General features: G+C 46.1%; 2 protein-coding genes across 2 annotated transcripts; both read left to right on the forward strand.

Annotated features, from left to right (window-relative positions):
- Window positions 1-24,732: 24,732 nt before the first annotated feature.
- On the forward strand, window positions 24,733-108,055 carry LOC139264386 (1-aminocyclopropane-1-carboxylate synthase-like protein 1). Its single transcript, XM_070880755.1, has 14 exons — window positions 24,733-24,989; window positions 37,033-37,092; window positions 38,714-38,787; window positions 54,961-55,030; window positions 56,280-56,346; window positions 56,422-56,519; window positions 56,606-56,683; window positions 65,116-65,216; window positions 67,252-67,335; window positions 87,782-87,827; window positions 88,113-88,254; window positions 88,341-88,483; window positions 92,008-92,161; window positions 107,184-108,055. The coding sequence occupies exons 1-14, from the start codon at window positions 24,840-24,842 to the stop codon at window positions 107,399-107,401; spliced, it is 1,485 nt and encodes a 494-aa protein (XP_070736856.1). The 5' UTR covers window positions 24,733-24,839; the 3' UTR covers window positions 107,402-108,055.
- A 4,766-nt stretch (window positions 108,056-112,821) lies between these two features.
- LOC139263836 (clusterin-associated protein 1-like) lies at window positions 112,822-121,151 on the forward strand. Its single transcript, XM_070879896.1, has 3 exons — window positions 112,822-113,523; window positions 119,624-119,786; window positions 119,921-121,151. Exons 1-3 carry the CDS (start codon window positions 113,500-113,502, stop codon window positions 120,154-120,156), a joined length of 423 nt encoding a protein of 140 aa, XP_070735997.1. The 5' UTR covers window positions 112,822-113,499; the 3' UTR covers window positions 120,157-121,151.
- Window positions 121,152-126,220: the final 5,069 nt, after the last annotated feature.

The raw sequence follows: 126,220 nt of genomic DNA on the forward strand, positions 1-126,220 counted from the left end.
TCGCCTTGCCGTCAGGTGAGGTGGGGTGTCACAGAGACCTGGTCCTCTTTGTCCCCTAAGTGCAGACCTGGATTTTCTCCGCCTTGGAGAATTTGACCCTTGCCCTTCGGTGGTGGACATGTCTGTTCGGCGTCGCCGCAAGACACATCGGCATGGTCGAGGCCAGTCTTTCTAGCATGACTGTCGTATGGCAGCAAAATGATTGACTGCGTCGGTGTTGGGACTGGCGTGCCTCGCGAAGGCATCCCACTCAGGCAGAGTTATCTCTCTGGAGATGGAGAGCACAGAGGGAAAAAATGTCTGGTGAAATTTGGCAGAGAAGTGGCTGTCTTACATAGAAACATAGAAACATAGAAAATAGGTGCAGGAGTAGGCCATTCGGCCCTTCGAGACTGCACCACCATTCAATATGATCATGGCTGATCATTCCCTCAGTACCCCTTTCCTGCTTGCTCTCCATATCCCTTGATCCCTTTAGCCGTAAGGGCCATATCTAACTCCCTCTTGAATATATCTAACGAACTGGCCTCAACAACTTTCTGCAGTAGAGAATTCCACAGGTTAACAACTCTCTGAGTGAAGAAGTTTCTCCTCATCTCGGTCCTAAATGGCTTTCCCCTTATCCTTAGACCGTGACCCCTGGTTCTGGACTTCTCCAACATCGGGAAAATTTTTCCTGCCTGGACCCTGTCCAGTCCCGTCAGAATTTCATATGTTTCTATGAGATCCCCTCTCATTCTTCGAGTACAGGGCCAGTCGATCCAATCTCTCCTCATATGTCAGTCCTGCCATCCCAGGAATCAGTCTGGTGAACCTTCGCTGCACTCCCTCAATAGCAAGAATGTCCTTCCTCAGATTAGGAGACTAAAACTGAACACAATATTCCAGGTGAGGCCTCACCAATGCCCTGTACAACTGCAGTAAGACCTCCCTGCTCCTATACTCAAATCCCCTAGCTATGAAGGTCAATATGCCATTTGCCATCTTCACCGCCTGCTGTATCTGCTTGCCAACTTTCAATGACTGATGTACCATGACACCCAGGTCTCATTGTACCTCCCCTTTTCCTAATCTGTCGCCATTCAGATAATATTCTGCCTTCCTGTTTTTGCCACCAAAGTGGATAACCTCACAGTTATCCACATTATACTGTATCTGCCATGCATTTGCTCACTCACCTAACCTGTCCAAGTCACCCTGAATCCTCCTCACAGCTCACACCGCCACCCAGTTTAGTGCCATCTGCAAATTTGGAGATATTACACTCAATTCCTTCATCCAAATCTTTGATGTATATTGTACATAGCTGGGGGCCCAGCACTGAGCCCTGCGGCACCCCACTAGTCACTGCCTGCCATTCTGAAAAGGGCCCATTTATCCCGACTCTCTGCTTCCTGTCTGCCAACCAGTTCTCTACCCACGTCAATACATTACCCCCAATACCACGTGCTTTAATTTTGCACACTAATCTCTTGTGTGGGACCTTGTCAAAAGCCTTTTGAAAGTCCGAATACACCACATCCACTGGTTCTCCCTTGTCCACTCTACTAGTTAGATCTTCAAAAAATTCCAGAAGATTGGTCAAGCATGATTTCCCTTTCATAAATCCATGCTGACTTGGATCGATCCTGTCACTGCTTTCCAAATGCGCTGCTATTTCATCTTTAATAATCGATTCCAACATTTTCCCCACTACTGATGTCAGGCTAATTCCCCGTTTTCTCTCTCCCTCCTTTTTTAAAAAGTGCTGTTACATTAGCTACCCTCCAGTCCATAGGAACTGATCCAGAGTCGATAGACTGTTGGAAAATGATCACCAATGCATCCACTATTTCTAAGGCCACTTCCTTAAGTACTCTGGGATGCAGACTATCAGGCCCTGGGGATTTATCGGCCTTCAGTCCCATCAATTTCCTGAACACAATTTCCTGCCTAATAAGGGTATCCTTCAGTTCCTCCTTCTCGCTAGACCCTCGGTCCCCTAGTATTTCCGGAAGGTTATTTGTGTCTTCCTTAGTGAAGACAGAACCAAAGTATTTGTTCAATTGGTCTGCCATTTCTTTGTTCTCCATTATGACTTCACCTGATTCTGACTGCAAGGGACCTACGTTTGTCTTCACTAATCTTTTTCTCTTCACATATCTATGGAAGCTTTTGCAGCCAGTTTTTAAGATTCCTGCAAGCTTCCTCTCATACTCTATTTTCCCCCTCTTAATTAACCCTTTGTCCTCCTCTGCTGAATTCTAAATTCATCCCAGTCCTCAGGTTTGCTGCTTTTTCTGGCCAATTTATATGCCTCTTCTTTGGATTTAACACTATCCTTAATTTCCCTTGTTAGCCACGGTTGAGCCACCTTCCTCATTTTATTTTTACTCCAGACAGGGATGTACAATTGTTGAAGTTCATCCATGTGATTTTTAAATGTCTGCCATTGCCAATCCATCGTCAACCCTTTAAGTATCATTCGCCAGTCTATTCTATCCAATTCACGTCTCATACCATCGAAGTTACCTTTCCTTAAGTTCAGGACCCTAGTCTCTGAATTAACTGTGTCACTCTCCATCTTAATAAAGAATTCCACAATATTATGGTCACTCTTCCCCAAGGGGCCTCGTACAACAGATTGTTACTTTGTCCTTTCTCATTACACATCACCCAGTCTAGCATGGCCTTCCCTCTAGTTGGTTCCTCGACATATTGGTCTCGAAAACCATCCCTAATACACTCCAGGAAATCCTCCTCCACCATATTGCTACCAGTTTGGTTAGCCCAATCTATATGTAGATTAAAGTCGCCCATGATAACTGCTGTACCTTTATTGCACGTATTCCTAATTTCTTGTTTGATGCTGTCTCCAACCTTACTACTACTGTTTGGTGGTCTGTACATAACTCCCACTAGGGTTTTCTGCCCTTTGATATACCACAGCTCCACCCATACTGATTCCACATCATCCAAGCTAATGTCCTTCCGTACTATTGTGTTAATTTCCTCTTTAACCAGCAATGCTACCCCACCTCCTTTTCCTTTCTGTCTATCCTTCCTGAATGTTGAAAACCTCTGGATGTTGAGTTCCCAGCCTTGGTCACCCTGGAGCCATGTCTCCGTAATCCCAATTATATCATATTCATTAATAGCTGCCTGCGCAGTTAATTTGTCCACCTTATTACAAATACTACACGCATTGAGGCACAGAGCCTTCAGGCTTGTCTGTTTAACACACTTTGTCCCTTCAGAATTTTGCTGTAATGTGGCCCTTTTTGATTTTTGTCTTGGGTTTCTCTGCCCTCCACTTTTACTTTTCTTCTTTCTATCTTTTGCTTCTGCTCCCATTTTATTTCCCTCTGTCTCCCTGCATAGGTTCCCATCCCCCTGCCATATTAGTTTAAACCCTCCCCAACAGCACTAGCAAACACTCCCCCGAGGACTTTGGTTCTGGTCCTGCCCAGGTGCAGATCGTCCGGTTTGTACTGGTCCCACCTCCTCCAGAACCAGTTCCAATGTCCCAGGAATTTGAATCCCTCCCTCCTGCACCACTCCTAAGCCACATATTCATCTTAGCTATCCTGCTATTCCTACTCTGACTAGCACGTGGCACTGGCAGCAATCCTGAGATTACTACCTTTGAGGTCTTTGGCCACAGTTAGTGGTTGGACTGAGGATAGCTCAATGTGGTGACGGGCTTGCCATGCTGTGCTGGCTTTGCATGCGTTTGGTGGGAGGCGGTTTGCCAAGATTCCCTGTGGTACTCTTTGTTGCCCTGGAGCTCGGTGCCGTTCCACACATTATCTGTTTGGCTCGAGCACTCTTGCTGACCACCGAACGTGCGCCTAGTCATTCCCGTACGTCTCGTCACCGTCCCCGCTGCCTGCTTTTCCTCCGACACTCCATACTGCTCAGCCACTGCTTCAGGCCTTCGCTCCAATGCCGCTAGTCCCTCTAGCACTCTCTCTTTCTCTCACTGATCCAGGACTCTGTAATGGTGTGAGCTGAGCCCCGGGCTCCAGTGCACACGTGCACACGTCCGCTTGTACTAACCTGGCTGGCGAATTTGGCGAATTGGTTTTGAGGAGGAGTTGCGGGTTGTTAAGTTGGAGATGCCGGCCGGCCGGCGCCGACAAAATACCTTTCTGCCTATGACCTCAGATCAGATGTGACAACCCGCTGAATTTAAGCAACTTATTAAGTGGAGGAAATAAAACTAATAAGAATTCCCCTCGTAATTGTGAGTGAAGAGAGGAGAGCCCAGTGCTGAATCCCCGCTCGCCTGGAGGGCGAGGGAAATGTGGCGTATAGAAGACCACTTTCTCCGACAACGCTCCGGGGCCCAACTCCTTCTAATCGAGGCTTAGCCTGTGGACGGTATGAGGCCGGTAGCAACCCCTGGCTCATCAGGATTGAGTCTTTTTGGAGTCGTGTTGCTTGTGAATGCAGCCCAAAGTGGCGGGGGGGGGGGCGGACTGCGGTAAACTGCATCTAAGGCTAAATGTTGAGCCCTTAACTCTTAAACATAATCACACGAGGCATGTATTGCAGACACAGATACTCTGTGACCTTCACCTTTATTACCTGGACCAAGGAGTGCTGGTCCTACGAGGGACCTCCCCTTATATACCTGAATCTCCAGGTAAGGAGTGTCTCCCACAAGTACACCCCTTGTGGTCAAGCTGTGCATTTCTAGTAAGTATGTACAGTATTTAGTGGTTACATGAGGGTTACAATTGTATAAGGGTTACAATAGTCTGCTGGTTACATACATGACATCACCTCCCCCATCACGTCTTTTTGACCCAAAGGTTAAGTCTATCAGGTGTTTGACGCTCTCTCGTGGAGCACCGCAGTTGAGGCTCTGGTGGCTGAGCCTTGGCATGCGTTTCTGTCACCTGAGGTGATTCCGGCCTGTCCGGGCTGGCCGCAGGGACTGTGCACGCTGGTGGTTATCCTTGTTGTTCGTCCACTGGCAGTGGTGTGGTTGACATCTCATGCTCTTCTTCATGTTCATCGGTGTCTATGCTGAACCTTTTCTTTACTTGGTCCAAGTGTTTGCGGCATATCTGCCCATTATTGAGTCTGACCACTATGACCCTGTTTCCCTCTTTACCAATTACAGTGCCCTCCAGCCACTTGGGTCCCAATGCATGGTTAAATACAAATACCGGATCATCCATTTCTATACATCTCTCCCTTGAGTTACGATCGTGACACTCGGTTTGGGACTGGCGCTTGCCCTCAACAATGTCTGCCAGGGTTGGGTGGATGAGGGACAGCCGCGTTTTGAGCGTACGTTTCATGAGGAGTTCCGCTCGGAACTCCCGTGAGCGAGTGCGGCCGGGACCTATAGGCCAGCAGGAGGCGCGATAGGCGGTACTGCAGGGAGGGTCCTTGGATGCAGAGCATGCCTTGCTTTATGACTTGGACTGTATGTTCCGCCTGGCCATTGGAAGCAGGCTTGAACGGCGCCGTCCGGACATGTTTGATACCATTACCTGACACAAACTCCTGGAATTCATGGCTGGTGAAAAACGGGCCATTGTCGCTGACCAGGATGTCTGGTAAGCCGTGGGTCACGAAAATCGTACGTAGACTCTCCACTGTGATGGGTATCGTGCACGAGTTTAATATGATGCACTCGATCCATTTCAAGTATGCATCGACAATTATCAAGAACATTTTTCCCATGAACGGGCCCGCATAGTCCGCGTGACTGCGTGACCAAGGCTTGGTGGGGCATGACCACTCATCTGCCCCATAGCAGGCAGTCGGCTTGGATGGAGAGCTCATCAATCCGTCTCTGAAATGGTCTGACCTCCTCGGGGAACGCCCCGTGTGCGGGCGCCCAATCCCCTGTCAGGACACATTTCTTTATCATGGATAGGAGGGGGTCCCTGTTGGTCTTGAGTTTGATCTGGCGGGCTGTGATTGGGGAGCCTGCGGTATCAAAAGCCTCAACAGCCATGACCATCTCAGCGCTTTGCTCCGCTGCCCCCTCGATGGTGGCAAGGGGAAGCCTGCTGAGCACGTCAGTGCAGTTTTCGGTGCCTGGCCAGTGCCGTATGGTGTAGTCATACGCAGCCAGTATGAGAGCCCATCGCTGTATGCGAGCTGACGCAGTTGCATTGACCGCCTTGCTGTCGGACAACAGAGAAGTTAACGGCTTGTGGTCCGTTTCTAACTCGAACGGTCTGCCGAAAAGGTATTGGTGCATTTTTTTCACACCATAAACGCAAGCGAGTGCTTCCTTTTCGACCATGTCGTACCCACGCTCTGCCTGGGAGAGCGACCTGGAGACATAAACCACCGGTTGGAGTTGTCCATCTCCTTTACCCTGCTGCAACACACACCCAACCCCGTATGATGATGCATCGCATGTTAAAACTAGTTTTTTACAGGGGTCATACAACGTTAACAGTTTGTTAGAACAAAGCAGGTTCCGCGCCCTGTTGAAAGCCCGTTCTTGACAGACCCCCCAAAACCATTCGCAACCCTTACGCAGGAGCACGTGTAACGGCTCCAACAATGTGCTTAAGTTCGGCAGGAAGTTCCCAAAATAGTTCAAAAGTCCCAGGAACGATCGCAACTCCGATGTTTTGCTGGGCCGGGGTGCACGACGGATCGCTTCCGTTTTGGATTCGGTAGGCCGGATCCCGTCTGCAGCAACCCTCCTGCCCAAAAACTCGACCTCTGGGGCCAAAAACACACACTTGGCCTTCTTCAGTCGCAGGCCTGCCCGGTCCAGTCAGCGTAGCATCTCCTCCAGGCTGTGGAGGTGTTCCTCGGTGTCTCGACCCGTTATTAGGATGTTGTCCTGGAATACAATTGTACCAGGAATGGATTTCAGCAAGCTTTCCATGTTTCTCTGAAAGATGGCGGCCGCCGAACGGATGCCAAAAGGACACCTGTTGTAGATGAATAAACCCTTGTGCGTCGTGATGGTGGTCAAAAGCTTGGATTCTTCAGCCAGTTCCTGAGTCATGTAGGCCGAGGTGAGGTCCAATTTAGTGAACAGCTTACCACCTGCCAACGTGGCAAAAAGGTCTTCCGCCCTCGGGAGCGTGTATTGGTCCTGCAGGGATACCCGGTTGATGGTGGCTTTGTAGTCACTGCAGATCCTAACCGAGCCGTCCGCTTTGAGGACAGGAACAATGGGACTTGCCCAGTCACTGAATTCAACGGGCGATATTATGCCCTCTCTGAGCAGCCTGTCCAGTTCACTTTCAATTTTCTCATGCATCACTTACGACACCGCCCTGGCTTTGTGGTGCACTGGTCTGGCGTCCGGGGTGATGTGTATAATTACTTTTGTGCTCTTGAACGTTCCGACACCGGGTTGAAACAGTGACCCGAATTTTTGTAGTACCTGTGAGCATGAGCTTCGCTCCACAGATGAAATGGCGTGCACATCCCCCCATTTCCAGTTCATCTCAGCTCCTTCCCAAAAGCGCGGGAACGATCCAGAGTGGCAGCCGGTTCTGTGACCCATTGTGTGTTACCACCACGTTCGCACTGTCTAGCACTGGAATGATCTCTTGGGTGTACGTCCATAGCTGCGTATTAATTCGTTCCAGTTTGGGCCTGCTAGCTCTGTGTGCCCATAGTTTCTCAAATTGTTGTGCACTCATGAGGGACTGGCTAGCTCCCGTGTCCAGCTCCATGCGTACTGGGATACCATTCAATAAAACTTTCATCATCATGGGTGGCGTTTTGGTGTATGAGCTGTGGACGTCAGCCACATGAACCCGCTGAACTTCAGCATCCATGGCTTTACCTCAGGCATTGTCCTGCACTGCAAGCCCCTCACCTGATTCCTCTGTTTCATAGATTAGCCTTGCTACCGGCTGTGTGCAAACCCTAGCCAAATGTCTTCAGGCATTATGATTCCTACAGACGAACTGCTGAAATTTGCAGCTTTTCGCATAATGTCTGCCCCCGCATCTCCAGCATTGGCTGAGATCGTTGTTCACAAAAGGACTGTTAGCAGGCATTCCTCTCTGATTGTTCCCTTGGTTGTTTCTAAACACTCTGATGGTGGGTGTTAATGGTCCCCTTGATGGCGTGAATTGCCGCTCCCCTCTCCATTGTCCCTGTCGGGGACCCACCTTAGAGTCGGTTTCAGCTTGGGCAGTTACAAAATGCCTTTGTCTGACTGCTGCAGTTTCAAAATGCCTTTGCCTGACTGCGAGATCTTGAACCGCATTAATCACGTTAATTCCTTGGTCCGTTGCCACGTTGGACCCAGGACTACTCGCGTAAATTAGCTTGGTCTCTTCTTCCCCGGCTATGAAAGTTTGAGCTATCAATGCTGCCCCTTCTAGAGTTAAGTCCTTGGTCTCTATGAGCTTCCTGAAGATCCCGGCATGGCTAATGCCCTGAATGAAATAAATCCCTGAACATCTCCCCCCTGCAGGCGTCTGAGCACTTACAGAGGCTGGCCAAGCGCCACAGGTCTGCCATGAAGTCCGAGATGTTTTGCGCTTCCTCGGTGTGTGTAGAACCGGTGCTGGGCCATGTGTATGCTGCTCACCGGTTTTAAGTGTTCGCTGATCAGCTGGCTGAGCTCTTCAAAAGACTTGTCGGCCGGTTTGTGGGGTGCGAGCAGGTCCTTCATCAGCGCATACGTTTTTGTCCCGCAGCTTGTTAGTAGATGCGCCCTCCGCTTGTCAGCCGCATCCTCTCCCAGCCAGTCCTTCATGATAAAGGTCTGCTGGAGTCTATCCACATAATCGTCCCAGTCTTCACCCACACAGTAACGTTCCTCTGAGCTACCGGTGGCCATCCTCTGGGTTCAATGATTCACGTTTCCCATCGCCAGGTGTTGAGTCCTTAACTCTTAAACATAATCACACGAGGCACGTACTGCAGACACAGTCACTCTGTGACCTTCACCTTTATTACCTGGACCAAGGAGTCTGGCCCTGCGAGGGACCTCCCCTTATATACCTGAATCTCCAGGTAAGGAGTGTCTCCCACGAGTACACCCCCTGTGGTCAAGCTGTGCATTTCTAGTAAGTATGTACAGTACGTAGTGGTTACATGAGGGTTACAATTGTATAAGGGTTACAGTAGTATGCTGGTTACATACATGATACTAAATACTGGCACAAGACCGATAGTCAACAAGTACCGTTGAAGGGAAAGTTGAAAAGAACTTTGAAGAGAGATTTCATGAGGGCGTGAAACCATTAAGAGGTAAACGGGTCTGCCTGGACGATTCAACTCGGCGGCTTGGCCTGTTGCGTTGGGCTTGGCGGATTTCCTCTGTGGGACTGTGTCCCGCGTGGGCTCGGCTGTCGATGGGTGCATTTCCTCTGTCGGTGGTGTGCCGCGACCGTCTGTGGGTCTGGATGGAAGGTGGCGCGTCGTTCCAGTGGCGAGTGTTATAGCCACCCAGCAGCAGCCTCGCCGTTTCCTGGGGTCGAGGGAAGTGATCGCTGCCGCGCTTTCCCCCCTCGGGAGTGGGGAGGTCAGGCTCCCCGTGCTCCCGGTGTGACTGTCAACCTGGCGGACTGTCCTCAGTGTGCCCTGCCCGTGTCGCGCCGCCGAGTTGGAAGAGCCACGAGCGGGCACCAGGGGTCCGCGGCGATGACTGTGACCCACCCGACCTGTCTTGCAACATGGACCAAGGAGTCCAACATGTGCGCGAGTCAAATGGTGTCACAAAACCTCAGGGCGTGATGGAAGTGAAGGATGGCGTAGGTCGACTGAGGCGGGATCCCGCTGCCCCGTGCGGTGGGTGCACCACCGGCTCGTCTCACCCATTCCGGCGGAGAGGTGGAGCACGAGCGTACATGATGGCAGTCGAAAGATGGGGAACTATGCCAGGGCAGGGCGAAGTCAGAGAAAACTCTGGTAAAGGTTTGTAGCGGTCCTGACGTGCAAATTGGTCATCCAAACTGAGTATAGGGGTCGAAAGACTAATTGAGCCATCTAGTAGCTGGTTCCCTCCGAAGTTACCCTCAGGATAGCTGGCACTCATCCACACGCAGTTTCATCTGGTAAAGCGAATGATTAGAGGTCTTGGGGCCAAAACGATCTCATCCTATTCTCAAACTTTAAATGGATAAGAAGCCCGACTCGCTGGCTTGGAGCTGGCCATCGAATGCGAGTGCCTAGTGGGTCACTTTTGGTAAGCAGAACTGGCGCTGCGGGATGAACCGAACACTGGGTTCAGGCACCCGATGCCGACACTCATCAGATCCCACAAAAGGTGTTGGTTGATATAAACAGCAGGACGGTGGCCGTGGAAGTCGGAAGTGTGTACGGAGTATGTAACAACTCACCTGCTGAATCAACTAGTCCCGAAATGGATGGTGCTGGAGCATCAGGCCCATATCCGGCCGTCGCTGGCAATGGAGAGCCCGTGAGGGCTAGGCCGCGACAAGTAGGCGGACCGTTGCAGTGAGCACGGAAGCCTGGGGCGCGGGCCCGGGTGGAGCCGCCACAGGTGCAGATCTTGGTGGTAGTAGCAAATATTCCCGTATGACAAGCTAACCCCGCATCGCAAGCTAACACCAATCGTTTACATGGGTTATACAGGACAAGCAGTTTGTTAGAACACAATAAGTTTCTGGCTTTCTTAAAGGCAGCCTCTTGTGAAATACCCCATACCCAGTCATCTCCCTTGCGCAGTGGCGCATATCGGGGTTCTAGCAGGGTGCTTAACCCAGGTAAGAAATTATCGAAGTAGTTAAGGAGTCCCAGGAACAACCGCAGCTCCGTCACCATTCGTAGTCGTGGCGCATTCTTGATGGCCTCCGTCTTGGCGTCGATGGGTCTGATGCTGTCTTCTGTGATTCTCCTTCCTAAGAATTCGACATCCTGTGCCAGGAAAACACACTTCGAGCGTTTCAATCTGAGCCCCATGCGATCCAATTGACCAAGAACCTCCTCCCGATTCTTCAAGTGTTCCAATGTGTCCCAACCTGTAACCAATATGTCGTCCTGGAAGACCACGGTGCAAGAAACTGACTTTAGCAGTCTCTCCATGTTCCGCTGCAAGATCGCTGCGGCCAACCGAATCCCGAACGGGCACCGGTTGTAGATAAACAGACCTTTGTGCGTGTTGATGCAGGTGAGGCCTTTCGAAGACTCCTCCAGCTCCTCCAGCTCCGACTCCTCCTTGGGTAGCGGGTACTGGTCCTGCAGCGAAAAACGGTGAATCGTTACTTTATAGTCCCCGCAAATTCTAACCATACCGTCCTCATTAAGTACCGGAACAATCGGACTGGCCCAGTAGTTGAATTCCACCGACGCGATGATGCCTTCATGTTGCAGCCTGTCCAGCTCGATTTCCACTTTTTCACGCATCATGTACAGTACCACCCGAGCCTTGTGGTGGATGGGTCGCGTACCAGGAACCAAATGGATCTGCACTTTCGCCCCCGAAAAGCTTCCAATGCCTGGCTCGAATAAAGAAGGGAACTTGCTTAGAACCTGGATAGGGGCATGCAGTGTCGTCGACGGACGAAAGCACTCGGATGTCGTCCCAGTTCCAGCGCATTTTCTCCAGCCAGCTTCTGCCAAACAACGTGGGGCCATCCCCTGGCCAATCCATAGCAGGAGTTCATGTAATGCTCCATCATAGGAGACTTTGACTTCAGCACTGCCAATTACAGGGATTAGTTCCTTGGTGTAAGTCCTTAGTTTGATGTGAATGGGGCTGAGCTTGGGCCCGTGTACCTTCTGCCCCCACAGCCTGTCGAAGGCCGTTTTACTCATTATGGACTGACTTGCCCCCGTGTCCAGCTCCATAGACACTGGAATATCATTCAGTTCAAATTTCAACATTATTGGTGGGCATTTTGTCGTGAACGTGTGTACCAGTGCTCCTCTGCCTCCTCAGTACGAGTTTCCAATTCCGTCTGATCGATCTTCCTCTGCAACGTGGTGATTTGCACGGTTTACAGCTCACGTGCATTCGTTGGAGGTGTCCCATTGTTCTGCAGCCATTGCACACATAGTGCTTAAAGTGACATTGATGGGGCCGATGATCATCCCCGCAGCGCCAACAGGGTGTTAACTGCCTCGGATTAACAGATGATGGCGGACTCTGGGTCAATTGAGGTCGGGCCACAGCAGCCGGCGTGTACGTTCTACCCTGTACACTTCTGCTCAAAACCAGCGTTACTTTATGTACAATACTGGCTGAAACTTCTTTGTTCTGCGAAATCTGCTTGGTGTCGCTGGTGGACATAAATGCCTGGGCTATCGTTATGGCTTTACTCAGATTCGGAGTTTCTACAGTCAACAGTTTGCAAAGGATTGTCTCATGCCCAGTGCCCAGTACAAAAAAGTCTCTGAGCATTTGTTCTAGGAATCCCTCAAACTCACAATGTCCTGCAAGGCACCTTAGTTCGGCGATGTAGCTCGCCACTTCCTGGCCCTCCGATCGTTGACACATGTAGAACCGATATCTCGCCATCAAAACGCTTTCCTTAGGATTTAGGTGCTCCCGGACCAGCATACACAGTTCTTCATAGGATTTCTCTGTTGGTTTTGCCAGGGCCAGGAGATTCTTCATGAGGCCATAGGTTGTTGCCCCACAGACAGTTGGGAGGATCATCCTTCGTTTGGTCGTGTTCTCATCCCCTTCCAGCTCATTGGCCACAAAGTATTGGTTGAGTCTCTCCACAAAGGCCTCCCAATCGAACTTCTCCAGGATACTGACTATTCTTTGTATTTTTGCGCGGTTGTTCGTTACCTCGTCGCCAATTGTTACACTCATAATAAATGGTCAGATTGAGTACTGTGTGTAATGAGCAAGTGTGACCTTAGCTCCTTTATTAAGGTTCCAGAGTACAGGTACCTCATGGGTGGCCTGCTTATATACTGTGCTCCCAAGGGATGTTGGGATCCCTTGGGACTCCAACAGGTAGGCCCTCTGGTGGACAGGTGTGATGCAGGTTACAAGGGGTTAAATACATAATATGTAGAAGATTTGTTCACAACACTGACAGGTGGTCAGATCTTCTCAAAGTTGGATCTTACGAATGCCTACTCACAACTTGAACTAGATGAGGAGTCCAAGTCATGCTTGACTATAAATAGTCATCTAGACCTATATCAATTTAATAGGCTACCATTTGGTATGTCTTCCGGCCCTGCCATATTCCAAGAGGTGATGAACCAGATTTTGCAAGGTATTGAAGGGGTAGTATGTTATTTAGATGACATACTAATTTCAGCATCAAATAGGCAAATTCATAATAACATATTGAATGAAGTCCTCAAGCGGCGAGAGAAGCACAGAGTACAAGTGTCTGTTCACAAGTGTGAGTTATTTCAAAATTCCGTGGAGTACTTGGGGTACAGAGTAGACAAAGATGGTTTACATCCAACCAAGGGAAAGCTGGATGTAATCAGAAATGCACCCACTCCCAAGAATGTCACTGAACTTCGATCATTTTTGGGTCTTTTGAACTATTATGGGAAGCTCCTACCAAACTTGGCGACAGTATTACATCCACTGAATGACCTATTGAAAAAACAGGTCCACTGGAAGTGGTCAGAAGAATGCAATACAGCATTCAAGGAGTGTAAAAGCAAATTGTTAGAGAGCACCACGTTAGTTCACTATGACGTATCTAAGGAGATCAAGTTAGCATGTGATGCCTCTCCGTATGGAGTTGGGCAGTGATCTCTCATGTACTGCATATTGCTTTTGCTTCATGCACTCTCAGTGCCAGTGAGTGTAATTATGCGCAAATTGAAAAGGAAGCTTTGGTATTAATTTTTGGGTCAAGAAGTTCCACAAATACTTGTATGATCGTATGTTTACCACCATTACGGACCATAAGCCCCTAACAGCAATTCTCCATCCAAAGTCCTCAGTTTCGAATGCAGAGATGGGCTTTGATTTTATCAGCATATAAATATGATATTGAATACAGACGATCAGCTGATCACAATAATGCTGATGCTATGTCTAGATTGCCTTCCCCATCACAAGTTACACCCAATAGGGAAGAAGTGTTTTATTTTTCATACAAGGGACCCGTGCCTTGGAGAGCATCGCGGTTCCGGTGGCGGCTGGTGAGCTCTCGCTGGCCCATGAAAATCCGGGGGAGATCCAGGTCTCCAAGAGGAACAGCCTCTGGCATGTTAGAACAATGTAGGTAAGGGAAATCGGCAAGTCAGATCCGTAACTTCGGGATAAGGATTGGCTCTTAGGGCTGGGTCGGTCAGGCTGGGGTGTGAAGTGGGGCTGGGCAGGTGCCGCGGCTGGATGAGGTGCCACCCTCCGGGACGGTGGTGACTCTGGACATGCGCCGGGCCCTTCCTGTGGATCACCCCAACTGCGGTGCCCATCGGCTTCCGGGCAGGCGAGTGGCCTTGGTCGGCGCCTAGCAGCTGACTTAGAACAGGTCCGGACCAGCGGAATCCGACTGCCTAATTAAAACAAAGCATCGTGAAGGCTTCGGGCGCGAGTTGACACGATGTGCTTTATGCACAGTGCTCTGAATGTCAAAGTGAAGAAATTCAATAAAATGTGCGTAAACAGCGGGAGTAACTTTGGCTCTCTTAAGTCTTTGCCTTATTGTTGGGGAGTCAAGGGTTATGAAATCGTTGTGGCCATCTTTTGAGTTCTAAGTCTCAGTGAGTCATATTTGTATGTGGTCCTGCCGGCAACACATCGATCTCGCCAAATTGACTGGCCGAGTAACTCAAAGAGTGATCGGCAGCGATCATGTGTCCTCTAGTAAGCCTAAGAAAAATGGTCCATTTTTATACCCTTCGGGTGTGTAAGGGGGTGGTCTCTATGAGGGGGGTCATGGTTCCCTTCTGACCAACTTGAGCGGTTCGAATCGTCCCACTCCCTTGGGTTCTAGACTCTGGATTTATTTGGGGAAGTGACAAAGTGCAAAGGACACTGGTTTGATGCATAAAGAACTTTGATTTTATTAGAGTCAAGATATTCCAAACTTATAATTACTCTAATAAGAAAGTACAATGTCAAAACTTATTCAAACTTATTAAAGAACAATACCTTATACATTCAGAGGGGGTTACAATAGCTTATAATGACTCTAATAGAGAACAACACATTACATTCAAAGGGGGTTACAGTAGAATTACACCTCCCACCTCCCAATACCTAATCCTAGCTAGGTTAGGCTCCAGGGCAGGCAGGGACTATGCTTACCAATCCTTTATGGTCAGTTAGCGGTAGATCGTGGTTTTAGGGTTTTCTGGATGCTGTAGGGTCTGCTTGCCATACCCCGAACGTCGGAGAAGACTTCTTGCTGTGCAATCTTCATTTGGGTCGATTCCGCTGATGCGGTAAGGCGCGTTTTGGATCTATGGGGTAAGTACCCGGTTTTCTTCATTAGAAATAAGTTTCTACAGTCTTTTAGGTAATGTTTTACCCGTTGGTAGGTCAGGATTAGATTGTAGAGTGAAAACTTCTCGATTCTTCGTTTTTTTCCCGTTGGAGTTTTGTTTCGAGTTTGGTCGATTGCAGTGGTTTTTCGTTGATACCACGTTGGTTGTGGTCAGATGCTGTCGTGATGGTGATGTTCTTCCTTCCTTCAGGACTTCGGGACTTCGAGGCTGGAGAAGTTAGTTTATAACTGTCGCATTGGTTTCTCTCCTTGTTTTGATGAGACAAGAGTAGTATGGCACTAGGCGTAGTGTGGAATACCCTCTGTTGAAACAGGAGGCCAGTTATACGATTTCAGTGGTTCTAATCTTGGCGCCAAATCAGTTCAAAATTCTTCGTTTAAATTTGGCGGGCTTGACTCTTCTTTGTAATATTTTGGCGGGCTCGTTTAAAGTTAATATGTTTTGGGTGGGTCGATGTTTGAAAACTGTTTCCTGATGGAAATATTAGCTTGGTAATCGCAATGTCCTTTTGTGCTTAGTTTTTTGCATACAGGCTTGATTGGGCCTCTTTGTGATGTATATACTGAAATGGTTTTCCAGTTTCAAGTTGATGGTTAGCTATCTCTGGGTCAGTTTGTAATGCTAATGTCTCTTGTGGAGAAGGATTCTCAAATACCCATTTTTCCAGACAGATTACTTTAGTCCTCACACCCAGGTAGTCTCACTAATCAGGTTGTTTCCTGTCAGTCCTTTTAGGCCCACCCACAGTATGAATTTGTCTTGTAAAAGTTCAAAATTCTATTAACGTTCGTAGTTTCTTCCATAAGCACTTTAGGGTTCCAAACTTTTCGGTAGATAGTCCCAAATTAAATTTCCTTTCGAATGAGCCCAAACACAGGGTGGGGGGGTTCTTGTGAATTTTGCACCCCTTCACGTGTTGAAACTGGGATGAGGCCCAGACAAAAACCTTACATCAAACTTGCTCCTACAGGGCTGACCAAACCAGTCTCTGCCAATCAAGATCGTAACCAGGCGAGAGTAAAGACGATTTGAACGCAACCAACAGTGGTTAATCAACTCAGGTTACCCTGGATAGGAAGTCCACCATTCCAAGGGATCAGGGACCGCGAGATGATTCTCCAAGTTGATGATGTCAAAAAGGACACTAAGGAGAAGCACATCTAGAAACAGTCGAAGAGACTGAGCTATCCAAATATTGTCCGAGATTTCACTACGAGAGTTTCAAGATGTGGCTATGGAACCAGGTTGGATTTTACACAGGGGTGTGAGTGTAAATATCTGTTTTTGTTGTACCTGGTTGGCTATTTTTTCGTTATCATTGATGTATTCTTTGTTATAATAATGCGTGTCTGTTATAATAAAACTTTGTACTCATCAGATGGACTAAAGGGCGATTAACCTTAACCTCATGACATTGACTCAGTTTCACCTCTACCTTGGCGGTGGCTTCCATGCTTGGTGAGATCTGTGCTGGCCGCCTGTATTCACGAAAATCTACCCAGTCCTCCCTAACACCCGAGTACCCGCAGCCCTCCTTGGCCTGTGATGTTTCGCTGGACTTGACCAGTGGATGAATCATGTAAAAATTAGAAATAGACACTAATTTAATGAGACCAGTTCCACGAGTGTACTCAAATAGTCAAATGCCTTGTCATCTAATTAGTGACACGCATGAATGCATGAACGAGATTCCCACTGTCCCTGCCTACTATCTAGCAAAACCATAGCCAAGGGAACGGGCTTGGCAGAATCATCGGAGAAAGAAGACCCTATTGAACTTGCCTCTAATCTGGCATTGTGAAGAGACATGAGAGGTGTAGAATAAATGGAAGGCCTAGGCCGCCGGTGAAATACCACTACTCAGCATTTTTTCATTTACCCGGTGAGGCGGGGAGGCGAGCCCTGAGGGGCTCTTGCTTCTGGTCGGAAGCATCCAGTCGGCCGGGCGCGACCCACTCCGGGGACAGTGGCAGGTGGGGAGTTTGACTGGGGTGGTACACCTGTCACACCGTAACACAGGTGTTCTAAGGTGAGCTCAGGGAGGACAGAAACCTCCCGTGGAGCAGAAGGGCAAAAGCTCGCTTGATCTTGATTTTCAGTATGAATACAGACTGTGAAAGCAGGGCCTCACAATCCTTCTGACCTTTTGGGTTTTAAGCAGGAGGTGCCAGAAAAATTACCACAGGACTAACTGGCTTGAGGCGGCCAAGCGTTCATAGCAACGTCGCTTTTGATCCTTCGATATCGGCTCTTTCTATCAGTATGAAGCAGAATTCATCAAACATTGAATTATTCACCTACTAATAGGGATCATGAGATGGGTTTAGACCATTGTGAGACAGGTTAAGTCTATCCTACTGATGATGTGTTGTTGCAATAGTAATCCTGCTCATTATGAGAGGAACTGCAGGTTCAGACATTTAGTGTATGTGCATGGCTGAGGAGACAATGGTGCAAAGCTGCCATTTGTGGGATTGTGACTGAAAGCCTCTCAGTCAGGATCCCCCCCCTTAAAGGCAATGATACCCTAGCGCAGTGGATCACTGATTGGCCTGGGATAGCCGACTCCGGTGGGTGTGTAGTGCCGCTCGTTTCGGGGCTGGTCTGTGGACCGATGGGTGCCGCCTCTCTCCTGTTTATGCATAGCATGTTCGTGGGGAACCTGGTGCTAAATTATTCGTAGATGGCCTGATTCTGGCTTGGGGTTTCGTACATAGTAGAGCAGGTATCTCATTGCGATCTATTGAAAGCCAGCCCTCGAGTCAAACTTTTGTTGGTACTGAGTGAAAACCACCCATCCTCTCCTGGATCACACCTCGTGGGAGGATGGGAGGTGGACCGTGGTGCTCCTTGTCTGAGGATTCTGCCACCTTCTCCTCGGGATCGCTCCGCGTCCTTCTTTGTATACATGGCTGTTTGAGGAAGGGTAGTGGGCGGGAGGCAGAGGCTTTATTGAGGTGGAATGAAGCTGGTGCAGTGTAAGGGCAGCAGGGTACTTTATTTGTGAGGGTGATTTTAAACTTCGAGTCAACAGCACATGCTCAGAGACTTTTTCATACTTGGCATTGGCCACGAAACCATACTTTGCAAACTTTTGACAGTAGAGATCCCAACCTTGAGCAAGGCCATAGCGATAGCTCAGGCGTTCATTGCCACCAGTGTCAATATGTAGCAAATCTCTCAGCACATAAGTGCTGCTACAAGTACTGTGAACAAAGTGATGTTGTTTTTGAATTGTAACGTACAGGGCAGGTCACACATATGTGCAGCTGCACGTCTGCAGATGTCTCAGAGTCCACCATCAAAGGTGGTGAATACAAGGCCATTAACACCTTGTTGGCGCTGCGGGGGTGATCATCGTTTCCATTCATGCCGATTCAAAGGGTATGTTTGTAAGGGCTGTGCAACAATAGGACACCTCCAACAAGTGTGCAGGCGAGCTGCTAATCCTGTTAAACCTGCAAAGCACCATATTGCAGAGGAGGACAGATCCATGGAGGATCACGACAAACCAGAGCATCAGACCGAGGAGGCAGAGGTACATGGGGTACACACATTCACCATGAATTGTCCCCCGATAATGCTGAATGTTGAACTAAATGGACTCCTGGTGTCAATGGAGCTGGAGACGGGCGCGAGCCAGTCCATCATGGGCAAAAAGACTTTCAAAAGATTGTGGTGCAACAAGGCCTCAAGGCCAGTCTTAACTCCAGTTCGCACAAAATTAAGAACTTACACAAAAGAACTGATTCCTGTAATCGGCAGTGCTACTGTAAAGGTCTTCTATGATGGAGTGGTACACAAGCTACCACTCTGGGTGGTACCGGGCGATGGTCTCACGCTGCCCGGCAGGAGCTGGCTGGGAAAAATACGTTGGAACAGGCTGACAGCTGAGCACTATCACCCGCTGACGACACTTCGTGTGCCCAGGTCTTAAACAAATTTCCTTCGCTATTCGAACCAGGCATCGGGAAATTCCAAGGAGCAAAAGTGCAGATCTACCTAATTCCGGGGGCGTGACCCATCCATCACAAGGCGAGAGCAGTACCGTACATGATGAGTGAAAGGGTAGAGATCGAGCTAGACTGGTTGCAAAGAAAGGGCATCATTTCACCGATCGAGTTCAGCGAGTGGGCCAGTCCGATTGTTCCTGTCCTCAAGGGAGATGGCACGGTCAGAATCTGTGGCGATTACAAAGTAACTATCAATCGTTTCTCCCTGCAGGACCAATACCCATGACCAAAGGCTGACGACCTCTTTGCAATGCTGGCGGGTGGAAAGACGTTCACAAAGCTGGATCTGACTTCAACCTACATGACGCAGGAACTGGAAGAATCATCAAAGGCCCTCACCTGCATCAACACGCACAAAGGTCTTTTTGTTTATAACAGATGCCCGTTTCGAATCCGATCAGCAGCGGGGACATTCCAGAGAAACATGGGAAGCTTACTGAAGTCGGTCCTGCACACCATGGTCTTCTAGGATGACATCTTTGTCACAGGTCGGAACATAGTCGAGCATCTGCAGCACCTGGAGGAGATTCTTAGTCGATTCAACTGCGTGGGGCTCAGGTTAAAATACACAAAGTGTGTTTTCCTGGCGCCTGAAGTGGAGTTCTTGGAAAGGAGGATTGCGACGGACGGCATCAGGTCCACCAACGCGAAGACGGAGGCAATCGAGAATGCACCGAGGCCACAGAACGTGATGGAGCTGCAGTCGTTTCTGGGACTCTTGAACGACTTTGGGAACTTCTTACCAGGTCTTATCACACTGTTAGAACCACTGCATGTTTCACTACGAAAAGGGGATGAATGGGTTTGGGGCAAAAGCCAAGAAAATGTCTTTGTAAAAGCAAGAAAATTGTTATGCTCAAACAAATTGCTTGTATTGTATGATTCATGTAAGCGTTTGGTACTAGCATGCGATGCGCCGTCATATGGCGATGGCTGTGTATTGCAACAAGCTAATGATTCTGGGAAACTGCAATCGGTTGCTTATGCATCCAGGAGTCTGTCTAATGCTGAGAGAGCCTACAGCATGATTGACATAGAAGCGTTAACGTGTGTCTATGGAGTAAAGAAAATGCATCAATACCTGTTTGAGCTAAAATTCGAATTGGAAACTGACCATAAGCCACTTATACCCCTGTTTTCCGAGAGTAAAGGGATAAATACCAGTGCATCGGCCCACATCCAGAGATGGGCGCTCACATTGTCTGCATACAACTACGCCATCCGCCATAGGCCAGGCACAGAAAACTGCGCCGATGCTCTCAGTAGGCTGCCATTGCCCACCACCGGGGTGGAAATGGCACAGCCCACAGTTCTAGCCATGGTTATGGAAACATTTGAGCATGAGCAATCATCCGTCACTGCCCAGCAGATCAAAACCTGGACAAGCCAGGACCCCTTATTATCTCGAGTAAAAAGCTGTGTGCTGCCACTACTGAAAGCATGCGGGCCATGTTTGCCACTCATGGCTTACCCGATGTCATGGTGAGCGACAGCGGGCCATGTTTTACCAGTGCTGAGTTCAAAGAATTCATGACCCGTAACGGGATCAAACATGTCACATTTGCCCCATTTAAACCAGCATCCTATGGTCAGGCAGAGAGAGCAGTGCAAACCATCAAGCAAGGCTTGAAGAGGGTAAGTAAAGGCTCACTGCAGACTCGCCTATCCTGAGTCCTGCTTAGCTACCGCACGAGACCCTACTCACTTACTGGGATCCCACCTGCTGAACTGTTCATGAAAAGAGCACTTAAGACAAGGCTCTCGTTAGTTCACCCTGATCTACATGAACAAATAGAGAGCAGACGGCTTCAACAAAGTGCATACCATGATAGCGCAAATGTGTCACGCGAGATTGAAGTCAATGATCCTGTATTTGTATTGAATTATGGACAAGGTCCCAGGTGGTTTCCCGGCACTGTCGTGGCCAAAGAGGGGAGCAGGGTGTTTCAGGTCAAACTTTCAAATGGATTCATTCACCGGAAACACTTGGACCAAATCAAACGCAGATTCACGGACTATCCTGAACAACCCACTTTGGACCCTACCTTTTTTGATCCCCCAACATACACACCAGTGGCAACCGGCACCACGGTTGACCACGTAACAGAACCCATCATCCACAACAGCTCAGCAGGGCCCAACACACCAGGCAGCCCAGCAAGGCCAGCTGCACAGCAGCCCAGCGAGGGCCCAACAAATGATTCAACACCAGCTTTCACACCGAGGCAATCAACCAGGGCAAGAAGGGCCCCAGATTGACTCACATTGTAAATAGTTACACTATTGACTTTGCGGGGGAGTGTTGTTATATATGTAAACTTGTATTTATTCTGTACAGCCACCAGAGGGCTCATCCCCTGGAGTCCCAAGGGCTCCCATAATCCCTTGGGAGCACAGGTATTTAAGGAGGCCTCACAGGTTGGAGAGGCACTCTGGAGATCTGCAATAAAAGACTACGGTCACACTTTACTTTGAGCTCAGTGTTCAGTCTGACTCTTTCTCCATACATAACAGTCTCCATCACCATCAAGGCTATTTTCAACCACTGTCTACTTTGTCTTACTCTCATCAATCCCACTAGCCATACCATCTGTCACAGCTCCCTCACAAATTGAAGCAAACTCCCAGCTCCCTCTTCACTGGACCTCCACCTGCCGAGATATTTCTAATGTTGTGGACCTGGTTAACTGTGCTCTTGCATTGTTGCTCCAAATCAATCATTATTTCCCACTCCGCTGTTCCCAACTTCATTCCCTCCAGTCAGAAGGTGGCAAACTTGAGTGCACATCTGGTCTTGTAAACTATCACCAGATTCTCCTTGACCATGCTAAGTATTAATGTGCCTCACTGTTTTAAACCTAACCACATACTATTGGAGGATAATCCTGGAGAGCAAGGACAACCAAGGCTCTTGTTCTCCATAAGGGCTTAGAATATAAAAGAAAGGAGGTAATGTTAAATCTAAATGCAGATCATTTTCTCCAGTTTAGGTATCCATGTTATGAAATATGTTAAAGCCATGGCGAGGATGCCAAAAAGAGTCACTAAGATTACGGGCTCATTTTTCCCAAGCCGTTTTCTAGCATATTGCCAGAGTTACGCTCGTTTTTCTAGGCCAGAAATGTGCCAGAAATACTTTGCCAAAGTTTCCCCGATGTATAATTCGAATTTGGCACCGGGCAACGTGTCCAGTCACCTCGAGGGGTGGAGCCTGCTGTCTGTGCCGAAAAACGAAGCCTCATCTTCTGCGCATGCGCGGAAAAAAAAGGTCCGTTTTTTACATTGTTCCAATGGAAGCGCATGCTCAGTACAGCTCGGATTTGGCAATCAGCCATTTTTAAAGAGCCAGAGAAGGAGTGCTGTGAGAGCATTGGGAAAATTGTAGCTGCAGCAATACAAGATGCAACACGGTGCAAGGACCAAGAGTTTCTTACAGGATGAAGTGGAGGCACTAGTTACTGTGATTGAGAACAGATGGCAGGAGCTGGACACCAGCAGAGGTCACATAAAAGTTCCACCCAAAGAAATGAAGAAACGCTGGAACCAAGTTGCAGAAGATTACTGCACAGTGGTGATCACCACGAGATCTGGAGGCCAGTGTAAAAAGAAATGGCCTTGATCAAGTAGGTAGTGTAAGTAATATTTTCATTTAGTCAATGGAATTGCAATTACAATTGTAAATGTGACCAGTTGTATATGTCCCACTCAGCAGAAAGACACCTTCTCTAAAAAATTGCATTTTCATCTTTGCAGAGGAAGGTGACACATAATAAAAGGGAAAGAACTCGAACAAGACGAGGCCCAGCAAATCTATACCCACTGACAGTCTTGGAAGAGAGGGTCGCTGCTTTGATGGGTCCTGCCTGGAAAAAAGCAATCAGTACTGCACATGCTGGGCCCACACTCGAGGGAGAGGGTAAGTCCTGCAAATTCATCATCATCCTTCAAATCAGCCTGCAGCCTGGCCTGCGATGTGTGAGCCTACTCCTGCCACCACCTCTGCTGCTAACCATTTGACTGTTCTGTTACCTTTTGCAGAACTTGAGAGGCCAACCCTGACAGTGCAGAAGAAGATTCAGATGAGGATGAGCCTGAAGAGGAGAAGTGGGAGGGGGCGGGTACCATTTAAATTAGTTTTTTTCGTGCCAGCAACCTTGCGCGTGCGCGTTGGAGCGTTCGCGCATGCGCAGTGTGAAGGAAACATTGGCACTTGGCCATTTTTGTAGTTCTTTGTAGCTGTTTAATTTTTGAACATTTTTTAATAAAAGCACATTGCCATCAGCACATCAGCCCTGAGGCTTCTTGCAGCAGTGAGAAGGCTGCAGGAAGCCTCAGAAAGTTGAGGCAGTCGTTTCCCGACGGCATCCCCCGCCCCTGCCGTCGGGAATGGTTGCTGAACTTGTGAGGCTTCCTGCAGCCTTCTCACTGTCTCCTTCCCCCCCCGCCCCGCCCGCCGTCTGGAACGGCTTCCTCCCCCCCCCCCGCGGGAACGAACGGCTTTCTCCTCCCCTCCCCCCCCCCCCCCCGCGGGAACGAACGGCTTCCTCCGCCCCCCCCTCCCGCGGGAATGGCTGCCTCAACTTGTGAGGCTTCCTGCAGCATTCTCCCTGGCTGAAGCACTTTCACACAGGTAGGAAGATGGTTTATTTAATCTTTTCTTTGCTTATAAATGTTTATTCAGGTTGGATTTATTTGTATAATATTTGTATAAGTATAAATAAGGATTTATTATAGAATTTAATGACTTCCCTTCCCCCCCTCCCCCCCCCCCCCTCGTTCTGGACGCCTAATTTGTAACCTGCGCCTGATTTTTTAATGTGTAGACCAGGTTTTTTCAGTTCTACAAAAATCTTCACTTGCTCCATTCTAAGTTAGTTTGGAGAACGTTTTCACTGTGGAAACTTTGAAATCAGGCGTCAGTGGCTGGACACGTTCCCTTTTGAAGAAAAAAATGTGGAGAATTGCGATTTCTAAGATAGTCCGTTCTCCACCAGTTGCTCCTAAAAATCAGGCGCAAATCACGTGGAAACTTGGGCTCTATAAGTGCATGTTATTTCTTTACATTTGGCAATATTAGCCCGCATAGTTTGGGTGCACCACTTTTAACATAAAGTTTTCCAGCCCCATTGAAGTTAACAGTGAATTTTACAAGGAGGCTTCAGATCCCAAGCCTTGGTTGCGTCCAATTTAATCTCTCCCTTCTGAGGAATGCCGGCCATCGTCACACTGTTGAGCAACCAATCCAGTCTTGGCTTATTGATAACCACGACGCAGAGGGAGAGAAAAACAAAATCTCATTGGTCGTCGTCTTATCTGCGTCACGTCCAGGCGCGTGTTGATGACCAATCCCCACTATGATAGTCTCCAGCAGAGGCTTTACGTCTGCGCATTGTGTGTTTGGGCTCGAGCTGGCGAGTGGGTGCTGGGGCGGCGGTTCATGAAGTTGCTGCGCGGGGTCGTTTGAGGTTTATTCATTTGTTTATTTGAATGTTTTCTGAGGCCGTGCCTATTACTCCGATGGCCGCCGATTCTTTCTTATCTCGCCGAGGGGCGCGGATTGGGCGTTACCAGGGGATACTCAGCAAAGGATTCACCATATACACCAAGGACCCGTTCGACGAGCGCAGCAACCCGGAGGTGAGGCTGAACGTGACGCAGGCCGAGGAGCCTCTCTCTACCATAACTGATACTGTTGTGGCGGCAGCGAGTATTTCCCAATCTCGGTATTTTATCTATCTCCAGCTCGGGGATAAAGCTGACGATTGACGCCAGTCCCGAGGAGCATACATAATAAAGAGGGGCATCCGCAATGAGAGTGCAGCATCTCCCACATCTGCACCATCTCCGCCCATCCCATCACTGCAAAACATCTGCACCATTTCCACCCATCCCATCACTTCAACACATCTGCACCATCTCCGCCCACCCCATCACTGCAAAACATCTGCACCATCTCCACCCACCCCATCACTGCAAAACATCTGCACCATCTCCACCCACCCCATCACTGCAAAACATCTGCACCATCTCCACCCACCCCATCACTGCAAAACATCTGCACCATCTCCACCCACCCCATCACTGCAAAACATCTGCACCATCTCCACCCACCCCATCACTGCAAAACATCTGCACCATCTCCACCCACCCCATCACTGCAATACATCTGCACCATCTCCGCCCGCACCATCTCCGCCCACCCCATCACTGCAAAACATCTGCACCATCTCCACCCACCCCATCACTGCAAAACATCTGCACCATCTCCACCCATCCCATCACTTCAATACATCTGCACCATTTCCACCCATCCCATCACTGCAAAACATCTGCACCATTTCCACCCATCATCACTGCAATACATGTGTGAGTAGGGATAGAATGCAAGCAGTGAGAGTAGAGATAGAGTGGGATGTGTAAGATGATAGGTAGAATTGGACTTGAAAAGAGAGGTATCTAGGAATGTGTTAAAGAAGAAGTATGTGACCTGTTATCGGCGAGGTAGATTGTCAATCTTGACAATTTTCCATCACATAGAAAACCGAGACAGATAAACAGGATAAATTTCTAGCATGATGCAAGTCTTCTTGAATAAATATCAATCTTATTTACTTGCATTATTGTATATATGCTTTAAGTGGTCGTGGTTGTAAAATTTGCGCTCCGAGGAGTTTGTGGAGTACTCAGTACAAATAAAAATGAACATTGGTCAGGAGGTGAGTCACTCACTGCAGAATATCCAGCCTCTGACCTGCTCTTGTAACCACAGTATTTACGCAGCTAGTCCAGTTAAGTTTCTCATCAATGGTGACACCAGGATGTTGATGGCGAGAGATTCGGCGATGGTAATCTCGTTGAATGCCAAAGAGAGGTGGCTAGACTCTCTTGTTGGAGATGGTCATTGCCTGGCACTTGTGTGGCGCAAATATTACTTGCCACTTATCAACCTGAATGTTGTCCAGTCTTGCATGCGGGTATAGAATGCTTCATTATTTGAGGAGTTGCGAATGGAACTGAGCAATGCAATCACCCCCACTTCTGATCTCGTGAAGCAGCTGTACACGGTTGTGCCTAGGACAACTGCCTGAGGAATTCCTGCAGCTGAGATGATTGGCTTCTAACAACCACAACCACTTTCCCTTGTGCTCGGTATGACTCCAACCAGTGGAGTGTTTCCCCCCCTGATTCCCATTGACTTCCATTTCACTAGGACTCCTTGATGCCACACACTTTGTCAAATGCTGCCTTGATGTCAAGGGCAGTCACTCTCACCTCACCTTTAGAATTCAGCTCTTTTGTCCATGTTTGGACCAAGGCTGTAATAAAGGGCTCAATTTTTCCCAATGCCATTCTTTGGTGTACTGCAAGAGTTACGCCTGTTTTCTTTGGCCCCGACTACTCCAAAAAATAACTAGCAAGTTTCCCCATTCTGTTTTTCGAAATTAGAAACATAGAAACATAGAAAACAGGCCCTTCGAGCTGCACCACCATTCAATAAGATCATGGCTGATCATTCACCTCAGTACCCCTTTCCTGCTTTCTTTCCATACCCTTTCATCCTTTTAGCCATAAGGACCATATCTAACTCCCTCTTGAATATCTCTAATGAACTGGCATCAACAACTCTCTGCGGCAGGGAATTCTACAGGTTAACAATTCTGAGTGAAGAAGTTTCTCCTCATCTCAGTCCTAAATGGCTTACCCCTTATCCTTAGACTGTGTCCCCTGGTTCTGGACTTCCCCAACATTGGGAACATTCTTCCTGCATCTAACCTGTCCAGTCCCGCCAGAATTTTATGTTTCTATGAGATCCCCTCTCATCCTTCTAAACTCCAGTGAATACAGGCCCAATCGATCCAGTCTCTCCTCATATGTCTGTCCTGCCATCCCGGGAATCAATCTGGTGAATCTTCGCTGTCCTTCCTCAGATTAGGAGACCAAAACTGAACACAATATTCCAGGTGAGGCCTCACCAAGGCCCTGTACAGCTGCAGTAAGATCTCCCTGCTCCTATACTCAAATACCCTTGCTATGAAGGCCAACATACCATTTATCTTCTTCACCGCCTGCTGTACCTGCATGCCACCTTTCAATGACTGATGTACCATGATACCCAGGTCTCGTTGCACCTCCCCTTTTCCTAATCTGCCGCCATTCAGATAATCTGCCTTCGTGTATTTGCCTCAAAGTGGATAATCTCGCATTTATCCACATTATACTGCATCTGCCATGTATTTGCTCACTCACCTAACCCGTCCAAGTCACCCTGCAGCCTCTTAGCGTCCTCCTCACAGCTCACACCGCCATCCAGCTTAGTGTCATCTGTAAACTTGGAGATATTACATTCAATTCCTTCATCTGCATCATTAATGTATATTGCAAAGAGCTGGGGTCTCTGCACTGAGCCCTGCAGCACCCCACTGGTCACTGCCTGCCACTGAAAAGGACCCGTTTATCCCAACTCTCTGCTTCCTGTCTGCCAACCTGTTCTCTATCCACGTCAGTACATTACCCCCAATACCATGTGCTTTAATTTTGTACACCAATCTCTTGTTTGGGACCTTGTCAAAATCTTTTGAAAATTTGCGCCACGCAGTCTGTCCTTTAGCTTTGGGGGCGTGGAGCCTAATGTCAGCGGCAAAAAAACGATGCTCCTTCCCCTCCACCCTTCTGCGCATGTGCGAAAAAAAAGGACATTTTTGATGTGACTGCTACGGGCACGCATGCCCAGTACAGCTCCCGGTCTGCATTCGGCCACTTTTAAAGAGCCAGTTGTGTGTGAGAACTTTAATTCTCATTGGGAAAATCAGAGCAAGATGCAACACGGCTCAAGGACCAAGAATTTCTTACAGGATGAAGTAGAGGCACTGGTTCCTGTAATTGAGGCCAGATGGCAGGAGCTGGACACCAGCAGAGGTCACATAAAAGTTTCACCAAAAAAATAAAGAAACGCTGGAACCAACTTGCAGAAGATTACTGTGAATGGTGACCACCCTGAGGTCTGGAGGCCAGTGCAAAAAGAAGTGGCAAGACCTTGGTCAAGTAGTTAGTGTAAGTAATATTTTCATTTATTCAATGGAATTTCAATTGTAAATGTGACCATCTGTGTGCGTCCCACCCAGCAGAAAGACACCCTCTCTAAAAAGTTATTTTTTCATCTTTGCAGAGGAAGGTGGCACATAATAAAAGGGAAAGAACTCGAATAAGAGGAGGCCTGGCAAATCTGCACCCTTGGAAGCGAGGGTCGCTGCTTTGATGGGTCCTGCCTGAAGAAAAGCAACCATCACCACTGCACAAGGGAGAGGGCAAGTCTTGCAAATTCCACAGTCTGGCTTTGCTAAATGTTAAGTACTGCGCGGGCTTGCCATGCTTCGGTTCATGGGAATGTCTCCGTCAGCTACGCTTTGGTTGATGCAGTGAGCTATCATTCATCCTGGTCTTTCAAATAAGCCTGCTGCCTGAGCCGTGTGAACCTACTCCTGCCACCTTGCCCCCTCTTCAGCTTCTAATCATTTGTCTGTTCTGTTATATTTTGCAGAACTTGAGGCCAACCCTGACGAGGCTAAAGCCGATGCAGATGCGCCTGAAGAGAACATCTTCCAATCCCACCTTCCAGACCAAGAGCATGGGGGTGAGGGGGAGGTGATGGATGAAGCCCACACTGTTGTACTCTGGAGGAGGTGCAGGTGCTGCCCATTGAGGTGCCAGGACTTTCCTGAGTGGTATGAGTGTTGGGACATTCCATGGTTTCTCACTGTCTGAGGCTGGGGATTCCAGTGGGATGTAGCGAGGCACACCCAGGGCCCCGCCATCCGAGGCTGCAGGCCCCAGTGGGATGCAGTGAGCCACACCCAGAGTGAGGAGGGGAAGGAGAGCTCGACAGCACTCTCCTGAGGTGCAGGATCTAACAGATGTGGTTCAGATGATGGCAATGAGTGTGGAGAGCATTGACTTTACACGATCACTCCTGGACGCCATCAGTAGTGGGGTGGGTGATGAGGTATCAGGACTGTTGGGAGAAGTAACCACACTCTCAGGAGAAATGGGAACAGTGCCCGGACACATGGGGAAGGGAATGACACAGGCAGCTGATACAATGTACGTGCACATGAGGGACGGAATGTCGCAGGTAGCTGATGCACTGTCAGCGAACATGAGGGAGGGAATGTTGGAGGTAGTTGAGAGACTGTCAGGGTACATGAGGGAAGGAATGTTGGAGGTAGTTGAGAGACTGTCAGGGCACATGAGGGAGGGAATGTCGGAGCTAGCTGCTGCAATAACGAAACACGCCCAGACCCCGCGCGAATTGATGGAATCAACTGCCACTTCCACTCCAATCCCCAGACCAGCCTCTGAAGAGGCCCACACCGGGCCTTCCACATTACTGCCCACCCCCACCCCCATCAAGAAGTGCGCATTACTCGAGATGTTTGAAAGAATAAGCTTGGTACCAACCCGAGGAACACTGCACCACCACCTGCGGGCAGGGGTGGAGTCAACAAGACCAAGCGCAGCGGGCGGTCTTAAAATAAGGTGGAGGAGAGATGGGTGCAGCCTTTCTTTGCTGCTGCTGTTATTGTTGTTACTGTTGCAACTGTTCTCAAATTAAAAGTGATCTAAAAGTTTGTAAGTGATCTTAACTGAAAACCTTAAATTTTTATACAAGAATATTTTTATTAAAGTTAAGTTATATACAAACAAGTGTTAAACTTTTGAATAAAATATATTTTAAATTGTAACTGAATCATTTCCATTATTTGTTCCATTAACACAACACAACATTACGGAACGTGTCCAAACAGTAAACATGGTCCATTTGGAATAGTTGCCGCTGAGTCTTCAGGCAGCAAAGCGTTCATGGATGAGCTGCTCACACAAGGCTCGAGCAATCGTTATGGAGCACGACGGCCCGCCCTCCTCCGTCGTCGTGCTCCAGGTTCAGGTAGTTGCATCCTCGTCGTCGTCGTCGTCCTCCTCCTCCTCCTCGTCATCTGCATCTTCCTCCTCATCATCAGCCACTCTCACCTCAGGTGGGTCTTCTTCTACCATCTGCTGCTGCCTCATGATGGCTAAGGCATGCAGCTCACAACAGTGAACTGACCAACTATCTCAGGGGAGTATTACAAGTAGCCTCCGGAATGGTCCAGGCATCAGAAACGCTGTTTCAAGGTGCCATTAGTCCTATCTATTATGCTACGTGTCACAATGTGCAACATTTTTTATTCCAGATCAGCTTCCGTCCAGGTTACACGTAGGGGCGTCAGGAGCCAGGTGGCGAGGCTGTACCCCTTGACTCCCAGCAGCCAGCTCTGCCCTTCTGGCTGCTGCTGAAACATTATCATAGGCAGTCCCTCGAAATCGAGGAAGACTTGCTTCCACTCTAAAAGTGAGTTCTCAGGCGAATATACAGTCCTATACGGGAATTACAGTCTCTGTCACAGGTGGGACAGACAGTCGTTGAAGAAAAGGGTGGGTGGGGAGTCTGGTTTGCCGCTCCTTCTGCTGTCTGCGCTTGGTTTCTGCATGCCCTCGGCAACAAGACTTGAGGTGCTCAGCGCCCTCCCGGATGCTCTTCCTCCACTTATGGTATATACAGTAGACATGGCAGATAAGCAAAGAGTAGGAGTAAATGGGTACTTTTCAGAATGGCAGGCAGTGACTAGTGGGGTACCGCAAGGTTCTGTGCTGGGGCACCAGCTGTTTACATTGTACATTAATGATTTAGACGAGGGGATTAAATGTAGTATCTCCAAATTTGCGGATGACACTAAGTTGGGTGGCAGTGTGAGCTGCGAGGAGGATGCTATGAGGCTGCAGAGTGACTTGGATAGGTTAGGTGAGTGGGCAAATGCATGGCAGATGAAGTATAATGTGGATAAATGTGAGGTTATCCACTTTGGTGGTAAAAACAGAGAGACAGACTATTATCTGAATGGTGACAGATTAGGAAAAGGGGAGGTGCAACGAGACCTGGGTGTCATGGTACATCAGTCATTGAAGGTTGGCATGCAGGTACAGCAAATGGCATGTTGGCCTTCATAGTGAGGGGATTTGAGTACAGGGGCAGGGAGGTGTTACTACAGTTATACAGGGCCTTAGTGAGGCCACACCTGGAGTATTGTGTACAGTTTTGGTCTTCTAACTTGAGGAAGGACATTCTTGCTATTGAGGGAATGCAGCGAAGGTTCACCAGACTGATTCCCGGGATGGCGGGACTGACATATCAAGAAAGACTGGATCAACTGGAGTTCAGAAGAATGAGAGGGGATCTCATAGAAACGTTTAAAATTCTGACAGGTTTAGACAGGTTAGATGCAGGAAGAATGTTCCCAATGTTGGGGAAGTCCAGAACCAGTGGTCACAGTCTAAGGATAAGGGGTAAGCCATTTAGGACCGAGATGAGAATCTTTTTCACCCAGAGAGTGGTGAAGCTGTGGAATTCTCTTTACCACAGAAAGTTGTTGAGGCCAATTCACTAAATATATTCAAAAAGGAGTTAGATATGGCCCTTACTACTAGGGGGATCAAGGGGTATGGCGAGAAAGCAGGAATGGGGTACTGAAGTTGCATGTTCAGCCATTAACTCATTGAATGGCGATGCAGGCTCGAAGGGCCGAATGGCCTACTCCTGCACCTATTTTCTATGTTTCTATATCGTGCTTTCGCGTAGGATGAACACATCATGGATGCTCCCAGGTTATCTCGCATCAACTAATGATGTGATGCATGTCGTCAAATACGAGCTGCACATTAATGGAGTGGAAGCCTTTTCTGTTCCTGTACATCTCGGAATCCATCAAAGATGCTTGCATGGCGATGTGGGTACAATCAATGCAGCCCTGTACCTTTGGGAAGCCAGCAATCCTGGAGAAGCCCACAGCCCTTTCACGTATTGCCTGGGCGGTCATGGGGAACTTTATGTAGTTATTCCTCCAGGTATATAGTGCAGCATTCACCTGCTGAATGCAGATGTGTGTTGCATGTTAAGAAATGGTGCACACATCCCCAGTTGTGGCCTGGAATGATCCAGATGCATAGAATAAAAGTGCAGCTGTACCCTTCATTTCAACTGACAAAGCAGTCCTGACGCTTCTAGGTTGCAGGTCTCCTTTTACTAACTCTCAGGTCTTGGTTACAACTTCTTTGAGGAAACGCAGCCTTCTCACACAATCTGCATCACTCAGGTGCAGGTATGAACGCCTGTTTTGATATACCCGACGTGGGTAAAGCCTCCTGCCCATCATCCTATCTGCTCCGAGATTCCTCATGCGATGACGTTGAATCAATCGTCTCCTCCACAGCACCATCATGCAGAAGGCTTGCACGAGGTATGGCATTGTCAGTATTGCCCCCATGATTAAATTGTACCTTTGCAAAAAGCTCAAAACAGCAGAACAAGTTCTTTGTTCTCGCTCTCCCCAAGGTCGATGCCCTAGTATGGAGCACACCCAGGTCTGCGCATGCGCAATAGGCTTGCTTAGAACAGGAAGCTAGGCATTCAAATGAGGACATTTGGTGCAATGAAGTCTAATGCAATTCTTTAATTATAGATTTTTTTCACCATCGACCGAACATCTCACCAGGCTCGGCGGTCAGCCGGCAGAATCGCTCCCTTGCCCGGACACGGGCTCGGCAAAGCGCCCCCCCACCCCCCGGGCTTCTTTTGATGCTGCCGCATAGTGTAAGGGTTCTCATCCCTTCAGTTCGGCTTCCACATCCCTCCCACCCCCTCACCTTCCCCCAGCTCCAGGCTTCTTTTGAAGCCAACCCAGAGCCCCTGAGCCTGAGTCCGGACAGGCACCGATTCTGCCAGCCAACGCTCCGACCCACGAGCCCCATTGGGCGATGTTTGGTGGTGGCACTTTGAAAAAAAATCCAAAATTAAGGAATTGCAATAGACTTCCATTTTCTGCGTTTTAAGTTTGAAAAAATTCATGATGCATATTTCATGTGTTCTTGAATCCCTCCAAAACTTTGCCTAAAAACAATGGCGTCTTTCTGCGTCAATTTTTTAATGTGCACTGGTTTTTCTTAAGTGCCCAGAAGGTTTTTTGGGAGTGGTCACATACACCGTCCTAGCAAAAATGTAAGTTGGCCAAACTTGCATAAATGTGAAAAACTGGCGCAGACATCAGGTTAAGCCCTCTATGATGCAAAAAAAAAACTACCCTAAAAAAATCGTAAATTGCTGAGTTTTTCTTCTTAGGCGGTCCCTCGTATCGAGGATGACTTGCCTCCACACCAAAAAAGGATGAGTTCACAGGTGTTTCGATGAAGGACCTGATATTCCCGATCCCGAATTACATGTTAAAGGGTGGAAGATGCCCATGCGTGGATTTTTAAAATCTGTGTTGGCCGTTGCACACCAGCCACCACACGGGCTTGACAGAGCTTGGTCTTGGTCCAGTGGCAAGGATTAACCAAGACGATTGGAGACCAGCTCTGCTGCACGGACCGAATGCGCGCACATCGCAGTGTGGGCTGGCTCCAGGACACTCGCCTCTGCTTGACCCTGAACTCGCGTCTCTCCTGGGCCCTGATCACGTCCCTCCACAATCTCTCGCCGCTCCTTCGCCCTAACCTTGCCGCTCCTTTGCCCCGACTTCGCCGCTCCTGCTGTACCTGCCCTCGCTCCAGTCAGCGACCTAGACCTTGGTGACGTCCAATCCAGTCGCCCTCTTCACTGCCATCACCCTCTTGCACCAGCTCGTGCTGCTCCCTGAAGTGCTATGTCGCCATGCTGTCCAGGGGCCGCTCGCCTTTTATGGCCCTGACCTGCCGCTGGTGTTTCCTCGCAGGGGAAACTTGGATATTTTAATTTAGGCCAAAAAAAGCAGCATGCGACAAAATAACAGCGCAGATAATTGGGGAAAATTTAGCCCCGAGCCAAGTGGACCTGGCAGAACCCAAACTGAGCATTGGTGAGCAGGTTATTGGTGAGTAAGTGCCTTTTGATAGTACTGTCGACAATACCTTGCATCACTTTGCTGATGACTGAGAGTAGGCTGATAGGGCGGTAATTGGCCGGATTGAATTTGTCCTGCTTTTGTGGCTAGACTAATCTGGGCAATTTTCCACTTGATGCCAGCATTTTAGCTGCAGTGGAGCAGCTTGGCTAGTGGCGTGGCTAGCTCTGAAGCACAAGTATTCAGCGTTACAGCCAAAATGTTGTTGGGGCCCATTGCCTTTGCTGTATCCAGTGTGCTCAGCGTTTCTTGATCTCATCCGGAGTGAATCGAATTGGCAGCACTCTGGCTTCTGTGATGGTGAGGAACTCCGGAGGTGGCCGAGATGGATCATCCACTCGGCACTTCTGGCTGAAGATGGCTGCTACTCACTTGCTGGGCTCCACCATCATTGAGGATGGAGATGTTTATCGAGCTTCCTCCTTCCGTTAGTTGTTTAATTGTCCACCACCATTTACGACAAGATATGACAGAACTGCAGAACTTTGACCTGATCTGTTGGTTGTGGGATCGCTTAGCTCTCTCTATAGCATGCTGCTTTTGCTGTTCAGTGTGCATGTAGTCCTGTGTTGTAGCTTCACCAGGTTGGCACCTCACTTTTAGGCATCCTCTTCTGCACTTCTCATTAAACCAGGGTTGGTCCTCTGGCTTGATTGTGATGGTAGTGTGAGGGATATGCTGGACCATGAGGTTACAGATTTTGGTGGCATACAATTCTGCTGCTGCTGATGGCCTGCGGCGTTTCACGGATACCCAGTTTTGAGCTGCTAGATCTCCTGAATCTATCCCATGAAAAATGTCCTCAGTGTGAAGAGGGGACTGTGTGATGATCACTCCTATCAACACTGTCGTGGACAGATGCATCTGCGACAGGTAAATTGGTGAGGATAAGGTCAAGTAGGTTTTTCCCTCGTGTTGGTTCTCTCACCATCTGCTGCAGGCCTAGTCTGCCTGCTACATACTTCAGGATTTGTCCAGCTCAGTTAGTAGTGGTGCTACCAAGCCACCCTTGGTGATGGACATTGAAGTCCCCCACCCAGAGTATGTTTTGTGCCCTTGCTACCCTCAGTCCTTCTTTCAAATGGTGCTGAACATGGACGAGTACTGATTTCATCAGCTGAGGGAGGACAGTAGGTGCCATGAGAGTTCATGAGGTCAGGAATCCATGTTGAGGACTCTCAGGGCTACTCCCTCCCAACTGTATACCACTGTGCCGTCATCTCAGGTGGGTCTGTCCTGCCAGTGGGATAGGACATACCCAGGGATAGTGATGGAGGAATCTAGAACGTTGGCTGAAAGGTATGTGAATATGCTTATGTTGGACTTTTGCTTGACTAGTCTGTGAGGCAGCTCTCCCGAATTTGGCACACGCCCCCAGATGTTAGTGAGGAGGACTTTGCAGGCTTGATTGGGCTGGGTGTGCCTTTGCTGTGTCTGAATCCAGTGCCTAGGTCAATGCTGGGTGGCCTGTTTGGTTGCATTCTTATTGTTTTTACTAGCGGTTTGATACAACTGAGTGGCTTTACCAGGCCATTTCAGAGGGCAGTTAAGAGTCAACCACAGTGCTGTGGGTCTGGAGTCACATATAGGCCGGACCGGGTAAGGATGGCAGTTTTCCTTTCCTGAAGGACATTAGTGAACCAGATGGGTTTTTATGATATTCCAATAGTTTCACAATCACAATTACTGATGCTCGCTTTTAGTCCAGATTTATTTAATTAACTGCTTGTTTAATTAATTGCCTCTTGTGCACCCCCACTTCCTTCGCCCCACTATTGGTGGCTATGCCTTCATCTGTCTTCGCCCTAAGCTCTGGCGTTTCCTTCCTGAACCTCTTCGCCCTTCTATCTCTCTCTCGTCCATTTAAAGTGCTGCTTAAAAACCTATCTTGTTGACTAAACATTTGGTCACCTGGCCTAATATCTCCTTGTGTAATTTGGTGTCAAATTTTGTCTGATTATGTTTTCAGGCAGCACCTTGGGATGTTTTAATGTGTTAAAGGTGGGTTATTTTTCACACAATGATCAATACTTGCAATCGACTTTGGGATAGAATGTGGAGGCGAAAACCTTGTATTCATTAAAAAAACAATTGGATGCAGCAATAGGGGAGTATAGGCTCGGTATCGATATTTGTCTGATTACGCTCCTGTGAAGCACCTTGGGACATTTTACAATGTTAATTACACTATATAAATGCAAGTTGTATTATAACAGATCAAGAACAAATTATTAGTACCTGACCTAAAGAACAGAAGTGTTGTGCTGAAACTTCTCTTCCCTCTAAACACAGTAGCTGGCTCAGCTATTTGTATAGTTAACTCTTGCCAATTTTGATTAATGGCCATCTCTACTCAAGGATATCCTAGAGCCATTTCTGCATTTCACTGCTATCTTAATTTTGATACAATTTAGCTACTGTTGCATCCAACAAAGAACATCAGTTTACATATATTTCCTTGTTATCTAGAGAAGCTACAATTTTCCTTCAGAAAGGGTACATAATCGAATTAGCAATTAGTTTACCAGGCACATCGCAATTGTTGTTGACTATACAATTAAAATATATCATGAATTAGATGATTAGATCACACAGGCATGATTTAAAGGTTGTTCTTTTTGGGACTGTTTCCAGGACTGGTGATCGGTGATTTTATGTGCATTTACATCTGCAAGAACACCATGAAAAATATATATTTTTGTCTTCTCCTTTAGGGTGTTCTGAATTTGGGAACGAGTGAAAACAACCTTTGTTTTGACTTACTAGAAGAGTGGGTGAGTATGTAAAATACTGAAAAATAACTTTTCAGGTACTGAGGGATAGAAATTTGGTGGTTTGGTGCCCTTGGAAAGGGTCGGAATAGGGGCGTTAAAGTGGTTGGAGCCACGAGCTTCAGCATTGGTGCAGCCCGGCACATTCAGTGTGCCGGCGTGGAGCGGTACTGCCCGGGAGAGTCCAGCCAGTGTACAACGCCTCCAGTTGCGACACCGTGCTGAAATTTGTTTGCAGAGTAGCGCGCCCCAATGGGACCGTCTGGGAAAGCGGGAGGTCAGAGCTATTCTGGTGGCGGTGAGGGAAAGAATGAATACATCAGGTAAATGTGATTGTTTTTTTTTTCCTTTTTGCGATTTATGTTTGTGGGGTGAGCAAGACATTGGGAATGTTTTTTGTGGATTTTTTGGTGATTTTTTTCCCCATGGAAGCAAGCCTCCCTTGGGGCACTCTGAGGCCGACTCTTTAGCTCAGGATTTCCAGTTGCTCAGCCGGCCTAGCGCCCCAAGAGAGGTGTGAAATGCCTCCCTTCATGCACCGCTTCACAATCGGGGCCCAGCTGATGAATTTTGTGGCTGCAGACTCAAACCATTTCTCGTGCAAAATTTATTGTCCCGCACCCTAATTAGCCTCAAACCAAATTTCCTGAAAGTATTGGGTCTACTGGAATGTTTTTAAGCATAGACGTCACATGTCTCGCACCATGAAGTTAAATTTATGTTATGTGGTATTTTATGTTGACTTGTTAATTTAACTTCCCCTCCCAATAAAACATGGGCCCAGAATTTCCGGCGACCCGGGTCCATACGAAGTTTCTGCGCTGAAAACCGGCTTTTCCGATCTGTCAAGCTGGAGCTTGACAGATGATCCGCAGATTGGGAGCGAGGACATTTGTACGTGGAAGTTTGGGCTATTTACCCATAGCTTGCCCGGAAAATGTCCTCAAAACTCTTGCGTCCGAAAAAGCAGGCACATAGCCTACTTTTACAGGCGTAAGAGTTTAAAAACATAGAAAAAACATGATTAAAATAAAAATTTAAAAGACACATTTATGTTAAAACCCTGCCCACTCAAATAATGTTATTTTAAACCCTAACCCTAACTTTTTTTTAAAAATCGGGAATTTTTTTTCTTTAAAAAACGTGTAACATTTTTAATTTCTATTAGTTTATTGTGTGAGGTGTTTTTTAAATGTTTTATGTAGTGTTTGTGCGTTTTGGGGTTGTTCTCATTCATAGTAATAGGAGATTCGTAACTTACGAATCTCCTGTTACTATGAATGAGAAAATACTTACCTGTGATTGAGTGTACCTGTGACTCCTGCGGACATCCCGACGTGCACGCGCTGCGCGTCGCAGGGAGAGGAGGCCTGTGGATCAGGAGTTTCAGCAGGCGCAGCAGCTTCAGGCAATTGCGCATTTTATTTCTATTTTTTCTTGATTTGCCCGTGGGAAGCCCGCCTCGGAATTTCTGCCCCATGATGTTTTTTCCAATTTATAAAACTATATTATGTAATCACTTTATTTCATTAATAAGTGGTTTTAAATAAGTGGTTTTAAAAGCTACATTTTTTACAGTTTCAGACACGTGTGCAAACTTAATATTTTACCTCTGTGTTCAAAGTTCAACAGACCTAATGGTGGAAGCAACATTGCACCTCATTTGTTACAGTATTCCAACGTTCAAGGCATTGAGAGGTAAGAACAGGTGTGGGAAATTATTTGGGGTTGAGGGCCACTTAACAAGTTTTGGTGAGCTGTTGAGGGCCGCACACCAATGTTCCCCCTAAGGTGTGTGGCTGCGCACCAGTCGCGAGGTCCCGTGCAGGCCCCTCACCAGCTCCTGCCCCGGGAAGAGAAACTGCGCATGTGCGGCCACGCAGCAAATTTAAAGGGACCCGCACAAATAAACTGAGATGTGGAGAAATTTCTTCACTCAGAGGGTGGTGAACCTTTGGAATTCTCTACCTCGGGGCTGAGGAAGCTCAGTTATTGAGTATATTCAAGGGATATGGGGATATGGGGATAAGAACATAAGAAATAGGAGCAGGAGTAGGCCATTTGGCCCCTCGAGTCTACTCCGCCATTCAATATCATGGCTGATCTTTTACCTTAACTCCACTTGCCTGCACTATTCACATATCCCTTGATTCCCTTAATATCCAAAAATCTATCGATCTCTGTCTTGAATAAACTCAACGACTGAGTCTCCACAGCCATCTAGGATAGAGAATTCCAAAGATTCACCACTCTCTGAGTAAAGAAATTTCTCCTCATCTCAGTCCTAAATGGCCGTCCCCTTATTCTGAGATTAAGTCCCCTGATTTTTGAATCCCCAGCCGGGGGAAACATCCTACCTGCATCTACCCTATCAAGCCCGGTAAGAATTTTGTATGTTTCAATGAGATCACCTCTCATTCTTCTAAACTCTAGAGAACATAGACCTAGTCTACTCAATCTCTCCTCATAGGACAATTTCTCCATCCCCGGAATCAGTCTGGTGAACCTTTGTTGCACTCCTTCTATGGCAAGTCTATCATTCCTTAGGACAGGAGACCAAAACTGTACACAATACTCCAGGTGTGGTCTCACCAGGGCCCTATATAATTGCAGCAAGATGTCTTTACTCTTATACTCAAATCCTCTTGTAATAAAGGCCAACATGCCATTTGCTTTCTTAATGCTTGCTATACCTGCATGTTAACTTTCAGTGATTTGTGTACAAGGGCACCCAGGTCCCTCTGAACACCAACATTTTCCAATCCCTGAAGATTTAAAAAATACTCTGCTTTTCTATTTTTCCTACCAAAGTGGATAACTTCACATTTCTCCACATTATATTCCATTTGTCATGTTCTTGTTCACTCACTTAGCCTGTCTATATCCTCTTGAAGCCTCTTTGCATCTTCCTCACAACTTACATTCACACGAGCTTTGTATCATCAGCAAACTTGGATATATTACATTTGGTTCCCTCATCCAAATCATTAATATATATATTGTGAATAGCTGAGGCCCAAGCACCGATCCTTGCACCACCCCACTAGTCTGCCAACCTGAAAATGACCCGTTTATTCCTACTCTCTGTTGTCTGTCCGTTAACCAATCCTCAATCCATGCCCGCAATCTCATGAGCCCTAATTTTGTTTAATAACTTCTTGTCTGGCACCTTATCAAATGCCTTCTAAAATCCAAATACACCACACTTACTGGTTCCCCCTTATCTATTCTGTTAGTTACCATCTCAAAACATGATTTCCCTTTCATAAATCCATGTTGACTCTGCTCAATCTTCTTATTAATTTCTAAGGCCTTGTTACCACATCCTTAATAATGGATTCTAGCATTTTCCCTATCAGATATCAGACTAACTGGTCAGTCGTTCACTGTTTTCTCTCTCCCTCCTTTCTGAAATAGTGGGGTTACATTTGCCACCTTCCAATCTGCGGGAACTGTTCTAGAATCTGGAATTTTGGAAGATGACAACCAATGCATCCACTATTTCTATAGCCACCTCTTTCAAAACCCTAGGCCATCAGGTCCAGGGGATCTATTGGCTTTCAGTCCGGGATAGTGCAGAAAGATGGTATTTAGTTAGAATATCAGCCATGGTCTTATTGAATGCCGGAGCAGGCTCGAATGGCTAAATGGCCTACTCCTGCTTCTATTTCTTATATAGGGGAAAAAAAAATATTTTTCCCTCTTTCTATAGGCATTAGTAAACATGGGGTCATTTTCAACTTCGTCAGTTAAGCAGTAACCCGCAGAAGTGGATCACCCCTTGTTAGAACCAGACCAAATTTCATTATGTTGATTTCAATGGAACGAATATCGGACAGATTTTACAATGGTTGGCCGATCTGCTCTGCCAGGTTACCGCACAGATGGTGAAGTTAAAAATTCCCCCTCCCTCATTACCTAATGCTACAAATGAATTATATCATCCTGAATACTTTCAAATGTACAAACCGTGCTGGATTTACTTTGACTGTACTTTACAATGCGCTTTCTAATGACCCTTGTTTAATTGAGCATATATTTTCTTTCTTTTTTTCCCTCCAATTGATTTTAAAGTGGATGCCATATAAAATGAGGGGCTGTCCTTTTTAACAAAAGTGTCTCTTGATGCTTCAATATAGAATGCCTGTAGACTAGAATTGTGTGCTTTGATAGGTTCAAAGGGCACAATTTTGGACATGACTTGCTCCAATTTTTTTGGAGTAAGTTGGTTTTTCTGGCGTAAGTTTAAAAAACCCTATTTTCCCCAATCAACTTGCTCCAGAGTAACTCAGTTAAGTATGATTTCTTTTTTAGTTCAGGTTTTTTTTTCAAAAGCAGGTGTTCCCAGGCACTTACGCCAGTTTTGGCCATTTAGGCAATTCTGGCCGGCTAAAAGTTACTCCAGATCCACTTGGGTCAGCGTATGTGGCCAGCTCTGAAAAACCCTGCGGGCAGTTACGAAATTGGCGCTGGTAAGTAAGTAAGGACCTGCATCCAAGCACCAAACATTACAAATAAAAATTGAAATAACTCAATAAAAATAAAGAACTCAGGTAAACAATTGAATAACAAATAAATAATTGCAGTAAATCTTACCTTGAATTGAACTCGGCCGGGGAAGGCAGCGGGCCGGCCTGTCAGAGTAGGAATTGCAGGATAGCTCAGATGAATACGTGGCTTGAGGAGTGGTGCAGAAGGAACTGGAACCAATGTCCTGGGGGGAAGTGTTTGCTAGTGCTGTTGGGGAGGAGTTAAACTAACATGGCAGGGGGATGGGAACCTGTGCAGGGAGACAGAGGGAAATAAAATGGAGGCAGAAGCAAAAGATAGAAAGGAGAATAGCAAAAGTGGAGGGCAGAGAAACCCAAGGCAAAAAACAAAAAGGGCCACATTACAGCAAAATTCTAAAGGGGCAAAGTGTGTTAAAAAGACAAGCATGAAGGCTCTGTGCCTCAATGCAAGGAGTATTCGGAATAAGGTGGACGAATTAACTGCGCAGATAGCGGTTAATGGATATGATGTAATTGGCATCACGGAGACATAGCTCCAGGGTGACCAAGGCTGGGAACTCAACATCCAGGGGTATTCAACATTTAGGAAGGAAAGACAGAGAGGAAAAGGAGGCGGGGTGGTGTTGCTGGTTAAAGAGGAAATTAATGCAATAGTAAGGAGGGACATTAGCCTGGATGATGTGGAATCGGTATGGGTGGAGCTGCGGAATACCAAAGGGCAGAAAACGCTTGTGGGAGTTGTGTACAGATCACCAAACAGTAGTAGTGAGGTTGGGGACAGCATCAAACAAGAAATAAGGGATGTGTGCAATAAAGGTACAGCAGTTATCATGGATGACTTTAATCTACATATTGATTGGGCTAACCAAACTGGTAGCAATGCGGTGGAGGAGGATTTCCTGGAGTGTATTTGGGATGGTTTTCTAGACCAGTATGTCGCGGAACCAACTAGGGAGCTGGCCATCCTAGACTGGGTGATGTATAATGAGAAGGGACTAATTGGCAATCTTGTTGTGCGAGGCCCCTTGCGGAAGAGTGACCATAATATGGTAGAATTCTTTATTAAGGTGGAGTATGACAGTTAATTCGGAAACTAGGGTCCTGAACTTAAGGAAAGGTAACTTCGACGGTATGAGGCGTGAATTGGCTATAATAGACTGGCAAAGGATACCTAAAGGGTTGACGGTGGATAAGCAATGGCAAACATTTAAAGATCACATGGGTGAACTTCAGCAATTGTACATCCCTGTCTGGAGTAAAAATAAAACGGGGAAGGTGGCTGAACTGTGGCTAACAAGGGAAATTAAGGATAGTGTTAAAACCAAGTAAGAGGCATAAAAATTGGCCAGAAAAAGCAGCAAACCTGAGGACTGGGAGAAATTTAGAATTCAGCAGAGGAGGACTAAGGGTTTAATTAAGAAGGGGAAAATAGAGTACGAGAGGAAGCTTGCAGGGAACATAAAAACTGACTGCAAAAGCTTCTATAAATATGTGAAGAGAAAAAGATTAGTGAAGACAAACGTAGGTCCCTTGCAGTCGGATTCAGGTGAATTTATCATGGGGAACAAAGAAATGGCAGACCAATTGAACAAATACTTTGGCTCTGTCTTCTCGAAGGAAGACACAAATAACCTTCTGGATGTACTAGGGGACAGGGGGTCTAGTGAGAAGGAGGAACTGAAGGATATCCTTATTAGTCAGGAAATTGTGTTCGGGAAATTGATGGGATTAAAGGCCTATAAATCCCCGGGGCCTGATAGTCTGCATCCCAGAGTACTTAAGGAAGTGGCCTTAGAAATAGTGGATGCATTGGTGATCATTTTCCAACAGTCTATCGATTCTGGATCAGTTCCTATGGACTGGAGGGTAGCTAATGTAACACCACTTTTTAAAAAAGGAGGGAGAGAAAACGCGTAATTATAGACCAGTTAGCCTGACATCAGTAATGGGGAAAATGCTGGAATTAATCATTAAGGATGAAATAGCAGCGCATTTGGAAAGCAGTGACAGGATCGGTCCAAGTCAGCATGGATTTATGAAAGGGAAATCATGTTTGACGAATCTTCTGGAATTTTTTCAGGATGTAACTAGCAGAGTGGACAAGGGAGAACCAGTGGATGTGTATTTGGACTTTCAAAAGGCTTTTTGACAAGGTCCCGCACAAGAGATTGGTATGCAAAATCAAAGCACATGGTATTGGGGGTAATGTACTGACATGGATAGAGAACTGGTTGACAGACAGGAAGCAGAGAGTCGGGATAAATGGATCCTTTTCAGAATGGCTGGCAGTGACTAGTGGAGTGCCGCAGGGCTCAGTGCTGAGACCCCAGCTCTTTACAATATACATTAACGATTTAGATGAAGGAATTGAGTGTAATATGTCCAAGTTTGCAGATGACACTAAACTGGGTGGCGGTGTGAGCTGTGAGCTAAGAGGCTGCAGGGTGACTTGGACAGGTTAGGTGAGTGGGCAAATGCATGGCAGATGCAGTATAATGAGGATAAATGTGAGGTTATCCACTTTGGGGGCAAAAACACGAAGGCAGAATATTATCTGAATGGCGGCAGATTAGGAAAAGGGGAGGTGCAACGCGACTTGGGTGTCATGTTTCATCAGGCATTGCAAGTTGGCATGCAGGTACAGCAGGCGGTGAAGAAGGCAAATGGTATGTTGGCCTTCATAGCTAGGGTATTTGAGTATAGGAGCAGGTAGGTCTTACTGCAGTTGTACAGGGCCTTGGTGAGGCCTCACCTGGAATATTGTGTTCAGTTTTGGTCTCCTAATCTGAGGAAGGATGTTCTTGCTATTGAGGGAGTGCAGCAAAGGTTCACCAGACTGATTCCAGGGATGGCTGGACTGACATATGAGGAGAGACTGGATCAACTGGGCCTTTATTCACTGGAGTTTAGAAGGATGAGAGGGGATCTCATAGAAACGTATAAGATTCTGACGGGACTGGACAGGTTAGATGTGGGTAGAATGTTCCCGATGTTGGGGAAGTCCAAAACCAGGGGACACAGTCTTAGGATAAGGGGTAGGCCATTTAGGACTGAGATGAGGAGAAACTTCTTCACTCAGAGAGTTGTTAACCTGTGGAATTCCCTGCCGCAGAGAGTTGTTGATGCCAGTTCATTGGATATATTCAAGAGGGAGTTAGATATGGCCCTTACGGCTAAAGAGATCATGGAGTATGGAGAGAAAGCAGGAAAGGGGTACTGAGGGAATGATCAGCCATGATCTTATTGAATGGCGGTGTAGGCTCGAAGGGCCGAATGGCCTACTCATGCACCTACTTTCTACGTTTCTATGGAAGGGAGGCTATTCGGCCTGGGAAAGGGGCGGCCGGCAAAGACGCATCGGGAGGCTGAAGCGAAGTGGGGGTGGGTGGAGGGAGTGGCTGGGCTGGCTGGGCAGAAACACGGCAAAGTATCGGGAGACTGAAGAGAAGGGTGGAGGGAGAGGCTGGGCTGGGCTGGGCAGAAACGCGGCAAAGAATAGGGAGGCTGACCTGATTCTACTGCGCATGCGCGATCACGGCAATCCCGATCCTACTGCGCATGTCCAGCGTCCCAGCACTATTTTCAGCGCAGGACACTGGCTCCGCCCACAGATCCAGTCGCCACGCTACGCCAGCAGCTCGGAGACCTGGGACAGCGGCCAAAATCGGCCCGAAGATTTTTAGCGCACTTCCACGCGTGGAAAACTGCCGCACCTCTAATAAGTACCCCTGAAATCTCTAGTGGGCAAAATTGAGCCCCAAGCCACTACTGTAATTTCTATATGATAGTTATTGCTGCTTGTACATTTAGCCTTTGTTTCAACAAGCATTTCTATGCTTGCTCACCACAGATGTCAAAACAGATTTCTTATCACCCTAGCTCACTTATAGACTTGGATAATTATTTAAATGTTATATTAACTAATAGATCAATGAATGTCTGGTTAATTTGTTAAAATTTCAATTGCATGCCATTGTCCTATAACTAAAAACTATGGGCTCAATTTTCCCCAATGCAATTTTTTGGCATATTTGAAGAGTTACGCCCGTTTTTTTGGGGCTCGACTACGCCCCAAAAAAGTTGAACGTTTCTCTATGTTAACTTGTGAATGTGACCAGGCGCACATTGTCCTTAAGCTCTGTGGGTGGAGCCTAAGATGTGTGCCAAAAAGATCGGGTTGCCAGGGTAATGAGGGACATACTGCGGGCTGAGGCTGGAAAGTGAAACATACAAGACATTCTGGCCAGCTCACAGCAACCTACACAAACATCTTTCACATTGCAGCTATTTAAGGCAGCAGCTTACCAACATGAAAATATTGGGGTAGAAATTCCGACGTCCCGGGCCTGTACGAAGTTTCTACGGACCCGGGAAGGCATCAGAAAAGTTGGTTTTCAGCGCGCAGTACGCATGTGCTGAAAACCGTTTTTCCGATCTGTCAAGCTGACAGATTGTAGACATCTCTGGAGCGAGGATATTTCTTGGGCAAGATTGCGGGATTTATGCATATCTTGCCCAGCAAATGTCCTCAAAAATTTTGCGCATAGCCTACTTTTACAGGCGTAAGTGTTTTAAAACATACAAAAACACGATAAAATTAAATTATAAACACATTTTATTGTTAAAAACCCTCCCCACTATGGTAAATTTATTTTTAACCATAATTAAAAAAACTTTTTTAAAAAATCGGGAAAATATTTTATTTTCATAAGACTTACTAACTTTAATTTCAATTAATTTTAAATATGTGTGGTCTGTTTTTTATTTTTTAATATTTTGTGTGTTTGTTTTTGGTCCCATTAATAGCACTGAGAACTCGTCGATACGCGAGTCTCAGTGCTATTAATGGGAACCTGTGAAATACTTACCTGATTGGCTGAGCAGTCCGGATGGGAGAGGGCTTCGCAGCGCGGGAAGAGAATCCAGGGCGCCTCCTAGACCACCAGGTAGATTCGTAAACATTCTCCAGCGAGGAGGCAATTGCCTGCGGGAAAACCTTGAGAGGAATTTCTGGGCCATTAAAGAGTCTTTGTGCCAAAAGTCTATCCTGTAAACTGTATGAATTGGAAAGCCTTGCCGGTGCCCGGTGCCGCTCCTAGCCCAGACCAAAAGGCCTCCCTCCCTCCCGGAGCTGGTGCCGCTCCTAGCCCAGACCAAAAGGCCTCCCTCCCTCCCGGAGCTGGTGCCGCTCCTAGCCCAGGCCGAAAGGCCTCCCCCCCCCCCCCCCCCCCCCCCCGTCCCCCCCCCCCCCACCCCGTAGCCGGTGCCTGGTGCTGCTTCTAGCCCAGGCTGAAAGGCCTCTCTCCCCCGGAGCCGGTGCTGCTCCTAGCCCTGATCGAATGCCCACCCCCGCCTTTTTCTCCCTCCCTGTCACTGCTGTCCCAGCCGTGGGACTGGATCTTCTGCGCTGATTCTCTTACCTGCGCTGATTTAGTTAACCCAGAGGTTTTTCAGAGTGGTCACATATACCGTCTTAACAAAAATTGTAGTTGGCCAAATTTGCTTAAATGGCCAGAATTGGCGCAGATGGTGGGTTACGCCCCCAATAAGGTAAAAAAAAAAATCGGAGCCTAAAAAAATCGTACCTAAGTGAATTACGCTGGTGCAGAAACTTTGGGGAAACTTGGAGATTTTAATTTACTCTAGAAAAAACAGTGCACGCCAAGAAAACAGCACTGATAATTGGGGAAAATTGAGCCCATTATAAAAGGTGAGTTTGGTCATACATTTAATGCTCTAGGAGGTAATTTCTAATCTGGATCTAGGACAGTTAAAAGTAGAAATATACAAAATAATCCAATTTTACATTCGATACAGATATAAAGAACTAGAATTTCCATAAAATCTGCCACTGCCAGATTGCCACCCACAAGATTGCTAAGATTCTTAAATTAATGCCGGTGAAAAATTGCACAAGGAAAAGAAAAAATACCGCCCGGCGAGAAAAATGGGACATGCAATTTGGGCGGTTTTTAATCAAAATGGAGGGTAATTACTCAAATTTGGACCAAGCCTGTGGGTTGGAGGGAAAACACTCAAAATATTTTTTCCAAACAATATAAAATAAAAACTCAAAACATTCTTGGGACTCTTTTCAACTTAATCGCTGTCAAAGAATTTTAAAATAAATATAAAAAAACACTTTAACTTACCTTTTTTTGGAGGGCTACTTACCTACCGCCCAGCTCCGGCTGCTTTTCGTGGGCGTTTTTTTTCAGTCTTACCTACGGGTCACTGCTGAGTCCAAACTTGGGCGGTAGCGTTTTTTTTGGTGGTGCTCTGCTTCCCAGCAGTATTTCGAAACTGCCGGCAGAACTCTTTGTGAAATGGAGTGGAAATTTTCGCCGGTTGGCTTTCCGCCAAAAATAAGAAACATAAGAAATAGGAGCAGGAGTAGGCCATTTGGCCCCTCGAGCCTGCTCCGCCATTCAATAAGATCATGGCTGATCTGATCATGGACTCAGCTCCATTTCCCTTCCCGCTCCCCATAACCCTTTACTCCCTTATTGCTCAAAAGTCTGTCTCTCTCCGTCTTAAATACATTCAATGACCCAGCCTCCACAGTTTTCTGGGACAGAGAATTCCGCAGATTTACAACCCTCTGAGAGAAGAAATTTCTCCTCATCTCAGTTTTAAATTGGCGGCCCCTTATTTTTAGACTATGTCCCCTAGTTTTAGTTTCCCCTATGAGTGGAAATATCCTCTCTGTATCTACCTTGTCGAGCCCCCTCATTAACTTACAAGTTTCAATAAGATCACCTTTCATTCTTCTGAACTCCAGTGTGTATTGGCCAAACCTACTCAACCTATCCTCATAAGTCAACCCCCTCATCTCCGGAATCAACCTAGTGAACCTTCTTTGAACAGCCTCCAATGCAAATATATCCTTCCTTAAATACGAAGACCAAAACTGTACGCGGTACTCCAGGTGTGGCCTCACGAATACCCTGTACAGTTGTAGCAGGACTTCTCTGCTTTTATACTCTATCCCCCTTGCAATAAAGGCCAGCATTCCATTTGCCTTCCTGATTACTTACTGTACCTGCATACGAACTTTTTGCGTTTCATGCATAAGGACCCCCAGGTCTCTGTACTGAAGCACTTTGCAATTTTTCTCCATTTAAATTATAATTTGCTTTTCTATTATTTCTGCCAAAGTGGATAACCTCACATTTTCCCACATTATACTCCCATCTGCCAAATTTTTGCCCACTCACTTAGCCTGTCTATATCCCTTTGCAAATTTTTTTGTCCTCCTCACAATTTGCTTTCCCATCCATCTTTGTATCATCAGCAAACTTGGCTACATTACACTCGGTCCCTTCATCCAAGTTGTTAACACAGGTTGTAAATAGTTGAGGTCCCAGCACCGATCCCTGCGGCACCCCACTAGTCATTGTTTGCCAACCCGAGAATGACCCATTATCCCGACTCTCTGTTTTCTGTTAGTTAGCCAATCCTCTATCCGTGCTAATATATTACCCCCAACCCCGTGAGCTATTATCTTGTGCAGTAACCTCTTATCTGATAAGAACATAAGAATTAGGAACAGGAGTAGGCCATCCAGCCCCTCGAGCCTGCTCCGCCATTCAAAAAGATCATGGCTGATCTGGCCGTGGACTCAGCTCCATTGACCCGCCCGCTCCCCATAACCCTTAATTCCCTTATTGGTTAAAAATCTATCTATCTGTGATTTGAATACATTTAATGAGCTAGCCTCAACTGCTTCCTTGGGCAGAGAAGTCCACAGATTCACAACCCTCTGGGAGAAGAAATTCCTTCTCAACTCGGTTTTAAATTGGCTCCCCCATATTTTGAGGCTGTGCCCCCTAGTTCTAGTCTCCCCGACCAGTGGAAACAATCTCTCTGCCTCTATCTTGTCTATCCCTTTCATTATTTTAAATGTTTCTATAAGATCACCCCTCATCCTTCTGAACTCCAACGAGTAAAGACCCAGTCTACTCAATCTTATCATCATAAGGTAACCCCCTCATCTCCGGAATCAGCCTAGTGAATCGTCTCTGTACCCCCTCCAAAACTAGTATATCCTTCCTTAAGTAAGGTGACCAAAACTGCATGCAGTACTCCAGGTGCGGCCTCACCAATGCCCTGTACAGTTGCAGCAGGACCTCCCTGCTTTTGTACTCCATCCTTCTCGCAATGAAGGCCAACATTCCATTCGCCTTCCTGATTACCTGCTGCACCTGCAAACTAACTTTTTGGGATTCATGCACAAGGACCCCCAGGTCCCTCTGCACAGCAGTATGTTGTCATTTCTCCCCATTCAAATAATATTCCCTTTTACTGTTTTTTTTTTCCCAAGGTGGATGACCTCACATTTTCCGACATTGCATTCCATCTGCCAAACCTTAGCCCATTCGCTTAACCTATCTAAATCTCTTTGCAGCCTCTCTGTGTCCTCTACACAACCCGCTTTCCCACTAATCTTTGTGTCATCTGCAAATTTTGTTACACTACACTCTGTCCCCTCTTCCAGGTCATCTATGTATATTGTAAACAGTTGTGGTCCCAGCACCGATCCCTGTGGCACACCGCTAACCACCGATTTCCAACCTGAAAAGGACCCATTTATCCCGACTCTCTGCTTTCTGTTCGCCAGCCAATTCTCTATCCATGCTAATACATTTCCTCTGGCTCCATGTACCTTTATCTTCTGCAGTAACCTCTTGTGTGGCACCTTATTGAATGCCTTTTGGAAATCTAAATACACCACATCCATCGATACACCTCTATCCACCATGCTCGTTATATCCTCAGAGTTCCAGTAACTTAGTTAAACATGATTTTCCCTTCATGAATCCATGTTGCGTCTGCTTGATTGCACTATTCCTATCTAGATGTCCCGCTATTTCTTCCTTAATGATAGCTTCAAGCATTTTCCCCACTACAGATGTTAAACTAACCGGCCTATAGTTACCTGCCTTTTGTCTGCCCCCTTTTTTAAACAGAAGCGTTACATTAGCTGCTTTCCAATCCACTGGTACCTCCCCAGAGTCCAGAGAATTTTGGTAGATTATAACGAATGCATCTGCTATAACTTCCGCCATCTCTTTTAATACCCTGGGATGCATTTCATCAGGACCAGGGGACTTGTCTACCTTGAGTCCATTAGCCTGTCCAGCACTATCTCCCTAATGATCGTGATTGTCTCAAGGTCCTCCCTTCCCACATTCCCGTGACCAGCAATTTTTGGCATGGTTTTTGTGTCTTCCACTGTGAAGACAGAAGCAAAATAATTGTTGAAGGTCTCGGCCATTTCCACATTTCCCATTATTAAATCCCACTTCTCATCTTCTAAGGGACCCACATTTACTTTAGTCACTCTCTTCCATTTTATATATCGGTAAAAGCTTTTACTATCTGTTTTTATGTTTTGCGCAAGTTTACTTTCGTAATTCTCTATTGCTTTCTTAGTCATTCTTTGCTGTCGTTTAAAATTTTCCCAATCTTCTAGTTTCCCACTAACCTTGGCCACCTTATACGCATTGGTTTTTAATTTGATACTCTCCTTTATTTCCTTGGTTATCCACGGCTGGTTATCCCTTCTCTTACCGCCCTTCTTTTTCACTGGAATATATTTTTGTTGAGCACTATGAAAGAGCTCCTTAAAAGTCCTCCACTGTTCCTCAATTGTGCCACCGTTTAGTCTGTGTTCCCAGTCTACTTTAGCTAACTCTGCCCTCATCCCACTGTAATCCCCTTTGTTTAAGCATAGTACGCTCGTTTGAGACACTACTTCCTCACCCTCAATCTGTATTACAAATTCAACTCATTGTTGATCACTCATTCCGAGAGGATCTTTTACTAACAGATCGTTTATTATTCCTGTCTCATTACACAGGACCAGATCTAAGATAGCTTGCTCCCTTGTAGGTTCTGTAACATACTTTTCGAAGAAACAATCCCGTATGCATTCTATGAATTCCTCCTCCAGGCTACCCCGTGCGATTTGATTTAACCAATCGATATGTAGGTTAAAATCCCCCATGATTACTGCCATTCCTTTTTCACATGCCTCCATTATTCCCTTGATTATTGTCCGCCCCACCGTGAAGTTATTATTTGGGGACCTATAAATTATGCCCACCAATGACTTTTTCCCCTTACTATCTCTAATCTCCACCCACAATGATTCAACATTTTGTTCATTAGAGCCAGTATCATCTCTCACAACTGCCCTGACATCATCCTTTATTAACAGAGCTACCCCACCTCCTTTCCCTTCTTGTCTATCTTTCCAAATTGTCAGATACCCCTGTATGTTTAATTCCCAGTCTTGGCCACCCTGCAACCACGTTTCTGTAATGGCCACCAAATCATACCCATTTGTAATGATTTGTGCCGTCAACTCATTTACTTTATTTTGAATGCTGCGAGCGTTTAGGTGTTTTAATACTAGCTTTTAAACCATGATTTTTAGTTTTGACTCCTCCTGCAGCCCCTTTATATTCATACATATTGACCCTTCCTGTCACCTTGTGGTTTACACTTACCCCAGTGCTACTCTGCTCTGTTGCCTTCTGCCTTTTGCATTCTTTCTTGGGGTCCTGTTCATCTGCGCTCTCACCCACTCTAACTAGCTCAGAGCCCTCTCCTGGGTTCCGAATACTCCTCGCATTGAGGCACCGAGCTTTCAGGCTTGCCTTTTTATTACACTTTGACCCTTTAGAATTTTGCTGTACATTGGCCCTTTTTGTTTTTTGCCTTGGGTTTCTCTGCCCTCCACTTTTACTCATCTCCGTTCTGTCTTTTGCTTCTGTCTCCATTTTGTTTCCCTTTGTCTCCCTGCATTGGTTCCCATCCCCCTGCCATATTAGCTTAACTTCTCCCCAACAGCACTAGCAAACACTCCCCTTAGGACATTGGTTCCGGTCCTATCCAGGTGCAGACTGTCCGGTTTGTACTGGTCCCACCTCCCCCAGAGCCGGTTCCAATGCCCCAAGAATTTGAATCCCTCCCTGCTGCACCACTGCTCAAGCCATGTATTCATCTGCGCTATCCTGCGATTCCTACTCTGACTAGCACGTGGCAGTGGTAGCAATCCCGAGATTACTACTTTTGAGGTCCTACTTTTTAATTTAGCTCCTAGCTCCTTAAATTCGTTTCGTAGGACCTCATCCCTTTTTTTTTTTTACCTATGTCGTTGGTACAAATGTGCAGCACGACAACTGGCTGATCTCCCTCCCTTTTCAGAATGTCCTGCACCCACTCCGAGACATCATTGACCCTTGCACCAGGGAGGCAACATACCATCCTGGAGTCTCGGTTGCGGCCGCAGAAACGTCTATCTATTCCCCTTACAATTGAATCCCCTATCACTATCGCTCTCCCACTCTTTTTCCTGCCCTCCTGTGCAGCAGAGCCACTCACGGTGCCATGAACTTGGCTGCTGCTGCCCTCCCCTGATGAGTCATCCCCCTCAACAGTAGCCAAAGCGGTGTATCTGTTTTGCAGGGGGATGACCGCAGGGGACCCCTGCACTACCTTTCTTGCACTGCTCTTCCTGCTGGTCTTCCATTCCCTAGCTGGCTGTGGATCCTTCACCTGCGGTACGACCAACTCGCTACACGTGCTACTCACGTCATTCTCAGCATCGTGGATGCTCCAGAGTAAATCCACCCTCGGCTCCAATTCCGCAACGCGGACCGTCAGGAGCTGGAGGCAGATACACTTCCCGCACACGTAGTCGTCAGGGACACCAGAACTGTCCCTGAGTTCCCACATGGTACAATAGGAGGAGCATATCACGTGACCGAGCTCTCCTGCCATGACTTAACCCTTAGATACACTTAATTTGGCGACAACAATGTTAACAGGTTACTTACTGATATAAAAAAGAAAAAGAAAAGCTACTCACCAATCACCAGCCAATCACTTACCCGTTTGGCTGTGACATCACCTTTTGATTCCTTTCTACTTTTTTGCTTTTTCTCCCGGCTGGAGCTGCACAAGCTCGCCGTTATAGGCCTCACCATGCACCTTGAGCTCCCGCCTCCGATCTGCCGCCGCCTCTCACAGCCGCTGGGCCTTTATAGGCCTCACCATGCACCTGGCACCTTATCCAATGCTTTCTGGAAATCCAAATACACCACATCCACTAATACCATCTTATCCACCTTGCTCGTTACATCCTCAAAGAATTCCAAAAAATTTGTCAAACATGATTTCCCTTTCATAAAACTATGCTGACTCTGCTTGATTGAATCATGCTTTTCCAAATGTCCCACTACTGCTTCCTTAATAATGGACTCCAGCATTTTCCCAACGACAGATGTTAGTCTAACTGGTCTGTAGTTTGCTGCTTTTTGTCTGCCTACTTTTCCAAATAGGAAAATGAGCAGTACCGCCGAGAAAACCGGCGGAAATGGAGTGGAAATTCTAGCCCAAAGATTTCGTTGAAATGGAAACCCAGTAATAAATCTATATGTTTGCTTGCAAGAATTGAGAGCTATGATGGATATAACTATGATGGATACCTCCTTGGTAGACTATGAGCTATGTGAGATACTGTCATATTAGACTCTGAAATGAGCTCCCGGCCACATAGCCGCAACATAACTAAAACCGCCTATTTCCACCTCCGTAACATTGCCCGTCTCCACCCCTGCCTCAGCTAATCTGCTGCTGAAACTCTCATCTATGCCATTGTTACCTCTAGACTTGACTACTCCCTGCACTGCTGGCTGGCCTCCCACATTCTATCCTACGTAAATTTGATGTCATCCAAACACGGCAGCTCGTGTCCTAACTCGCACTAAGTCCCATCACCTCTGTGCTTACAGAGTTACATTGGCACCCCGTTAAGCAATGCCTCGATATCAAATTTCTCATCCTTCGGTGGCTGTACCTCAGCTGCCTGGGCCCCAGACTCTTGAACTCCCTGCCTAAACGTCTTCACTTCTCTACCTCTCTTTCCTCCTTTAAGACACTCCTTAAAACCTACCTCTTTGACCAAGTTTTTGGTCATCTGCTGTAATTTCTTCTTAAGTGGCTCATTGTGAGTTTTTGTTGTTTTGTAACACTCCTGTGAAGCACCTTGGGATGTTTTACTATGTTAAAGGTGCTATATAAATACAAGTAGTTGTTGTTGTTACATACTTGAGATTTTCCCCATTCCAGATATTTGAACATCAGCAACATTTCAGCTAACATACTGTTTAGATTCAGTTTATTACGATTTCAGTATTCAAACTGTAAGATACATGGTATTTAGAACTGGCAAGTAATTTCAGCTGTGTTAGAAAAAAAATCCTGTTTTTCTCACTAGGTTGAGTAAATGTATGTTATAATGATGGTGAACAGAAATTGTGTTATTTTCTATATCAACTGTGTGTTTCAGTTTCAGAGAAGAAATTGCCAAATTTCTCACGGAGTATGCTGGAGCTCCAAAAGCATTGAATCCGGATCATGTAAGCAATACCAGTACTTGGTTTTGCCTTTCATATTTAATTACCCTTTTAGGTTGGGAATGGGTGATTACGCTTGACTGAAGTCTGTCTTGTAACAAAACACTGTATAAGATGACATTTCAGTGACATAAGGAAGAGAATGAAATCACTTGGGGCTGGGACTTGGTATTTTCTTCATATTATTGACTTTTTAACCTCTAACATGTTATGGTCAAATATGCTAGCTGACAAATCTGTATTAAGAAGCTACAGTTTTAATCCCAATATCAGTCCAGAAATACAGAGCATGTTTCCTGAGGGTTGATGGCGAGTTAGTCCTATGTTGCTCCTGCCCATTTCTGATGCACTGTGCAACCAAAATACAGAAGTTATGACCACCCCAAAGAAATAAAGATGTGACTGCAATTGCTTAACATAATTTTGTTCACAAGAAAGAAAAAAAAAGACTTCATATATTGCAATTCTTTTCACTTACCACTGGTTCATGTTTTTTTTCCTGAATGATTATTCTCCTGATATGACAAACTTCCAGTGCTATTTATTAGTTGAAAGAAAGCCATGGAATTTATGGATAAGACTAGCTTGTAGCTAGTTGTTGTTCTATATACCAGTAGAAACTACTCTCAATATGTTTTTCCATACCCGGTGGTAGCTCCCCAATATTAGAGGTTACTAAAATAAAACATTCTGCTATTTCAGTAATGGTCAGGGCAAAAACATTGTACTGTTGATTCCTGGTATCAGTACTGGTGAAATCCAATCTATTGTCTGGTAGATTTTGTTCCATGACTAGTATGGCAGAGGTACATGGCAAAATAATAAATGTATTAGTTATTGCATTTAATAAAATTAAAATTGTCCTTTTCTTATTTTTACTGTTGGGGTGTATAAATTGTTTGCACCTGTTAAATTGAATGTCAATGTAAAGAGGCAGAGGGCCATGAATTTGAAGCCCAGGGCTTTATTTGAATTTGTCTTTGTGTCGGATATTTTGCCACTTCTCAGCCGAGTTACTGGATGCCTAAGCTATATGTTTCCTTCTAAACTTGCTTCAACTGCTAAGTATACATGATTGTGAAGAAATATTGTTCACATAGTCATGCCCTGTAGTCTAGAAGTTCTGTGTTGATAAGGGGGCTATGAAGGAATAATATTTAAACAAAATAATATACATAAAATCAAAGGTACTTTGTCAGCCCTAGCTTTTTTTTAACCACTGGTTTTGACTTCATTTCTCTGCCTTTTTTAGATTGTGGTCATGAATGGATGTTGTTCCATCTTTGCTGCACTTTCCACAGTTTTATTTGACCCTGGAGGTAAGTGCAGTCATTATTTTTTTTAATTTTGTTTAGCTTGTTTTTTTTTTATTCCAGTAATTTTTTTTTTTAAAGATGGCTACCTGATTCCAACTCCATATTTTGGTGGTGTGAACCCAGATATGTGGCTATATGGAGAAGTGCAAGCTGTGCATGTACCTTTGGATAGTAAGGTATGTGAATGCTGTTTTTTTAACTTAAAATTGTGGTGGATGCACTAAGATTTTTTTTTAATGTTTGTTTAAATATTTATTTCTAGATGTCAGAAGGTGAAAGTTTTCCCTTTCAGCTGACAGTGAAAAAACTTGAAGCAGCTATGCAGAAAGCAAAGGAGCAGGTATGCTTTGAAATGTTTTAGCTCCAATTGTGTTTTTATGCCAGTAATGCTTCATGGTTACAGGTGCACAATAAAGTAGTATGGTATGATCTTCAGGAGTTGGGTTATATCGTTCAACTAATTGCCATACAAGCATTGCTGGTATGAGCACAATTGGCATTGAAGTAGGGCTGAAAGCTTTAAATCTGTAAAATTATTATTGCATACATGTTAAATTAACACCTTTACATTTTCTGTGAATCGTCTAAATACCACACACACAAAAGGCATATTTTTAAAAATTCATTATAGAGAAACGACATTTCATGAACTAATTAAATATATAATTGACCATGCTTCTTATAGGCCATGGTAAGAAGTGAAAATGATTGCTTCTTCAATTTTGTGTAGTAAGTATGTAACATGACAAAACCAGATGTTTTGTGCTTGGAAACATCTTTCCTAAGTTCATCATATTCCCTTTTGTCATCCTTTCCTTTTATTGTTTGTGTACTTTTCCTTCAGTTTCAATTTTATCCTCACCTCTTTATTTATCCAGGGCACCTCATTCTTGGCTAGTTTTTTTTAGTGGAATATATTTCTCCTGAACGCTTATCAATCTTGCGTTTAAATATTGCTGTCTGTTCTACCTTTTCCAATATTTTTCTCCAGTTTACCTCCCTTAGCTGCATCCTCATTCCCTCAGTTGTTTTGATTTTCTCTTAATCTATTACTTTGTTCTTTGTATTATCTATATTCCTCTAAATCATATATCTTAAACCTTATTTGTATTATGAGCACTACTTTTTGGATCTTTTCCTGTGCTTCTTTCTCTTAGCTACAGGTACAGAAAATAATAAAAAAAGAATCTAAAAAGCTAGACTAGAATACAAGGGCGTAGAAGTTATGCTATAGCTATACAAAGCCTTGGTTAGACCACACTTGGAGTACTGTGAGCAATTCTGAGCACCACACCTAAGGAAGGATATACTGGCCATGGAGGGAGTGCAGCGTAGGTTTACCGGAATGAGACCCAGACTCCAGGGGTTAAGTTACAAGGGGAAATTACACAAACTAGGGTTGTATTCCCTAAAATTTAGAAGGTTATGGGGTGACTTAATCAAAAATTTAATGATATTAAGGGGAACAGATAGGGTAGATAGAGAGAAACTATTTCTGCTGGTTGAGGAGTCAAGGACGAGGGGGCATAGTCTAAAAATTAGAGTCAGATCATTCAGGAATGAAATTAAGGAAACACTTTTACACAAAAATGGTGGTAGAAGTTTGGAACTCTCTGCCGCAAACGGCAATTGATGCTAGATCAATTGTTAATTTTAAATCTGAGATTGATAGCTTTTTGTTAACCAAAGGTATTAAAGGATATGGGGCAAAGGAGGGTATATGGAGTTAGGTGGCAGATCAGCCATGATCTCATTAAATGGTGGAACAGGCTCGAGGGGCTTAATGGCGTACTCCTGTTCCTATGGGCTCAAGTTTCGACCTGAGTTGCTCCTATTTTTTTGGAGCTACTAGTTTAGAATGGAGCATCTTAGAAATTGCAATTCTCAGCATTTAGTTTGCTCCAGTTCTAGTCAGTTAGAATAGTTTCATTTTAGAACAGGTGTTTTTTTTCAAAAGGGGGTGTGTCCAGCCACTTACGCCTGTTTTGCAAGTTTAGGCAGCGAAAACTTACTCCAAATTAACTTAGAATGGAGTAAGTGTAGATTTTTGAACGCTCAGAAAAACCTTGCCTACACTTATAAATCAGGCGTAGGGAACGAGAGGTGGGGGGGGAGGGAAGTTTACAATCATTAAACACATCACTTTTACAAATAAAGAGCCATCATCAATAATAAATGATAAATAAATCAATAAATCAACCAATAAATCAATCAAAAAAATTAAAAAATAAAATATAAAAAAAATAATAAAAAATCAATCAATAAAAAATTATTTCTACACACCGACTGCAGCACCGGGAGCCCTCGAACAGCCTACTGGGACGGGGCCCTCCCCTAGTGTCTCTCTCTGTCAGTGTCTCTGTGTTTCTGATGGTGAGGGGGGGAGGGGAGGGGGGAGAGAGGGAGAGAAGGACGGGGGAGAGAGGAGGGAGGGAGGGGAGAGGAGGGGGGAGAGGCTGAATGGCTGGATTGGGCTGCTGAGGCTGAACGTGCCGGGTCAGGCTGCCGCCGCCGACGACACTTTGGGCGGGGCCCGCCCCCAGCGGGATGCCGGGCGGGCGGACCCCGCAGCTGACGGGAGGGTGAGGGGGAGAAGAGGGGTGGAGGGAGAAATGAGAGTGGGCAGGGGGGCAGGGGGGAGGGAGCTGAACGGGAGGGAGGTCCGAGTCACGATCTTCGTCCGGTTAGCCCATTCGGCCAGGGTTAGGGTCGGTCCCCTCCCACGCAGCCTCGGGGGCCTGGAGCTACTGCACATGCGCACATGTGCAAAAGTCCCGGCACTATTTTCAGCGCCGGGACCTGGCTCCGCCCCGACCCTGTGTGTTGCGCCACGCCGAGCATGAAGACGTCCTGAGGAGACCGGAGAATCACAAGGTAATTTTTCTGCGCCCTTTTTCTTCCAGTAAATCAAGGTGCGCCGTTTTTCCAGAGGGCGGAAACGCGGGTCCAGTTAATTTCCCATTACTATGTTTAGCTGTGCTTCCTTCCTTGTTGGGCTTCTTGTATATTAGGTCACAAAGGAATCTTTTACACACTGTAAAACCTTGATTTTCATCTCCTCTTGCACCACTTCTTGCCAGTTTATTTGGGGGTAGTTGAAATTCCCCATGATTGTGATTCTGTATTAGTCATTTCATGGATTTGCCTTCATATTTTTACCTCCACTTTCATTCCACTATTTGGTTGTCTGTCGTATACCCCAAATAGTGTGACCGATCCATTCCTAAACTTACTCTAAATACATTATAGCCTTCAATATTTAACTTCCAATCTTATCTTCTCTGCAGCCACATTGCCATTATCCCAATTCATCTATTTCCCCACTTCTAATTACTGCCTCCAATTGCCCCGTTTTATTGCTGATGCTCTGTATAGTGGAGTGCAGGCAATTGAATATGCTTTTAATTTTCATTACTCCTCCTTTATTCTCGTCAGGTATTTTATTATTACTTTCTACAACTTTTTTTGTTCCCTGAGTATTTATAATATCTTTATCTTTTTTTGTACTCTGACCTTTGCTCTCATCCCTTCTTTTTCTTATCTTTACTATTATTTCCATCTGAACCCACAAATACATTTAGAATTTGAAACAAATGTTGGGCTGGAAGTAGAAAATAGCAAATATTTATTTCTCTCTTCTTTAGGCACCACTTACCATAAACGAGGAATGCCAACCTCTTAGGCATTTATCAATACTTTTCATAAATGGCCACTTGACATGAAGTTGTTTAGATTTAGTCACCTTCCTGCCCAGAGAAAGTTCCTTGCTTTATCTGGTGATGCAGGTGTGAACCTACATTCCATTTTTTCCATGGTGCTGTTTGTTGGTACGGGATGTGCACCATATTTCTGTTTTCTGCACATTGCATCTGGTTTTATTGGTGTTTAAAACTGCATATGTTGTATATAGCCAAGCTACTACAGTTGGCAGGAGAAAATGTTTCAGTGCTTTCTGTAGAGTTTTTAAAACCATATATGAATGGTATGCTATATTAATTTATGAAGACTTCTGTTCATTTTATTTTGTAAGGTCAGTGTAACTTACTTTGTTTTACATGTATGCAATTGTTGCTGTTGTAAATTGTTGCTTACAAAGACTTTCTTCCAAAAGAGAGCATGACCTTTTGAAGTAAAATTCTGCAGCGGAGGTACAAATTTCACAGTACAGTCTCAATTGTGTTTTTTTTTTAAATAACCGCAGTAAGGAACTGCTTTGTTCAGGCCAAATATTAGCTGGCATTCAGTATCAAAAATATAGAAGCTAAGATTTGAACTGAACTAATTTTTGATGAATGGATGTTAATATTTAGAATTTATTTTTGTCCTATGTTTATCTCTGGGTGGGGATATTCATTTGACATGCAGGCTTTTCTGTATGTGTTCTGTATAGTTCATTTTACAAACTACTGAAATAAGTTTTTTTTTTATTCTATAAACTTTGAGCTAGTTAGCTGTAAAATGGAATCTCATTTTCAACAAAGCTGTTAGGAAAAAAAAAGGACTGAGCACTGATAATCAGCTTCTCCACTACCTTTTAAGTGTCCCTGTCAAAAAAGTGTTTGGTGTGAGTGTGTATACTTTAACAAAATATAGTTACATCCTTTCAAGTATAAGTTTAAATTAAATCAAAAGCAATTTGTTAGTGCATTAAGATCTAATAAAAGGTGAGCTTTGGGTATTTCTGTTTATTAACGCTCTAATGTAACTTTTTCCTTCATTTGTGGCTGTATGATTAATCTTTTAACACCATTTACCTTATTTAAAGAATTACATTATGATGAAAAGTGATACAATAAATGAAAACCCCAATAACAAGCTACTAATTTTTCAAAGGAGTATGAGTCAAAGGTGCCCTTCAAGAAAATTTTTGTTAATGTCTTTTTAAGTAATTTTTTCAATATTTATTTCCTTTTTGTATTTTGTTTTAAAGTCTACCTCAGATATTGCAACAGCAACTATGGTAGATGACCTGCTATTCTCAGACAAAGAATGGCCACTTAGGTGATGGTACCATAGACTTGTATCTTAGCTTGAGTCACTGTTTTCAGGAGAGAAGGAGTGATTAGTTGCAGCACTCCAAAATTACTCCATAATATACAGTAGGGCATGATACTGATTTCCACGAAGGAACAACAAATTCAGATTGTAGCAGTCAGCTAAGGAAATTCCTTGATCCTTTAGAAGAATTGAATTTTAAAACCATTTTGAAAGCATAGGATTAAGTCTCGAATGGTTGCTTTTGATTTATTTTAAGCTTCAATCTCTTGTACTTAATGACTTTTTATGAAGCAAAACAATGTTTCTCTTAAAAAGAAAAATTCTAATGTAGTGCTCTGTTAGAATAATTGCTTTTGATAAATGTAATCCTAGTACAAACACATTGAGTATTCTTGTTTTTAAAAAAAATAGATTTTTCTTGGGGGTGGGGTGGAGGTGGGGGAGCGTTTCTCTTTAGGAGGGAATATTATCAACAGTGCAATTGTCTGAATTGCGCTTGCATTGGTTATGAAAATGTGATAAGTGCTGCTGTGGGTACTTTTTTTTACCCTTTTAATGGTCTTTTTCTTGATACTTAGGATTTGTTGTTGCAGCATTTTTTTTTTAAAAGAGAGGGGGAAAATAATGATCAAAACGCAGTTGAGGTTAGATTATCATCTCAGGTTTTGCTGCAATGCTCAATAGAAATGTTTTATTTTGGCCCTGACAGACTGAACAATTGGTACAATGTTTAATCATTTGTGCAATACAAATTGTTGAAGGTTTTACCTTGTATTTAGCCCAGAATGATGGGCAGAAAGTTTGCTGTCTGTAAAGGTTCTACACAAAATTAATTTGGGCATCTCAGTCCAGTTCCCAGTGGACGTGGCTCCACAATACAAAACCACCACTAAATAAGTATCTCACTCAGTCTACATGATGGTTGGTGTGAGAAATGGAAATAATCATTCTGCTGTATTAAAGGATGCCACCCTGAGGTTGGGACTGCAGGACATTGTAGGGAAGAGGCAAGGGAGCTTTACTCTGTCTCTAACTCTGCTATACCTGACCTGGAAATACCTGATATGGAAATTGCTCCATTCCCCAGTACTAAACTCACATACCGTGATGTATGCAAAATTCATCAAAATACATTTTTCTTGCCTTTTTTTACAGCGTAGTTTGTTCAGTTTTACTTATTTGAACTTTTTTTTTAAAGATAGCAAGAGGTTATTTTGGTGTCTATTTGAAAAATTGAAAACAGAATTAAATACTCTCCCAGATCATGTCTGGTTTTGAAATTTTGCCACTGGCATTTCTTATTGGTTTGAGTTGGTTAGATTTAGATGACTGCTGAATATTTTGAGCTACCTTAAGTTCTTTTGGCCAGAAATGATCTTGTTTCCAGTTTCATAAGTGGAAAAATTGAGTAGCTGGGGCCTACATTGGCAGTGCATATGTCGTTCTGGCATAATTTACTTGAGTATTAGCATTGGAATATAAGAAATTACAGGAATAGGAAAAAACATCAGCCCAATAAACCATACATAAGAAACCTAGATCATTGCATTTTAAGTCAATTTGTAGTGTTTGCTTTACTGATTTTCTCTTGCAACCCATTTCTTAAGTCTATTACTTTGCCTAAATTTCCTATTTAACCCTAACTTTCAAATTAGTGTTTGAAATCTTGATCAGTGTGAACAGTTTGTATCAACCCCATTCATACTTGGGTAAAGTAATGAGATCACATTGAAATTCCCCAATTTTCCAATACAATTAAGCCCAACTTCCTTAACCTTTCTTTGTAACTTAAATTCTCAAGACTAGGCATCATCCTGGTTTTACTACACTGCTCCCTTTTATTTCCTTCCTGTGACTTGATGACCTAAACTCTACGTGGAATCTTAAGCAATACCTTATGATGGGTGTAAAACTCCAGAATATCGATTAACATTCTTCAGACTTGGCCAATTGCATTTCATAGATGATATTTCCCTGGTCCCAGCAGTTCAGAAACAATGATATCCCATTGATCATCTTCCTTTAGTCTTGATCTTTATTAGTACAAGTTTACTGCTCTTTTTGGGAGTATATTCTAAATAGTGTTGATCCTGCACACTGTGTGAAACCACACTTGCAGGGAGTGCAGGTCACAGATAACACTAACATTGTAACACCGGTTTTCCAATCCATACTTCCTGCAAGGGAGCATGGGATCATGGAATCACCTCTCATATGCACTATTTTGTAGTTGGATGGAGGGGAAGGAAGATAAATTTAACTAGTCTCATTTGAGATTATATTTCTAGTTCTGCAGTTGCACTGTAAATTCATTAACCTATTTTCATCCACTTTGTGTGCCTACTATATTTTAAAAACCGGAATCACATCCTTCTCCGTCTTTTTCCAATGGGTCCAAGTTCAGTTCTGTGAATGTCTTAATAGCTCATAAGTGGTGGAATTGCTTTTGTCGCTCTTCTGAGCTTTCTACAATGCATTAATGTCGTTTTTGAAGGTTGAGCCCCCCAAATTCTAAATTTTATCTTACTGATGAGTTTTGCTAAAGTCTGATAAAAGCCATATTTATGGTAGTTAGATTTGATTCTAGCGAATCTTAGGCAAGTTCTAAATGGTATTGAACCAGTCCAATCTAAAATATATGGAGGGAGAAATGTGCATGGTTTGCGGAGATGCCGCGTAGCGCTATGACATTCCCGAAGTTAGCACCCCAGATCCTCCCCTGAGAGGAAGTGAACTGTCTCTCGGAGGCGGTAACCCGAATTTAAGTTGCGGGGTGGGACCTCCGTGCAGGGTGCAGGAAGTCTCGCCTTGCCAAGGTTACTGCCCCCTAGTGGGCAATATGCAATATCACCCCCATTGATATTAATATTTGTGTCAAAGTAGGAAAGTTATCCAATCTGTAGCCCATTGTACAAAATGCTGGAATTTGGGTTTGTTTTCCACTTTTCCCTTCTCTCCTGAAAGTGCTGATCCTTGCTGGGCCAATTTTCTACAGGCAACAGCAGCCTCCCTGATATTTCACCAGAATGGCCATGTATCACTTGTGAACCTAGACAGTCAGTTATTCGAGCATGCATGGAGCAGCCACAACTAAATGCAATCCTACCTATACCTAATGTCCACAAATGCACGTTCCAGCTTGAGCCATTGGATAGCAGTAAGGAGCAGGAATCCAGACTGTTTAATTCCCTCCCCAGCTCAGGTTTTCTGATGCTAATTATAGCATTCCAACTATTGCCTTGCAGATTTTATTTCTATTTTTGTTCAGTTTTAGAGCATATTAGTTAGCACATGGATTGGGTCACTTAAGAAATTGGAAACAACATTTTTGCAGCCTGTTTGTATGATATAGCCACTAATTCTAATCTTGCATAAGTGATTTATTTCATGTAATTTAACTTGTATAATCAGTGCCCTAGCTAGTTTTATTATTTTCCACGACAGATTTTGGGGATTTTAGAGGAAACAATCTAGAAGGGAAGTCTTTAAATATGAAAGCGCTAGGTTTACAAAGCATTTATTTGCTGGGACCTAATTGATAAGGAAGGATTTATTTTTGTTTTAGAAGTGCTACACATACCTGTTTTAATTAGCTGGGGCACTGTATATCTTTCTGAAGTATCTTAAGTATTTGTAGCATGGTTGCAGATATTCATGTACAGATCATAATTTTTATTGGTGATTGTTTGCTTATCAAGGGGTGGCGACTAAGAAGACTCGCCATCCCTTTCTCACATCCTCAGCGTCTTCGACTATCAGTTTTTCTTTTTTCAGGGCATCAGAGTCAGAGCTTTAATCCTGATCAACCCTCACAATCCGTTAGGGGACATTTACCCTGAACAGTTACTGAAAGACTGTCTAGACTTTGCACACAGGTTTGAGTCCCAACACTGTTTGGGCTGCAATGTTTTCATATTGGAAATTTCAATACGAAATTAACTTTGGTAATCACCCTGCAGCACTGACCAAACTGTATTTGCATGTGGACTTAAAAAAATTATGGACAGGCGGCTACAATTTAAAATGCTTAAAACTAAAGTTTAATTATCCAAATTTAATCTCTTGAAGTATGAATGAAAGGATTTTGTGGTATGTCTCGCGAATCAACAAACTATTTAAGCAGCAATTCTGCTGTAGAATATGCTTGTATCTTAAATGTTCATTAAAAGTTAAGATCAGAGTGACTCAGTGGCATAGTGTGTTGGTGTTTCAACTTGCTGTATTATAGATGCAGTTTCGCACCACACATTTTCTTCTCACTTGGAGCTTCTGTTCTCAGCTGAAGTTTGGATACATGCCAGCAGGAAGGGAGAATTCAAGGATGAGTCATCTTGCACAACCAGCAACTGACTCAGGCATAGTATAGATAGAGGCCTGGGAGCAGGTCACTATCTGATCTTTGGGTTGGTGATTAGTATGAGGGTGGGAGTATGGAGGTTGGTCGTGTAAAACAAAGGCACGATATGGAAGTTATTACAGTACTAGACTGATATCATCTGCCTTCTAGCATACCAAGTGTTTTATGTGGATAGGATTAGAGCTGTGTTGTGCTACTTCATGGGGGAGGGGGGAATTGAAAACACTTCATATCCCACAGAAATTTACTTGTACTTTGCAGTAGTTTTAAATAATACGTGCTGTATGAAAAGATGTATAAAGTGGGTGATTACTAAAGCCTTTCAGAGCATAGCCAGGTTTCCATTAATCTGTAGAAAAAAACATGTGTGTAACAGCATTTTGGCTATTCTTGAACAGCTCCTAGTGGCACTTTAGCATGGCATTGGAGGCCTGGGTGCAGGTTCCATGGCTAGGTTTTTGGCTGCAGTTGGTGCAAGAAATTAGAAAATGGCAGGATAGAGCATGCTCACACTCAAACAAAAAGTGTGCTAGTGTATGTTTTTTATTTTTTTGACTTGTTTAGGCCAATTATTTTTAACCAAATCTTAATTTTTTTTAGAGGCATCTTGAGATCAATACATTTTTTATATAAAAAATTATAAAAAGAGATCAGAACTTTTGTTTTTAATTTGCTTTTAAAATGGTGGTGATCACCTCATTCAGGGAACATTGATGTGTGAGAGAGAGCCAAAATACTATTGATACAGTACTTCACTAATGAAGTTGTGTGTAATTTCAATTGTATATATTAATGCCATGTTAGGATCAATAGCTCATCTAAACCAGTTCCCATGATGATGTCATTTCTCACCGTTTAAATACAAATATTCTGTCTTTTTAAAAAAAAATCAACACATGGGGAAACAACCCTTAAATGGATTTAAGTTATGATCCTTTGTAAAAGACCCCTGAGAAGTGGAGATTTTCTCTTTATAATTTTAATAAGTACTTAAGATCCTATAGTAGATGTATACAAAATTGTCTTTGGGAGGAGAGGGGCAAAATTAACAATTCACAAGACCGAATTAAAAAAAAAATTTCATTGTAGGCCTATACATCCAAGTAAAGTAAATCAGTAGAAATATATTATGATTAGCATTCTGCATTGACGCATAAAAATACTTGAATGCTGCTTTGGAAAAATAGAAAGGTATCTAAAATATAAACTGACAAGACCTATCCAAAATGTGCAAAACTATTTTTAGTAACTTTGAATACTGACCATGCGTTAACATTAGGGGTGTGTGTGTGTGTATGCGTGTGTGTGTATGCATGTGCATGCATGCGTGTGAGTGTCTGTGAAAATGAGAGCAGGAAGACCCCAAGTGGATCCTTAAAATGGGTAAGTCAAATACTTGTGCTTTCATTCAGGATACTGGAGCAGAGGGATATTTAGGGTTAGAGAAAAAGGTTCAGTTCCTGACCCTTGCGAATTCAACTAATTAAAATATATAGGAGTGGTAATTTAACTTCTGAATGGCCTCTAACTTGCTTATTTTTGCTCATTTATAGACACAAATTGCATGTAATAATGGATGAAATTTACATGCTATCGGTGTATGATGACTTCAACTTCACAAGTATTCTTAGCTTGAAGTAAGTATGTGAAGCATATTAAGTAATTTGGAGTTGATCTGCAACTGAAGTAGGATAACATTTGCTATATATATAGTTTTGAAGAACACGTCTTCAGTCCAATTTAATTGTATAGTAATATCCTTGAGTTTAATAAAAAGTAATATTCATGGGGCTAAAATTCCGGTCGGAGGCTTTCTTCGGATGAACGCCTACGACCCGAAATATTTTTGCGAAAGTACCTGGTGGTCCCGGAGGCATCTTCGATTACAGTCGGAGACCTTCATTCGATGCGTAGCGTACGGGGAGAGGACTTACCCTTATGTGCGAAAAACTGGAGTCACGTGGGCCTGGACCACCAATCGCTCTGCAGTATTCTCATTGATAATCATGGGAACTATGTTTTTAAGAGTTCCCATGATTATCAATGAGAATAAACCCTTAGAACAAGAAACACAACATAAATAAATAAAACACCTCATATATTTAAAATGAATTGAAATTAAAGTTAATTAAATGCTTTAGAAAACACACATTTTTTGAAATGTTTTAAAATTATTGGCCCTGAAATTCCGGCCTGCCCAGGTCTGTACGCAGTTTCTAGCTGGAGCTTGACAGATCCTCCACATCTCGGGAGTGAGGACATTTGCATGAGGAAGATTGCGGTATTTACCCATATCTTGCCCAGTAAATGTCCTCAAAATTCTTGCGCCTGATAAAAGCAGACGCATAGCCTACTTTTACAAGCGTAAGAGTTTAAAAACATACAAAAATATAATTAAAGTAAAAAAAACGTAGAAACTTAGAAAATAGGTGCAGGAGTAGGCCATTCGGCCCTTCGAGCCTGCGCCATCATTCAATAAGATCATGGCTGATCACTCCCTCAGTACCCCTTTCCTGCTTTCTCTCCATACCCCTTGATCCCCTTAGCAGGAAGGGCCATATTTAACTCCCTCTTGAATATATATCCAATGAACTGTCATCAACAACTCTCTGCGGCAGGGAATTCCACAGGCTAACAACTCTCTGAGTGAAGAAGTTTCTCCTCATCTCAGTCCTAAATGGCCTACCCCTTATCCTAAGACTGTGTCCCCTGGTTCTGGACTTCCCCAACATCGGGAACATTCTATCCACATCTAACCTGTCCTGTCCAGTCAGAATCTTATATGTTTCTATGAGATCCCCTCTCATCCTTCTAAACTCCAATGTATAAAGGCCCAGTTGATCCAGTCTCTCTTCATATGTCAGTCCTGCCATCCTGGGGATCAGGCTGGTGAACCTTCGCTGCACTCCCTCAATAGCAAGAACGTCCTTCCTCAGATTAGGAGACCAAAACTGAACACAATATTCCAGGTGAGGCCTCACCAAGGCCCTGTACAACTGCAGTAAGACCTCCCTGCTCCTATACTCAAATCCCCGAGCATACCATTTGCCTTCTTCACCGCCTGCTGTACCTGTATGCCAACTTTCAATGACTGATGAACCATGACACTCAGATCTCGTTGCATCTCCCCTTTTCCTAATCTGCCGCCATTCAGATAAGATTCTGTCTTCGCGTTTTTGCCCCCAAAGTGGATAACCTCACATTTATCCACATTATACTGCATCTGCCATGCATTTGCCCACTCACCTAACCTGTCCAAGTCATCCTGCAGCCTCCTAGCGTCCCCCTCACAGTTCACACCGCAACCCAGTTTAGTGTCACCTGCAAACTTGGAGATATTACACTCAATTCCTTCATCCAAATCATTGATGTATATTGTAAAGAGCTGGGGTCTCAGCACTGAGCCCTGCGGCACTCCACTAGTCACTGCCTGCCATTCTGAAAAGAACCCGTTGATCCCAACTCTCTGCTTCCTGTCTGCCAACCAGTTCTCTATCCATGTCAGTACATTACCCCCAATACCACGTGCTTTGATTTTGCACACCAATCTCTTGTGCGAGACCTTGTCAAAAGCCTTTTGAAAGTCCAAATACACCACATCCACTGGTTCTCCCTTGTCCACTCTGGTAGTTACATCCTCAAAAAAATTCCAGAAGATTCGTCAAGCATGATTTCCCTTTCATAAATCCCTGCTGACTTGGACCGATCCTGCCACTGCTTTCCAAATGCGCTGCTATTTCATCCTTAATAATTGATTCCAATATTTTCCCCACTACTGATGTCAGGCTAACAGGTCTATAATTACCCGCTTTCTCTCTCCCTCCCTTTTTAAAAAGTGGTGTTACATTAGCTACCCTCCAGTCCATAGGAACTGATCCAGAGTTGATAAACTGTTGGAAAATGATCACCAATGCATCCATTATTTCTAGGGCCACTTCCTTACGTACTCTGGGATGCAGACTATCAGGCCCTGGGGATTTATCGGCCTTCAATCCCATCAATTTCCCGAACACAATTTCCTGCCTAATAAGGATATCCTTCAGTTCCTCCTTCTCACGAGACTCTCGGACCCCTAGTACTTCAGGAAGGTTATTTGTGTGTTCCTTCGTGAAGACAGAACCAAAGTATTTGTTGAATTGGTCTGCCATTTCTTTGTTCCCCATTATAAATTCACCTGAATCCGACTGCAAGGGACCTACGTTTGTCTTCACTAATCTTTTTCTCTTCACATATCTATAGAAGCTTTTGAATTCAGTTTTTATGATCCGGCCAGCTTCTTCTCGTACTCTATTTTCCCCCTCTTAATTAAACCCTTTGTCCTCCTCTGCTGAATTCTAAATTTCTCCCAGTCCTCAGGTTTGTTGCTTTTTCTGGCCAATTTATATGCCTCTTCCTTGGATTTAACACTATCCTTAATTTCCCTTGTTAGCAATGGTTGAGCCATCTTCCCCGTTTTATTTTTACTCAGACAGGAATGTACAATTGCTGAAGTTCATCCATGTGATCTTTAAATGTTTGCCCTTTCCTACCCACGGTCAACCCTTTAAGTATCATTTGCCAGCCTATTCTAACCAATTCACGCCTCAAACCATCGAAGTTACCTTTCCTTAAGTTCAGGACCCTAGTTTATGAATTAACTGTGTCACTCTCCATCTTAATAAAGAATTCTACCATGTTATGGTCACTCTTCCTCAAGGGGCCTCGCACAACAAGATTGCTAATTAGTCCTTTCTCATTACACATCACCCAGTCTAGGATGGCCAGCTCCCTAGTTGGTTCCTCGACATATTGGTCAAGAAAACCATCCCTTATACACTCCAGGAAATCCTCCTCCACTGCATTGCTACCAGTTTGGTTAGCCCAATCAATATGTAGATTAAAGTCATCCATGACAACTGCTGTACCCTTATTGCATGCATCCCTAATTTCTTGTTTGATGCTGTCCCCAACCTTACTACTACTGTTTGGTGGTCTGTACAAAACTCCCACGAGCGTTTTCTACCCCTTGGTATTCCGTAGCTCCACCCAGACCGATTCCACATCATCCAAGCTAATGTCCCTCCTTACTATTGCATTAATTTCCTCTTTAACCAGCAATGCCAACCCTCCTCCTTTTCCTTTCTGTCTGTCCTTCCTAAATGTTGAATACCCCTGGATGTTGAGTTCCTAGCCTTGGTCACCCTGGAGCCATGTCTCCGTGATGCCAATTACATCATACCCGTTAACTGCTTTCTGCGCAGTTAATTCGTCCACCTTATTCCGAATACTCCTCGCGTTGAGGCACAGAGCCTTCAGGCTTGTCTTTCTAACACACTTTGCCCCTTTAGAATTTTGGAGTAATGCAGCCATTTTTGCTTTTTGCCTTAGGTTTCTCTGCCCTCCACTTTTACTTTTCTTCTTTCTGTCTTTTGCTTCTGCCCTCATTCTACTTCCCTCTGTCTCCCTGCATAGGTTCCCATCCCCTTGCCATATTAGTTTAACTCCTCCCCAACAGCACTAGCAAACACTCTCCTTAGGACATTGGTTCCGGTCCTGCCCAGGTGCAGACCGTCCGGTTTGTACTGGTCCTACTTCCCCCAGAACCGGTTCCAATGTCCCAGGAATTTGAATCCCTCCCTTTTGGACCACTCCTCAAGCCACGTATTCATCTGAGCTATCCTGCGATTCCTACTCTGACTAGCACGTGATACTGGTAGCAATCCTGAGATTACTACTTTTGAGGTCCTACTTTTTAATTTAGCTCCTAGCTCCCTAAATTCGTCTTGTAGGACCTCATCCTGTTTTTTACCTATATAGTTGGTACCTATATGCACCACGACAACTGGCTGTTCACCCTCCCTTTTCAGAATGCCCTGCATCTGCTCCGAGACATCCTTGATCCTTGCACTAGGGAGGCAACATACCACCCTGGAGTTTCGGTTGCAGAAACGTCTATCGATTCCCCTTACAATTGAATCCCCTATCTCTATAGCTCTCCCACTCTTTTTCCTGCCCTCCTGTGCAGCAGAGCCACTCATGGTGCCATGAACTTGGCTGCTGCTGCCCTCCTCTGATGAGTCATCCCCCTCAACAGTACCCAAAGCAGTGTATCTGTTTTGCAGGGGGATGACCGCAGGGGACCCCTGCACTACCTTCCTTGCACTGCTCTTCCTGTTGGTCATCCATTCCCTATCTGGCTGTGTACCCTTTACCTGCGGTAAGACCAACTCACTAAACGTGCTATTCACGTTATTCTCAGCATCGTGCATGCTCCAGAGTGAATCCACCCGCAGCTCCAGCGCCACAATGCGGTCCGTCAGGAGCTGCAGGCGGATACACTTCCCGCACACGTAGTCGTCAGGGACACCGGAAGCGTCCCTGACTTCCCACATAGTACAGGTGGAGCAAAACACGTGTCCGAGCTGTCCTGCCATGACTTAACCCTTAGATAAACTTAAATTGGCAACAACAATGCTAAAGGTTACTTACTGATACGGAAAAGAAAAAGAAAAAGAAAAACTACTTACCAATCACCAGCCAATCACTTACCCCCTTGGCTGTGATGTCATCTTTCGATTTCTTTCTACTTTTTTGCCTCCCTGCTGCAGCTGCACCAGCTGGCCTCTTGTAGGCCTCACCATGCTGCCGCTCCTCCTCCCGACTCACTGCTGGGCTTCCTCTCCGACATTGAGCCTCTTGTAGGCCTCACCGCGCTGCTGCTCCTTCTCCCGACTCCCTGCTGGGCCTCCTCTCCGATGATGGGCCTCTTGTAGGCCTCACCAACACTGCCACTCCACCTCCCGACTCCCTGCACATTATTTTTTAAAATCCTGCCCACTACATTACATTTATTTTTAACCATAATTAAAAAAACTTTTTAAAAACTTGGAAAAAAAAATTCTCTCAGATATTTATTATAAATTTCAATTAATTTTAATTATGTGAGAGGTGTGTTTTTTATTTTTTATTAGGTGTTTATTGTGTTTATTTTTTTCTCATTAATAGCAATGAGAACTCATAGATACGGAGTTCTCATTGCTATCAATGAGAAAGCTATGGAATACAGTACCTGATTGTCTGAGCAGTCATACGTGACTGCACCTTCTGTGTGGGAACCAAGAGTACGGGAATGCGCTTCGCAGCGCGGGAAGAGAAGGCCTCCCCACCGGAATCGTAGGCTCCTCCCGGACCACCAGGTACTTGAGTAGAAATATTTCAGGTCAGAGCCTCCGACCGGAATTTCAGGGCTAATGTGTTTTAATACGGTTTAAAATAAACTTACTTTAATGGACAGGATTTTTAACATAAAAGTGTGTTTTTAAATTTCATTTTTATATGTTTTAATTCTCTTACATTGGTAAAAGTAGGCTATGCACCTGCTTTCACCAGGCGTTAAGTTTGAAGGTCATTCGCTGGGCATGAGTTGGGCAAATAGCCCAATCTCATCCGTGCGAATGTCCTTCCTGCGGGGATGCAGAGGCGTAAAAGCTGGTTTTCAGCACATGTGCATCGAGCCCCGAAAATCGTTTTTTGCGAGGCCTCGCCAGGTCCGTTCGCACTTCATGAGGCCGGAATTTTAGCCCCATTAAGTGCTAAAAAATACCTGGCTGTGCTTGACAATCAAATAGCTAGATTTTTTTCTCCTTATAATTCAGATTTTCCTATGAAAAATGTCTCCTGTGGTAAATAGAACCAGTGACGTTTACAGCACATAAGGCTAGTTGGCCCTTCTCATTTATATTCGATTTTTGCTTGAGCAATGTAAAAATAATTGCATTGTATTTAAAAAAAAAAAAATGTGTTCATTGGATGTGGGCATCGCAGGCAAGGCCAGCATTTATTGCCCATCCCTAATTGCCTTTGAGAAGGTGGTGACGGTGAAGGTACTCCCCTAGTGCTGTTCGGGAAGGATTTCTAGGATTTTGACCCAACGACGATGAAGGAATGACGATATATTTCCAAGTCCGGGTTGTGTGGTATATTTGGACTTTCAGAAGGCGTTCGACAAGGTCCCACACAAGAGATTAATGTGCAAAGTTAGAGCACATGGGATTGGGGGTAGTGTACTGACATGGATTGAGAACTGGTTGTCAGACAGGAAGCAAAGAGTAGGAGTAAATGGGTACTTTTCAGAATGGCAGGCAGTGACTAGTGGGGTACCGCAAGGTTCTGTGCTGGGGCCCCAGCTGTTTACACTGTACATTAATGATTTAGATGAGGGGATTAAATGTAGTATCTCCAAATTTGCGGATGACACTAAGTTGGGTGGCAGTGTGAGCTGCGAGGAGGATGCTGTGAGGCTGCAGAGCGACTTGGATAGGTTAGGTGAGTGGGCAAATGCATGGCAGATGAAGTATAATGTGGATAAATGTGAGGTTATCCACTTTGGTGGTAAAAACAGAGAGACAGACTATTATCTGAATGGTGACAGATTAGGAAAAGGGGAGGTGCAAAGAGACCTGGGTGTCATGGTACATCAGTCATTGAAGGTTGGCATGCAGGTGCAGCAGGCGGTTAAGAAATCAAATGGCATGTTGGCCTTCATAGCAAGGGGATTTGAGTACAGGGGCAGGGAGGTGTTGCTACAGTTGTACAGGGCATTGGTGGGGCCACATCTGGAGTATTGTGTACAGTTTTGGTCTCCTAACCTGAGGAAGGACATTCTTGCTATTGAGGGAGTGCAGCGAAGGTTCACCAGACTGATTCCCGGGATGGCGGGACTGACCTATCAAGAAAGACTGGATCAACTGGGCTTGTATTCACTGGAGTTCAGAAGAATGAGAGGGGACCTCATAGAAACATTTAAAATTCTGACGGGGTTAGACAGGTTAGATGCAGGAAGAATGTTCCCAATGTTGGGGAAGTCCAGAACCAGAGGTCACAGTCTAAGGATAAGGGGTAAGCCATTTAGGACCGAGATGCGGAGGAACTTCTTCACCCAGAGAGTGGTGAACCTGTGGAATTCTCTACCACAGAAAGTTGTTGAGGCCAATTCACTAAATATATTCAAAAAGGAGTTAGATGAGGTCCTTACTACTAGGGGATCAAGGGGTATGGCGAGAAAGCAGGAATGGGGTACTGAAGTTGAATGTTCAGCCATGAACTCATTGAATGGCGGTGCAGGCTAGAAGGGCCGAATGGCCTACTCCTGCACCTATTTTCTATGTTTCTATGTGTGTGACTTGGAGGGGAACTTGGAAGTGATGGTGTTCCCATGTGCCTGCTGCTCTTGTCTATCTAGGTGGTAGAGGTTGTGGCTTTGCGAGATGCTGTCGGGGAAGACTTGACGAATTGCTGCAGTGCATCTTGTAGATGGTACACATTGCAGCCATGGTGGAGGGAGTGAATGTTCAAGGTGGCGGATGGGATGCCAATCAGGCAGACTGCTTTGTCTTGGATGGTGTTGATCTTGAGTTTTGTTGGAGTTGCACTCATCCAGGCAAGCGGAGAGTAATCCATCACATTCCTAACTTGTGCCTTGTCGATGGTGGAAAGGCTTTGGGAAATCAGGAGGTGAGACACTCGCTGCAGAATACCTAGCCTATGACCTGCACTTGTGACCACATTATTTATGTGGCTGGTTCGGCTAAATTTCTGATCAATGGTGACTCCCAGGATGTTGTTGATGGGGTTTCGGCGATGGTAATGCCGTTGAATGTCAAGGGGCGGTTGTTAGACTCTCGATTGTTGGAGGTAGTCATTGCCTGGTACTTGTGTGACGCGAATGTTATTTGCCACTTATCAGCCCAAGCCTGAATGTAGTCCATGTCTTGCTGCATGGGGGCATGGACTGCTTCATTATCTGAGGAGTTGCGAATGAAACTGAACACAGTGCAATCATCAGCGAACATTCCCCACTTCTGACCTTATAAGAACATAAGAAATAGGAGCAGAAGTAGGCCATACTGCCCCGCGAGCCTGCTCCGCCATTTAATACGATCCTGGCTGATCCGATCATGGACTCAGGTCCACTTCCCTGCCTGCTCCCCATAACCCCTTATTCCCTTATCGGTTAAGAAACACTCTATTTCTGTCTTAAATTTATTCAATGTCCCAGCTTCCACAGCTCTCTGAGAATTCCACAGATTTACAACCCTCTGAGAGAAGAAATTTCTCCTCATCTCAGTTTTAAATGGGTGGCCCCTCATTCTAAGATTGTGCCCTCTAGTGGAGACTAATGTAGGTCTCTTGCTGTCAGAATCAGGTGAATTCATAATGGGGAACAAAGAAATGGCAGACCAATTGAACAAATACTTTGGTTCTGTTTTCACTAAGGAAGACACGAATAACCTCCCGAAAATACTAGGGGACCGAGGGTCTAGCGAGAACGGGGAACTGAGGGAAATCCTTATTAGTCAGGAAATGGTGTTGGGGAAATTGAAGGGACTAAGGCCGATAAATCCCCAGGACCTGATAGTCTGCATCCCAGAGTACTTAAGGAAGTGGCCCTAGAAATAGTAGATGCATTGGTGATCATTTTCCAACAGTCTATCGACTCTGGATCAGTTCCTATGGATTGGAGGGTAGCTAATGTAACCCCACTTTTTAAAAAAGGAGGGAGAGAGAAAACAGGGAATTATAGACCGGTTAGCCTGACATCAGTGATGGGGAAAATGCTGGAATCAATTATTAAAGCTGTAATAGCAGCGCATTTGGAAAGCAGTGACAGGATCGGTCCAAGTCAGCATGGATTTATGAAAGGGAAATCATGCTTGACAAATCTTCTCGAATTTTTTGAGGATGTAACTAGTAGAGTGGATAAGGGAGAACCAGTGGATGTGGTGTATTTGGACTTTCAAAACGTTTTTGACAAGGTCCCACACAGAGGAGATTAGTGTGCAAAATTAAGGCACATGGTATTGGGGGTAATGTATTGGCATGGATATCGAACTGGTTGGCAGACAGGAAGCAAAGAGTGGGAACAAACGGGTCCTTTTCAGAATGGCAGGCAGGGTTCAGTGCTGGGCCCTCAGCTATTTACAATATACATTAATGATTTAGATGAAGGAATTGAATGTAATATCTCCAAGTTTGCAGATGACACGAAGCTGGGTGTTAGTGCGAGCTGCGAGGAGGATGCTAGGAGGCTGCAGGGTGACTTGGACAGGTTAGGTGAATGGGTAAATGCATGGCAGATACAGTATAATGTGGATAAGTGAGAGGTTATCCACTTTGGTGGCAAAAACAGGAAGGCAGATTATTATCTGAATGGTGACAGATTAGTAAAAGGGGAGGTGCAACGAGACCTGGATGTCATGGTACATCAGTCATTGAAGGTAGGCATGCAGGTACAGCAGGCAGTAAAGAAAGCAAATGGAATGCCCGTCTTCATAGCGAGGGGTTTTGAGTATAGGAGCAGGGAGGTCTTACTGCAGTAGTACAGGGGCTTGGTGAGACCACACCTTGAGTATTGTGTGCAGTTTTGGTCTCCTAATCTGAGGAAGGACATTCTTGCTATTGAGGGAGTGCAGCAAAGGTTCACCAGACTGATTCCCTGGATGGCAGGACTGACATATGAAGAAAGACTGGATTGACTAGGCTTATATTTACTGGAATTTAGAAGAATCAGAGGGGATTTCACAGAAACATATAAAATTGGACAGGTTAGATGCAGGAAGAATGTTGCCGATGTTGGGGAAGTCCAGAGCCAGGGGTCACAGTCTAAGGATAAGGGGTAAGCCATTTAGGACCGAGATGAGGAGAAACTTCTTCACTCAGAGAATTGTGAACCTGTGGAATTCTCTAGCACAGAATGTTGTTGAGGCCAGTTCGTTAGATATATTCAAAAGGGAGTTGGATGTGGCCCTTACGGCTAAAGGGATCAAGGGGTATGGAGAGAAAGCTGGGAATGGGGTACTGAAGTTGCATGATCAGCCATGATCATATTGAATGGTGGTGCAGGCTCGAAGATGCCCAATGGCCTACTCCTGCACCTATTTTCTATGTTTCTATGTTTCCAATTCTGGTCTCCTTTCAGTGGAAACATCCGCTCTGCATCCACCTTGTCAAGCCCCCTCATAATCTTATACGTTTCGATAAGATCACCTCTCATTCTTCTGAATTCCAATGAGTAGAGGTCCAACCTACTCAACCTTTCCTCATAAGTCAACCCCCTCATCTCCAGAACCAACCTAGTGAACCTTCTCCGAACTGCCTCCAAAGCAAGTATATCATTTTGTAAATATGGAAATCAAAATTGCACGCAGTATTCGAGGTGTGGTCTCACCAATGCCCTTTATAACTGTAGCAAGACTTCCCTGCTTTTAAACTCCATCCTCTTTGCAATAAAGGCCAAGGACATTTGGAAAAGCAAAATTCGGTCAGGCAGAGTCAGCATGGATTTATGAAGGGGAAGTCATGTTTGACAAATTTGCTGGAATTCTTTGAGGATGTAACGAACAGGGTGGATAGAAACATTGAAACATAGAAAATAGGAGTAGACCATTCGGCCCTTCGAGCCTGCACCACCATTCACTAAGATCATGGCTGATCATTCACCTCAGTACCCCTTTCCTGCTTTCTGGGAAACATGTGGATGTGGTGTATTTGGCCTTCCAGAAGGCATTTGAAAAGGTGCCACCTAAAAGGTTACTACATAAGATAAAAGTTCACGGGGTCGGGGGTAATATATTAGCATGGATAGAGGATTGGCTAATGAACACAAAACAGAGAGTCGGGATAAATGGTTCATTCTCTGGTTCGCAACCAGTAACCAGTGGGGTGCCGCAAGGATCAGTGCTGGGACCCCAACTATTTACAATCTATGTTAACGACTTGGAAGAAGGGACTGAGTGTAACGTAGCCATGTTTGCTGACGATACAAAGATGGGAGGAAAAGCAATGTGTGAGGAGGACACAAAAAATTTGCAAAAAGGACATAGACAGGCTAAGTGAGTGGGCAGAAATTTGGCATGTGGCGTATAATGTTGTAAAGTGTGAGGTCATGCATTTGGCAGAAAAAAAATCAAAGAGCAAGTTATTATTTAAATGGAGAAAGATTGCAAAATGCTGCAGTACAGCGGGACCTGGGCGTACTTGTACATAAAACATATAAGGATAGTATGCAGGTACAGCAAGTGATCAGGAAGGCCAATGGAATCTTGGCCTTTATTGCAAAGGGGATGGAGTATAAAAGCAGGGAAGTTTTGCTACAGCTTTTCAGGGTATTGGTGAGGCCACACCTGAGGAATACATGCTGTTTGGGTTTCCATATTTACGAAAGGATATACTTGCTTTGGAGGCAGTTCAGAGAAGGTTCACTCGGTTGATTCCGGAGATGAGGGGGTTGACTTATGAGGAAAGGTCGAGTAGTTTGGGCCTCAACTCATTGGAATTCAGAAGAATGAGAGGTGATCTTATCGAAACGTAAAAGATTGTGAGGGGGCTTGACAAGGTGGATGCAGAAAGAATGTTTCCATTGATAGGGGAGACTAGAACTAGAGGGCATGATCTTAGAATAAGGGGCCGCCCATTTAAAACAAAGATGAGGAGAAATTTCTTCTCTGAGGATTGTAAATCTGTGGAATTCGCTGTCTCAGAGAGCTGTGGAAGCTGGGACATTGAATAAATTTAAGACAGAAATAGACAGTTTCCTAAACGATAAGGGGTTATGGGGAGCGGGCAGGGGAGTGGAGCTGAGTCCATGATCAGATCAGCCATGATCTTATTGAATGGCGGAGCAGGCTCAAGGGGCTGTGTGGCCTACTCCTATTCCTATTTCTTATGCTCTTATTCCATTGGCCTTCCTGATCACTTGCTGTACCTGCATACTAATCTTTTGTGTTTCATGCACAAGTACCCCCAGGTCCTGCTGTACTGCAGCACTTTGCAATCTTTTTCCATTTAAATAATAACTTGCTCTTTGATTTTTTTCTGCCAAAGTGCATGACCTCACACTTTACAACATTATACTCCATATGTCAAATTTTGCCCACTCACTTAGCCTGTCTATGTCCTTTTGCAGATTGTTTGAGTCCTCCTCACACATTGCTTTTCCTCCCATCTTTGCATCGTCAGCAAACTTGACTACATTACACTTGGTCTCTTCTTCCTATGGATACAAACCAATAGCAATGAAATTACTAAATGTAAAGGAACACAATCGCTGATCTTCTGATAGAATCCCGAAAGATTGTCATGTTGTAAGAGGTTTTTAACATTTACGTCCTCAAAAGAATTCCAGCAAATTTGTCAAACATGACTGCTCCTTCTTAAATCAATGCTGACTCTGCCTGACCGAATTTTGCTTTTCTAAATGTCCTGCTACTGCTTCTTTAATAATGGACTCCAACATTTTCCCAACCACAGATGTTAGGCTAACTGGTCTATAGTTTCCTGCTTTTTGCCTACCTCCTTTTTTAAATAGGGGCATTACATTTGCAGTTTTCCAATCTGCTGGGACATAGAAACATAGTCGTTAATATAGATTGTAAATAGTTGGGGTCCCAGCACTGATCCCTGCAGCACCCCACGAGTTACTGGTTGCCAACCCGAGAATGAACCATTTATCCTGTTTCTCTGTTTTGTGTTAGTTAGCCAATCCTCTATCCATGCTAATATATTACCCCCGACCCCGTGAACTTTTATCTTGTGCAGTAACCTTTTATGTGGCACCTTGTCAAATGCCTTCTGGAATATACCACACCCACTGGTTCCCCTTTATCCACCCTGTTTATTACGTCCTCAAAGAATTCCAGCAAATTTGTCAAACATGACTTCCCCTTCATAAGTCAATGCTGACTCTGCCTGACCGAATTTTGCTTTTCCAAATGTCCTGCTACTGCTTTAATAATGGACTCCAACATTTTCCCAACCCCAGATGTTAGGCTAACTGGTCTATAGTTTCCTGCTTTTTGTTTGCCTCCTTTTTTAAATAGGGGCGTTACATTTGCAGTTTTCCAATCTGCTGGGACATAGAAACATAGAAATTTATAGCGCAGAAGGAGGCCATTTCGTCCTATCGTGGCCGACAAAGAGCCGCATGGACAGCAGCCCTAAAGGTTACATATAAACCTATGAACAATGACGGAAAGGCAAAGAGCACCCAGCCCAAACCAGTCTGCCTCACACAACTGCGACACCCTTTATACTGAAACATTCTACATTCCACCCCAACCGGAGCCATGTGATCTCCTGGGAGAAGCAAAAACCAGATAAAAACCCAGGCCAATTTAGCGAGAAAAAATCTGGAAAAATTCCTCTCCGACCCATCCAGGCGATCGAAACTAGCCCAGGAGATTACTCTGGCTGTATTCTATTCCCTGCAGTACTTACCATTCTATTTGCGCCGTCCAGCAAAGGGTCATCCAGTCTAATCCCAATTACCAGCTCTAGGTCCTGCAGGTTACTGCACTTTAAGTGCCCATCGAACCATCTCTTAAAAGTGGTGAGGGTTTCTGCATCCACCACTCTGCCAGACAGCGAATTCTAGATCCCCACAACCCTCTGCGTAAAGAAGCCCCCCCCCCTCAAATCCCCTCTAAACCTTCCACCAACCACCTTAAAACTATTCCCCCTCATAATAACCCCCTCCCCCAATGGAAATAGACCCTTACTATCCACTATGTCCAGGCCCCTCAATATTTTGTACAACTCAATATGGTCTCCTCTCAACCTCCTCTGTTCCAATGAGAACAAACCAAGCCTATCCAATCTGTCCTCATAACTAAGATTCTCCATTCCAGGCAGCATCCTAGTAAATCTCCTCTGCACCCTCTCTAGTGCAATCATGTCCTTCCTATAATACGACAACCAGAACTGCACGGGACTTCCCCAGAATCCAGGGAATTTTGGTAAATTACAACCAATGCATCCACAATCCCAGCCACTACTTCTCATAAGACCTTAGGATGCAAGCCATCAGGTCCAGGGGATTTATCTGCCTTTAGTCCCATTATTTTACTGAGTACCACCTCCTTAGTGATTGTGATTGTGTTAAGTTCCTCCCCCCCGCCCCCCCATAGCCCCTTGACTATCCACTGTTAGAATATTGTTAGTGTCCTCTACCATAAAGACTGATACAAAAGATTTGTTCAGAGTTTCTGCCATCTCCATGTTCCCCATTACTAATTCCCTGGTCTCGTCCTCTAAGGGATCAACATTTACTTTAGCCACTCTTTTCCTTTTTATATATCTATAGAATCTCTATCCGTTTTTATATTTTGTGCTAGTTTACTTTCATAGTCTATTTTCCCTTTCTTAGTCATTTTTTTAGTCATCCTTTGCTGGCTTTTAAAAGCTTCCCAATCTTCTGTCCTACCACTAGTTTTAATGGAGGGAAGGCCATTGATGAAGCAGCTGACGATGGTTGTGCTTAGGACACTGCCCTGAGGAACTCCTGCAGCAAAGTCCTACGGCTGAGATGATTGAATCATAGAATGGTTACAGCACAGAAGGCCATTTAGTCTGCTGTGCCCGTGCCTACTCTCTGCAAGAGCACTTCAGCTGGTCCCACTTGCCCGCCCTTTCCCTGTAGCCCTGCAATTTTTTTTCCTTCAGGTACTTATCCAATTTCTTTTCAAAGCCACGATTGAATCTGCCTCCACCATCCTTTCAGGCAGTGCATTCCAGATCCTAACTACTCGCTGCGTAAAAAATGTTTTTCCTCATTTCGCCTTTGGTTCGTCTGCCAATCACCTTAAATCTGTCTCCTCTGGTTCTCAACCCTTCCGCCAATGGAAACGGTTTCTCTCTATCTACTCTGCATAGACTCCTCATGATTTTGAAAACCTCTATCAAATCTCCTTTCAACCTTCTCTGCTTTAAGGAGAACAACCCCAGCTTCTCCAGTCCATCTACGTAACTGAGATCCCTCATCCCTGGAACCATTCTTGTAAATCTTTTCTGCACCCTCCCAAGACTTTCACATCCTTCCCAAAGCGCAGTGACCAGAATTGGACACAATACTCCAGTTGAGGCCAAACCACTGTTTTATACAGGTTCATAATAACTTCCTTGCTTTTATACTCTATGCCTCTATTTAGGAATCCCAGTATCCCAAATGCTTTTTAACCACATTCTCAACCTGTCCTGTTACCTTCAACGATTTGTTTACATTCACCCCCTTTAGAATTGTGCCCTTAGTTTATATTGGTTCTCCTCATTCTTCCTACCAAAATGTATCATTTTGCACATTTCTGCATTAAATTTCATCTGCCAAGTGTCCACCCTTTACACCAGCCAGTCTATGTCCTCTTGAAATCCATCATTATCCTCCTCACTATTCACGATACTTCCAAGTTTTGTATCATCTGCAACGCTTGAAATTGTGTCCTCTACACCCAAGTCCAAGTCATCAATATATATCAAGAAAAGCAGATGTACTAGTACCAATCCCTGGGGAACACTCCAATCCGGATAAACTACTGTGCTCTATTTCCCGTCACTGAGCCAATTTCGTGTCCATGCTGCCACTGCTCCTTTTATTCCATGGGCTCCAACTTTACTGACAAGCCCATTATGTGGCACTTTATCAAACGCCTTTTAGAAGTCCATGTATACCACATCAACCGTATTGCCCTCATCAACCCTTTCTGTTACCTCATCAAAAAAACTCAAGTTAAGTTCGTTCAACACGATATGCCTTTAACAAATCTGTGCTGGCTTTCCTTAATTAATACACACTTGTCCAAGTGACTGTTAATTTTCTCCCTGATTATCGTTTTTAAAAGCTTCCCCACTACTGAGGTTAAACTGACTGCCCTGTAGTTGCTGAGTTTATCCTTGCTCCCTTTTTTGATCAAAGATGTAACATTTACAATTCCCCAGTGCTTTGCCACCACCCCCATCTCTAAGGAGGATTGGAAGATTATGGCCACTATCTCCGCAGTTTCCATCTTTACTTCTCTCCGCATCCAAGGATGCATCCCATCCGGTCCTGGTGACTTCTTTACTTTATGTACAACCAACCTTTTTAGTACCTCCTCTATCAATTTTTATCCCATCCAGTGTCTCTCATACCTCTTCTTTCACTATGATTTTGGCAGCATCTTCTTCCTTGGTAAAGATAGATGCAAAGTACTAATTTAGTCCCTCAGCCTGCCCCTTGCCTCCATACGTACATCTTTTTAGCCCCTAATCAGCCGCACTCTCTTCCTACCCGTTTGCTAGTTATATGCCTGTAGAAGACTTTTGGATTCCATTTTATGTTCGCAGCCAAACTATTCTCATACTCTCTCTTTGCCCCTCTTATTACCTTTTTCACTTCCCCTCTGAACTTTCTATATTCAGCCTGGACCTCACTTGTATTTTGAACCTTGCATCTGCCCTATGCCTCCTTTTTCTACTCCTTCTTCTCTCTATCGCTTTTGTCATTCAGGGAGCTCTGACTTTAGTTGCCCTACCTTTCCCCCTCATGGTAATGTACTTCGACTGTACCCAAACCATCTCCTCTTTAAAGGCCGTTTTGCCTGCCAATCTTTGATTCCAATTTACCCGGGCCAGATATGTTCTCAACCCACTGAAATTGGCCGTCCTCCAATTAAGTATTTTTTACTCTAGATTGCTCCCTGTCCTTTTCAATAGCTAAGCTAAACCTTAGTATAAATGTTCCTCTACTGACACTTGCTCCACTTGACCCACCTCATTCCCCAGAACTAGATCCAGCAATGCCTCTTTCCTCGTTGGACCGGAAATGTACTGATCAAGAAAGTTGCCCGGAACACACTTGAGAAATTCTTCCAGCTCTCTGCACTTTACACTGTTACTATCCCAGTCTATATTAGGATAGTTGATATCCCCCATGATCAATACTCTATCGTTCTTGCACCTCTCTGTACTTCCCTGAAAAATTTGCTCCTTTGTATCCTTCCCTCGAGTTGGTGGCCTATAGAATACACCTAATCGTGTAATGGCACCTCTATTATTTCTTAACTCGAGCTAAATAGATTCCGTCCTTGACCCCTTCGGGACATCCTCTCCCTCCAGCACTGAACATTCTTCTTAACCAATACTGTCACCCCACCTCCTTTCTTTCCTTCCCCATCTTTCCTGAACACCTTATCTCCAGGAATATTGAGCTCCCAATCCTGCCCTTTTTTGAGCCAGGTCTCCGTTATCGTCACATCGTATTTCCATGTGGCTATTTGCACTTGCAGCTCACCAACCGTATTTACCAGGCTTGTGCGTTTACACACATGCACTGCAATCCTATCTTAGACCTTTTTGTATTCTCTCTTGGTCTGACCCCACCTAATACCATACTATTTCTTAATCTAGTGCTATCTATCTCTCCCAATCCTTTGTGCACCTTGTTTTACCTTTCTAATACTACATCCTGGTGCCCATCCGACTGCCAAATTAGTTGAAACCCTCCCCAATAGCAGTCGCAAATCCTCCGATGAGGATATTGGTCCCGGCTCTGTTGAGGTGCGACCTGTTCAGCCTATACAGGTCCTACCTCCCTCAGAAGCAGACCCAATGTCCCAGGTTCTGCACCATCTCTTCAGCCACGCATTCATCTGCTTTATCATCCTATTTCCTTACTCACTAGCTCGTGGCACTGGGACTAATCCGGAAATTACTACCTTTTGAGGTCATACTTTTTCATTTCTTTCGTAGCTTCTTAAAATCTGCCTGTAGGACCTCTTCCCTCTTTATACCTATGTTGTTGATACCGAAAAGGACCGCGATCTCTGGCTGTTCACTCTCCTCCCTCAGAATATTCTGCAGCCGTTCTGTGAAATCCTTGATCCTGGTATCAGGGAGGCAACATACCATCCTGGAATCACATCTGTGGCCGCACAAACGCCTGGCTGTTGTTGCTCAAGCTCTGAAAGCCAAAGCGTGAGCTCCTCCAGCTGAGGGCACTTCCTGATGAAGCGACCTGGAGTTACCACATGGCATAATATGTGCATTCCACGGAACTGAGGTGCCCTGCCAAGCCTCTATTTAATAGACAGTTAACTAACTAAAATAAACTTAAGACTAAAAGGGCTAAATTTTTGACAGGTTTGTGACCATTTTTTCACCTGGGCGAAGCGTAAAAACTACTTTTCTTTGGCACGAAACGAGTCGCACAACATTTTGCATCTGGATGGAAATTTCAGCAGTGGATTTGCGGTGACGCTAACACTTTTGCGCCTGCTCGATGTTTTCACTGTTTGGATGACGTCAATCGGCGAGCAGCGCTGCGCTATTGGTCTGGGCGGAAAAATTGGCGCTATCGCCCGATTTACCGTCGCCCGGGAACTGGCCAGAAAATAATCAGTTGAACCCCCAGCGTGCACCCGGCGCCATCTTGAAAACGGAGTAGAAGTTCAGTGCATAAAAGGATTTGGAGAAGAGGGCTGTGTTTTACACAGTGAAGTTTTATGGAGGTTTATAGTGCATTTTAAAGGATAATTAAGGACATTTAAATAAAAATGGAGGCTATACTATGTCAACCATTATTCCTGGCTGCATTTTCTACGCAGCGTTGAGTTGGAAGAAGGCTTATTGATGAGCATTTTGAGCATGATCAAAGAAGTCGCAGATGCATGGGGAGGAGGTCTTACAGGCAACAGCACGCATACCTGCAGCTCTCTGAGGCACAGTGCATCAGAATGCTGCGCTTCTGAAAAGAACTGGTCACAGAGATATGCCAGCCCTAAAAGGCAGACCTACAGCCTATCAGCGGCAACTGGACTGCACTGCCCGTTGAGGTGAAGGTGACTGCAGCACTTGCCTTCTATCTGGCTCCTTTCAGGCATCAGCAGGGGACATATACTCTATCTTGCTACACATTGCTGCATTCGCCAGGTGACTACTGCACGGTACACAAACTTCCCAATGACCAAGGAGGCCCAGAATGAGAGGGCTGTAGGTTTTGGACGAATTGCTGGCTTCCCCAAGGTTCAGGGTGCCATTAACTGTACGCCCTGCGAGCACCTTTACTCAATCCAGAGTTTTACCGAAACCGAAAGGGATTTCACTCCATGAACGTACAGATCGTTTGCGACCATACTGAGCGCATCATGGCAGCAATGCCCAATATCCAGAGAGCATCCATGATGCTTTCTTTTTGAGTGAGAGCAGTGTCTCATGCCTGTTCGAGCGTCAACCACAAGGCCAGAGCTGGATGCCGGGGGACAAAGGTTACGACCTCGCCACCTGGCTCATGAATCCCCTCCGGAACCCTCAGACAGAAGACGAGCATGAGAGCCATATAGCCACATGCAACATCGTCGAACAGACAATTGGAGTGCGCAAGCACAAATAATTTAGAGATGGTGGAGGAGTCAAGAGGTGGTGGTGAGGTAGAGCTGGATGTCGTCAGCGTACATGTGGAAACTGATCCTGTGTTTTCGGATGATGTCACCGAGGGGCAGCATGTAGATGAGAACTAAGACGGGGCAAGGATAGACTCTTGGGGGACACGAGAGGTAATGGTGTGGGAACGGGAAGCTATTACAGGTGATTCTCTGGCTACGATTAAATAATAACATTAAATAATAATGAGTGAAGTCTCGCTCAGCTGGACAACGTTGGAGGAAGATGGTATAGTCAATCATGTCAAAGGCTGCAGACAGGTCGAGAAGGATGAGGAGGAGTAGTTTGTTTTTCATAGTCACATAAGATGTTATTTGTGAATTTGATAGTTGTTTTGGTACTGTGGCAGGGGTGCAAACCTGATTGGAGGGATTCAAACATGGAGTTCTGGCAAAGATATGCACGAATTTGGGAGGCGACAACACATTCAAGGACTTTGGAAAGGAAAGGGAGGTTGGTGATGGGGATGCTAGTTTGCAAGGATGGAGGGGTCAATGGTTGATTTCTTTGAAGAGGGGATGATGACAGCAGCTTTGAAGGAGAGGGGGACAGTACCTGAAGAGAGAGAACGATTAACAATATCAGATAACATGGGAGCCAGGAAGGGAAGAGCAACACTTGTTTATCCTAAATATTTATTTCCTGTATATTAACCAGCTTTCTATTCATGCTGCTACATACGCCTGAATTTTTCTCACTAGTATCAAATGCATTTAGAAATTCCACCACAGCTACTTTCTTTCCTTTATCTAATTCATCACTTGTTTAAAAAAAATCTTTTGCTGAATCTGTCAAACATGTACTGTCTTTAACAAATCCACGCTGAATTACAGTAATAATTTCTCTATATCTTTACAGTCTACCAGACCCAGAAAGAACGCACTTTATGTGGGGATTTAGTAAGGTATGTTGGATTTTAGTTTATAGCTGGATGTTCATTCTTTATAATTATGTTACAGTAATCTAGAAGTTATTTTGAACTATTCCAACTTTTAAAAAAGGGTTCTTTAAATGGTATTTTGAGGTCGAGGGTAGGGCTGTTGTGCTGAGCTTATTAAATTAATGTCACTGTCTGATTTAAACTTGTCATAGTTCTGAAATTGGTAATGTTTTTAATCTGCACTTATTTAAGCAATGTAGTTGTCTCAAGTATAATTTTATTCAACATTTTATGTCCTTCCACTTGAAGGATTTTGCCATGTGCGGGATTCGAGTTGCAGTCTTGCATACAAAGAACAAAGAGATCCGTTCTGCTCTTAATCAATTGGCCAGTTTCCATGGATGCCCAGGACCAATTCAGTATGTTTTGAGTCAGCTAATTGCTGATAGAGGTATGCAAGATAAATTTATATTAAAAAAAACTCTTTATTTTTCTGAAGAGAGCCACATCTCTTTTGACTTTTGTTCTTTTGTACAGAATGGATAAACAAAACCTTTCTGTCAACAAACCGAAGGCGTCTGAGAGAAGCACACCATATTATCGTTGATGGTCTGGCTGCACTTGGGATTCCAGTTCTTCGAAGCTCAGCAGGATTATTTGTTTGGGCAGATTTTAGAAAAGTAAATATCCATGAAGATTTATTTTACTTGCTTACTTTGATGAGTTATCATGGACAAGGATATATATCTGGGTATGCGTTCTATGGCCTGCAGACTGGATCCAGCTTGCGAACTTTAATTATTCAACTTGCATCGACGGAGCCCATGTCTTCCCATCCCCTCAACGTAGTTTCCGGCTCCTCCTTCCCTTTCTAGTTTCGGCAACTGCTCCATATGATCGATTGATTGCCGCTGCACAGTGAGGGTAGTTGCGAAAAATTCCACCCAAAATGTACAGCGATGTTTAGTTGCTTGGAGCAGTAGCGATAGGGACAGCACTAGGAGGCGGGAGCTGTGTTGAGTGTCAGCGAATGCAAAGGTGAATTTGGCTGGGTGGAAGTACAGGTTAAACCTCTCCAGTCCGGCACCCTCGAGACCTGACCGATGCCGGACCATAGAATTTTCCGGACCACAGGAGGTCACGCCGACCCCCAGACTTAGCGGGTACTGCTGACCTGGGACCGGCCGCTACCCCCGTCCCTCTCCGGGTTGGCGCGGAGAGGGAGTGAGACGCGGCGACCGACTGAGGTGCCGAAGCTGGGCCAGGAATGCTGCAGAGCGACCCGGCTGTGTTGTGCGCCTGCGCTGCGCAGAAGTATTTCAGGCCCAGCTTCAGCGCCTCGGTCAGCCACTGCGCCGACCCTACTGGGGGGGGGGGCGGGCGAGCGAGCAGCAAGACAGAGCACTATTTTTAAAACTTTTACAGAGGAAACGATTCCTCAGTGCGGTGAAACGACCACAATTACCATTTTTTTTAAAACAATATTGATGCAGACAAAGATCAAGCCTGCTACAGGTGTAATCTTGGATCGGCAGCCAGCAAGCTTGGTTAAGATAAAGCTACAGTGCCTACCAAAACAAAAGTTCCAGCTTAATCCAATTTCCCAATACACCTTAAATTACATTTCATTCGCTCGGCGGGGGGGGGGGGGGGGAGACTGCGCAAGTGGTAGAGCATTGATTCAGTGGCATGGTTTAGCTCACCGGCAATGACCACTGCAGCCAGCCCTAGGACACAGCACGTGCGACTCCCCACTGGGAATGATGCCGGACTAGGGAGGTTGCTGGACCAAAAAGTCCTGGACTAGTGAGGTTCAACCTGTAATAGAAAGTGCCATTATAAAGTTGGAGGCGTTGGTGGGGGTGGGGGAGGAAAGAATAATGGTCCTATAAAATTTGAAGGAATTGGAACAGAACAAACATGAAATTTGAAGAATCTGGACAAGGGAATGGGACTAAGTGGATAACTCTCAGAGAGCTGACACAGGCGTGATAGGCTGAACAGCTTTTTCTATGTTGTAAAAGGGGCTATTGAAAATTTACAACATAGCTTTTAAGAAGGGAGGGGGAGAAGAGTCCCAGTTAGAACTTAAGTGGGGGAAGAGCAAAAGAGTGCCATCTTAAATTGAGGCAACAAGTTTAAAAGTGCTAAAACATCAAAAGCATTTGAAAAAGATATTAAACTGAGCTATTCTAAACATGTGCAGAAGCAATAGATAACTTTTGATATATAGCCCATGAAGAGAAGTTTGGACATGCTACTAAAATTCTGTCCTAGGTTTGGAACCCAGTTTAGAGTGCACATATGTTCTCACAGTAGTTCTGAGTTTTAGAGGAAGCTGGTGTGCCTAATCTATGTGGCTAGTATAACCCAGCTGCCTTAACTTGGGTACCTCCAAAACTGTGATTTGCGAGGTCAGTTACCGATAACAGAAATGATGTAAAATGGGTCTTTCAGTGTGGTTGTACTTTAGAGCTTCCATGAAGTTGTGTCTGATCACAGCTAGGATGCTAAAATGTAATGAATCACAAAATTGGTATCTCAGGAGAAGTAAAAATAAACGGCACAGAAACAGGCCATTCAGCTCAACTCTTCCATGCCCGCATTTATGCTCTACTCGAGCCTCCTTCCATCTTTTATTATATAACTATTAGCATAACCCTCTATTCCCTTCTCCCTCATATCCTTATCTAGCCTCAACCACTCTCTGTGGTAGCGAGCTCCACATTTTCACCATCCTCTGGGTAAAGAAGTTTCTTCTGAATTCCCTATTTGATTTGTTGGTGACTATCTTGTATTGAAGGCCTACAAGTGGAAACACTCTCTGTATCTACTCTATCAAAACCTTTTAATAATTTTAAAGACCTCTAAGTCATCCCTCAGCCTTTTTTTAAGCGAAAAGAGACCTAGCCTGTTCATCCTTTCCTGATAGGTATACCCTTGCATTTCTTACATCATCCTTGTAAATCTTCTTTGCACCCTCTCCAGTGCCTCTACATCCTTTTTATAATGTGGCGACTAGAATTGTATGCAGTTCTGGGCAAGTGTGGTCCAACCAAGCTTTGATTCAGGTTTAGCATAACTTCACTACTTTTCAATTCTATCCCTCTAGAAATAAACCCTAGTGCTTGGTTTGCTTTTTTAATGGCCTTGTTAACCTGTGTTGCTACTTTTAGTGATTTCTGTATTTGTATACCGAGGTCCCTTTGCTCCTCTACCCCACCCAGACTTGCCCTCCAAGTAATAAGTGAATAAGTGACCTCCCTATTCTTCCTACCAAAATGTAATGCCTCACATTTCTCAGTATTGAAATTCATTTGTCAATTATATACCCAATCTGCAAGTTTATTAATGTCCTGCTGTAATCTGTTACATTCCTCCTCAGTATTGACTAACCAGCCTCTCTTTCCCCCCCCCCCCAAAAAAAAATAATTGGTGTCATCCGCAAATTTATAAATTGTGTTTTTGATTCCATTGTCTAACTCGTTAATATAAATTGTGACCAAGATGGTCCCAGCACTGATCCTTCTGCCACTGTGATTATCTTTCCTTTACCCCTACTCTCTGCTTTCTGTCTTGAAGCGAGCTAGGTATCTGCTACTTGTCCCCTGACTCTCCATTCCTTGATCTTCTTCATTAGTCTATTATGTGTTATCTTATAGGCCTTGTGAAAATCTAGACAAATTACATCTACTCCATTATCCTTGTTTCCTTTCTGTTACCTCTTCAAAAAATTCAGCGAGGTTGATCAAGCAAGATTTTCCCTTTTGAAATCCACGTTGACTATTCATTATTATTATATTTTTGGCTGCTAGATGTTCTATTTTCTCCTTTAGTAACTGATGTTAAACTAACTGGTCTATAATTCCCTGTATATGTTCTATCGCCCTTCTTAAATATAGGTATTACGTTAGCTATCTGCCAGTCTTCTGGCACTACACCTTTTTTCAACGTTATTAAATATATATAGTAAAGTTGAGACGTTGTGAATGGTCTTCCACTAGGTTGAGCACAGACAACATTGACCTTTGTCTTGAAGGGATTTACAGTTTACCTGTGGAGCCCCCAGCAGACAGAGAGGTATTGAGAATATAATGATGAAGAGGTTGTGAAAAGAAAATGTTGCATTATGCAGTACTTTTGAAAACAAAGTGATTTATTGGATTATTCATAATAAGCTGACTACTTTGAATTCTTTTTACAGTTCCTGAGAACTCAGACTTCAGAATCTGAGATGGAACTCTGGTGGAAACTCATCGATGGAAAACTCTACATAAGCCCTGGTGTAGCTTTTGACTGTTGTGAGCCTGGGTGGTTTAGATTGGTGTTTTCAGACTCCGCTAACAGGATACAATTGGGTATGCAGTATTTAAACAATATATTGGTTGCATTTAAAATTCTAAACTTTTTACGCCAAATTTATTAGCTGTCTCTTTGATAATAGCTCGTAAGTCTGATTTTTGACTTTTTCGTGTTAGACCTCTCCTTCATTTTGTTCTGTCCTATAAAGACTATTATTAATTTTCTATTTCTAGGGAGCGGGCGGGGTGGGGGGGCAGTGCGGGTGAGGAGGACTGGGCTGGAGAGAACGGGTGTGGGGCGGTTGTAGTGAGGGTGAGGAGGAAGAAGAGGCACGGAGAAGAGAGAGGTTGCGAGGAGGAGGGAGCGAGGGAGAGGAGGGGGAGAGGGCAAAGGGAAGAGGAGAAGGTAAGGTAGAGGGTGGGAAGAGCGGGGAGGGGGGCGAGGAGATGGGACTGGAGAGTGGGTGAGGAGAAGAGGGTGGGGGAGGGGGGGCAAGAGGAGGGGGGGGAGCGAGGGGGAGGGGAGAGCCTAAGAAGGGGAGAGGGGAGAGCGCATGAGGAGAAGGGGGGGAAGGGAGAGAGCATGAGGAGAAGTGGGGAGGGGAAGAGAGGGTGAGGAGAAGTGGGGAGGGGGAGAGGCGAGGAAGGGGGTTGGGGGCTGTAAGGGTGAGGAGGACAGGGCTGGAGAGAACGTGTGTGCAGGGGATGGGGGCGGGGATAGCGAGGGTGAGGAGGAAGGAGGGGCGAGGAGAAGAGAGGTTGGAGGGGGGAGATGGTGAGGGGGTGGGGAGGGTGCTAGGAGGAGGGAGCGAGGGCAGGGTGGAAGAGATCGGGGAGAGGGCAAGGGGGAGAAGGTAAGGGAGGTGGGGAGGGGGCAAGGAGATGGGAATGGGAAGGGGGCGACGAGAAGAGGGCGGTGAGGGGGCAAGGAGAAGGGGGAGAGAGCGTGAGGAGAAGGGGGGGGAAGGGAGAGGGCGCGAGGAGAAGGGGGAGGGGAGAGAGCGCGAGGAGAGGAGAAGGGGAGAAAGCGTGAGGAGAGGGGGAGGGGAGAGAGCGCGAGGAGAAGGGGGAGGGGAGAGAGCGGGAGGAGAGAGCGAGCGAGGAGAGGGGGAGGGGAGAGCGAGCGAGGAGTGGGGGAGGGGAGAGCGAGCGAGGAGAGGGAGGAGAGAGCGAGGGGAGAGAGGGGGAGAGGGGGAGGGGGAGAGCGAGCAAGGGGAGGGGGAGGGGCGAGCGAGCGAGGACAGAGCGAGCGAGTGAGTGAGGAGAGGGCGAGGGGCGAGCGAGCGGGGAGAGGACGAGGAGAGGGGGAGGGGAGAGGGGAGAGAGCGAGGAGAGGGGAGAGAGAGCGAGGAGAGGGGAGAGAGAGCGAGGAGAGGGGAGAGAGAGCGAGGAGAGGGAGAGGGGAGAGAGAGCGAGGAGAGGGAGAGGGGAGAGAGAGCGAGGAGAGGGGGAGGGGAGAGAGAGAGAGGAGAGGGGGAGGGGAGAGAGAAGAGAGAGAGAGGAGAGGGGGAGGGGAGAGAGAGAGGAGAGGGGGAGGGGAGAGAGAGAGGAGGGGAGAGAGGAGAGGGGGAGGGAAGAGAGAAATGAGAGGGGGAGGGGAGAGAGAGGAGAGGGGGAGGGGAGAGCGGGCGAGAGAAGGGGGAGGGGAGAGTGAGGAGAGGGGGCGAGGGCACGAGGAGAGGAGGAGGGGGAGACAGGGCGAGGAGAAGTGGTGAGGGGGAGAGAGAGAGAGAGGGCGAGGAGAAGGGGGGAGGGGAGAGGATGCGGGGAGAAGTGGAGAGAGGGCGAGGAGAAGGTGAGGGGGAGAGGGTGTGGGAGAAGTGGTGTGGGGGAGATTGAGCGGAGGAGAAGGGAGGGGGGCAGAGAGTGAGAAAAAGTGAGGGGTAGAGAGGACGAGGATTAAAAAGCAGGCCCTCAAAGGTAATAATCTCCGGATTACTCCTGGTGCCATGAGATAGTAAGTATAGAAATAGGAGGGCAGAGCAGATGAATGCATAGCTGGAGAAATGGTGTCGGAGGGAGGGCTTTAGATTCCTTTCGGTGGAACCTGTACTGGCCGGACGGATTGCACATCAACAGAGCTGGGACCAATATCCTTGCAGTTGTGGAGGGTTTAAACTAAGTTGGTGGGGGATGGGCACCAGGATGTACATCAGAAGGGAGAAACAAAATGCACAAAGGATTGGGAGAAACAGATAGCACTCGAGTAAGAAATAGTATGATATTAGGTGGGGGCAGACTAAGGAAGAATACAAGAAGGTCTAAGATAGGTTTACAGTGCATGTGTGTAAACGCATGATGCATGTAAATAAGGTTGGTGAGCTGCAGGTGCAAGTACCCAAATGGGAATATGATGTTGTGGAGATAATGAGACCTGGCTCAAAAAAAGGCAGGATTGGGTGCTAAATATTCCTAGATATTAATGACTAGAATTTTCTGAGGTAAGAGCGGGTATGTGTGTGTAGGGCGGGGGGGTGGGGGGAGGAGGAGGAGTGAAAGTTGATTAAGTGTAAACTTCGACCCCGTCCCGCCTCCAACCCTTCACCTTTTCACCTTTCACTCGGGCAGGATGGGGGTGCTGGCTGCCAAGCCGCTGCCAAAAGGTGGGTCGGTAATTTAAATATTATAATGAGACCTGAAGCCTCTACTTTAGTCTTTTACTGCAAGCAGCCGGGGATCTTGGGGCTCTGGATTTACGGTGGCTGCAACGAGGTGGCCTCAGCCTCTGTGAGCAATGCTTGTGGGCTTGAAGGAGCAGAGGTGCTTCCTCCCGGATCCCAAGCTCCCCCACCATCATCCTGGCCCTCCCTGGGGTCAGGGATCGGGCCCCTTCCCTTCCCCAGGGATGAGGCCCCCTACCGGGGAATTGGGCACCCTCCCATCCCTTCCCCTCCCCAGGTATCTGGCCTGGAACACCCACCCGATATCGCGACTCGGCCCCGGGGATCAAGACTCCGATCAGACGCTGCTCCTCCAGGGGAATGGACACCCCACCCCCAAAATCCTGGGTTTAGCGGCATCCTTCTCCGTGTTCACCGCACGACTGGAAGCCAGCCTGTCAGTCCGGCTGACTGGGGAACCTGTCTTTCATGTCACAGGCACGCTGTGGAGTTAAAAAACTTAAAGTCCAAGGTGTTAGTGTAAGATAGGGAAGGAAAGAAAGGAGGTGGGGTGGCAGTATTGGTTAAAGAGAATGTTAGTGCTGGAAAGAGTGAACGTCCTGGAGGGGGTCAAGGACAGAATCTATTTGATTAGAGTTAAGAAACAGGTGTCATTACATTACTAGATGTATTCTATAAGCCACCAAGTAGTGGGAAGGATATGGAGGAGCAAATTTGCAAGGAAAATATGGAGAGGTGCAAGAAATAGAGCTGAGATAGTAACGTAAAGGACAAAGAGGGGGAAGAATTTTTGAAGTGTTTTCAGACAGCTTTCTTGATCTGTATGTTTCTGGCCCAACAAGGAAGGAGGCATTGCTGGATCTGGTTTTGGGGAATGAGGTGGGTCAAGTGGAGCAAGTGTCAGTAGAGGAACATTTAGGGAACAGTAATCATAGTATCATAAGGTTTAGATTAGCTGTGGAAAAGGACAGAGCAATCTAGAGTAAAAAAACTTAACTGGAGAAGGCCAATTTCAGTGAGTTGAGAACGGGTAAATTGAATCAAAGATTGATCAATGGGCTGCCTTTAAAACGGAGATGGTTCAGGAACAATAGAGGTACATTCCCACGAGGGAGAAAAGTAGGGCAACCAAAGTCAGAGCTCCCTGGATGACGAAAGAGAGTAAGATGAAGCAGAAAAAGAGGGCCTATGACAGATGTAAGGTTGAGAATACAAGTGAGAACCAGGCTGAGAATACAAGTGAGAACCAGGCTGAATATAGAAAGTTCAGAGGGGAAGTGAAAAAAGAATGAGGGGCAAAGAGAGAGTGAGAATAGATTGGCACCTAACATAAAACAATAACTTGCATTTATATAGCGCCTTTAACGTAGTGAAACGTCGCAAGGTGCTTCACAGGAATATTATGAGATAAAAAAATTTGACACCGAGCCACATAAGTAGAAATTAGCGCAGGTGACCAAAAGCTTGGTCAAAGAGGTATGATTTAAGGAGCATCTTGAAGGAGGAAAGGGAGGCGGAGAGATTTAGGCAGAGAGTTCCAGAGCTTGGGGCCTAGGCAACAGAAGGCACGACCACCAATGGTTGAACGATTATAATCAGGAATGCTCAGGAGTGCAGAATTAGAGGAGCGCAGACATCTGCCGATAGGGGGGAGGGAGGGCTGGAGGAGATTAAAGAGATAGGGAGAGGCAAGGTAATGGAAATAAGGATGAGACTTTTGATCAGCATTGCTTAACCGGAAGCCAGTGAGAATCCAAAAGTCTTCTGCAGCAGGCATATAAAAAGTAAATGGGTAGTAAGAGGAGGGATGGGGCCGATTAGGGACCAAAAAGGAGACCTATGCATGGAGGCAGAGGGCATGACAGAGGTACTAAATTAGTACTTTGCCAAGGAAGAAAATGCTGCCAAAGTCATAGTGAAAGAGGGGGTAGTTGAGATATTGGATGGGATAAAAATTGATAAGGAGGAGGTACCAGAAAAGCTGGCTGTACTTAAAGTAAATACGTCACCAGGACCGGATGGGATGCATTCTAGGATGCTGATGGAAGTAAAGGTGGAAATTGCAGAGGTACTGGCCATAATCATCCAATCCTCCTTAGAAACGTGTATGGTGCTAGAGGACTGGAGTGTTGCAAATGTTACACTCTTGTTCAAAAAAGGGTGTAAGGATAAACCCAGCAACTGCAGGCTAGTCAGTTTAAATAAAGTGGCGAAGCTTTTAGAAATGGTAATCAGGGAATAGATTAACAGGCACTTGGACAAGTGTGGATTAATTTAGGAAATTCAGCATGGATTTGTTAAAGGCAAATCGTGTTTAACTAACTTGATTTGAGTTCTTTGATGAGGTAACAGAGAAGGTTGAAGAGGACAATGCGGTTGATGTGGTGTACATGGACTTCCAAAAGGCGTTTGATAAAGTGGCACATGATAGGCTTGCCAGCAAAGTTGAAGCTTATGGAATAAAAGGGACAGTGGTAGCTTGGATACAAAATTGGATAAGTGACAGGAAACAGTGAGCAGTGGTGAACGGTTTTTCGGTCTGGAGGAAGGTATACAGTGGGTCGGTAATAGGACGACTGCTTTTCTTGATATATATTAATGATTTGGACTTGGGTGTACAGGGCACAATTTCAAAATTTGCAGACGACACGAAACTTGGAAGTATAGTGAACAGTGAGGAGGATAGTGATAGACTTCAAGAGGTCATAGATTGGCTGGTGGAATGGCAGATGAAATTTAAAGCAGAAACCTGCAACGTGATACATTTTGGTAGGAAGAATGAGGAGAGGCAATATAAACTAAAGGGTGCAATTGTAAAAGGGGTGCCTGTACACAAATCATTGAAGGTAGAAGGGTAGGTTGAGCAAGTAGTTAAAAAAGTATACGAGATTCTAGGATTCCTAAATAGAGGCATAGAGTATAAAAGCAAGGAAGTTATTATGAACCTGTATAAAACACTGGTTTGGCCTCAACTGGAGTATTGTGTCCAATTCTGGTCACTGCGCTTTGGGAAGGATGTGAAAGTCTTGGAAGGGTGCAGAAAAGATTTACAAGAATGGTTCCAGGGATGATGGACCTCAGTTACGTGGATGGACCAGAAAAACTGGGGTTGTTCTCCTTCGAGTAGAGAAGGTTGAAAAGAAACTTGATAGAGGTTTTCAAAATCATGAGGAATCTATACAACGTAGATAGAGAGAAACCGTTCCCATTGGCGGAAGGGTTGGGAACCAGAGCTGATTGGCAGAAGAACCAAAGGCGAAATGAGGAAAACATTTCTTCAGCAGCGAGTGGTTAGGATCTGGAATGCACTGCCTGAAAGGATGGTGGAGGCAGATTCAATCGTGGCTTTGAAAATGGAATTGGTAAGTACCTGAAGGAAAAAAAATTGCAGGGCTACAGGGAAAGTGTGGGGAAGTGGGACTAGCTGAAATGCTTTTGCAGAGAGCTGGCATGGGCTCGATGGGCCGAATGGCCTCCTTCTGTGCTGTAACCATTCTATGATCCTCTGGTAAATTAAGGAGCATATTTAGATACAGCAATGATGTAGGTTCCATGACAAAATTAGCATCTCATTCAGAGGCTAAAGATGATATTACAGGCTTCTGTACCAGAAGCAATTCCGATAGATGATCTGAGGGAGGTGACTCCATCTTTGGTCTCTGTTGTGATATTTCCAGATAGTGATGCTTCAGATAATGCAGCAGAAAAAATATTGCAAGGCTACTTGGAAAGTGCGAGGAAGTGGCACTAGCTGAAATGTTTTTGCAGAGAGACGGCATGGGCTTAACAAGCTGAATTGCCACCTTCTCTGCTGTAACCATTCTACGATTTTAGGATTCTAGGAGAAGGGGGGCGAAGAGAGGGAGGAGTGCGAGGAGAAGAGTGGGAGGGAGGGCACGAGGAGAAGTGATGAGGCGAGGAGAACGGAGTGGAAGGGAGGGAACAAGGAGAATGAACGTGGGCAGAGGGAGAGGGCCAGGAGATGGGAACAGGAAGGAGGGGGGCGAGGAGAAGGGAAGGATCTAGTGAGAGGGAGGTGGATGCGAGGAGAATGAAGTGGGGGGGGGGGGAGGCTGTTGGAGAGCGCGGGTGAGGAGGATGACGAGGGCAATGGAGACCGGGCGAGGAGGAGGAGGGAGCGTGCAAAGAGGGTGGTGGGAGAGTGTGCGAGGAGGACGGTGGGGTGAGTGAGGGCGAGGAGCATGGGAGGTGGGAGTGGGGCTGAGCGGAGGGGGGGGAAAGGGCGAGAGAGGAGGAGGGAGGGGGGAGAGCGGGCGGGGAGAATGGCAGGAGGGTGTGGGGAGATCGGGCTAGAAGGACGGTTGGGGCGGGGTGGGGGAAGAGAGCGGACGAGGTGGACTGCGGGCAGGGGGATACAGCGGGCAATGAGGATGGCAGGGGGTGGAACAGGCGAGGAGAACAGCGGGGAGAAGGAGCGTGGGCCAGGAGTTGGGAGGGGGTTGCGAACAGAATGGGTGCGAGAGGAGAAGGGGTACGAGAGATGGGGCTGAGGAAAAGGGGTAAGTAAGGAGGGAAGATAAGAGTATGGGGAAACACATGGCAAGGAGAGGGAGGAGTATGGAGAGAGAGAGGATTAAGTGTGCAGATAAAACTGGCAAATGGCATTCAATGTGTGCAAGTTTGAGGTCATCCACTTTGCGTCCAAGATAGACAAACTGGAATATTGTCTGAATGGCGAGCGACTAGAAACTGGCGGAGCCAAGGGATTTGGGTAGGTACGCAAAACATTAAAAGCTAGTTCACAGAAAATAAAAGTAATCAAAAAGGCTAATGGAATGTTGGCCTTTATTTCAAGGGAATTGGAATAAAAAGGGGAGGAAGTTCTGCTTCAGTTGGTCAGACTCCATCTGCAGTACTGTATTGAATTTTGGGTTCCACTCAAAGAATATATTTGCATTGGTGGGGCTGCAGTGTCGATTCACTAGAATGATACTGGGGCTTAAAGGGTTGAATTATGAGGACAGGTTACATAAACTTGGCTTGTATTCCCTTGAGTTTAGAAGGTTGAGGGTGATCTAATTGTAGTGTTTAAAATGATAAAGGGTTCAATAGGGTAGATGCAGAGAATATAATTCCTCTGGTGAAGGAAATCCAGAACAAGAGGGCACAATCTTTAAATGAGAGCTATACTATTCAGGAGTGGAATCAGGAAACTTCTTTTACGTAAAGAGTAGTGGAAATCTGGAACTTTCTCCCCAAAAGGCTGTGGATGCTCCATGAGTTGAAATTTTGAAGACTGATCAATATTCCTGTTCATCCATCACCCCAGTGCTCATTGACCTATGCTAGCTCTCAGTTCAGCAACGCCTCGAATTTAAAGTTCTCATCCTTATGTTCAAATCCCTCCATGGATTCCCCCCTCCTTCAACGTTCCCTTTATGGCCGCGCAACCTCTGAGCCAGCTTTTAAATTGGGAAAAAAACGCGCATGTGTGGAATTTTGAATGGACCGTGCTGCCCAAAATAAATTACAGGGAGCAATTGGCCTCCTTATCTCTGAAATCTCCGAGAACTTCACATTTCTCCAACTCTAGAATTTCCTTCCTAAAGCTCTGCTTCTCCATCCTTCTCCCCTCCCTCAAGACTCTGCTTAAAATCAACTCTTACCCCTCCTAATAGCTTCTTATTTTGGCACGGTGTTTATTTTTGTCTGATTTCTCTTTTGTGAAACATCTTGGGATGTTTTTCTATGTTAAAGGTGCTAGATAAATTAAATGAAAATTATTGCTTTCATCAACATCTGACCTTATTAGATAGTGTCCTAGGCAATGAGTTAAGTGGTCTATGGCAATCACTAATGTCCTAACCGGTGATTTACGAGCATATGAAAAAAAATGGACATAAAAAACAGCTGGTTCATCAAATCTGTCCCATTTCAGTCATATTGCAACTAACCAACATCATCCTTGATGTTCCAGGAGAAACAAACCGAAGAACAGTGCTGGACAGTTGTAAAGCCCCTCTGGTCCATCCAGCGTACCTGTGTATCACAATATATACATACTCCACCTTACCCAAAAACCATATGATGTGGGATAGGCAAAAATGATTTAAAAACCTAGGCCAACCTAGGCTTATTTTTATATAGTGACTTTAACTTAATAAAATTTCGCAAGGCATTTCACAGGAGTGTTAGCTTCCCTGCTGCTATCGGGTCCAGGACCCCCGCCATCGCCTATCCCCCCCCACAGCCGCTATCGAGTCCAGGACCGCCGTTATCAGGGCCCCCCACCGTCCCCGCTGTTATCGGGGCTCCATCCCGCTGCTATCGGGGCCAGGACCACCGCCATCGCCCCACCACCATCAGGCCCCCTCCCCTCACCCGCTGCTATCGGGTCTAGGACCGCCGCCATCGGAAACCACCCCCCCAACTGCCATCGGGGCTCCCTCGCCACTATCGGGTCCATAGGTCCGCCGCCATCGGCCCCACACCGGCCGGGGGTGGGGGTGGGGGGGGTGGGGGGGGGTGGGTGGAGGAGAAGAGAGTCTGAGCCTCAGGTCCTGCTGCTTGGCACCACGCGCATGGAATGATTCGGCCAGGAGGAGGGCGGAGCTCGATAGGGGGCAGGGTTTGCCACCTGTCAGTCAAAAAAGTGCAGTACGGGCATTGGGGATCAGGGCTTGACAGATGGCTGTCTGTCAAAAAAAGTGCAATACAAATAGTTAATCCCTATTTATATAGCGCCTTTAATGATACTGAGCCACATAAAGAGAAATCAGGGCAGGTGACCAAAAGCTTGGTCAAAGAGATAGGTTTTAAGGAGCATCTTGAACAATAACAACTTGTATTTATATAGCGCCTTTAACGTAGTGAAACATCCCAAGGCGCTTCGCAGGAATATTATACGATACAAATTTGACACCAAGCCGCATAATTAGAAATTCGGGCAAGTCACCAAAAGCTTGGTGAAAGAGGTATGTTTTAAGGAGTGTATTGAAGGAGGAAAGAGAGATGAAGAGATTTAGGCGGAGTTCCAGAGCTTGGAACCTAGACAACATAAGGCATGGCCACCAATGGTTGAGCGATTATAATTAATAATGAGAAACAAGGAAATGGCAGAGACTAAACAAATATTTTGCATGTGTCTTCAGGTAGAAGACACTAGAAACATCCCAATAATAGTCGATAATCAAGGGGCAAAAGGGAGGGAGGAACTATCACGAGGCAAAGTACTAGGCAAACTAATAGGACTGAAGGCTGACAAGTCCCCCGGACCTTATGGCCTGCATCCTAGGGTCTGCAGAGATAGTGGATACATTGGTTGTAATCTTATAAAATTCCCTAGATTCTGGAAAGGTCCCAGCGGATTGGAAAATCGCGAAAGTAACACCCCTATTCAAGAGAGGAGGGAGATAGAAAGCAGAAAACTATAGACCAGTTAGCCTAACATCTGTCATTGGGAAAATGCTGGAATCCATTATTAAGGGAGTAGTAGCAGGACATGTAGAAAATCATAATACAATCAAGCAGAGTCACATGATTTTATGAAAGGGAAATCGTGTTTGACAAATTTATTAGAGTTCTTTGAGGATGTAAGGAGTAGGGTGGATAAAGGGGAACCAATAGCTGTAGATTATTTGGATTTCCAAAAGGCATTCGATAAAGTGTCACATAAAAGGTACAAGATAGCTCACGGTGTTGGGGGTAATATATTAGAATGGATAGAGGATTGGCTAACTAACAGAAAAGATTGAGTTGAGATAAATGGGTCATTTTCAGGTTGGCAAATTGTAAATAGTGGGGTGCCACAGGGATCGGTGCTGAGACCTCAACTATTTACAATCTATATTAATGACTTGGATAAAGGGACCAAGTGTACTGTAGTCATATTTGCTGACGATACAAAGATAGGTGGGAAAGCAAGTTGTGAGGAGGACACAGAGTCGGCAAAGCGATATAAATAGATTAAGTGAGTGGGCAAAAATTTGGCAGATGGAATATAATGAGGGAGACTATGAAGTTATCCACTTTGGTAGGAAGAATAGAAAAGCAAAATATTATTTAAATGTAGAGAGAATGTTATGGTACAGAGGGATCTGGGAGTCCTTGTACATGAAACATAAAAAGTTAGCATGCAGGTACAGCAAGTAATTTGGAAGGCAAATGGGATGATGGGCTTTATTGCAAGGTGGACGGAGTGTAAAAATAGGGGTGGGGGGGGTTGTCATATGAGGAGAGATTGAGTAGACTAGGCCAATATTCTCTCGTGTTTAGAAGAATGAGAGGTGATTTCATTGAAACATACAAAATTCGGACAGGGTTTGACAGGATAGATGCCGGGACGATATTTCCCCTGGCTGGGGAGTCTAAGAACCAGGGGTCACAGTCTCAGAATAAGGGGCCATTTGGGACTGAGGTGAGGAGAAACTTCTTCACTCAGAGGGTAGTGAATCTTTGGAACTTTCTACCCCAGAGGGCTGTAGAGGCTCTGTCGTTGAGTATATTCAAGACAGAGATCGATAGGTTTTTGGATATCAAGGGATATGGGACGAGTGCAGGACAGTGGAGTTGACGTAGAAGATCAGCTATGATGTTATTGAATGAAAGAGCAGGTTTGAGGGGCCAAATGGCCTACTCCTCCTATTTATGTTCTTGAGTCTTCTAAGTGTCTCTCCTGCTCAAAAGACTTCAATTTGGAACCCAGCAGGGTATGCAAATCCTTGTCATTAGCGATACCTACGTGCATAATACTATATTTATCTGCATTAAATGTTATCTGCCTGATGCAGGCCGATTCCCCATAGGTTGTATTTTTTTTGTCAATGGATTCTGAAGATTTGTCATCTGAAAACTTGTGGGCAGTATTTTCAATGCTTTCATCCACGCTATTGATGTAAATCATGAAGAGCAATATTCTTGCATGACTTCACTCGTCTCCACACAAAGCTGCTACTATTAATGACAGCCCTCTGACTATGAGAATGCAACCAATTCCATATTCAACCCATGATTTTCCCTCCAATCCGACAGGACTATCTTGTATGGTAACCTTGTGTGTGTAACCTTGTCAAAATCTTTTCAATATCCAAATATATAGGCCTAGAAATTTGATTGCGGTGCTCCCGCTTCACAGGATACTGGAGCTAGCCAGTAATGGGCAAATGAATCAGGCGGACTAATTCACTCTTGTCCGCCTACTATCCTCACTGCCGCGTGCAGCATGTATTGCGCACCCAAACTGGGCACGATCCATTTTCTAGGCAATAATGAGCCTGAAATTCGATTGAGGTCTTCCCGCGGGCAAACGAGTGAAATAGGGAAAAAAAGATGCGCACTTACCTGTTGCTGCTGCGCCCATTTGAACATCCGAGCCTGAGGCCTCTGGTGACTGCGCGTCGCAGCGCGTGCACACGGGACGTCGCAGGTCGGATCTGGAGACAGCAGCCAATCCGGTTAGTATATTTTCTCATTCATAGTAATAGGAGTTCTGTAAATCCACAACTCCTATTACTATGAATGAACCCCCCACCCCCCCACAAACACCCAAAACACAATAAAAAATAGAAAATAAACTACATATTTAACATTCATTTAAATTAAAGTACTCATTAAAAAAAATAATTTCCCGACTTTTTTTAAAGTTGTTTTAATTAAGCCTTAAAATAAACTTACAGTTGTGGGAAAGGTTTTTAAAAATAAAATGTTTTTATAACTATTTTTAAATAGTTCTGTATTTTTAAACACTTGAGTCTGTAAAAGTAGGCTATACGCCTGCTTTTTCAGGCGCAAGATTTTAAAGGACAAATATCGGAAATCTTGCCCTGCACGTGTCCTTGCTCCCGATCTGCGGATGATCTGTCAAACCAGAAACTTGACAGATCGGAAAAGCCGGTTTTCAGCACATGCGCATTGTGCGCTGAAAATCGGATTTTCCGATGCCTTCCCAGGTCCATAGGAACTTCGTACGGACCCGGGACATCGGAATTTCAGGGCCAATGTCTCAAGGGCTACCTCCATCCATTGACAAAGGTCACCTCCTCGACGAATTCAACAAGGTTGGTAAAAAAAATGATCACCTTTTCCAGAAACCGCATTGTGAAACCCAGGTAATTCTTTCTCTGTCAAGCTGGCAGAGTGTCACTAATGATCCTTTCTAACAACTTTCCTATATCTGCGGTCACGTTAATGGGCTTACAATTTTCTCATCCGGATCTGTTGCCTTTTTTGAGGATTGGCATATCAAGAAAGACTGGATCAACTGGGATTATATTCACTGGAGTTCAGAAGAATGAGTGGGGATCTCATAGAAACTATTAAAATTCTGACGGGTTTAGACAGGTTAGATGCAGGAAGAATGTTCCCAATGTTGGGGAAGTCCAGAACTAGGGGTCACAGTCTAAGGATAAGGGGGAAGCCATTTAGGACCGAGATGAGGAGAAACTTCTTCACCCAGAGAGTGGTGAAGCTGTGGAATTCTCTACCACAGAAAGTTGTTGAGGTCAATTCACTAAATATATTCAAAAAGGAGTTAGATGTAGTTCTTACTACTAGGGGGATCAAGGAGTATGGCAAGAAAGCAGAAATAGGGTACTGAAGTTGCATGTTCAGCCATGAACTCATTGAATGGCAGTGCAGGCTCGAAGGGCCGAATGGCCTACTCCTGCACTTATTTTCTATGTTTCTATCAATTGTAAATGAGTAGTTAGAGGAGGGGTGGGGCTGATCAGGGACCAAAAAGGAGTCCTATGCATGGAAGCAGAAAGCATGGCTGAGGTATTAAATTAGTACTTTGCATCTGTCTTTACCAAGGAAGAAAATGCTGCCAAAGTCATAATGAAAGAGGAGGTAGTTGAGATATTGGATGGGATAAAAATTGATAAGGAGGAGGTACCAGAAAAGCTGGCTGTACTTAAAGTAGATACAGGACCAGATGGGATGCATTCTCGGATGCTGATGGAAGTAAAGTGGAAATTGCAGAGGTACTGGCTATTATAATCTTCCAAACCTCCTTGGAATCCTGAGCTGGTGCCAGAGGACTGGAGAATTGCAAATGTTACACCCTTGTTCATAAAAGGGTGTAAGGATAAACCCAGCAACTGCAGGCCAGTCAGTTTAACCTCGGTAGTTGGGAAGGTTTTAGAAACAAAATTAAGTCACTTGGACAAGATTAATTAAGGAAAGGATTTGTTAAAGGCGCAAATCGTGTTTAACTTGATTGAGCTTTTTGATGAGGTAACAAGGTTGATGAGGGCAATGTGGTTGTTGTGGTGTACATGGACTTTCAAAAGGTGTTTGATAAAGTGCCACATGGATAGGCTTGCCAGCAAAGTTGAAGCCCAGGGAATAAAAGGGGCAGTGGCAGCATGGATACAAAATTGACTAAGTGACAGAGAGTAGTGGTGAACAGTTGTTTTTCAGACTGGAGGAAGGTATGCAGTGGTGTCACCCAGAACCACTGCTTTTGTTGCTATATATATTATTGACTTAGACTTGGGTGTACAGGACACAGTTTCAAAATTTGCCGACGACACAAAACTTGGAAGTATAGTAAATGGTGAGGAGGATGGTGATAGACTTCAAGAAGACATAGGCTGGTGGAATGGGCGGACACTTGGCAGGTGAAATTTAACGCAGAAAAGTGCGAAGTGTTGCATTTTGGTAGGAAGAACGAGGAGAGGCAATATAAAATAAAAGATACAATTCTAAAAAGGGTACATGAACAGAGAGACCTGGGGGTATATGCACAAATCATTGAGGGTGGCACGGCAGGTTGAGAAAGCAGTTAAAAAGCTTATGGGATCCTGGCTTCATGATTAGAGTACAAAAGTGTGGAAATGATGATGAACCTGTATAAAACACTGGTTCGGCCTCAACTGGAGTATTGTGTCCAATTCTGGGCACCACACTTTAGGGAGGATGTTAAGGCCTTAGAGAGGGTGCAGCAAAGATTTACAAGATTTGATTCCAGGGATGAGGAACCTCAGTTATGTGGATAAACTGGACTTGGGGCTGTTCTCTTTGGAGCAGAGACGATTGAGAGGAGATTTGATAGAGGTATTCAAAATCATGAGGGTCTGGACAGTGTAGATAGAGAGAAACTGTTCCCATTGGCAGAAGGGTCGAGGACCAGAGGACACAGATTTAAGGTCATTGCCAGAAGAACCAGAGGCGATCTGAGGAAAGACTTTTTTACGCAGCGAGTGGTTAGGATGTGGGATTCACTGTCTGAGGCGGTGGTGGAGGCAGATTCAGTTGTGGCTTTCAAAAGGGAATTGGATAAGTACCTGAAGGAAAATAAATTGCAGGGCTACGGGGAAAGGGCGGGGGAGTGGGACTAGCTGAAATTCTCTTGCAGAAATCCAGCACAGGCCGAATGGCCTCCTGTGCTGTAACCATTCTATGATCCTCTGGTAAATTAAGTAATATATTTAGATACAGCAAATATGTCGGTTCCATGACAAAATTAGCGTCTAATGTTAGGCTTTTCTAATTCACAGGGATTCAGAGGCTAAAGATGATACTACAGACTTCTGTATCAGAAGCAAGTCCGATGGATGATCTGAGGGAGGTGGCTCCATCTTTGGTCTCTGTTGGGATATATCCAGACAGTGATTCTTCAGATGATGGAGCAGAATTGTTGCAAAGAACATCAGAAGCTCATACACAAAGGAACACAATTGTTAATATGACAGCTTTCACATCTGCAACAGGATAAGAGATTGTCTACATGCATTGATAAGTTAACTATATGTCCAGATAATTTTTGGTTTAAAATGAAAGCAAATGCATGTGCTTTCTTGATGTAACTGAAAAGCTTTCTATGAAAGAATAGTTCAAAATGTTTTCTTCTCCCCTCACTAAACAATTACTGAGTATTTGCAGGTAAAATGGAACATGTGATACGTTGTTGATTGGTGGAACCATAACGGTATGAATGGCAATAAATGCCAACATTCGTATGCATTTTTGGTCAGAGTATCAACACAGTGGGGTATATTTTCCCATCAGCATTGTTTTTATACTAGCATCGCCCTATTTATTTTAAACTGGTTAATGCCAGTGTTAAATAGCATTATAGGAAAATACACCCGGTGTTACTGATGTAAGAAGTCAAACTGAATTGGGTTTGATTTATTTGTAACTTTAGAATGAAATAGTGGTTTAGAGATTTTAAGATATTTTCATTTAACTTCTTTGTGAAATATACATTTTTCACTCTTATTTTTTTTTCCCCCCAGTCTGTGCAGTGGGGATATATAAATAATGTGAATCGAAACCAAGCAGAACCTGTTGTTTGGCACTCTGTTCTGAATTAAATAATTTGCCATTTAAATGCTTGAAATACTAATTAAATTAGCTTTTTTTATAACCTGTTGAAGTCTTTATTTAATCTTGTTTGTACTCCATTATAGAATTCCAAATGATTTATTTTCCAGGTATGGAGGCAATTAAATAAGCTCTTTGCACAAAAGAAGCTGAATTTGCACTGTTCTGGATGCTATCCAATTGATCAATTTAAAAAAAAAAAATGGCATCACTGGCAAGGCCGGCATTTGTTGCTCAACGCCATTGCCTTTGAGAAGGTGATGGTCATCTTGAAGGTATTCCTCAGTGCTGTTAAGTAGGGAGTTCCAGAATTTTAACTCTGCCACGATGAATGAATGGCAATGTGACTTTGTTATTAAATACATCCTTCTGCTGTTCAGTTTAATAGTAACAAAGTAATTTGATGGTTACAATCACTATTTTTAAACAATTTAAAAGAATATGCAATTTACAAGCAGAGTTTTGTCAGCTGATAGAATATAGGCATGCGTTCATCTTTTTGACTTTTTTTCCCTTAAAACAAACGTCTTATACACTGTTTTCTCTCTTCAAACTGGAACCGACCTTGTTTTATATGGTAGTCTCTGGCACAATGCAGAGTCCTTCAGTCCATTAGCACACATCTACATATTTCAACAACATATGCATGTCTAAAAGCCTTTACCCATCACAGCGGCTTTGTTGTGACCACTACATTGGCAGGACTCCCAAGTTTCACCCCAAGGCCTCACTTCGATCTCAAACAGTGTGGTTGTTATTAGGGCAATCTGTAACTCTCATTTATTAACGTGGACATGATGGTGTTCCCATGCATCTGCTGCCGTTGTCCTTTTAGGTTGTGGAGGTTGCAGATTTGGGAGGTGCTGCCGAAGAAGTCTTAGTGATTTGCTGCAATATATTCTGTAGACGATGCACATTGCAGCCGCTGGTGAAGGGGAAGAAATACTTAAGCTGGTGAATGGAATGTCAATTAAGTGGACTGCTTTGTCCTGGAATGTGTTGAGCTTCTTGAGTGTTGTTGCAGCTGCACCCATCCAGGCAAGTGGAAAGTATTCCATCACACTCTTGACTTTTGCCTTGTAGGTGGTGGAGAGGCTTTGGGGAGTCAGGAGGTGAGACACTCACCACAATACCCAACCTCTGACCTGCTTTAGTAGCCATGGCATTTACGTGGCTGGTGCAGTTGAGATTCTCTAAGGCAACTCACAGGATATTGATGGTGGGTGATTTTGTGATTTTTAATACCATTGAATATCAAGGGGAGATGGTTGAATATGTCTTGTTGGAGGTGGACATTGTGTGGCACTTATGGTGCAAATGTTACTTGCCACTTATCAGCTCAAGCCCGGATGTTATCCAGGTCTTGCTGCGTGAGGTATGGACTGGTTGATTATCTAAGGAATTGCAAATGGAGCTGGACACTGCAATCATCAGCGAATATCCCCATTTCTGATTTTATGATAGAGGGAAGGTTATTGCTGTAACAGCTGAAGATAGTTGGGCCGAAGATGCTGCCCAGAGGAACTCCTGTAGCGATGTCTTGAGATTGAGATGCAACCAACATTTGCGCACCTCCCTTCCGGTCCTGCACAGCCTGGGACCGGTTTTTTCAATGTAAAAACTGAATGGACTGCACATCCCCAAAAAATGAGGGAACATTGGATATAACTATAACCATCTTCCTTTGTATTACTACTACTACTACTACTACTACGTATGACTAGCCACTAGAGAATTTTCCCCCGATCCCCATTGACTTTAGTTTTATGGGGGCTTCTTGGTGCCACATTCGACCTGATGCTGCCTTGATGCCAAGTGCAGTCACTCACCTCCTCAGTGTAAATCAGCTCTGCTTGGATCCAGGCTGTAATGAGGGCTGGAGCTGATTGGCCCTGGCAGAACCCAAACTGAGCATCGGTGAGCAGGTTATTGCTGAGTTGTTGGCGACTCCTTTGATCACTTTGCAGACGGAGTGGTAATTGGCTGGGTAGGATTTGTCCTGCTTTGTGGACAGGACATATCTGGCCAATTTTCTACATTCTTAGGTAGATGCTAGAGTTGTAGCTGTCCTGTAACAATCTTCAGCATTACAGCTGGTATGTTGTCTCGCCAAGTTCACCTTGTCCATGAGAACCACCTCCTGTTCCCTTGACCCTTTTCCCACTAAATTGCTGACCATCTAACTTCCCTTCCTGGCCCCCATGTTAGCTGATATTGTTAACAGTTCACCTCAAGTACTGTGCCCCTCTCAAATCTGTCATAATCACTCCTCTCCTCAAAAAGCCCCCTTAACCCCTCCATCCTTGCAAACTATACTGCCCTACCTCCAACCTCCTTTTCCTCTCCAAAGTTCTTGAATATGCTGTCGCTTCCCAAATTCGTGTCCATCTTTCCCATAACTCCATATTTGAATCTCTCCAACCAGGTTTCCTCCCTTGCCACAGGATTGAAATGGGTCATCAAAGTCATAAATTACATCCTATGTGACTGACAATGATAAACTATCCTACCTCAACCTGTCTGCAACCTTTGACACAGTAGACCACACCATCCTCTTCCAACGATGAGGGCTGAAGCAGCAGCTTAGAGTGGGAAAACAGAGTTTGATAAGTGGGAGAGTCTTGAGGGTTAATCGCTCTTATACCATTTGGAGGCTAGTGGCAATTGCTAGTAGCCTCTAAGTAAGATTAACAGTTAAATATTTAGGATTCTTTCAGGCTTAAGTAGAGACAAACTCTCCAGTAGTTTGCTAAATAGGCAGTTAGTTAAAACTGGTTAACGCCGGTTCTTTGAACAGCTGACCAGTGATGACTCATCTGAGCCACAAGCAGTTTAAAAACCAATGACTGTTAGCACGAAGTGCAGCAGCTCAGAGTGGGAAAACAGAGTTTGGTAAGTGGGAGAGTTTGGTGAAGTGGGGGTGGGAGGTGTTGCTTTGCCTTGTTTTTCTAACTTTTTCTGCAGAATGGCAGCGTACCTGAGCGGGAGCAGACCGAGGCCCGAGAGTGGGGATAAAAACCACAGCGTACGACCAGTGTGATCTGGACTAGTTTCGATCGGCTGTTTGGGTCGGAGAGGAATTTTCCCAGATTTTTTCCCCAATTGGCCTGGGTTTTATCTTTTTTTGCCTCTCCCAGGAGATCGCACGGCTCCGGGTGAGGAGAACTCTGCTGTGTGACATCACAGGTAAGGCAGGTAAATGATTGGTAGTGATTGTGGGCTAAGTTTTTCTTTTAAATTAACATATAGCATATAACTAAATTCTAAAAACTAACCTTTATTAGTTTAACTAATTTAACAAACTATATAGGGTAAATACTTGATTAACGTTAAACTAATTAATTAAATAAAATAATGGGAAAACAGGAGATGTTTCTATCACCAGACTGATTCCCGGGATGGCGGGACTGACCGATCAAGAAAGACTGGATCAACTGGGCTTGTATTCACTGGAGTTCAGAAGAATGAGAGGGGACCTCATAGAAACGTTTAAAATTCTGACGGGGTTAGACAGGTTAGATGCAGGAAGAATGTTCCCAATGTTGGGGAAGTCCAGAACCAGGGTTCACAGTCTAAGGATAAGGGGTAAGCCATTTAGGACCGAGATGAGGAGGAATTTCTTCACCCAGAGAGTGGTGAACCTGTGGAATTCTCTACCGCAGAGAGTTGTTGAGGCCAATTCACTAAATATATTCAAAAAGGAGTTAGATGGGGTCCTTACTACTAGGGGGATCAAGGGGTATGGTGAGAAAGCAGGAATGGGGTACTGAGGTTGCATGTTCAGCCATGAACTCATTGAATGGCGATGCAGGCTAGAAGGGCTGAATGGCCTGCTCCTGCACCTATTTTCTATGTTTCTATGTGTTGCTGGTGCAATATGTGGGAGCTTCTGGACGTTTTGGTCCAGGGCGACTACATCTGCGGTAAGTGTCTGTAGCTCAACGGACTTTGGCTCCGAGTTGAGGAGCTGGAGTCTGAGCTGCAGACATTGCCAGACATCAGGGAGGGAGAAAGTTACCTGGACCTTTTACTCCAGGAGGCAGCCACACCCTCTAGATTAAATACTTTAGAATTGACACGTGGTCAGGGACAGGAGGGTGTGACTGCGAGTGAAGCAGGTAAGGGGATCCAGGAGGTAGTATTGCAGGAGCCTCAGTCCCTGCACTTGTCCAATAGATTTGAGGTTCTTGCAAAACCCTTGTGGACATGTGTGCAGACTGTGGGGAGGACGAGCAGACTGACCAAGGCACCGTGGTACAGAAAGCCATTCAAGTGGGGAGAGTAAAGAGGCAGGTGGTTGTAGTCGGGGACAGTATAGTTAGGCGGATAGCAGCCGAGAGCGTGCGTCCCAAAGACTGTGTTGCGTACCCGGTGCCAGGGTAAAGGACATCTCATCCGGGCTGGAGAAAAACTTGGAAGGGGAGGATTCAGTTGTCATGGTACACGTAGGTGAGGTACTGCTGAGAGTTTGAACAGCTAGGGACTAAATTGAAAAGCCGAACCTTAAAGATAATAATCTCTACATTATTACCTGAGCCACGAGCAAATTGGCATAGGGTCAATAGAATCAGGGAGATGAAAGCGTGGCTCAGAGGCTGGTGTGGGAGAATTGGGTTTCAATTTGTGGGGCACTGGCACAAATACTCGGCAAAGAGAGATCTGTTTCGTGGGGCCGGATTACACCTGAACTATGCTGGGACCAGAGTTCCAGCGAACCGAATAACTAGGGAGGTAGACAGGGCTTTAAACTAAATAAGGCCGGGTGGGGGGGAGGGGAAGGAGGACGGTTGCAGTGGAGAGAAATCTAGAATGCTAAAGAGAAAAGAAAAGGAAGCAATGCAGGAAAGTGATTGTGGTAAGGATAACCAGATTATGTCAGGAAGGGTCAGAGCATACAAACAAAAGAGTGCATTAACAAATAGGGTCCAGGTAAGAAAAAACAGTGATAAGACAAATAGGGTGAAGCGGGAATTAAAGAGTTAAACACGTTTTAGATTAGGAAGGCAAAAACACAATTTGCTGATGTGGCAGAGTTAGCAGGTGCAACTGTCGGACAATGGTACAGTTCCTGTTATTCAGAGCTAAGGTCATAGGCCTAGGAAGTGGCTTCCTGTTGTATTCAGAACTTAGAAGTTCCTGTTAGTATCAGGATGCAAGGTACATATGTTCATACCCAAGGAGGATGTGAAACAATTAACAAAGTTGAAATTAAACAATCTGTAACAAAACGAAAAAAAATTGTCACGTGGTAGAAATGATAACGTAAATGCTTACTTTACAAAGAATTCTGTATAAAAGAAGCAGCTCCTAAAGTGTTCGACGAGAACGATTGGGAAGACATCCAGTTAAGGAACTGGTGTACACCGTGTCTCCCTTGATCAAGCAATTAAACAATTCTTTTCTCCACAACAGGCCTGTGTTGAATGTCTTTGTTATACTCCACATCAAATGGCGTAGTCTGGCAGGACACACCCGGGCGAAAGACAGATGGACATTTGCAGACCATCAAGAGTGAGTATATTTTAAATACCACTCATAAATCTGATGGAATCTCCCTCGAAACGTGTCGGTCACCTGGGATGTCCGAACTTGTGAGAAAGGACTGTAATTGTGTAAAAGACTTGAGGATAGTTAAAAGGTCACAATAGTAATTATCAAAGTAGGATCAGCTTCGTAGGTTTGTAATTGCAGACCCTAGGTTTGAGGAAACCAGGTTAAAGGGGACAACGAACCGATAGAGGGGTAGATGTACCAAAAATAGATGGTGTGCAAAGATATGCTAGATTAGGGGCCGGGAGGTTCGCTGAGTAGGTATTTTGCTGACTACCATAAAAAATTGATAGTTGCTATGTTAAATGACGGATGGGATCCCAAAGAAGACCCCGCAAAACAAAAATTATGGTGGGAGAAAGGCAAATAAACAGACGGCCAAAGCAGGTTTGATGGTGGTCTGTCAATGTTTGCAATATAAGGCCATGGCCAGGTCTCAATTAGAGGAATTTCACAAATTAAGAGTAGGAGATAGAGTGGGTAGATCGAAGAAGAATATAACACCAACACAGAAGCTTCAGCTTTTGTGCTGAGGAAGAGAAAGATAAGCTTTGCTGAATGAAAGTGGTTGCATGGAATTTTTCTTGACTGTAGAATATTTGAGGTGGGAATTAATGAATTTTCCAGTTGTCTGAAAACTGGTCTTTTAAAAGAGAAATAGTGCATCTGTATCTTTGTTTTAGCTCCACCCACTTTTCTGGGCAGTGAGCTGCAAGTTTTTAACCTTTGTAGTATTGTCCCAGATGTGGGAAGTTTAAGAAAATGTGAAGAAGTTGAATTGTGTACCTAGAATTGAATGATACTTTGGCCCCAAGTTTCGGCCCGCGCTGAAAACGGCACACCTCCGAGCTGGACGCCTGTTCTTCGCGCCTAAAAGTGCGCTAGAAAAAAAACTTAGATATTCTCCGGCTCCTCGGAGCTCGATTTCAGCTTGGCGCGGCCCGCTCTTCACAGCGGGGGGCGGAGCCAAACACTTGCGCCAATTCTGTAAGTAGTGGGGGGCGGGTCCAATTTAAATTAGCCAACGTGGTGCCGGCAACCCTGCGCATGCGCGTTGGAGCGTGCGCGCACGCGCAGTGTCAAACAAACATTGGCACTCGGCCATTTTTAAAAGGACTCGGCTGCTATCGAGCCACTGACGCCGCCCCTTAAGCGTGGCTGAATGGCCTCAATCCCTTTGAAAAGCTGCGTGCGTCTGGTGTTGATCCTTCGGCTGCCGGCCAGCCACTGACGCCGCTCCTATCCCATGGCCGAATGGCCTCAGCCCCCTTGAAAAGCTGCGTGCGTCCGGTGTTGATCCTTCGGCTGCCGGCCAGCCACTAAGAGAATGAAGGCCTGCCTGCAGCACAGCAGCTCAGCTCGAAGGCTGCTTGCTGCCACTGTTGGGGCTGCCGTCGAGACACTGACGCCACACCCCTGTCTGTCTCCAACATGAAAGGCCTGCCTGAAGCACAGCAGCTCGAAGGCTGCTGCTGTTTCACACAGGTAGGAACATGGTTTATTTAATCTTTTCTTTGCTTATAAATTTTTATTCAGGTTGGATTTATTTGTAAAATATTTGTATAAGTATAACTAAGGATTGATTGTAGAATTTAATGACTTCCCTTTCCCCCCCCACCTCGTTCCCTACGCCTAATTTGTAACCTACGCCTGATTTTCTAAAGTGTAGACAAGGTTTTTTGAACGTACAAAAATCTTCACTTCATTCTAAGTTAGTTTGGAGTAAGTTTTCACTGCCGAAACTTTGAAAACAGGCGTAAGTGGCCGGACGCGCCCCCTTTTGGAAAAAAAAATTATGTTCCAAAGTGAAACTGTTCTAACTGACTAGAACTGGAGCAAACTAAATGCTGAGAAATTGAATTTCTAAGATACTCCGTTCTACACCAGTTGCTCCAAAAAATCAGGAGCAACTGAGGCCGAAACTTGGGCCCATAAAATTAGAAACACAGATGTGGATTTATTTTGATAAGTTACGGAGCTAGGAAATGCACAAAGGATGGGTTTGCTTAACAAAAGATAAAACTTCAATTAGAAATGTGTGGCTCATTTTAAATCAATTAGAATCGTAAACAAAGTGTTGTCTTTTCAATTTGGTTATTGCAGGCCGTGATGCCCAATTACTTGTGTAAAAAGAAAGACGTAATCATTGATTACATTGGGTTGAAAGATAATAAATTTAGTATATGTGAGATAAAGAAGGGAGAGTGTAATTTTTTTTTTAAAAGCCTGCTTGGGTTTCTTGAGGCTACAGGCTGGGGAAGCTTTGCCCTCGTTTCCTTTGTGTAGGATCTTATTTTAAATAACGTGAAAGCTTCTAGTTTAGTAAAAAGAGATTTAAATAAAAAGATTTGCAGTACAGTATTTGAATTGGGATTCTGAGATATTCTTCTTGATAAACATTTTAGTGGTATTGGAAAATCTTGGGTTTGGAAACCTTTGTAAAAGAAATAATACTAAACAGTTTTAAAAAAAAAAAAAATACTAAAAGTTTGGAAACAATCTAAAAATGCCATTTTCTCTGATGAGAGACAGAAATGCACGGGGACAGAATGAGACCCATAGCTTACTATTCAACCTAACAATCACCAGTAACCGCGGGTTTGTCCAGATGCGAGGCTGCACTAGACTGTGCTACGTGGGCAGTCAAGGTCAGCGAACCTGTCGTATGACAGGCGAAATTGTCCTACACACCAAACACACTCTGGTAGAAATGTTGAATACTGGAAAGCTCCGGGCCGTCTCCAATGTCCGCCGAGCGAAGTGGGAAGCCGTTTTACTGCCCCATGATGAATCAGTAAAGATAGTTAGAGACACCGGGGAAAACCCGGCAGAAGAAATCCTCACTAGGGGGGAGCCTAACGCATAACGAGTGTAACGCATTAGAATGGGAAGATTCCCCAGGGAATGTAAGTGAGGTAGCTCTCGAAAACCTCACATTGTATGTGGACAGGTCCCGATGGTATGTCGATGGCCACCCACGTACGGGATGGGCGGTATTAAACCAGAATCTTGAGGTAGTGATGCAGGGAGCACTGGACGGAGGCCTTTCGGCCCAAGTAGCAGAATTAACTGCACTGACGGAAGCCTTATTACTGGCAGAGGGAAAGACAGTGAATATATATACAGATAACAGATATGCCTTTGGGGTAGTACATGACTACATGGTAGCATGGGGAAGGAAAGGGTTTGTTACCTCTGGTGGCGAGGCCATCAAACACGATGAACGTATAAAATTACTATTAGAAGCAGCCAGCAAACCAGCTAAAGCAGCAGTGATAAAGGTAAAGGCCCATCAACGAGTAGTGGATGAAAAACAGCGTGGAAATGAGGCTGCAGACAATGCCGCCCGAGAAGCGGCCACATCCTCAGACATAAAGATAGAGTCCGTCTGTACCACAGAGGAGGACATAAACATAGTTAAACTGCACACACATACAAACGAGGAAGAAAGAGCAGAATGGGAGAGGAAGGGGGATCACCTGGTATAGATTCCGTGTGGAGAAAGGACAGAAAGGTGTTGGCCCCTTCCTGCATTCGGCAAATTATCATGGAGTTACACCACGGCATTAACCATGCCGGGCATAACGCCATGATATCCAATATCTCACGGGATTGGTGGTGGCGGGAATTGGGTGCGACGTTGCTAAACATTGTCAGCACTGTGTTACGTGCGCCCAATATAATCTGGGAAAAGCGATTAAAAATAAGGATGGCGCACCAACTCCGCCCATGGGGACCATGAGAAAACATACAGATTGATTTTACTGGGCCCCTAATAAACTCCAGGGGAAGGAAGTACTGCTTGGTGATTATTGACCAGTTTACAAGGTGGGTGGAAGCATTCACCACCCGCAATTGCACCGCAACCACGGTAGTCCGTATACTATCAGAAGAGGTAATTCCGAGATGGGGGCTTCCCATTCAGATAGATTCGGACCAAGGGATTCATTTCACAGGAAAGGTAATGAAGGAAACTTGTAAAATACTGAACATTAAGCAGAAATTCCACATCTCCTACCATCCCCAGAGTTCTCGAATGGTAGAAAGAATGAATAGAACCCTCAAAACCTCCGAGTAAAGCAATCCAGGGAACCGGACAGGCATGGCCGGAAATCCTGCCCACCATATTGATGAGACTGCGTGCTACACCAAACCACACAACAGGACTCACCCCTTACGAACTAATGACTGGACGAGCAATGAAACTCCCTGAGGGAATAGTTACAGGAGGAGTAGAGTTAGGACCTTTACGCGATAGAATTAGGAAGTATGTGATGGAACTAAGTAAGCAGTTGAAAGGTATGCGACAGGAAGTGAGAGATAAGCAGGAAGAGGAAGACGAGGATAAAGGAACAAAAGACCCGGCAGTAGTACCCGAGGTGGGGGCAAGGGTAATGTTTAGGGTATTAACAGAAAAATCTGGACTCGCCCCTCGACACAGGTGCTGATTAGCAGAGACACGTGTGCAGGCGGTGGTGAAAGATGAGGGCCGATGGAATGGGGGACGATGGAAACATTGGTCCCAGCTGAAAGAATATAAGAAGTGGAGGGATGCATTCATAGATGGACTTTTCAGGGGACTAGCATTAATATTTGCAATACTAGGGGTACTTGCTATAATAAAATGGACCTGGGAAAGGTCACATGCCCGGAGAAACGGTGCAAACAATCAGGTAGAAGTAGAAATGGTAAGAATCTAATTAAAAGCCTAGAATATCCAGGATGTGTTTTACCAACAGAATGCATATAAACGTGATCACCACCGCCCTCATAATTCTACAAGAACAAGGAAGAAACTAGTAGCCCATTACCCGCCCCAAAGGGAAGTACAAGTTGTGACAATCATACAGGAGGGGGAACGATGTTCCTGTGTATGAGGAGAACTCCAAGGTGCCCTCATATACCAAAGGGGGGTTAGTAATGAAATACACAAAGGAAAAAAATAAACTTTGGAATACACTAGAAGATAATCACGATATTTCTAAATCTGACCGATCTAACGATCCCCAGTTCCTGCGGGTCAAAAACAATAAGCATGTATAAAAATCTGACACTGTGGGCCTTAGATGGACCCGAGTCTAAGACCCTGAGGTTTATCACATTAAAAGGGAAGGTTAGACAAAAAAAGGGGGATATTAGAAATGATAGGCGCAGGATATGCGGCGGGCGTAGCCAAGGTAAACACTATGGGCCTCAAGTTTCCACAAGAAAAAAAACGGGCGCCCCTCCGAGCTGGGCGCCCGTTTTTCGCGCCTAAAACGGTGCCTAAAAAAAAAATCGCGATTCTTGTGCGTTCTGCAGCTCCTTGTCTGCCTGGCGCGGCGTGCAGGGGGGGCGGAGCCTACACTCGCGCCGATTTTGTAAGTGGGAGGGGGCGGGTACTATTTAAATTCGTTTTTTTCTCTGTCGGCAACGCTGCGCGCGCGTGTTGGAGCGTTCACGCACGCGCAGTGTGAAAAAAACATTGGCACTCGGCCATTTTAGAAAGTGCTGCAGAAAACGTGAAGATTTGTTCTTGGACCCCTGCAAAGGCTTGTATTTTAATTTTATTGATATTTCTGTGTGTGAGGGAGTGCTTTTAGCAGCACTGCTGAAGAAATCACCTGCTGAAATCAGTGAGTTCAGCTTTTCACTGCTAAACTTGCAGTACCTGTTGCAAATTAAGGACTGTGTTTGGAGAAAAAAAAAGTGCCAATTCAACTTTGCAATGGATCAACCTCTACCAAGAAAAAATAATTTCTTACATGAGGAAGTGGAGATATTAGTGAATGTAATTGAGCAGAGATGGCAGGAGCTAGATACCAGCAACAGAGGTCGCATAAAAGTGCCACCAAAAGAAATGAAGAAACGCTGGAACCAAGTTGCAGAAGATTACTGCGCAGTGGTGCATACCAGGAGATCTGGAAGTCAGTGTAAAAAGAAATGGCACGACCTTGGTCAAGTCGTTAGTGTAAGTAATATTTCCCATTTTTAATTTAATCGTAATTGTAACCTGGCTATCTGTATGTCCCACCTTGCAGACTGACACACTCTGTAAAAAGTTATATTTTACTCTTTGCAGAAGAAATTGGCCCACAACAAAAGGGAAACAACTCGAACAGGAGGAGGCGTGCCCAATCTGCATCCACTGACGCCCTTGGAACAAAGGGTAGCTGTTATGATGAGTCGGACATGGAGTAAAGCAATCGGTACAGCACAAGCTGGGCCCGCACGCGAGGAAGAGGGTAAGTCCTGAAAATGCATCATGGCCCTTTAAATCAACCTGCTGCCTGGCCTGCTATGTGTGAGAGTACCCATGCCACCCACCCAGCCCCCTCCCTTGCTGTTAAACATTTGACTGTTCTGATGTATTTTGCAGAACATGATGATGATGATGATGGTGATGATGATGATGATGATGATGATGATGACGATGACGATGCTGCTGCCAACCCTGAGGATCCTGAGGGTACAGAACAAGGACCAGTACAACCAGCTGCGGACGATCCAGACTGGATGATGGCAGCGATGACTGAAATGTCTGCAGGGGAGAGCTTCCAATTTAATGTTTATGAGCCCCCATCAAGGGGCATCAGAGTTTCAACCCTAGCATAGGTCTTGGTCCCACCATCCATGGTTTCGCTTCCGATGTTGCGGGTCCCAGTGGTGCTGCTGGTATAATGCAGCATTCTACAGTCAGTGCACTACCGTCCCAGCCTACGCCTCCCTCTTGCATAGGTTCTGGTTCCACCTGCTATGGTTTCGATTCCGACGCTTCGGGTCCGAGTGTTGCTGCTGATATCATCGAGCAGTTTACACCCATTCGTCCAACATCCCAGCCCACGCCTCGCACTCGAGTGCTGCCGTCTACAACACAGAGCATCCCACCATTCCAGCCCGAGCCTCTCCCTCCAGTTCAGCCGTCTGGAACACAGAGCATCCCACCATTCCAGTCCGAGCCTCTCCCTCCAGTTCAGCCGTCTGGAACACAGAGCGTCCCACAGTCCCAGCCTGCGCCTCCCTGTGTAGTGGTGCCGCTTGCAACACCGAGCATCCCACCGTCCGTGCCCGCACCTCCCAGTGTAGCGGTGCCACGAGGCAGACCCAGGCAGAGGAGAAGGAGATTGGAGACACGCTCTCCTGAGATGCAGCGTGCAACAGATGCGGCTCAGGTTGTGGCATTGGGTATGGAGACCAATGAGCTTACCCGATCACTCATCGGTGGCGTCAATGCAGTAGGTGAAGAGTTGACGGTCCTGACGGGAGAAATAGCAGTAATGACACGGGAACTTAGGGAGGGAATGTCCGAGGGAGTGCAATCGACGGCTCAGGCCGTCAGGGAGGGCATGCAAATTACGGCACAGGCCGTCAGGGAGGGCCTGGTTGAGGTAGCTGCTGCAATAAGGGCACACAGCCCAGCCAATCAAATGACACCCCCATGAGGAAGTGAACATTCAATGAGAGATGGTTGCAGCCTTTCTTTGCTGCTTTTGTTCTTGTTCTTGATGTAGCTGTAGTAGCGTTTTTCAAATTGAAATTGTTTTGTAAGTTTTGTTACGTTACAACTTATAAGGGATCTTATGGTTTTTAAGTGATCTTATAGTGTAAATGCTCTCATTTTTTTGTATCTTATTTAATTTTGCATCTAAAAAGTGATCATGAAGTTTAAGTGATCTTCGAGTGTAAAATTTTTCACATAGAAAGTGTTTTGTAAGTTTTGTAACTTTACAAGTTTATAAGTGATCTTAAAGTTTTTAAGTGATCTTCAAGAGTCATATTAAAAAGTATAGTTTGATAGAACAAATATTTTATTAGAGTGACGTTAACTTTTCAATAAAATATTTTTTCATTAAAACTGTTTCATCTTCCATTAACACAACTCAGTGACAACTTCTCTGCGAAAACGCAGCCTGGTTCGATATTGTCGACGTGGGTAAGGTCTCCTGCCCATCAACCTACGGGCTACGACGTTCCTGTTGCGGTGAGCTCGAATCAATTTTCTCCTATGCAGTGAACTGATGGCGAACCATTGCATAATACGTGGTGTTGACAATGCAGCACCCATTCTGCAAATGTAAATATAAAACTGTCGATGTGGCTGCCTCTCCCTGTCCAAATGGCCTCAGTCCCCTTCACAGCTCGAAGCCTGCTGCTGTATCTTTGGCTGCCTGCCTGCCTGCCCCTCCCTCTATCTCCCCACCACCAAGAAGCCCACCACACCTCTCCCTCCCTCCCCCCCCACCTCTCCCTCCCTCCCTCCCCCCCACCTCTCCCTCCCTCCCTCCCCCCCACCTCTCCCTCCCTCCCTCCCCCCCACCTCTCCCTCCCTCCCTCCCTCCCCCACCTCTCACTCCCTCCCTCCCTCCCCCCCCACCCTCCCTCTCCCTTATCCCTCCCCCCCCACCTCTCCCTTATCCCTCCCCCCCACCTCTCCCTTATCCCTCCCCCACACCTCTCCCTTATCCCTCCCCCACACCTCTCCCTTATCCCTCCCCCCCACCTCTCCCTCCCTCCCCCCCACCTCTCCCTCCCTCCCCCCCACCTCTCCCTCCCTCCCCCCCCCACCTCCTCCTCCCTCCCCCCCCACCTCTCCCTCCCTCCCCCACTCTCCCTCCCCCCCACCTCCCCACTCTCCCTCCCCCCCCACCTCCCCCACTCTCCCTCCCCCCCCACCTCTCCCTCCCTCCCTCCCCCCCCACCTCTCCCCTTATCCCTCCCCACCTCTCCCTTATCCCTCCCCACCTCCAGCCTCCCACCTCTCCCTCCCCACCTCTCCCTTATCCCTCCCCCCCCACCTCTCCCTTATCCCTCCCCCCACCTCCTACGAGCCCAAGAAATAAGACCCACCTCTCCCTCCCCTCCCCCCCACCTCTCCCTCCCTCCCCCCCACCTCTCCCTCCCTCCCCCACCTCTCCCTCCCCCACCTCTCCCTCCCCCACCTCTCCCTCCCCCCACCTCTCCCTCCCTCCCCCCCCCACCTCTCCCCTCCCTCCCCCCCACCTCTCCCTCCCTCCCCCCCACCTCTCCCTTATCCCTACCCCCTCCCACCTCTCCCCCTCCCCCCCCCCACCTCTCCCCCTCACCACCCACCTCTCCCCCTCCCCCCCACCCACCTCTCCCCCCTCCCCCCCCACCCACCTCTCCCCCTCCCCCCCCACCCACCTCTCCCCCTCCCCCCCCCACCCACCTCTCCCCCTCCCCCCCCCACCCACCTCTCCCCCTCCCCCCCACACCCACCTCTCCCTCCTTCCCCCCCCCCCCACCCACCTCTCCCTCTTCCCCCCCCCCCCCACCCACCTCTCCCTCTTCCCCCCCACCCACCTCTCCCTCTTCCCCCCCACCCACCTCTCCCTCTTCCCCCCCACTCACCTCTCCCTCTCCCACCCACCTCTCCCTCCTTCCCCCACCTCTCCCTCTCCCTTCCCCACCACCTCTCCCTCTCCCCACCTCTCCCTCTCCCCACCCCACCCACCTCTCCCCCCCCCCTACCTCTTACCCCCTACCTCTTACCCCCTACCTCTTACCCCCCACCCTCTCTCACCCCCCACCTCTCTCACCCCCCACCTCTCTCACCCCCCACCTCTCTCACCCCCCACCTCTCTCACCCCCCACCTCTCTCACCCCCCACCTCTCTCACCCCCCACCTCTCTCACCCCCCACCTCTCTCACCCCCCACCTCTCTCACCCCCCACCTCTCTCACCCCCCACCTCTCTCACCCCCCCACCTCTCTCACCCCCCACCTCTCTCACCCCCCACCTCTCTCACCCCCCCACCTCTCTCACCCCCCACCTCTCTCACCCCCCACCTCTCTCACCCCCCACCTCTCTCACCCCCCACCTCTCTCACCCCCCACCTCTCTCACCCCCCACCTCTCTCACCCCCCCCCTCACCCCCCACCTCTCTCACCCCCCACCTCTCTCACCCCCCACCTCTCTCACCCCCCACCTCTCTCACCCCCCACCTCTCTCACCCCCCACCTCTCTCACCCCCCACCTCTCTCACCCCCCCACCTCTCTCACCCCCCACCTCTCTCACCCCCCACCTCTCTCACCCCCCCCACCTCTCTCACCCCCCACCTCTCTCACCCCCCACCTCTCTCACCCCCCACCTCTCTCACCCCCCACCTCTCTCACCCCCCACCTCTCTCACCCCCCACCTCTCTCACCCCCCACCTCTCTCACCCCCCACCTCTCTCACCCCCCACCTCTCTCACCCCCCACCTCTCTCACCCCCCACCCTCTCACCCCCCACCTCTCTCACCCCCCACCTCTCTCACCCCCCACCTCTCTCACCCCCCACCTCTCTCACCCCCCACCTCTCTCACCCCCCACCTCTCTCACCCCCCACCTCTCTCACCCCCCACCTCTCTCACCCCCCACCTCTCTCACCCCCCACCTCTCTCACCCCCCACCTCTCTCACCCCCCACCTCTCTCACCCCCCACCTCTCTCACCCCCCACCTCTCTCACCCCCCACCTCTCTCACCCCCCACCTCTCTCACCCCCCACCTCTCTCACCCCCCACCTCTCTCACCCCCCACCTCTCTCACCCCCCACCTCTCTCACCCCCCACCTCTCTCACCCCCCACCTCTCTCACCCCCCACCTCTCTCACCCCCCACCTCTCTCACCCCCCACCTCTCTCACCCCCCACCTCTCTCACCCCCCACCTCTCTCACCCCCCACCTCTCTCACCCCCCCCCCACCTCTCTCACCCCCCCCACCTCTCTCACCCCCCCACCTCTCTCACCCTCCCACCTCTCTCACCCCCACCTCTCTCACCCTCCACCTCTCTCACCCTCCACCTCTCTCACCCCCCACCTCTCTCACCCCCCACCTCTCTCACCCCCCACCTCTCTCACCCCCCACCTCTCTCACCCCCCACCTCTCTCACCCCCCACCTCTCTCACCCCCCACCTCTCTCACCCCCCACCTCTCTCACCCCCCACCTCTCTCACCCCCCACCTCTCTCACCCCCCACCTCTCTCACCCCCCACCTCTCTCACCCCCCACCTCTCTCACCCCCCACCTCTCTCACCCCCCACCTCTCTCACCCCCCACCTCTCTCACTCCCCCACCTCTCTCACTCCCCCACCTCTCTCACCCCCCACCTCTCTCACCCCCCACCTCTCTCACCCCCCACCTCTCTCACCCCCCACCTCTCTCACCCCCCACCTCTCTCACCCCCCACCTCTCTCACCCCCCACCTCTCTCACCCCCCACCTCTCTCACCCCCCACCTCTCTCACCCCCCACCTCTCTCACCCCCCCACCTCTCTCACCCCCAAGCAGAGCACCTCTCTCACCCCCCACCTCTCTCACCCCCCACCTCTCTCACCCCCCCACCTCTCTCACCCTCCCCACCTCTCTCACCCACCCCACCTCTCTCACCCTCCCCACCTCTCACCCCACCACCTCTCCCCCACCACCTCTTCCCCCACCACCTCTTCCCCCACCACCTCTTCGCCCCCCCTCCCTCTTCCGCCCCCCCTCCCTCTTCGCCCCCCCCTCCCTCTTCGCCCCCCCTCCCTCTTCGCCCCCCCTCCCTCTTCGCCCCCCCTCCCTCTTCGCCCCCCCTCCCTCTTCGCCCCCCTCCCTCTTCGCCCCCCCTCCCTCTTCGCCCCCCCTCCCTCTTCGCCCCCCCTCCCTCTTCCGCCCCCCTCCCTCTTCCCCCCCCTCCCCCCTCTTCCCCCCCCTCCCTCTTCCCCCCCCCTCCCTCTTCCCCCCTCCCCTCCCTCTTCCCCCTCCCCTCCCTCTTCCCCCTCCCCTCCCTCTTCCCCTCCCCTCCCTCTTCCCCCTCCCCTCCCTCTTCCCCCTCCCCTCCCTCTTCCCCCTCCCCTCCCTCTTCCCCCTCCCCTCCCTCTTCCCCCTCCCCTCCCTCTTCCCCCTCCCCTCCCTCTTCCCCCTCCCCTCCCTCTTCCCCCTCCCCTCCCTCTTCCCCCTCCCCTCCCTCTTCCCCCTCCCCTCCCTCTTCCCCCTCCCCTCCCTCTTCCCCCTCCCCTCCCTCTTCCCCCTCCCCTCCCTCTTCCCCCTCCCCTCCCTCTTCCCCCTCCCCTCCCTCTTCCCCCTCCCCTCCCTCTTCCCCCTCCCCTCCCTCTTCCCCCTCCCCTCCCTCTTCCCCCTCCCCTCCCTCTTCCCCCTCCCCTCCCTCTTCCCCCTCCCCTCCCTCTTCCCCCTCCCCTCCCTCTTCCCCCTCCCCTCCCTCTTCCCCCTCCCCTCCCCTCCCCCTCCCCTCTCCCCCCCTCCCCCTCCCGCTTCCCCCCCTCCCCTCCCGCTTCCCCCCCTCCCCTCCCGCTTCCCCCCTCCCCTCCCTCTTCCCCCTCCCCTCCCTCTTCCCCCCTCCCCTCTTCCCTCCCCCCTCCCCTCCCTCTTCCCCCCCTCCCCTCCCTCTTCCCCCCCTCCCCTCCCTCTTCCCCCCCTCCCCTCCCTCTTCCCCCCCTCCCCTCCCCTCCCTCTTCCCCCCCTCCCCTCCCCTCCCTCTTCCTCCCCTCCCCTCCCCTCCCTCTTCCCCCCCTCCCCTCCCCTCCCTCTTCCCCCCTCCCCTCCCCTCCCTCTTCCCCCCCTCCCCTCCCTCTTTCCCCCCCTCCCCTCCCCTCCCCTCCCCTCCCCTCCCTCTTACCCCCCCTCCCCTCCCTCTTACCCCCCCTCCCCTCCCTCTTACCCCCCCTCCCCTCCCTCTTAC

Source organism: Pristiophorus japonicus, chromosome 5 (assembly GCF_044704955.1).
Source record: "Pristiophorus japonicus isolate sPriJap1 chromosome 5, sPriJap1.hap1, whole genome shotgun sequence".
NCBI lineage: Eukaryota > Metazoa > Chordata > Chondrichthyes > Pristiophoridae > Pristiophorus > Pristiophorus japonicus.

Bases quoted from the DNA above. Each gene is read 5' to 3' on its own strand.
- LOC139264386 (XM_070880755.1), top strand. From the start codon at position 24,840: ATGTTTTCTGAGGCCGTGCCTATTACTCCGATGGCCGCCGATTCTTTC. The intron at 56,347-56,421 runs GTAAGTGCAGTC...TTTTTTTTAAAG, and splicing joins AGTTTTATTTGACCCTGGAG to ATGGCTACCTGATTCCAACT. The intron at 67,336-87,781 runs GTAAGTATGTGA...ATATCTTTACAG, and splicing joins ACAAGTATTCTTAGCTTGAA to TCTACCAGACCCAGAAAGAA.
- LOC139263836 (XM_070879896.1), top strand. From the start codon at position 113,500: ATGGACATTTGCAGACCATCAAGA. The intron at 113,524-119,623 runs GTGAGTATATTT...TACTCTTTGCAG, and splicing joins ACATTTGCAGACCATCAAGA to AAGAAATTGGCCCACAACAA. The intron at 119,787-119,920 runs GTAAGTCCTGAA...TGTATTTTGCAG, and splicing joins GCCCGCACGCGAGGAAGAGG to AACATGATGATGATGATGAT.